At 46.3% G+C, this 144,179-nt stretch overlaps 1 protein-coding gene and 1 long non-coding RNA gene across 5 annotated transcripts; one reads left to right on the plus strand and one right to left on the minus strand.

Annotated features, from left to right (window-relative positions):
• Positions 1 to 23,470: 23,470 nt before the first annotated feature.
• LOC140428464 (transcription elongation factor A protein 1-like) lies at positions 23,471 to 90,530 on the minus strand. 3 transcript variants are annotated; one of them, XM_072514956.1, is made up of 10 exons: positions 90,295 to 90,530; positions 88,840 to 88,902; positions 81,690 to 81,795; positions 53,777 to 53,864; positions 52,050 to 52,180; positions 39,135 to 39,191; positions 37,124 to 37,278; positions 32,624 to 32,770; positions 29,112 to 29,183; positions 23,471 to 23,901 (listed from the first exon to the last, which is right to left on the minus strand). In XM_072514956.1, exons 1-10 carry the CDS (start codon positions 90,361 to 90,363, stop codon positions 23,893 to 23,895), a joined length of 897 nt encoding a protein of 298 aa, XP_072371057.1. In that variant the 5' UTR covers positions 90,364 to 90,530; the 3' UTR covers positions 23,471 to 23,892. The 3 variants fall into 3 exon arrangements, with proteins under 3 accessions (XP_072371057.1, XP_072371059.1, XP_072371060.1); XM_072514959.1 differs by lacking the exon at positions 23,471 to 23,901 and adding an exon at positions 25,403 to 25,845 and having other exon boundaries at positions 90,295 to 90,452; XM_072514958.1 differs by lacking the exons at positions 23,471 to 23,901; positions 81,690 to 81,795; positions 88,840 to 88,902; positions 90,295 to 90,530 and adding exons at positions 25,400 to 25,845; positions 78,824 to 78,961.
• A 93-nt stretch (positions 90,531 to 90,623) lies between these two features.
• LOC140428465 (uncharacterized) lies at positions 90,624 to 94,524 on the plus strand. Of its 2 annotated transcripts, none has more exons than XR_011948788.1 (2): positions 90,624 to 90,742; positions 93,826 to 94,524. It is a non-coding gene; the product is annotated as an uncharacterized lncRNA (long non-coding RNA). The 2 variants fall into 2 exon arrangements; XR_011948787.1 differs by having other exon boundaries at positions 90,645 to 90,816.
• The last annotated feature ends 49,655 nt before the right edge of the window (positions 94,525 to 144,179 follow it).

Here is a 144,179-nt window from a genome sequence, read left to right on the forward strand (position 1 = left end):
CCAGTAACCCCACCTAACATTTTGGACACTAAGGGCCAATGTAGCATGACCAATCCACCTAACCTCCGCATCATTGGTCTGTGGGAGGAAACCGGAGCACCCGGAGGAAACCCATGCAGACACGAGGAGAAGGTGCAAATTCCACAGTCACACGAGCACGGAATTAAACCCAGGTCCTAGCGCTGTGATGCAGCAGTGCTCAGCACTGTGCCATGGTGCCACCCCAACACACTGTGCCAGGTGTTTATTGTGGAACAGTAAACGCTGCTGTTCATGTTTGTGCCCTAGCCCTTAATGCTGTATACTGCACCCGTGCCAACTTAACTGGTGTGTACCTTCCTGGCCTAGTGGGCTTTCATGCTACGTCTAGGTGGGTCCCCAACCGGTACATCAGGATTGGAGGCAGCCTACTGCGGTTCCCGCCCTGTGACAAGAGTCCCATTGGTTGACCATCCTCTGGAGTGACCGGCCCTGGATGGGCACGGCAGTCGTTTGCGTGTCCCAGGTGGCATGGTGCCACCCTGTTCTGCCCACTGCCCATCAGATGCACCAGGGATGAAGGGGGGGGGGGGGTTTGAGGTGCTGTGGTGTTCCAGCACCTCCCCTGTGGGGATTACCGGCACGGGCCCCATGATCTCCTTCTCCCTCGGGGTGCCTAATGGCCCCCGGGCTACTCCTTGGGATGGGGGTGTGACTGGAGCTAATACCTGAGTCTCCCCTGCCACCTGGCGCTGCCAGTCCTTGAGGCCCGCTCCTGTCTTGATCAATGATCATGGTCAAGGAGCACAGGGAGTGGGCCACATCCCTCTGGGACTGTGCCACATTAGCCAGTGACTGGGGCAAGTCCCTCTGGGGCTGGGTCAGGTCGGCCAGTGCCCGGGCAATGCCACCAGCACCCTCAGCTATGACTCGCTGTGACTGGGCCAAGCTCTGGAGCGCCGCTGCAATGTCCAGGTGACCCTAGGTGGGATGCCCTTTCGGTGCAGACTCGATGGACCCATGTTATATGGCTACCTGTTACAGGCAACCCTGTCCTGTGCCTCGGCCACCACCCATACAGAGTGCCCCAGATCTTGGACATCCTGGCCCATGGCTGATACCTTCACCCCCAAGGCCTCCACCGCGGCTGCCACTCATGCGGTGTTGGCCTGGGTGGCACGCATGGTCGGAATCGCCTCCTGCCCCTGCAGGCGGTTGGACTCCTCCAACTGCACCTGCAGGTGCTGGATGGTTGCTGAGAGCCCCTCATGTAGTCCCTGGCTCTGCACGTGCATCTCCACTATCGATGGGATGGCCCTTCCAAGAACATAGAACATACAGTGCAGAAGGAGGCCATTCGGCCCATCGAATCTGCACCGACCCACTTAAGCCCTCACTTCCACCCTATCCCCGTAACCCAATAATCCCTCCTAACCTTTTTTGATCACTAAGGGCAATTTATCATGGCCAATCCACCTAACGTACACGTCTTTGGACTGTGGGAGGAAACCGGAGAACCCGGAGGAAACCCACGCAGACATGGGGAGAACGTGCAGACTCCACACAGACAGTGACCCAGCAGGCAATCGAACCTGGGACCCTGGCTCTGTTAAGCCACAGTGCTAATCACTTGTGCTACCGTGCTGCCTGGACCCCATCCGAACGGCAGCTATTCCCTGGGTTCAGGCCGCCATCCAACTATCCGGCCTGCCGAGGATTCCTACCTCCACCTTATGCACTGCAGCACGTGTGTGGTGTGCAGCAGATAGTGCCCAGGACCCTCTTCACTGAAGTGCCCAACCGATGTTGATAAGGTGCCTCACGGGAGACTGCTGAGTAAAATAAGGGCCCGTGGTATTTGAGGCAAGGTACTAACATGGATTGACGATTGGCTGTCAGGCAGAAGGCAGAGAGTTGGGATAAAAGGTTCTTTTTCGGAATGGCAACCGGTGACGAGTGGTGTCCCGCAGGGTTCAGTGTTGGGGCCACAGCTGTTCTCTTTATATATTAACGATCTAGATGACGGGACTGGGGGCATTCTGGCTAAGTTTGCCGATGATACAAAGATAGGTGGAGGGGCAGGTCGTATGGAGGAGGTGGGGAGGCTGCAGAAAGATTTAGACAGTTTAGGAGAGTGGTCCAAGAAATGGCTGATGAAATTCAACGTGGGCAAGTGCGAGGTCTTGCACTTTGGAAAAAAGAATAGAGGCATGGACTATTTTCTAAACGGTGACAAAATTCATAATGCTGAAGTGCAAAGGGACTTGGGAGTCCTAGTCCAGGATTCTCTAAAGGTAAACTTGCAGGTTGAGTCCGCAATTAAGAAAGCAAATGCAATGTTGTCATTCATCTCAAGAGGCTTGGAATATAAAAGCAGGGATGTACTTCTGAAGCTTTATAAAGCATTAGTTAGGCCCCATTTAGAATACTGTGAGCAATTTTGGGCCCCACACCTCAGGAAGGACATACTGGCACTGGAGCGGGTCCAGCGGAGATTCACATGGATGATCCCAGGAATGGTAGGCCTAACATACGATGAACGTCTGAGGATCCTGGGATTATATTCATTGGAGTTTAGGAGGTTGAGGGGAGATATAATAGAAACTTACAAGATAATGAATGGCTTAGATAGGGTGGATGTAGGGAAGTTGTTTCCATTAGCAGGGGAGACTAGGACCCGGGGGCACAGCCTTAGAATAAAAGGGAGTCACTTTAGAACAGATGAGGAGAAATTTCTTCAGCCAGAGAGTGGTGGGTCTGTGGAATTCATTGCCACAGAGGGCGGTGGAGGCCGGGACGTTGAGTGTCTTTAAGACAGAAGTTGATAAATTCTTGATTTCTCAAGGAATTAAGGGCTATGGAGAGAGAGCGGGTAAATGGAGTTGAAATCAGCCATGATTGAATGGTGGCGTGGACTCGATGGGCCGAATGGCCTTACTTCCACTCCTATGTCTTATGGTCTCTGGGATGGTGGATGGTTCGGAGACGGCTGTGACGGCAAGTCACTGTAGGCCCCGGACTGGTGCTCCGGGGTGTCTCGGTGGCAGTTTAGGGGCTCTCGGCGATGTCCATTGCCATCTCCAACCCATTAATGGTTCACAAATTGATCCAGGACGTGATTTAGGTGTCGTAGAAATCCACCAAATCAGTCCCAGCATCAAAGCGTAGTCTCTGAAACAGAGAATCCTGTCCCTAGTCTTGTAACCACAGTTTGTATATGGCTGGTCTAGCTCAGTTTCTGGTCAATGGTAACCCACATTCTGGTCAATGGTAATACCATTGAATGTCAAGAGGAGATGGTTGGATTCTCTCTTGTTGGAGATGGTCCTTGCCTGGCACTTGCGTTATGTGAATGTTATTTCCCACAGCGATTGGGGACGATTTGTGGTATTGGGGGGTGCCGACTGCTGGACTCAAGATGGCGGCCCGAGATCGATGAACACTGAATTGCATCCTGCTTTAAGACTGCAAAACCAGTGCAATTCAGCTTTGCCGGGAGAACAGTCTCAAACAGAGAATCCAGCCCATGTTGTTTGGCATATAATCAATCCTGCCTTGTTGCTTAAGCAGGTTGGCACCTCATTTTTAGCTATGCCTGGTCCTGCCCCCTCTTTGTTCTCCTGCACTCTTCAGTGAACTAGTTTTTATACCCCGTAATTGGACAGTGAGTGATAAGGCAGGCCTTGATATTATGGACTGTGATTGGTGGCCCACAGCACCACATGAATGCACAGTTTGAGTTGCTAGATCTGTTCAAAATCTATCACAATTAGCAGAGTGGTCGGGCCGCACAGCACAATGCAGGGTATCCTCAATGTGAAGCCGGCGCTTCATCTCCACAAGGAATGGGCAATGGTCACTCCGCCCAATACTGTCATGGACAGATGCATCTATGACAGGTAGATTGGCTAACTAAGGAAATTAAGGATGGTATCAAATGGGAAAAAATAGGGATGCAACATTGTGAAGATTAGTGATAGACCTGAAGATAGAATATTTCAGAAACCAGCAAAGGATGACAAAGAATAATTGAGGAAGAAGTTGAGACTACTAGCAAGAAATATAAAAGCTTTCAAGTCAAGAGTAAATCTCATAGGGAAACTGGCAGGTACCACCTGGGGCAGCAGAGCCAATACACTACACCACTTCACTCTTCCTGGTCTATCCAACTGCTACTCAACCTGGCTGAGGTGCCCCCACACAATTATCATAGATATCCACCTCTGGGAAATCTGGAGGATTATTACTGGTAATACAGCTCAAGTGCTTTCATGCCACATATTGAACCTCTTGATGCACGTAGAGGAAAAATCCTCACAAAGAACACTACCAACTGACAGACAGTGACGCACTCCCATTGAAAAGGGACCTCAAAAAAGTGCTGTGAAGCATCTCAGAAAATGTCCTTTTGTTAAAGGTGCTATAAAAATAAGTTGTTGTTGAAATAATCTTCATTCACAACTATTTAGCGGACAGCAGTAATTTTAGGAGCGTGAGGAAGATACATATTTTTCTGTTACCCCCTCTTTGCAGAGGTATAATTCAACCTTTCAACATAACCCCTCTGTTCGTAGGATTCCAACGGTCTCTCTTTTCATTTCAGATTAGTTTTGTCAGCTTCTTTTTGTCTTTTATACTGTTCCTGTTTTTTTTTAAAAACATCCTCATTCCTCCCAAGTAAAACTTTTCACCTTATTGTGCCACATACAACTTTGGTGCCTTTGTTTCAGTACAACTAACATTAAAATGTATGGGGTAGTTGAAACTTCATTCAAAAATTCAGAGCAGTTTTCTCTTATTTACCTTCACATAGACACCAAGTTTCAAGTACTCCAGAACACATTCACACTGGAGTAGACATAAAGCCAGCGTTAGCAGCCATCTCAAAATAAATGTCGGCTAATCCATCTGCTTTTATAAGATTACATGCCACAGATGTTGCTTTTAATTTCAGCAGGAGCGCAGTCATTTATCTGGTAACAGCACTGAATCCACTCTAGTGTTCATTATAACTTAATTGGGTATTTGCACAAGTTGGTACCTTTGGAGTCTGCTTGCAATCCCTCCTGAATTCGAATAGTTTGGATAGGGCTGTTTTTATCCAGTGTGCAGGAGGGTTTCCTCACACAATATGTGGATTGACCAACAAGAGGCGGGGCCACATTGGATTTGGTACTGGGTAATGAACCGGGCCAAGTGTTAGATTTGGTTGTGGGAGAGCACTTTGGAGATAGTGACCACAATTCGGTGACTTTCACTATAGCAATGGAGAGGGAGAGGAACATATGGCAGGGCAAGGTTTATAACTGGGGGAAGGGTAATTACGATGCGATTAGGCAAGAATTGGGAGCATAAGATGGAAACAGGAACTGTCAGGGATAGGCACAATTAAGATGTGGAGCTTGTTCAAGGAGCAAATACTGCGTGTCCTTGATATGTATGTCCCCGTCAGGCAGGGAGGAAATGGTCGTGTGAGGGAACCATGGTTTACAAAAGAGGTTGAATGTCTTGTCAAGAGGAAAAAAGGGGCTTATGTAAGGATGAGAAAACAAGGTTCAGTTAGGGCACTTGAGGGATACAAGATAGCTGTGAGGGGGCATGAGAAGTCCTTGGCCAGTAGGATCAAGGAAAACCCCAAGGCTTTTTACACTTATGTGAGGAATAAAAGAATGACCAAGATGAAGTTAGGGCCGGTCATGGACAGTAGTGGGAACGTGTGCATGGAGGCTGAAGATATAGGAGAGGTCCCAAATGAATACTTTTCTTCTGTGTTCATAAAGGAGAGGGGCCATGTTGTTGAGGATAGTGCGATACAGGCTGCTAGGCTGGAGGAGGTAGATATTCGGAAGGAAGATGTGTTAGAAATTTTGAGAAGCCTGAGGATAGATAAGTCCCCTGGGCCTGATGGGATATATCCTAGGATTCTTTGGGAGGTGAGGGATGAGATTGCAGAGCCTTTGGCTTTGATTTTTATGTCCTCACTGTCTACAGGAATAGTGCCAGAAGACTGGAGAGAGGCAAATATTGTCCCCTTGTTCAAGAAAGTGAATAGGTATAACCTTGGGAATTATAGGCCGATTAGTCTTCTCACTTCAGTCATAGGTAAATTATTGGAAAGGGTCCTGAGGGATAGGATTTATGATCATTTGGAAAGATACAGCTTAATCCAGGATAGTCAGCACGGGTTTATGAGGGGTAAGTCTTGCCTCACAAGTTTGATTGTATTCTTTGAGGAGGTAACTAAGTACATAGGTGAAGGTAGAGCAGTTGATGTCGTATACATGGATTTTAGTAAGGCGTTTGATAAGGTGCCCCATGGTCGGCTCATGCAGAAAGTAAGGAGGCATGGCATAGAGGGAAATTTGGCCAATTGGATCAGTAACTGGCTATCACATAGAAGACAGAGGGTGGTGGTAAATTTTCATCCTGGAGCCAAGTCACCAGCAGTGTACCACAGGGATCAGTGTTGGCTCCTTTGCTATTTGTGATTTTTATCAATGACTTGGATGATGGAGTTGAAGGTTGGGTTAGTAAATTTTCTGATGACACCAAGATTGGTGGAGTAGTGGATAATGTGGAGGGCTGTTGTAGGCTGCAAAGAGACATTGATAGGATGCAGAGTTGGGCTGAAAAGTGGCAGATGGAGTTTAACCCTGATAAATGTGAGGTGATTCATTTTGGTAGGACAAATTTGAATGCAGATTACAGGGTTAATGGCAAGGTTCTGAAGAATGTGGTGGAGTAGAGAGATCTCGGAGTTAATGTCTATAGTTCTCTGAAAGTTGCCACCCAAGTGGATAGAGCCATGAAGAAAGCCTATAGTGTGTTAGCATTTATTAGCAGGCGGATTGAGTTTAAGAGCCGTGAGGTTATGCTGCAACTGTACAAGACCTTGGTTAGACCACATTTGGAGTATTGTGTGCAGTTCTGGTCACCTCATTATAGGAAGGATGTGGAAGCATTGGAAAGGGTGCAAAGGAGATTTACCAGGATGCTGCCTGGATTGGAGGGTAAGTCTTATGAGGAAAGGTTGAGGGAGCTAGGGCTTTTCTCATTGGAGCGAAGGAGGATAAGAGGTGACTTAATTAAAGTGTATAAGATGATGAGAGGGATAGATAGAGTGGACGTTCAGCGACTTTTTCCTCGGGTGGATGTAGCTGTTACAAGGAGGCATAACTATAAGGTTCATGGTGGAAGATACAGGAGGAATGTCAGAGGTAGGTTCTTTACTCAGAGAGTGGTTGGGGCGTAGAATGCACTCCCAGCTATGGTAGTGGAGTCAGACACTTTAGGAACTTTCAAGCGGTTATTGGATAGGCATATGGAGTGCACTAGAATGATTGGGAGTAGATTGATTTGATCTTAGTTTCAGATTAGTTCGGCACAACATCATGGGCCGAAGGGCCTGTACTGTTCTATGAATGATCATATGCACGCATTCCTACATTATTTTTTTCTATTTCAAGGACACACTCAAATTTTAGATGCATAATTATTTGTTCATTTATTGGAAACCACAAACGACTAATATTTGGCCTCGCAATAGATTGGGTGTATAACATAGTTTCAGCTTCTTGCTCGTAAGTTGTCTTCACAGTAATATTAGGAATCTTTGGATAAATGCTTACAGATACTAGCGTTCAGCACACAGACAACTACTGTCTTTGTTCATTAGTCTGCAAAGCAGGTTAGCCACTTACCTTTGTGGAATAGTAAAAGTATCGGCACAAGTGGGTTACATGCAATCCCATATCAGTTAAGCTCCAGTGAGAATGGCTTTCAGTTAAAAGTGGAAACCTGAAAGAGAATGAATAATAGAAAGCTGCTTACACTGATCATAGAATCAGCAACAAAACTGCTGCAAAGATTTTCCCTGGTCGATGTATGTTAGAATAAATCTTTTCACACAGAGGGTTATTAGAACATGGAATGCTTCATCACAAAGTGACTACTGAAGAAAGATCATGATGTTGTTTAAAAGGAAAATCAGTAAGTATTTGAAAAGATGAATGGATCCCAAGAAAGGGAAGCAAGTAGATCCAGTTGAAAAGTTAGCACTGGCAAAACTGGCCAAATCTTTTACGCTGCCATTTGTGTGACCCTATAAAATCTCTGAATTCAAGGCAGCATCCTTGCTAAGTGTAGGTGCAACCAAATGGAATGCTTCAGTAATCAGCTCTTAATCAAAGTGACAAGGGTTGTTTCTCACCAAAAAGCTTTGTCTGTTAGGCTTACTCATTGTAAGACATCTGAGACATTACAGCAGGAACGTGTATCATCCCCCGCCCAGCACAGTCAGTCTCTCTCAATGTATCAACAAGTCAGGTTGTAATATATATAACAAAAATATATTTTTAAAATCCCAACCCGTCTGCTGACCTTCAAGAGGTTGTGCAGATATTCTGTGGTCATTGCAGTGAAACCACCTGGGAATGGTGTCAGGCAGTCAGTTCTAGATGAAAAAAACTAACTGAGAAGCACCAGGGATAAGTCAAAATCAGAAGCAGCATTATAAAGTGATAAGTAATTATAACAAATAACACAAGGATAAGTAAGCCAAAGTAGAATTAATCGAGGAGATGACTAAGTAATTTGAAAAGTTAGCAAGTGACATGAAGTACATTTAAGTTTAAGACACGGCAGGTGAGGTCAGCCGACTGTGTGACCTGTCATATGTGGAAAGCCATGGACCACATACACAGGAAGTGGTCCCAACTGTAAGAACTTGAGCTGCAGGTTTCAGAGCTTCAGCAGCGACTGGATATACTGAGGCTCATCTGCAAGGCTGAGTTATGTGGATAGCACATTTATAGAGATGGTCACACCACAGCTCAAGGGACTGAGCGAAAAAAGGTGACCACCAGGTAGTCAAAGAGAAACAGGTAGGTAGTGCAGGAGTCCCACTCTCAAATCAGTTTTCCATTTTGGAATGTCATGTGAGAGTACCTTTAAGAAATGGGTATTTATAAATGGGTGTGTACATAAATATCTGTAGTGAGAGTACCTTTAAGAAATGGGTGTTTATTACTGCAGTGATGTCAGAGAGTGGGTGGAGGTGGGCTATCTGTCAGCTTTTTACTTTCGTTTTAGGCCGTTTTTTAGTTTCGTTTTCAGAGCTGGATGGCTGCAGTCACAGCCACAAGGTGTATGAATCTCTCTCTGTAATCTAAAGCCTGTAAATCGATCCTGGTGATTTAAAACTAATAACAGTAGTGACTTTAACCTGATGTGCTTCAGGTAAAAAGTGTTTTAAGTCGTATGGATGTTAAAAGGAAAGCTTAAAGGATTACTTAATTTTGTATTCTTTGGGGGTGGTATTTGAATTAATGGTTGCTAAGATGTTCACTGTGTGTTTTAAAAAGGTTAACTTGAGTTCATAGAATAAACATTGTTTGGCTTTAAAAAATAATTTTCCATTTCTGCTCTGCCACACCTGTAGACTGGGCCGTGTGCTCCCCATACCACAATCTATTAAAACTTGTGGGTCAGATGAATTCCATGATACACTTTGGGGTTCTCTAAACCCTGGCCCATAACAAATTGGAGGCTCGTCCGGGATAAAAGTCTATCTATTGGATTGGCTTACTGAACTTAAAGACAGTGAGGGGGTGAGCATATTGTGGTTGCTTTTCAGGTGTGGTATTTTAGTTTAAGTGGGGAGTGTATTGTGGACAATGGCTCTTTCAGAGGCTCTGAAGTTTGTGGGGGTGGAGACGGTCACACGCAGTACCTTACGGACAGAGACTAAAAACAGACTGTTAGATTTGGCAAAAACATTGCAGTTAACATTACCTGACAAAATGTGAAAAGATAACGTAATTATGGCGGTGGCTAAGCATTTAAAGTTGCCTGAGATACAGTTTGACTCATTGGAAATGGCAAAAATTCAGTTGTAAATTAAACAAATAGAACATGAGAAAGAATTAAAGCAGCTTGAATACGAAAGAGATAGAGAGGAAAAAGAAAGAGAAAGGGAGATACAGATCAGGGAAAAAGAGAAAGAGAGAGAGTTTGAACTTCAGAAAATGGCCATGAAACATGACAGTCAGTTAAAATTGGCAGGCATAAAGGGAAACGTACAGTTGGATGATAGTGATGAGGATAGTGAGAAAGAGCGTCATAGTCAAAGGCTTGGTGGGGATCTATTTAAATATGTCCAAGCATTGCCAAGGTTTGACGAGAAGGAGGTAGAAGCCTTTTTCATTTCATTTGAGAAGGTAGCTAAACAAATGAAATGGCCACAGGACATGCGGATATTACTGATTCAAACACAGCTGGTAGGTAGGGCTAGTGAAGTGTTTGCATCACGACCGGAGGAGGTATCTGGGACGTATCAGGTGGTGAAAAAATCCATCTTTGGTGCATATGAACTAGTGCCTGAAGCCTACAGACAAAGGTTTAGAAATTTAAGGAACGAATTGGTCAAACATACATGGAGTTTGAAAGGTTCAGAGTAATTTTGATAGGTGGATAAGGGCTTTGAAAATCGACCAAACATATGAAGCTCTCGGAGAAATTATACTTTTGGAGAAGTTTAAAAATTCAATTCCTGATATAGTGAGAACTCATGTGGAAGAGCAGAGGGTTAAAACTGTGAGATTAGCAGCAGAAATGGCAGATGATTATGAATTAGTTCATAAATCAAAGCTTGGTTTCCAACACCAGTTTCAGCCTGTGAGGGATATAAACTGGGGACATGAGAAATACTCAAGTGGTAAAGTTCAAGGTGATCTGATGGGAGATAATAAGGAGAGTGTACCTCAGATTAAAAAAGAAATCCAGGAGGGTGGAAAAGAAATGAAAAATTTCAAATATTTTCACTGTAATAAACTAGGCCATGTAAAGTCACAGTGTTGGTGGTTGAAGAAAAGCACTGGGAAGGCTGATGTGGTAAAACAGGATAAGACAGTGGGGTTTGTTAAAGTGGTAAAGTAAACCCAATTGAAGCAAAGCAGGTGAAAAAGATTGTACAGCCTGTTCAAGAGGTGATTGATAAGAAGGTGCCAGATCTCTTTAAAGAATGTACTTGTGAGGGTAAAGTTTGCTCATGTGTATCAGGAGGAGCAGGTAAAGAAGTCACAATTTTAAGCGATACTAGGAGCTAGTCAATCTTTAATGGTAAGAGATGAGGAGTTATGTAGTTTGGGAAGAATGCGAGTTGCACATGAGGTACCAGTGGGAGGTCATTTGGGAATAAAGAAAAAAAGCTAAAATCCAGAAACATTTTTATTGGCCTGGACCATATAAAGATTTGTGACATTTTGTCAAACATGTCACACATGTCAATTGATAGGGAAACCTCAAGCGGTGATAAAACCAGTGCCCTTAATACCCATTCCAGCATTTGAGGAACCTTTTACAAGGGTCCTAATTGATTGCGTAGGACCGCTTCCTAAAATAAAAAGCGTGAATCAATATCTTTTGACTATAATGGATGTGTCTAGGTTTCCAGAGGCCATTCCACTACATAATATTACAGCTAAAAAGATTGTGGAGGAGTTACTTAAATTCTTTACTAGATATGGATGACCCACAGAAATACAATAGGATCAAGGATCAAATTTTACCTCAAGGTTATTTAAAGAAGTTATAGATAGCTTAGGAATAAAACAATTTAAATCAACTGCGTACCATCCAGAATCGCAGGGAGCGTTAGAAAGGTGGCATCAGACATTAAAGACAATGTTGAGGGCTTATTGTCACGATTATCCAGAGGATTGGGATAAAGGAATTTCATTCGTACTGTTTGCAATTAGGGATGCACCGAATGAGTCAACTAAATTTAGTCCTTTTGAACTAATTTTTGCTCATGAGGTAAGAGGACCACTTAAATTGATTAAGGAAAAATTGGTGAGTGAGAAATCGGAAATTACATTATTGGATTATGTGTCAAATTTTAGGGAACAATTAAATAGAGCAGGTGAATTGGCTAGACAACATTTGAAAGTTGCACAAATTGTGATGAAACGGATCGCGGACAAGAAATCCAAAGTTCATAGTTTTGCCAGTGGAGATAAAGTTTTAGTGTTGTTACCAGTGGTAGGTGAACCTTTAAAAGCAAGGTTTTGTGGACCTTATCAGATTGAAAGGAAATTAAGTGAGGTGAATTATGTGGTAAAAACACCAGATAGAAGGAAAACTCACCGTGTGTGTCATGTGAATATGCTTAAAAGGTACTTTGAAAGGGAAGGATAGAAAAAGGAGATTTTAATGATTCATACTCAAATCCAGATGACTGTGAATTTGACATACCTCAAATTAAATTGGAAAACGAGGATGTTCTTAAAAATTGGGATAAATTGTTGAGTTACCTTCCAGAGTAAAAATGGACTGACCTGAAAGAGTTATTGATATCACGTGGGAAGTTTGTAGCGATAAATTGGGAAGTACTAAAATGGCTATACATGATGTAGATGTGGGGAATGCTGTTCCAATCAAACAACATCCATACAGACTTAACCCTTTAAAATTGGCACAGGTTAACAAAGAGATTAAGAGTATGCTTAAAATGGCATAATTGAAGTGGGTTGCAGTCAATGGAGCTCACCCATAGTGATGGTACCAAAACCAGACGGTACCCAATGGTTGTGTGTGAACTATAGAAAGGTTAATGCAGTTCCAAGAACGGTCTCTTATCCTATCCCACGTTTGAAGGACTGCATTGAGAAAATGGGACAATCAGCGTTTATTTCCAAACTTGATTTACTTAAAGGTTAGTGACAGGTAACTTTATCCGTTAAATAGACTCCAGATGGTATATACCAATTCAAAGTTATGCCATTTTGCATGAAAAACGCCCCAGCCACATTTCAACGGTTAACTAACAAAGTCATTTCAGGATTACCCAATTGTGCGGTATACATCGACGTCATGGTCATTTTCAGCCAGACATGGACAGAACATTTAAAACATCTGATGGAGTTATTCGATCGACTTCAGGAGGTGGGTTTGGTGATAAACCTAGCCAAAAATGAATTTGGAAAAGCCCAAGTCACTTTCCTTGAGGAGTTTCCGATACCCTCAAGACAAAGGGAAATAATGTGATTTCTTGGCATGAGTGGATTTGATCGAACATTTGTACAAACGTTTTGTCGCATGATTGCTCCACTGATGGACTTGCTGAAGAAATGTCAAAAATTTCAATGGGCAGCGGAGTTTCAACAGGCATTTGACTGCCTGAAAGCTGTGATAACCAATGCTCCTCTGTTGGAGAATTACAAGGGACTCTGTGATCAGATTGAACTAAAGTGTCTGACTTTAAAGAGGCATGCCGAGGCATAGAGCAATGGACAGATCGTGTAGAGACCTTCTTGTTCAAAGAGACTGTCAATTGAGAAGATATTCTGTTGGAGGAAGACGAACGAAAAAAAAAAGACTATATTATTAGACCTGTTTGCGTGTGTTGTTTTTTGAAATGAAAAAGTATATGTACTGTGTGCATTTGTTAAAGGATAGTGAAAAGGTGAAATGTGAAATCATCTTGAAGTTGATGGTTAATTTTTTTTTCTTGGTGGGGGGGAGGTGTCATGTGAGAGTACCTTAAGAAATGGGTGTTTATAAATGGGTGTGTATATAAATATCTGTAGTGAGAGTACCTTTAAGAAATGGGTGTTTATTACTGCAGTGATGACAGAGAGTGGGTGGAGCTGGGTGTCTATCAGCTTTTTACTTTCATTTTAGGCTGTTTGCTGCAGTGTGTGTTTTTTAGTTTCACTTTCAGAGCTGGATAGCTGCAGTCACAGCCAGAAGGTGTATGAATCTCTCTCTGTAATCTAAAGACTGTAAATCGATCCTGGTGATTTAAAACTAATAACAGTCGTGACTTTAACCTGATGTGCTTCTGGTAAAAGGTGTTTTAAGTTGTATGGATGTTAAAAGGAAAACTTAAAGGATTACTTAGTGTTGTATTCTTTGGGGGTGGTATTTGAATTAATGGTTGCTAAGATGTTCACTGTATGTTTTAAAAAGGTTAACTTGAGTTCATAGAATAAACATTGTTTTGCTTTAAAAAATACTTTTCCATTTCTGCTGTACCACACCTGTCGAGTGGGCCGTGAGCTCCCCATACCGCAATCTATTAAAACTTGTGGGTCAGGTGAACTTCATGATACACTTTGGGGTTCTCTAAACCCTGGCCCATAACAGGAATCTGATGAGGGTATTTGAACCTCAAGGGAGTGCAGTCAGAGCCAAACCTCTGGCTTCACAAGCGACCTGACTGTACAGGAGAGAGGAAGGAGGAAGAAAGAGCGATAGTGAGAGGAGATTCATTGGTTAGGGAAGCAGACAGGTGGTTCTGCAGCCGCAGACGTGACTCCTGGAAAATGATTTGTCTCCCTAGGGCCAGGGTTAGGGTTGTCATTGAATGGCTGCAGGGCATCCTAAATGGGCAGGGTCATAAGTCAGAGGTCGTGGTACACATTATTCTACCAATATTGTTGGTACCAAAAAATGAAGTCTTGCATTAAGAACTGCTATGCAGATTAGAAAGACAACCTCAAATGCTGTGGGGCTGGATTCTCCGATCCCCGACGCCGAAATCGCGTTCAGCGACGGGGCGGAGAATCCCCGATGACGACAAAATCATGGGCGCCGCCAGTTTTGCGATGCTTCGTCCCCTGAAAAGCGGCGTACTCTAGCAGTACGCCGCGTGCCGTATCCATGGCCTCCGAACATTGGTTGAGGCCTGCCCCACAATGCTCCGTCCCTGACTGGCCGAGATCCCGACGGCGTGGGTCTCTCATGGTGTCGCCCATCGGGAACTCTGTGTGCCAGCTGCAAACTCCTTCCAGCGCCACCACAATCGGGGGAGGGCCGATCCATGGGCAGGGGGCATTATTTGCGGCTGGGGGCACTGTGGTGGGGCAGTCTGGGGACGCGGGCCGGCTGAGGGGGTGGGGACTATTTCGCGGGACGGGTCCGTGGGCTGTGTCCACCATGAAGCACGGCGCGGCAGCTGCAGGCCGCCGCCGAGCACATCCGCGGCCACGGACGCGGCAATTCTCCAGGCCGTATCGACAGCTAGAACTGGGAGCACTACACTGCCTGGCTGCTGGCCCCCAGCAAAGCGGGGAATCGGTGGCCGTTGTGCGCCAGTTTTCCTGGCGTAAAACACCAACGATTTCACACTGACATGGGGAATTAAGTCTCCAGAATGGAGAATCCAGCCTGTAATCTCTGGATTACTCCCAGTGCCACATGCTGGCGAGTACAAAAATAGGAGAAAAGGGGAGAAGAATGCATGGTTCAAGAGTTGGCGCCGGAGAGTGTTTTAGATTCTGGGATCACTGAGACCGTTTCTGGGGAAGGTGGGAGATGTACAAGGATGGCAATCTGCACCTGAACCAGAAGGGGACCAACATCCTTGTGGGTGAATTTGTTGGTGCTGTTGGGAGAAGTTTAAACTAGTACAGCAGCGGGAGGAGACACAGAGCATTAGTACAATAGGGACACAGCAAACTATCGTAAAGGAAGCAAGCTAGACGGAGTTCAGCCATGTTGAGTTCCAAGAGAGTAAGGCAAGGCTCAATGTTCTCTACTTTAATGCTGTCAGTATTGTCGGTAAAACTGATAAGTTAAGGGTGCGGGTTAACACTGGAATTGTGATATTGGTTTTTGTTTTGATAAACAAGTTTAGTAAGACATTTTGGCACAATAAACAACAATAATATAAAAGTGTGCAAAAAACAATCGTTATCATGCAAGAAACCCAGCTCCCCTCCCACAAGAACCAGCCTAACTACCCCCTAACCTACGTTATCCTACCCCCCCCCCCCCCCCCCCCCCCACCTCTGGACGAACCCATAGTGACCCTCTCAAAGCGAACTTAATCATCTCCAGACCGAGAGAGCTCGCCATATCTGATAGCCAGGCACCCGACTTCGGAGGTTTTGAGTCCCTCCATGCCAGCAGTATTCGTCGCCGGGCTACCAGGGAAGCAAAGGCCAAAACGTCAGCCTCTCTCTCCCCCTGGATTCCAGGGTCCTCCGAAGCCCCAAAAATAGCCACCTCTGGACTCATCACCACCCGGGACATAACATCCGCAAACCCCTGCCATACCCCCTGAGTTTTGGGCATGCCCAAAACATGTGGACATGGTTCGCCGCCCCTCCCGAACATCTGGCGCACCTGTCCTCCAATCCGAAAAATTTAATCATCCGGGCCACTGTCATGTGAGCCCGGAGGACGACCTTGAATTGTGATATTGTTGCCAGAGATGTGGTTAAGGAAGGGGCAGACCTGGCAACTCCACATTCCAGGGTATAGGATCTTCAGGCACGACAGGGAAAGGTGGAAAAGAGGTGATGCTGCATTATTAATTAACGAGTCAGTTACTGCAGCAAGGAGGCACGATATCTTGGAAGGCTCTTCAAATGTGGCTTTGTGGGTAAACCTCAGGAATCAAAAGGCGTAGTCACATTGCCTGGAGTATATTGTAAGACCCCAAACAGTCAGCAGACAATAGAGGAGCAGATATGTAGCCAATTCACTGAGATGCGTAAAAATATTAACAGGGCAATTATATTTGGGGTTTTCAATTTCTCCAACATTATTTGGGATAGTCATAGTGTAAAGGGTTTCAGAGGGGGGAAGATTTCTTAAAATGTATTCAGCAGAGCTTTTTATGTCAATATGTAGAACATCCAACAAGGGACAGGGCAGTGCTGAATCAAATTCTGGGGAATGAAGCCAGACAGGTGTTTTGAGGTGGCAATGGAGCATTTTAGTGATAGCGACCACAACACAGTACGATTTAAGTTTGTTATAAATGGTTTGGCATTGGGGAAAGGCACATTTGGTTTCCCAATCATCTTTATTGTCACAAGTAGGCTTACATTAACACTGCAATGAAGTTACTGTGAAAAGCCACTGGTCACCACACTCCGGCGCCTGTTCGGGTACACAGAATGCGACTTCAGAACATAATAGCAAGTCTTTCGGGAGGAAACCAGAGCACCTGGAGGATACCCACGCAGACACATGGGAGAACATACATACTCCACACACACAGTGATCCAAGCCAGGAATCGGACCTGGGACCCTGGAGCTGTGAAGCAACAGTGCTATCCACTGTGCTATCTTGTTGCGGCATTTTATTAGAAGGCAGGATCTGGCCAAAGTAGACTGGGAACAGCTTCTTGTGGTAAAATCTACAGCAGAGCAGTGTAGAGCATTCAAAAAAGGACATGGGGAGAGTACAGGCCCAACATGATCCCTTCAGGATGAAATGCAGGAGCAACAATCCTGGAAAACCCTGGATGTCTAGGAATATTCAGGATTGGATAAGAAAGAAAAAGCTTTTAGCAAGTACAAAGACAGCAAATCAGCAAAGGCTTGAGTGGAGTAGAAAGTGCAGGGTGGAAACTTAAGAGGGCAATTAGGAGACCAAAGGCAAAACACTGGTGGACTGTATTCGGGAGAATCCTAAAATATTCTGTAAATATATTAAGGGGATGACCAGGGAAAGACTCCAGCCCATTAGGGACCCAGGGGGCAATCTGTGCATGGTGCCAGAGGACATTAGGAGGATGTTAAATGAGTACTTCACATTGAACTATAGAATTCCTACAGCGCAGGAGGCCATTTGGCCCATCGAGTCATCACCAACCCTCCGAAACAGCATCCTTCCTAGACCCACTCCCCTGCCCTATCCACGTAATCTCACCCAACCTGCACATCTTTGCACCGTGGGAGGAAACTGGAGTACTCAGAAGAAACCCATGCAGACACAGGGAGAACATGCAAACTTCACACAGACTGTCACCCATGACCCGAATTGAACCTGGGCCCCTGGTTGAGACACACCAGGGCTAACCACTGTGCCACCATTTCTTCATGTGGGAGGAGGGGGCTGTAGATAAAGAATTCAGGGAGAGGGGGACTGAGGGGTTCTGGGAACAGTTTGACATAGGAGTGAGATATTGCAGCTTTTGGCGGGCTTAAATGTGGACAAATCCCCAGGTCCGGATGAGTTGTATTCCAGGATGCTGTGGGAGGCAAGGGAGGGAATTACACAAGCTCTTACCTAAATTTTAATTCCTCTCTAGTCAGATGGGAGGTGCCAGATGTAGTGTGCAAATTATCAGACACATCAACCAGTTTATTAGTAAAACATTTTACCCATGTGCGAGATGAACAAAAGACAAATACAGTTTCATGATTCACCCCGAATACAATAAAACAGATATTCGCCCAAATTATCCCAAATATTATCTGCCTAAGACTCTCATACTACCCGTGTCGATGAACTTATCAAGCTGCGAGTCCAATCCTCTGAGCCTCAGACTGCTTAGGGCCCTCTTCTGCAGAGGTGGGTTTCATATGCTTTGACCGTCCGTTCTCTGGTCTTCTGTCAATTCTTCTCTTTTGTTTCAGTGCTGAGTCTTCGTTGGGAAGGGTCTCTGTTTCCCCCCCCCCTGTTCGCGCCCTTCCAGAAATTTGTCTGGCCCTCAGGTAACTGGGCAGGGGTCGCAACACCCAATAAAGTTGCCACTTGCAACTCCGTAGGACACGAGGAACCGGCGTTGTCCACACGTAACCTTAGCTCATATAAGATGACAGCAGCAAATCAAGGTGCCAGAAAGTCTATCTGCATCTGGGCAATTCACAACAATCGATCTATCTGAAAGGGGCTGATTATTTCCAATCTCCTGTTTACAGGACATGCCCAGACTTGTCCTGGTTTGTGGGTCTCTGTCCAGTAGATTCAAACTTGGTTGTTTGAGTTCCCATCAGGCCTGTCTGTTGATTCTGGTTTAATATAAAATATCCAATTCTGTGCCAGGCCCAAGATTCAGGCCGTTGGCCATTTTACCACGCAAGAGGATTGGAGGACACTTTTTAAGAAGGGTGTAGAGATAAAACAGAGAAATACACACCAGTGAGTATCGTATCAATGGTAGGGAAACTATAGGAGAAAATTCATCTTGATTTGGAGAGGCAAGGTTTGATCAGGGATAGTCAGCATGTCTGAGAGGTTATGCCTAACAAATTTGATTAAATGTTTTTGAGGTGATCAGATGTGTAGATGAGGGCAGTGCAGTTGAAGTAGTTTATATGGATTTCAGCAAAGTTTTTGACAAGGTCCCACATGGGAGACTGATAAGGTAAAAGCACATGGGATCCAGGGTAACTTGGCAAGTTGGATCCAAAACTGGCTTATTAGTAGGAAAGAGGGTGATGGTAGAAGGCTGTTTGTGTGACTGGAAGCCGGCCTCTAATGATGTACCGCAGGGATCAGTGCTCAGTCCCTTATTGTTATTGCGACATATAAACAATATGGATGAGAATGTGCAGGGATGATAAATAAATTTGTGGATGACAGAGTGGTTAATAGTGAGAAGGTGTTGCGTTGAGGAAGATGTAGAAGAGTTGGGCAGATGAAATTTAACCCTGAAAAGGGCAAGGTGATGCACTTTGAAAGGAGTAACAAAACAAGGGAGCACTCAACGAATGGCAGGACATGTGGAAGCTCAGAGGAAGAGAGGTCTTAAGATGCATGACCACAGGTCCCTGAAGGCAGGACAGATGAATAGGGTAATTAAGATATACGGGATACTTGCCTTTGTGTCATGACAGATTATAAGAGCATAGTTTCATAGTTTCATAGATTCATAGTTTCATAGAATTTACAGTGCAGAAGGAGGCCATTCGGCCCATCGAGTCTGCACCGGCTCCTGGAAAGAGCACCATACCCAAGGTCAACACCTCCACCCTATCCCCATAACCCAGTAACCCCACCCAACACTAAGGGCAATTTTGAACACTAAGGGCAATTTTGAATGGACAATCCACCTAACCCGCACATCTTTGGACTGTGGGAGGAAACCGGAGCACCCGGAGGAAACCCACGCACACACGGGGAGGATGTGCAGACTCCGCACAGACAGTGACCCAAGTCGGAATCGAACCTGGGACCCTGGAGCTGTGAAGCAATTGTGCTATCCACAAGGCTACCGTGCTGCCCTAAAGGGGCAGGGGAGTTATGTTGGAGCTGTACAAAACTTTAGTTAGGCCACAGCTGCAGGTCGCCTTACTATAGAAAGGACGTGATTGCACTAGAGAGGGTGCAGAGGAAATTCACCAGGATGTTGCATGCATTGGAGCATTTGAGCTACGGAGAGACTAGATGGGCATGGTGGTTTTCTTTGGAGCAGAGAAGGCTGAGAGGGACCTGATTGAGGCGTATAAGATTATGAGGGGTATGGACAGGGTGGATAGGAAGCAGCTCTTCCTCTTAGTTGAAGGGTCAATAACAAGGGGTATAATTTTAAGGTGAGGGGCAGGAGGTTTAGAGGGGATTTGAGGAATATAATTTTCACCCAGAGGGTGGTGGGAGTCTTGAATGCACTGCCAGGGAGGGTGGTAGAGGTAGGAAACCTCAAACTTTAAAACGCACATGGATGAGTACTTGAAATGTCATAATATTCAAGGCTATGGGCCAAGTGCTAGAAACTGGGATTAGTGTAGCTTTAGTGTACGTTTGTCGGTGCAGACTAGATGGGCTGAAGTGTCTCTTCTGTACTGTTCAACTATGATTCCATAAAGTTAATTTCTACCACTTCAATGCCACTTGGTTTACTCTGCCACTTGGTTTACTCTCCCATTTGACCATTCCAAACTTTATAGGCTGCACCCAAATCATCTATATGCCCCAAATCATCTATATGCAGTTTCTAATAGCAACAATCATTAGAGAAAACAAAAAAGTTGGAAGAGATTTTATGTTGGCAAACATTAAGATATGGTTTAGGTGGGCTTGATTTAATGTTTCTGTGCCTGGAAGGGACCTATGGTTAGATTCATGCTGGACAAAGGTGCCTGTACGTGTGTGGGGTTGGGGGTGGTTTCAGTTCCAATTTGCATTTTGTGATGGAGAGCTATGGCGTGAAGAATAAATATAGTTGCTCAGCAACTATCGGCCCTTGTAAGGAATAATTTTCCTTTGTTCTTGAGTTTTAACTGAAAGGCTAGGGAAGTTGCAGATAGACAGCTGGAGAGTGAAAAGCTCCCACGGCTCTGCTAAAAACAATGGGATTAGAAAGCTAAAAAAGGAAACCACTCAGTTTTGCTTCAAGAAATATCATACAATGGTGTAATGGTTATATAAAGAAGTTAGCCAAGAGAAATGAAAATAATACGTTTGCAGGCGATCAGAGGTTAAAGGTTTGAGAACAGAGGTTGACTATTCAGTAAAGACAGATAGAGCTCAGAGGAAGGCTGAGATGGCAGAAAGACATCTGTCGTGACTTTCAGGTTTGAGAGATTATACTATAGCCCATGGAACATGAATATCTGGGGGAATTGGTGGCTGGACTTCAAGTGTATAAAAGCAGTCAAGAAAAATAAATCTCAAAGAGGTTGGTGTAAAACCTGGAATGGATTCGCTGGTAGAAGTGGAGTGAAAGCTCTCTTCAAAAGAATCCTTTGGAAAACACAGAGCAGATTTCAGAATGCAACCTGCTAATGGAAAGCCTTAACATGTCTTTGGGAGTGGAGCTTGGAAACCCATGTGACAATCATCTTGGGGGGGTGTGGGGGGAGGGAGATTTGGAGAGAAATCCAGACCCAACCTTGGGTACAGAGTAGAGCGTATGTTTGACCACAGCCAATCTGAATGTTTTAAAACGGGACTGCGCCAATGAGGCCATTGTAGCTTCAAGTGCACTTCATCATCCCCATTAATCTTATAGTCTCTATTGTTAACCAAGGGAGGAGTAAAAGAGAATTGTACTATAATCAATTTTTCCATGTTTAATAATTATTTCGTTTTTCAAGCGAATTGGCAGTTCCATGACTGTTCCTGCATGTTTGACAAAACGTCTTTTGCGCCAGGGTCCATTCTGGCATCTTCTCGTCCAGCTATGACATTAGGTATGATTTAAATCCGCTGAATGGTGCGTTTAGCGGGATGTTTCTTGGCGCCTGTAGCTCCGATACATTGTGCCATTCAGCAGCACTTTCCCTTGTTTCTGGCCTTAGGAAAATTAAGGCTGCACTGGATTTGCCGGCAGGAAAGGCTTCTGGCAGGTCAAGGTGCCATTTTGGGATTGTCAGGGTGGCACTGCCAGCCTGGCACAGCCAAGGTGCTAGAGGGAGTACCGGGGTACCACTCTGCCCTGTCCCCAACCACCCAGGGGTCCCCAATGATATGGGAGACCCCCCCCCCCCCCCATCCCAGGTGCCATTATGACTGGTCCACGCTTGTATAGACCAGTACAAAACAGCACCCTGCTGAGGTACTAAACAGAGCATTGGCGAGGTCTCCCAGGTGTGGCTGCTAAGTCCTGGGCAACGGTAGAATCCAGCGAACTTATAGTTAATTTAGCCATGTGGCTCATTTAAATATGCTGATCTGGATCACCCCAGTGAGGGAAAGATCCAGATCACGACCTCTCGTGAGATTCTATTGAATCTCACAAGATTGAATGGCCTTGTCCTGAAACCAAGCTGGGCACGACAGGGCCACTGAACTGTGCACGTTAACTGGGATCATAACACAATTGCAATCACCAAAGGAAACGTCTCAATAAAAGGGACGAGTTGGACATATGGGGTGAGATTCGCCCAAAAATGACCTGTGCAATTTGAGAGATATCCAGAATTGTATTGACCCAGTTCATTTTTTTGGAGCTTGGGGTTTTCTCACCAGTAAATCCCACGGATTTTGGGGAACTAAACTCGCTGGTAAGACCGGCTCCTCAGAGACAGGGCGCCATTTTGAAAGGGTGCCCCGATCTCAAACCGAGGTTGATGGTCCCCCACCCACGGACAATACAATCCTCCGCTGACATACACAACACCCCAAACCATGGTGGGGCACCCTCCCCCATCACAAACCCCAACACCAAGGCAGGAGGGAGAGTCCTTGTGGGCATCAGAGCATTGCCACCCCCCCCTCGCACTCAAGTCAGCATGTCCTGCTATGGGGTCACTGAGGTCCTCCCCACCTTTAGGACCCCCCTTTCACCCCTGCCCCATCATATGTCTGTTTCACCCCCCCCACTCTTCATACCCCTCTTTCATGGGCATGCCCCCCCCTCCCCTCAGGCCCAGCTCCATGGCAGAGCCAACTAGGCGTCCTGGCGCAACATTGAAAAGTCACACCTATCGTCTCAAAGTCGAAAGCCAAAAATACAGTTCTGACAGTAATGTCTCTTGTACAAGAATTAGTTGCCAAAATACTTAATAGTTGCCAAAATACTTAATTATCTGTTAAGTTCCAAACTTTGGAAATGCATTGAGGCATCCCACCATACCCAAAATGTTCTTTGTTTTAAGGCAGTTTTAATAGTCATGGCATATGGAGAACTGAAGAAAATTAATCTGCTTCAATGTCAAGTTTGGGGCTTTTTTTTTTAAACCAGAAGACAAACTATACAAAAGAAAACCTTCAGTGATCACCCCTCCTCCAAAGTATATTTCATAATGCATATAAAGTTGATACTTCTTGGTGTAAGATCAACTATACTAGGAACGACAGTGGCAACTATTGATTTTTTGAAAAACATTATTTTTTATTTCAAGGTTTTCACAACTTCAGTACGAAATGTAAAAAGAAACAGAATTTTACATAAATGGAAGCAATGGGTTGCTGTGGACAATCATCACACTTTAATTAAAAATGATCTCAATATATCCAATCCATCCTAGCAATATCATTTTATTATCAAAACCCTGTCTTAAAACACATTGAAGTGCAATGCAACCTGTCGTACCGTACAATGCATTAATTAACAAAGACTCTCAGTTAGGATATAATACGTTTTAAAGGAATACTTGCAAAGATTATTTATTTTACAGCAATATATGTAACAAAATGAGAGGTTTAATATACATGATGATCCTTTATAATTTAGGTACTTCATATATTGGTCCAGCTGCATCTACCAACAGTGGTCATCTGAATACTTATTAACAGAACTGAAAAAAATACAGATCATGGTTAGGTAGTGCTTCACACATTCAATAAATTCATAAACATTGTATGCAAAACTAGATCAGATTTAAATGTTTGAATTTATTTAGTCTTGTGTACAGTGCAGATTTCCTGTAACATGCCAGTTGAACTCTTCATCACACTTAATTGGACTCCCAATTTATTCTTTTTTTATAATAAACATTTTATTGAGGTATTTTTTGGCACTGTAACAGCAGCAATATAAACAGTATACAGGAGACTATAAACATAGTGCAAATATCACCTCCCTCCCTAACAGGTCCCACCATTAATTAACCCTCTAATCTATGCTAACCTAACCCCCCCCCCCCCCTCTGCTGACGATTAATTTTCCGTGAAGAAGTCGATGAATGGTTGCCACCTCCGGGTGAACCCTAACAGTGACCATCTCAAGGCGAACTTCATTTTCTCCAAACAGAGAAAGCTAGCCATGTCAGATAACCAGGTCTCCGACTTCGGGGGCCTCGAGTCCCTCCAAGCTAATAGTATCCGTCTCCGGGCTACCAGGTAAGCAAAGGCCAGAACATCTGCCTCTTTCTCCTCCTGGATTCCCGGATCTTGCGACATCCCGAAAATCGCCACCTCTGGATTCAATGCCACCCTTGTTTTTAATACCTTGGACATGAAATTAGCAAACACCTGCCAAAATCCCCTAAGCTTTGGACATGCCCAGAACATGTGGACATGGTTCGCTGGTCCTCCCGCACATTTTGCACACCTGTCTTCCATCCCAAAGAATCTGCTCATCCGGGCCACTGTCATGTGGGCCCAGTGAACGACCTTGAATTGAATCAGGCTGAGCCTGGCACATGTTGCGGTCGCCTTGACTCTACTCAACACGTCCGCCCATAGACCATCCTCTATCTCTCCTCCCAGCTCCTCCTCCCACTTGCGCTTCAGCTCCTCAGTCTGCGTCTCGTCCGATCCCATAAGTTCCTTGTAAATGTCAAGAGACGCTCCCCTCTCCTACCCATCCTCTGGAAACTACCCTGTCATGAATTCCCCTTAGCGGCAGGAGTGGGAAGGTTGATACCAGTCTATGCAGAAAGTCCCGCACCTGCAGATATCTAAACTAGTTTCCCCTCACCAATGCAAACTTCTTCTCCAGCGCCCTCATACTCGGAAAGCTCCCCTCTATAAACAAGTCCCCCTCCTCTCAATCCCCACTCTCCGCCATATTCGGAACCTCCCATCCATGCTCCCCGGGGCAAACCGGTGATTATTGCAGATTGGGGACCAGACCGATGCTCCCACATATCTCCTCCATTGCCCCCAGACTCTCAGGGCCGCCACCACTTCGGGGCTGGTGGAGTACCGCACCGGCGGGAACGACAGAGGCGCAGTTATCAGCACCCCCAAACTTGTGCCCTTGCATGAAGCCACCTCCATACGCACCCATGCCGACCCCCCCCCCCCCCCCCCACCACCACACACACACCAACCACTTCCTAATCATGGCTATGTTAGCCGCAACTCCTAATTTATTCTAATGCACATATTTCTTGCATTGGCTGAGCCTAACAATTAAACCTCCAGACCCACCTCCCACTTGGTCCTACTCAACACATCAGAAGGAAATAATCTCATGTTTTGATCAATGAATGCTATGCCCTTTGGTGCGTTCATCATTTTTAAGTGCTCGGTCAAAAATAATGAAATGGAGTACTCAAATAAAAGGGGTAAATATTCAGTCTGACTGCTCACATTCCTGTTCCAAGTATTTGCCCAGTAATTTAATAAACCTTTATTCAGAGACCCCCATGACCTGAAAACTGGCTTCAGATTCTTTAATGCGCTTACTTCAACTTTACTTGGTGGCAGGTGGATTTGATTCACAAAGGGAGCAGGGTCATCTGGTGCAGGGAAGTCAGAATTGACAGGCTGGTGCATGACATCAGACAGGAGCTCTGGTTCAGGTGGAAGAGAACCAGATAAATTATTGGCTCAAGCAAGGCATTAGAAGTAGTATTGAGCTCTTGCCGTGACCTGACAACCATCTTACATTCTGTCAAATGCTTCTCACACTTATTTTTCCCAGTGGCAGAATTTTAAAATTGGTTCTTACCACTATTTCTATGGCTACATCCAAATTGCCAGTTTCCTCTGTTCCTTTTCAACCAGTCATTGGACTCTTGCTGCTTTCCCAACTTCTAGTCATAATGCCTCTCTCGCTCTCCCACTCCTGCTTTCCCCACAGGCCTTAGCACATTTTCTCCTGCTTCGTCAAATGGGCAACAGCCTTCCCAAGAACTGCATCTGATTCTGCACCGTAATGTCAGCCGGCATCATGGAACCACTGACCAACTCAATTACAAAAAACTACACCACACTGCTGCTCATTCTGCACTCTGCCGGACCACAAATTTGCCCCCAAACACCAAACTAATTTCAGTCCTCAACATACCAAGTTTATATTCTAAATATTTTTATCTGAATTTGTTTTGTTCCAATGATTTCCATCTTCGCCAAGCCAACATTTAAAAACTTCAAGCCTCCAATATTTATGACATATGGAGTTTGCTGATGAAATGGGGAAAGGCCAGGAACACCGAGATTGTGCTGAATTTAATGATAGGACATGATCGCAATATTTTGTTCCTGTTTTCTGCTCAGCAGCCAGCCAAAGTGACGGCTAGCAGGTGGGAAATCCAGCGGTAGGATGATGCAGCTGGGAAACATTGGGGATGGGGTCATTGATCACAGGAGAGTTAGGGATTGAATTTGTCAGAAGGTCATGATCGGCGGGGGATGGGGGCAAAGGATTCCCAATGTACCTTCCTGAGCCTGCAGCTCAGTCCCTTGCAACTGCACAGCAATTGTTAAATCAGGGTCCTAAATGCCAACCACATAAAATCTATCTTCATGAAAATGAATACAGGTGCTACATTGGTTGGGGATACAATCGCCGTCTTCACATTTTTAACTGTGCCCCAACCCTCTTCCACCGATTGGGTGTGTGGGGGGGGGAAAATTATAAAGGGGGTAATATTTGTAAAAATTGTACAACCCACCTGCATCCTAACATTTAAGTTCCATAGTTCATAATATATCATGGCCAAGAATGGGAGCATCCAAAATTTGGCAGGCAAGGGATGCACGGATGAATCTCTTCCCCATCCTCCCGCTGCCATTTGGTCCTCACCCCAGGTCTTGACTGGCTGACTGTGTGAAATAGCTTTCTAAATTTTCATGGCAGCATGAGCTGCAGCCGGACACTCGCAACTTAGATGTCCAAATACTGATGTGTCCCGAACTAGGCTTCAAATATCTCGGCCCTCTCAAATGTCATATTGGGTTTGTAACATACCCAACCCCAAAGCATCCCCCTCCAGCCACAAACTAGTAAAGCTGGAACATCGGAAGCATCTCAACTGACCGTCGTGAAAAGCTGACTAATTTTATTATCTGGAATTTATAACCTTAAAAAGGGCAACACTGACACTTCAGCAGCAACAATAACTTGTATTTATACGATGCCTTTTAACATAACAAACTTATATTTATATGATGCATTTTAACATAACAAAATGTCCCAAGATATTTCTTGGGATCACTGTAAAACAAAGTATTACACCAAACTACATAGAGACATGAGGTCAGTTGAGCAAAGCTTGGTCAAACAGGTAGGTTTTAAGGAGTGCCTTCAAAGAGAAACGTGTGATAGAGGGGAAGGGTGGGTACTGTAGAGCCCAGCCAACAGAAGACAGCCACCAATGGTGGAGCAATTAAAATTGGGGATGTGCAAAAGATATCTTAGGAGGATTGTGGGGTTGCAATAAATTATAGAGATTGGAAGGGCAGAGGCAATGGAGGGATTTGAAAACAAGAATGACCAAAATATTGCTTGCCCAGGAGCCAATGTAAGCACAGGATTAAAGGGAAATGGGACTTGTTGAGAGTTAAGATATCGGTAGCAGAGTTTTGGACATCCTCAAGTTTACAGAGGGTAGAATGTGGAAGACCAGGAAGGAGTGTATTGGAATAATCAGATCTAGAGGTAACAAAGGCATAAATGAGGGCTTCAGCAGCAGGTGAAGAGATCAGAGTGAAATCAGGTAATGCTGCCGAGATGGAAATGGTCATTTCAGTGATGGCACAAATAGGAGGTCAGAAGCTCATCTCAGGGTCAAATGTGATACCAATAGTGTGAACAGACCGACTTAATCCAACTTCATCTCAGACTGTTGCCAGGGAGAGGGAGGTCATCAGTAGCTAGGAAACAAAGTTAGGAGCAGGGATTGAAAACAATGGCTCCAGTCTCCCTAATATTTAATTGGAGGAAATTTCTGCTCACCCAGGCCTGGATGTCAGATAAGCAGTCAATTTAGCAACAGTAGAGGAGTCAAGTCAGTGGTGGCGAGATAGAGCTGGGTATTGTCGGCATGCATGTGAAATTAATGCTGTGCTTTTGAATGATGTAATCAAGGGGCAGTATGTAGCTGAGAAATAGGAGGGGGCCAAGGATCAATCCTTGGATGTCACCTGTACATATACAGCTCAAAGTTAACTGCTGAATAGCATCACTATAGCATTCCATTCTATGTAAGGAACACCATGGAGAGGTTTATTGTTTTTCATAATGTTTTAAACAGTCCACATCTGAAACATTTTCTAAATACTAAGAATATCTCTCATTACCAAAAGTCATGAAACAAAACAATGGCATGATAACATTGTTTGGGGTCATCGTGATCAGAACCAAAAGCTACTCAGTAACAAATGGCTTAACACATGCAAAACAGGTCAAATCTTATCTTTCGCACTTTTTAAAACTCGATTTTTCCTCCACCTCCCCATCTCTTTTCTCACCTCTTAATAGCATTTGTTTAATGTATTAAACTGTGGGCAAGTAGTTACTCTTCCCGTTTATGGCTAAAGTGTATCAAGCAGGTTACTCCACCACGAAAGACATCAAAACTCTGCCGCAGCCAGCACCTATTAGATGTGTGCTTTTCTTAGATAGAAGGATTCTGCACTGAATTTTAGCCTAGGATTCCAAAGTCAATTTTAGCATCCACTCAGTTGAGATCAGCTAATTTAGTGAATATGGCACTTGGATCCTCCTTGGTATGGCATAATGTTATGTCAATCAATTACTCAGAGAGCTCTAATAAAACACTACTGTTGTTCCACATATTTTACAAAATTATTTCACTACAACATGAACATGTACCTTCCATCTGTTACCACATTCATTGCAAAAAACAAATGTAGTCATGGGTTCATCAGCACTCCTTGTTTGAACCTGGAGAAAGAGAGAAGGTTACATCATAAATTTGTCTTTTTATAATTGGAACATTGCAATTCTTGTGCAAGATAAAACTCAACAGATCAATGCAGTTGTTACTTGTTAAAGTTGTGAATTGCAATCACTGTATGTAAATTTTGTATTGTTAAAAAACAATGCTCTGTTGGGATCTTGCCTACTTCATAGTAAGGCCTGCCCTACATAGGCAAGAATGAACTGAAGAGGGAAGGAAAAATCGCACAGATACCTATCAAAGAATGGCAGCTTATTTAAGTAGTGTTATTCAACTTTCTTTTTAAAAAGTTTTTTAACACAATTTTTCTCCCTTACAAACAATAATCCCTCCCCCCCCCATAACAAAAAAAAAACGAGAAATCGCGCAGAGCAAGATATATACATGGCAAAGTGATATATTTACACAGCTCTGTACACTGGCCCTCACCCATACGTGCCAGTTTCCCCAACCCTTCATGTTACCTCTTGCTCATCCACCCTCCCAGGCAGTCCCCCCTTTCCCCGCCCCCTCCCCCTCCCCTCGCAGGACGTTTCCCCCCCTTCCCCCCCCCCCCAAGGTTGCTGCTGCTGCTGACCGACCTTCCTCTAAAGCTCCGCGAGATAATCTAGGAACGGTTGCCACCGCCTGTAGAACCCCTGCGCAGACCCTCTCAAGGCGAACTTAATCCTCTCCAACTTTATGAACCCAGCCATATCATTTATCCAGGCCTCCAGGCTGGGGGGCTTCGCCTCCTTCCACATTAGCAAGATCCTTTGCCGGGCTACTAGGGACGCAAAGGCCAGAATGCCGGCCTCTTTCGCCTCCTGCACTCCCGGTTCGTCCACTACTCCAAATATTGCTAGCCCCCAGCTTGGCTTGACCCGAACTTTCACCACCTGAAATATTGCTCCCGCCACTCCTCTCCAGAACCCCTCCAGTGCCGGGCATGACCAAAACATATGAACATGGTTCGCCGGGCTCCCTGAGCACCTTCCACATCTGTCCTCTACCCCAAAGAACCTACTCAACCTCGCCCCCGTCAAGTGCGCTCTGTGGACCACCTTAAATTGTATCAGGCTGAGCCTGGCACACGAGGAGGAGGAATTAACCCTACCTAGGGCATCAGGCCACAGACTTTCCTCGATCTCCTCCCCCAGCTCCTCCTCCCATTTACCCTTCAACTCTTCTACCAGCGCTTCCCCCTCTTCTTTCAACTCCTGGTGTATTTCCGACACCTTGCCCTCCCCGACCCATACACCCGAGATCACCCTATCTTGAACTTCTTGTGCCGGGAGCAACGGAAATTCCCTCACCTGTCGCCTCACAAAAGCCCTCACCTGCATATATCTAAAGGCATTTCCCGGGGGTGTTATTCAACTTTCAACAGACCTTTATTTACAAATGCGAATTGAGAATAAGCTAGCAAATCTATCATTGCTTCGCCATAAAAATATCTTTAAAATATTTTAATAGCCTAATATTGGCCTTGTTTAAAGCATTGAAGATTAGAGCATATTTTTAAAAACAGATCAAAAATAAATAACAAACTAACTAGGGCCTGGTTCACGTGGCTGGTCATGGATTTACTCAAATTACATGATCAACAAGTCATTGTTTACTCCCCATTGTCCGAATTGCATTTACTCACACTGGTCTTAACTATTTTTTTTTCATGTTTGAGTAACAAGAGTTCTGGTTAACAACCCAAACAATATTAGACCACAATTACCTTTGATACTAAACCTGTAATGAAGTCATAAAAGGTGGGATAATCATTCATTCCAACCACTTACTTGGTTACAGATAAAGGGCTAATGGAACATTGTTAATATTTTGGATGGTTCCCTGGAGTGTAAATAATTTGAAGGATTGTTTTCAGACCTAGCTAAACAGGTCATAGAATCGTACAGAATCGGCCCATCAAACCTGCGCCGACAAAAAAATTACTCCAAAATCTGGAAATTAGTGGGATAGATGATGTAATTAATGGGAGGAGCCAGCACCTAACTCTCTTAGGTTACTAAATGGATCAATTTAATAGGGAAAGTATTTTTGGGCTGACTTAAGTGATTCCAGCTAAAAATCACTAAGTATTACACTAGTGTAAATCTCACCCGGAGGGTGATGATGCAAAGCCAGCTTGAGGATCTTGTTCAAATATGCTTCCTGAGTAGCTTGGGGCTTGCACAGGACATACAAGGAAACAGGCCCCAAAGAATATTGGTAGTGCACAGCCCACAAAGACTTGCTGCTCAAAATTAAAGGCAAGCAGCTATTTAAATGTACAACTACATACATATTGATAAAGTGTTGGCAGGTTCAGAATTTAAGAAATGCTGCATGTGGCAAAGTGGTAGTCAACAAGAAAGTGCAAAAAGACTGGACAAACATCAGAGCAGGGTCATTGGTGAATTCATTCAATGGCTGGCAAAGTGAATGTGTTGCAGCAAGAGGAGGCTCTGGCTTTTTGGTACTCCGCCAGGATAACAAATCACTACGCCTGGTAAACGCCAGCTCAGAGTTCAAAGCTAGCAACTGTAAGATGCAGCATGTGGCGCAGTGGTTAGCACTGGGACTGCGGCGCTGAGGACCCAGGTTCGAATCCCAGCCCTGGGTCACTGTCCGTGTGGAGTTTGCACATTCTCCCCACGTCTGCGTGGGCTTCACCTCCACAACCCAAAGATGTGCTGGTTAGGTGGATTGGCCACGCTAAATTGCCCCTTAATTGGAAAAGAAAAATAATTGGCTACTCGAAAAAAAATTTAAAAGCTAGCAACTGTACCTGGGATGCAGCAGATGAGGAAAGACTAATGCTGTAGGATAACTAATACTTCCTCAACTAACGTTATTACCAACATATTTTCAGAACACGAACTTCAAGGCAGCCATGTGCTATCTGACTTTTGAAGGCCAGTCAGGTGATCCCATGAAGAAAGGAGCGTACCTTATTGTACCCAATACTGGAGTTTCATCCATGTTAAATCCTTGCAGTGCTTCGTTACCTCAGCAGAGGTAACAATAGAGCGGGAGGAAAAATGTCAAATTGTGTGGGGGGGGGGGGGGGGGGGGGGGGGGGGAAATAATAAAAATGTCGCTAATAAAAAAAATTGCTTTTAAAAACTTTGCAAATAGGCGATGCAAAATCTTACAAAAGTAAACCAACAGCTTCTTCATCCAGTTTCACTTAGTTATGATGCAAATGGACAATACAAAAGGCAAACGTAGCAAAAAACCACAAAATTGTTGTTTGCATTCACAAAACGTCACTTAATCAAAGGTATTAAGTTAGTGCGCAAAATGTGCACACGCGTTATAGCTTACAAAAAAAGTAGCCCAAAAGAAATTGGTTTCAGTTCTGCTCTACCAACTTAATAGACCCTCTGTGCAACGTCTGCACAACAGAACATTTAATTAACATTCATTATGTGAACATCACTCTTACCTGTGTATATGTACAGTTCTTCTTGTTGCACTTGCCACAAGCAAAGAGCGCAGTTTCAGTACCACTAGTCTTAGCCATTTGGTGTTCTCTGATAGCTTCATTTGTTAAGGCCTTCCGAATCTCTCTCAGCTCGTCGCTTGCCATTTCCTTTATTTTTATTGAAAAAAAATCATTGGAAGGTAAAATATATTGCATAACATTTTCTGAGCCAAGGTTATATGGATTTCAAATATCTCTTAAAAAGATGGCTCAAATTGAGTTTTCCTTTAAAATATTCTGCCAATATAAAAACTTTATATCCCTCCAACCTGCAGGATACCAAAATGTGCTTTTGTAAAATCCCTACCTGGTAATTTCATTGTTGATTTTCAGCCCTGTTGAGATCTACCAATTCGGGTGTCTCTTCATACCGAGAAGCCACACAACTAATAATGGTTAAAAGCACATCGAGGAGCAATTCAGTGTGGTTCAGCTTGCAGCCAACCCGAGAACTGTAACTGCAGTCCGTTTCCTGCTGCTTCTGCCCAAGAAACGTTCTCCCTTCAATACTGCTTCATAATTGGCATTTAATACATGACTACTCACTGTTAACTGGTCAACACAGGTACACTTTTAAAATAGCTGCCAAGTTACACAATTCCAAAATAATTAACACATGCTCAGGCTCAATGCATTTCAGATGTGAGATGACCCAATGCATTTTATCCATTTTGATAAGAAACGCCAAGAGATATTGATCAGAGATAGCAGATTTTGACGTTTGAAATATGCTGCAAGTACAACTGGCTGGATAAATGTAGCTTTAACCTGCAGCTTTTTGAGGCGTGGGAGAGGAGGAGAAAAATGAATTTCTGGTCAGATTTTCACATAATGTGAACATCAGAATACAAATATGGTCACATTATCAAATACTAGCAAGATCCAACTGTTTAAAGGTTTCAATACTTTATTCAATGCGAGCTCCACTGTAATTAAATGCATATATCTCAATCCAGAATGAGAACCAGGTTTCCCTTTCTATCCTAGTTCCCACATGAATTTACCAAAGTGAAAGCAAATTCCTGTAAAGAATTCCACTGCCCAGGAATTGCAGGGATATAACTTAATCTTTCTACACCTATTCAAGATAAATTAAATCTTAATTATGTTTCTACTTCACCTTAATCACACGGCAGCCACCTTTTAAATCACAATGAGGTCAGGTTGCAAAATTCAAAATGGTGTCACCTCCAACATGCGTAGTGGGATCACTACATCTTTTGATTGTCACAGCCGATTTTCAAAGGAAAAACACACAGAAGAATTGAAATATTGGTTAGCGTATTTCAAATTCCTTGCAGCAAGTGTTTTCAACCCCAAATCACCCTTTATGTATGTCATTTCTAGTTTAGATGTGGTAGCAATCTAGTCCCATAATTTAGAACATAATGATTAGATTCAGCCTAGTTGGCAATTCTGAAGTATCTAAGCTATTGGTTTTGCTACTTGGAATAAACAAAATAAAGAAGAAACTCATTTAGACCTGCTTTTGGGCACAAAGTGGTGGGCACAATTAGTGTAATTTAATTCTGGAAAGCTGTAGACACCAATCCATCATCCTAATGCAGCTCAACAGTTTTAAGGGGGAGTAAATGTTGTATTGGGGGTCATGATACATACTTTAGGCTCGCTTGTATAGGGCAATAAAGGGCCTAGTACCCATTGCAGGCCAGAGTCACTTATATATTGCCTGAAAGATGGTATCAGAAACAATCCCAACATATTTCAGGTACAGAATATAACCATTTGAAAATTGGTGCTTTTTGCTCCACCATCTCCCACCTTGGCCCTAAATGCCTCCACATTCAGCACCTGAAAAAAGGTCAGGCCAAATATTAAACAATAAAAATCAGGTTATGTCCAACCAAGTATCCAGCAATGGATTAATTTGCAATCAAATATAGCTAGCAAGGAGTGAACAGGCTTAATAGTCAGAGTATGGACATATTCAACACTTTAAATCACATTGAGAGCAAACAGCATTGTGCACTACAATAAAGGTGATGTGATAATACAAAAGGGGACAAAATGGGGAAACTAATTAGTAGGAACTAAAAATATAGAAAACAAAGTAGAGAGAGCAGACTACAAGACATGAAGGAGATTCAGAATGGGAGCATTTAAGTCTGTAATGAACTAGAAGAATACCTGAACATTGTGCTTATTTTTGGATGGCTGGGAAGTTACGTTATTTGCAATTACAATTAAATTATGAGGAATAAAAGAAAAGGACTTGAATTTACAAATAATCTTTCACAATCTGAAGACATCCCAAAGTGCTTTACAGCTAATAAAATATTTTTGAAGTATGGTCATTGTTATAATGTGGGGAAACATTGCAGCCAAATGTTCCACAAGCAGCAATGAGATAGCTGCCAACACTTAACTGGGCATGTAAGGGATAAATATTGGCTTGAACAACGGAGATCTCCCTCACCTTCTCTTTGAATATGAATAGTGTTGTGGGATCTTTCATGTCAACTATTTTTTTTTTGGGGGGGGGGGTTTGTGGAGAACTAGGGCTTTTGTTTTGTCTCATTTGAAAAATTGTATCTTTGATAGCACAGCCCTTCCTCAATACAGCACTGAAATGTCAGCCTGCAGTTTGTGCTCAAAGCCTTGGGAATCGAGTTGAGGGGGTGCTTAGGAACATGGGCTTAGGTGTACACCATTCGGGCTGTCAAACCTGCTCCACATTCAATAAGATCATGGCTGATCTGGTTGCGGACTCAGCTCCACTTTCCTGTCTGCACCCCATAACCCACAAGAACATCGGCTCTATCATCTTTTAGGGATGACAATCGGTACCACTGGGATAAGGAAATAAAAGTTTGAAGATACTTTTGTGCTCGAGTGTAATGTGTGGAGGGACCTTTGTTTCTACAGTAAGGAACTGTGAGGGAACTAGCCAAAATGAATTTAACAGGAAAGCAGTGAGAATATATTCTCAACACAGCAGCAAATTCCTCACATTTTAGCATCTGACAGTGCAGACCAAACTGGCAATACAAAACTCCTTTGAGCATTATAAATGTTGTACTAAATAATTTTAAACCAAATGTTATAATGTCCATAATTTCCTCCCCAATAATTATTAAATGACATAGCAACACCCTGCAAACCTGGTTAAAATAAAACCACTATTTTGATGTCAAGATTATTTCAGATGTCTGCAAGTTACTATGAATATCTAATAATGTAGGCCCTGTGTGATCTCTCTGTGGATTTGGATGTATGGGAAGACATAAGTCACTTGTTCTGGAGTGAGACTGTTCTTAATCAAACTTTTCAATGGTGTTTTACATAAATGTTCTTTGTTTAAGATTGTGCAAGTTTGTATTAATGGATTTAAATTACTAATATCACAATGAAAATGGAAGTATTTTAATTAAACAACTCCAATTTGTAACAGGCCTATCGTGGTAGCACTATATTCCAATATGAAAACATGAGAACATCTTTTAGTATGTTGTTTAAAATGTGGCGGCAAAATTCAGTGGCAGACGACTCATACAGGATTAAATTCCTATCATCTGGTTTCTTATAGATCAGTAGAATGGCATTTTTTATTATCTTCCAGATATTAGATGCCGACAAGGAAAGCAAAATCCATTGAAAAGGCTCTAGACTACACTACAAGTTCATGAAACTTCCACACTTTTAGTATCTTCTATAGTTGTGACAATAAAGACTATTATTATTAATAAGAAAAACAGTTTAGTATTTTCAGCAAAGCTTATATTGGTAGTTATTTGTATTCGGTTAGGCATCTTTGCATTATTAGAAAGGCATGAACCAAATTCTTTGCCCGTTGGGCACACACATTGCAGGTGGACACAAAATGTGCTTCTGGCTGTGCTTGGCCCCAGACCGCAATTTCACACTGGCTGGCCAATTAATGGAAAGACAGTGTTGCCGGGGAGAGTAGGCACAGAGACAGGTGACGGTGCAGGCAGGCAATTCCAACATGCTCCCTGAAGGCCGACAGCTGCTCATGGAATTGCAGTGCTCTTCTAATTACACTTGTACAAAACAAATGCTGCAAACTCTCTTTACAATATAGATTCAAACAGCTGGTAGTATAACTCAAGACACATCAACCATTTGTTTTATTTCATCCCAGAATTTTACCCTGCCTTGATGAAGAATGTGTGAAAGATTGTGAACGCCGTCTGGCCGACTGTCCGCCAAGTAGAAAAGCGCAAAGGCATGTAAAATTGCACACAATTGCATGTTCAATGGGTCTAATTGCCCTTTCAATTATCAGCAGTTGTGCTTCGACTCTCACGCACTCGCCCCCACCAACCAAAGATATCACACGAGGGCGACATCTCAATGTCTTCTCACATGATTTCATGAGAGATCAGGTTGGGCGCGTGCCCGCTAAAGTGCTGTATAGTTATGGCCATGATTTTGTTTAATGGGAAAGAAAACATCACAGTAATATCATCATTGCCTTACCTCAGCAGTCATTCTTGCAATCTGTTCTGCTGAAATATTTCCACAGAGAACATTCTTCCTCAAGTTGGGGTTCTTTGTATCTTTTAGGTTAGCTATCCTGCTTCTCACTCGGTTTTTGTATTTCATATCGGTGTTGCTCATCTCTTGGAATACAAGTCCCAATTACATTAAGGAGTCAAAGCCAAAGTCTAGACATACCTATTCACTGAATACATTCATTTTAATTTATCTCTACAACAAACATGTCAAATTCCAAAGAATATTGGCCCAAGACATAATTATTCACAGAAACCACGAGATCTCAGTCTATTCAATTATTCTTGGCTTACAAGACAACCCATCTGTGACGACCCATAGTGTTGGGTGGGGTTACTGGGTTATGGGGATAGGGTGGAGGTGTGGACCTTGGGTGGGGTGCTCTTTCCAAGAGCCGGTGCAGACTCGATGGGCCGAATGGCCCCCTTCTGCACTGTAAATTCTATGATTCTATGATTTGTTATGGTCGGATTCTTTGCAGCTATCTCTTTACGAGCTCCTCTGATGTTAATAAAGTTAATGTTTTCAGAGGATTTGGGGAATAAAAGCTGGAAATCAGTATCCCTCCTAATAAAAGCTTTATAATAGAAGTGGACTATAACAGCTTGATATTAGATGTGGGCTATAACCCTGCAGTCAACAAGTTTCCACAAAATTAAATCTCTGATGTTACATTACCATTCCCAAACACCACTCACCCTGAAATTTGCAACGCCTGACACAAAAAGCTGCTGTTTTTATGTGAACTAGTTACTGATCTTGAGCAACTTAAAGGATCTGATCTTTAATCCTGACATTTGCAGAAGAGAGAGTCGCCGAAGTGTTATGAGCTGAATTTCACGTATGCATGCTGGGTGTTTTTGACAGGGGGCAAGCCACCACCTTCCTGCTCACTTCAAGCTCACCCCTATAATAGACTAGGGGGCAGGTTGCCCACTGCCAAATGTAAATAAGGGTCATCTGAGATTGTTACAAGTCTACCAATCTTCATAAAATGCTGCCTATGTCATGGGCATGGCATGAGCAATCAGCCGGAAGTGGGCAGGACATTTTTAAAGGCCTAGTAGAACAAAGGTGAATACTTAAATCTGGCAAGGGGGGGGGGGGGCAGCAAGATGTCACCCCCACCCCACTTTCTGTTCTGACAGAACCAGGCTTTTGCATCTCTCTCCGCCTGGGATCCCTCCAAGCTGTAATGCTCCAGGGCGTACCTTCCCAGGTCAGCCATGTTCCTCTTCGTCCTTCTTCCGGAATTCCCAGCAGTGCTCATTACTGAGCTCTGGCGGGCCAGTCGATCAGAATGGCCAGCTGTCCCCAAGGGTGGGACTTCTAACAGGCGAGGAGTGAGGGGCAGAAGTCCTGCTGTTCATCAAGTTAGTCCGCCCACAGCATTTTATGTCTGCGGGGCAGGTTGGCATGGAGAGAACCACATATGGCTGACTTTATTTTGGATGGTCTCTGCTCCCAGTAAAATGCAGCCCCTTATCTCTATTGGATGAACACATCGCATTATATATTTATTGCTGCTAAAAAAAAAATATCTCACCAATTTTGGTGCACATCTCTTTTCGGTATGTAAATTTATATTACTGTGCTCATTAAGACGAGCCATAACAGTGGGAATGGAGAAATGGTACACTTTAAACACATATTAGCATACAGCGCTCCTAAGGCCAAGAACAGAATAAAGCACTCTCTGTTGTACTCAAATATGCATTAATCATCACTTGAAAAGACAAAATCACTTCACTCCACTTCCTACACCAAATAACCGAACTAGCTTGTTGAACAAGATTATCAATCTATTTAAACACAAGCTGAATTATGGGCAGTTCTGAACTGTGGTTCCATGGTCACTACAGAAATGAAAGGACAGAATGTTATCCTATGGCACTTAAACATCCAGCAAATAAATGTTTTCTGGAGGACAGTTTCTGATCATCTGTACTCAAGATATTCACATAAAAAAGGATATTTTCTTCAATTTGCGCTGCCATATGGTCACAGTCAGTTCCTATTGCAACATAATCATCTGTAATCGAGATGCAATTTAAGTCAGAAGCTGAATGTTCTGTTTTGTTCTGTTCAGCAGTAAACAGTGTCAAACATGCAAGACAAGTTGGTAATTTCAAATGGTCTTTCATCCAGATTAGATTTTTTTCTTCATGCGGACAGAAAATACTCGACTGGCTTCATTGCTCAGAACTCCTCTCAGTTAACACCTCTAATGCAAATATTCTTATAAATCATACATGTTCTTCGTACTGCTATTGTAAGCCATTTGGCTAATAGGAGGTTCATTCAGAATATCGGTTTTAAATTCAGTCCTGATTCCAGTCTTTATGGGAAGCAGTGGGGACTTCGGCATCCAACAAAAAGATTTCATGGCATTGTACTGGAATTTGAAAATATGATTCTCAAAGCTCCATCAACAGAATATACAAATCCCATTATTTCAGATTTTCACCATTCAGTATATTGCCATTGCGTCTCAAAATGGAATATTTTAATATTAAATCCCCTTTCAAAAGTATTTTCTGTCCATAAAAACATTGGCTTCCATCAAAAATTCTGTTAACCTCAGTATTTTCATTTGAAAATCATTTTGCTAGATTACTAAACTACCAATGATAAATACATTTTGCTCTTTACCACATTCAAATGAATTAATTGCTATTTTGTGGTTCCAATCTGTTAATGGGACTTCTGTACCAAGTAAAACAACTATAATGTAATGTTTTATTCAGAACAAAAAAATCTAGTTTGTTCTTTTCCTCTACGCTTAAGAATAGTACTTATAATACTAGATTTACAGCATTTACAACAATATTGGAAGAGGAAAACAATATCAAGGGAACTGCTTTCAGCTTGTATCTTTGGATTCACATGAGAGGAATGCAACAGTATCCTCAACTCAATCACATCATAAATTCAGTAACTGAAACTTCAAAGAACATCTTAGTAATTTATACAACAAACCACTTAATGGCTTCACGAGACTACATAAACAATGACCCAAGAGTGGAACCCTGCTTGAAAGATCCCAACGTTTATTTTGTGTTTCAGAAATGTGGGGGGCAATTACTGAACAGTCACAGACACTGCTGATGAACTGTTAACAAAAGAATGAAACATTTACTAAATAAGAACTATATTACACCACTTGTTTACAAATATATACAGATTCTTAATGATAACACAAGTTACAACATTTATCTTATACTCTCTTATACTCTATTAAATTCTAAGTACAGAGCCCATGTAAACCAATAGGCAACATGGTCAGATATCCACACTCTGAGACCAAGTGACAAACGAGGCACAAATCAACTTATACCGATTCAACTGTCTCTTCCACCACATTCCCCCCTTCACACGAGGGTTTCCAATCTCCATTCTTGAAGAACACGTCTTGAAATCTTCTCCCAACTACGCATTCTTTTGGCTGTCTTCACTAAGGATCCCCCTCCAAAATTGCAATGTTGACTTCTGATGTTCCTCTCTCCTGGTTAACATGTGTATTCAAGATTCCACGCAATCTCTCACGTACCCAGCCATGCCAATAGAACACCACTACTTCACAGGCCCATACCTAGCAAGGAGTCACCAAGCTTCAACTGTCTCCTCAGATTTTCTAGCTTTTCGCATGTCCCAGTCTGCATCCTGAAGCCCAGTCTTTTAACCTGGATCCTCTGCATCTGCTCCTCACTCTTAAAAATCATCATTTTCCAGATTCCTGTTCGTTTCCTTTGACTAGGACTCCTTGGATATTTTTTCTGTCCCTCTCCCTGGTTTTGGGACCTTTCTGTTCTTTATTTTGGGACGTGCTCTCTGCAGTTTTCCTTCCTGCCCATTCTAGCAGATTTTGTGAAATTGCTTTCTCTTGGGTCACGCTCTTAAAAAAAAAACTGCTGTACTGCCTCTCCCGGTGTCTGCGGGCCCTTTGTTGCTCAGCAACAGCATACCTTTCCTACTTTGTAAAACCTCATTAAAATGCAGGCATCTTTTAAAACTCAATTCTCTCCACCACCCTACTTAACAGAAATACAGAACACTTTTACGGTTTAAGAACTGTAAAACCTCATCTTATTCTTAACACCCACAAAATACAAATATAAAACTTACTTAATTCTCCCCATTTCCTATTGCTATCATTTTTTGTCACTGGTTAGTTAGGGCGCATATCTCGCCCGCGGCAGGTTTGCAAGAGTGGCGAATATTTCGCAGAAGCTGGAGTCAGAAACCCACCAGCGTAAAATCACTTTGCTATTCTTCCAATGGCGGGTCGGCCTTCCTGCTGGCTCGTGGTGTGAACACCATTTACGTTCATCTGCATCTATGTTCATCTGCATCTCATGAATGCTCATTAAAACAGCTGGCCGCCAGCGTCCTGTCAGACCTTCCAATCTTGCGTCACGCCAGTGTGAAATGACATTGGTCTAAAAACCAATTCCTGAAGAGTGGTGTGTATAGGTGGTCCTTAGCTCACAAGACTTCCAAGATGAGTACAACAGAGACTTGCTACCATAGAACATATGCCTGAAACAACGACATGACAGCAAAATTGTTAGTCCATTGAGAATTCAAATGATTGGCTGCTTAGCCTACATGACGACAACAGTGTTACTGGACACCGAGAGATTTCCTTGACTTGCCGATAGATTCAAATTAACAACAGGAAAGGTGAAATCCATGTCACAGCAATCACTAGATCTTTGTGGGAAACTTTGAGGTTAGCAGCAAGAGCCATCACTTATCCATTGACCACAAAATATGGGCTATTAACCCCGTCTGTTCTGTACCCAGATTCTGCCTGACTGACCTGGCGTACTATAATAAAAAGAAATTCATAATTTTTTGGAGAGAATACAGTGCCATTTTGTGGAGAGACGGAAAATAGCAGGCATTACAACATCATCTGTTGACCTCAATGTATTGAGAATATTTGAATTATTAACTCAAGGATCTGCAAGTTATATGTACATTGAGTACAGTATCCAATATATTGCAATTTACTAACCCTCAGCCTAATTACTATCCCAATTCATAGGGTTTATGGACAAGTGTCCAGAAAATATGAAAAGCAAAGTGTCGAACTAGAGCAAATACATGGGGCTGGATTCTCCTGTCGCCAATGCCGAAACCACGTTTGGCCTGTGAATCAGAGTTCCCGACCAAATCAGGGGTGGCGCCACTTTTGCAATGCTCCGCACCCTCCAGAGCGGCGTACTTGCAGAGTATGCCACGCCATTTATCGGCGGTCTCAGGACATTGCCCGAGTCCCGCCTCCCGATGCTCCGCCCCCGACCGGCCGAGTTCCCGATGGCGTCGGTCGCATTTGGTCTCATCTGTCGGGAACTCGGCATGACTGTTGCAGACTCAGTCCAGCGGCGTCACTGTTGGGGAAGGGCTGATCTGCGGGTGGGTACTATTTCACGGGCCGAGTCCGCGAGCGGCCTCCGCCATGTAGTATGGCACTGTGCACAGCCATGGACCCACCAATTCTCCTGGGCCGTATTGGCAGCTGGAGCCGGGTGCTCTACGCTGCAGGCATGCTAGCCCCCAGCAAAATTGGGAATCAGTGGCTGTTTTACACCATTTTTTCTGGCATGCCGATTCCACGCCGGCATGGGGGCATAGCCCCAGCATCGGAGAATCTAGCTCATGGTTTGTGCTTAGAATTCAATACTGGGATCATTTCAGCGGTGGTGGAAATCTATGGGAAACTGACTCACTTTTACATAAAGCAAGCAACTAACTAATCTGTAGTGGGTACCACACAGTTGGTTTTATTCATTTCTGTTAAACAATCTCAATGACATTTTTAAAAAAACTTACTCATTACTTTTCTCCCCCCCAAAAACTTTCTCCCATTATAATTTCCTATGCACAGAGCTCTGCCAACATCCATTTTTAAAAGTTGAATTTTCCCAAGTGCTTTCATTTTCAAACTTTTAAATTTTATACTAATGTATTGAACATATATTTAAATATTTTATATTCTCCTCATTCTCATTGTTTTATCTGGATGGAGTCTCTGGAGGTCACCACTCTTTCTTCCATTCTACATTCATTGAGCGCGCTGCCTCATATCTCACCACCTCTCCCCCCTCCCTCCCCAACCAAACTCCATACCCTCACCTTCCCAGGTCTTAATTCTTAGCACTTAATTCTCAGCTGCTCAAGTTTGTCCAGATACCATCCATTGCTCGAGGACATTGCACTTTAATATCCTTTCATATTGTCCTGCTGGTCGATAGGCAAATGGCAACTTCGGTCAGGAAGTCCATTCTAGCACTGTTCCTCAAATCTTGGGGCCAATTTGGCTCTGTGCGCCCACTGTTCAGAGTTTTGGTTCTTACTGATCAACTCCCAGAACACACATTGCAAATACATACAGCATCTCCTTACAGGCGAGTACTGGTTAGGATATGGAATACATGTATTGATAAGGTCACGGAAACAGATTCAATAGATGCTTTCCAAAGTGAATTTGGTAAACACTTGAAGAATAAAGAATTGCAGGGATATGGGGAAAGAGCTCGGCATGGGGACTAACTGGACTGCTCTTAAAAGGGCATTCAGACCCGTTGGCCAAATGTTCTCCTTTTGCGTTGGACGATTCCAATATCAGCACAACTTGAAAAATCCAACATTCAGGTAGAATATGTTTATTGATATAAGAACATAAGAACGAGGAGCAGGAGTTGTCCATCATTCAATGAGATTGTGGCTGATCTTTTGTGGACTCAGCTCCACTTCACTTTCCCACCCGAACACCATAACCCTTTATTCTTCAAAAAACTATCTATCTTTATCTTGAAAACATTTAATGAAGGAGCCTCAACTGCTTCACTGGGCAGGGAATTCCATAAATTCACAACCCTTTGGGTGAAGAGGTTCCTCCCAAGCTCAGTCCTAAATATACTTCCCCTTATTTTGAGGCTATGCCCCCTAGTGCTGCTTTCACCCACCAGTGGCAACAACCTCCTCGCATCTATCCTATCTATTCCCTTCATAATTTTATGTTTCTATAAAATCCCCCCGCATCCTTCTAAATTCCGAGTACAGTCCCAGTCTACTCAACCTCTCCTCGTAATCCAACACCCTCAACTCTGGGATTAACCTAGTGAATCTCCTCTACACACCCTCCAGCGCCAGTGCGTCCTTTCTCAGGTAAGGAGACCAAAACTGAACACAATACTCCAGGTGTGGCCTCACTAACAACTTATACAGTTGCAGCACAACCTCCCTATTCTTAAACCCCATCCCTCTAGCAATGAAGGACGAAACTCCATTTACCTTCTTAATCACCTGTCGTACCTGTAAACTAACTTTTTGTGACTCATGCACTAGGACACCTAGGTCCCTCTGCACAGAGCTTGTTTTAATATTTTATCATTTAAATGATAATCCCTTTTGCTGTTATTCCTGTCAAAATGGATAACCTCACATTTGTCAATATTGTATTCCATCTGCCAGACCCTAGCCCACTCACTTTATCTATCCAAATCCCTCTGCAGACTTCCAGTATCCTCTGCACTTTCTGCTTTACCGCTCAGCTTAGTGTCGTCTGCAAATTATAACCCTAAAAAAGTGTTAAAATGAAGTGGAATAACATAGCAACATTTCTGCCTTACAATTAGTAAATAATATGTTGGGGAACATTTTCTAGACAATAGTGGCATTATAGTAACCATAATATAGTATGCTTTATGATGATGACAGAGGACATACATGGACGAAAATCAAATTAATAGTTCAGAGAAAAATTGATTTTGTAGTGCTGAGAATAGAATTTGGAAATAAACCGGGCAACTATATTGGCAAATAACAATGTAGAATAAAGGAAAACATTTAAAATGGATGGAGGCAAAATATATTCCATGAAAAAGAGAGAGCAAACAAATCACAGGTGGGACTCAATGGAAGAACAGCAATATGAGGGTTAGGAAGAGGCATACATCAAGTACATAGGCATCAGAGGAGTTCTTGGTAAGAGGGAATATGAAGAGGTAAAAAGAACATTTTAAAAAGAGCAGCTAAAAAATGTAATTAACCAGGGTCATAAAACTATTAAAAAGGCGGTGTTGGGAATATGACCATTAGATAAGACAGAATACCACAGGTAATGATAGTGAGATGGCAGAAATATTAAATAATTATTTTGCTTCGGTATTTATCAGGGAGATAGACACAATGTTTTAAAGATGAGATGGGTAGTGAAATAAGCAAATTTAACATTAAAAAGGGTTATATTAAACAAACAAACAGATGACTGGATTACATCCGTGTATTTTAAAATAATCTAGCAAGCGGTAGTAGTTCTAATACTACTGCTATGTATTAATTTGTCATTAAAAAAGGTGAAGAGCAAATGACTGGTTGATAGCCAATGTATTAACCACATTTAAGAAGCGGGACAGAATATGTCCAGGGAATTATTGACCAGTCAATTTACCATCTGTTATAACCTCCACAAGAAAAACCCAATTGATTTTCCCTTGGGGATCGTGGAATATGAGCTCCCCAGCTGCGGGGTGGAGTCCCAAAAGCGGGGCTCATTAATTCCCAGCCCAAGAGGGAGCCAGCATCTCAGGATGTTCACAGCTGGGTCTTAAGTATTGCTTTGTTGCTGCATTCCCTAATGGAATAGGAAATAAACTACTTCGGACTTTCCTCTTCAGGGCTTCTCACTGGCAATATTGGCAACAAGGATAAAACGGAACTACAGGTGACGCTGGATACTCCAACCACAGCTATATCTCAACACAGGAGCATGGTTAGGACTGCTTCAAAAATGCCGCTCAAGTGGACTCTATTCTTTTGACGAGACAGTGTGGAAGACGGCTCAGTATGCAGAGCTAAGTTTCAGGGCGAATGCCATTACTGGGGAAGACTGCCAGGTGATTTTTTGACTGCCTGTGAGGCTCCCACTTTTAGCGTCATAAAGAACCTAAACTACCCTACGGCCCCAGACTCCTGTTTGATGAATTGGTGGCGCTCGCAACGAACCACTAAAGCTGCTGGTCATTGTCCAAAGATACCGATTCAAGATAGCCGAGAAAGCCCCAGGGGAGTCAGTTACTGTTTTTTTGGCACGCTTACGTAAACTGTGACTATTGACCATCCTGACTGGATATATTATGAGACAGCCTTGTGTGTGGAATTAACAACATGGTGACCCCGCAGAATATGCTGGCCGAACTATCTTTGGGCCTGAAAAGGACCATATGGGATCACCCTCTCATGGGAGAGAGCAAAGAAGGAATCCAGGAGCTCCGGAGTACATCAGAAATGGTGGTGAATAGTGTTGGATGCCACCAACCCCCTCCCCCCCCCACCCCCATTCAAATGAGCAGCACCTCCTATGAATAAAATCTCTGTAACCCAGCTCGTGCCCGAATACTGTCGGGGCCAGGTCTGTTGGCAGAGGGCAGCTGCAGCCAGGCAAGACATCTCCCCTGAACCACTGAGAGGTGCTGAAACTGCGGCCGGAGAATTGGATTATTGTCACGTGTACCGAGGTACAGTGAAAAGTATTATTCTGCGTGCAGCTCAAACAGATCATTCCATACATGAAAATAAAATACATAGGGCAAACATAAAATACACAATGTAATTAGATAGACACAGGCATCGGGTGAGGCATACAGGAGTGTAGTATACTACTCGGAAGAGGTTGTGTGTGAAGAGATCAGATCAGTCCATAAGTCCATCAGTCCACAAGAGGGCCATTTAAGAGTCTGGTAACAGCAGGGAAGAAGCAGACATCAGGGAAGAAGCGGGTTTTGAAACTGTTAGTGCGTGTTTTCCGACGTTTGTATCTCCTGCCCGATGGAAGAAGTTGGAAGAGTGAGTCAGCCGGGTGGGAAGGGTTGATTATGCTGCTCGCTTTCCCAAGGCAGCGGGAGGTGTAGAGAGTCAATGGATGGGAGTCAGGTTCATGTGATGGACTGGGCAGCGTTCACAATGAAGTTTCTTCTTGTCCTGGGCTGAGCAGTTGCCATGCCAGGCTGTGATGCAGCCAAATAGGATGCTTTCTATGGTGCGCCTGTTAAAGTTGGCAAGAGTCAATGTGGACATGCCGAATTTCCTTTGTTTCCCGAGGCAGTATAGGCGCTGTTGTGCTTTCTTGGTGGTAGCGTCGAGGTGGGTGGACCAGGACAAATTTTTGGAGATGTGCACCCCTAGGAATTTGAAGCTGTCAACCATCTCCACCTCGGCCCCATTGATGCAGATAGGGATGTATACAATGCTTTGCTTCCTGAAGTCAATGACCAGCTCTTTAGTTTTGCTGACATTAAGGGAGATTGTTGTCGTTACACCACTCCACCAGGTCTTCTATCTCCCCCATCGCTGTTCGAGATATGACCCACTACGGGAGGTATCGTCAGCAAACCTGTAGATGTAGTTGGAGCCAAATTTTGCCATGGAGTCGCGTGTGTATAGGGAGTATAGTAGGGGGCTAAATACGCAGCCTTGCGAGGCCACGAGGTGTTGTGGTTTATTCTTACTGATTGTGGTCTATGGGTCAGGAAGTCGAGGATGCAAGTCCTAGGTTTTGTAGCTTTGGTACAAGGTTGGCTGGGATTATGGTGTTGAAGGCAGAGCTATAGTCAATAAACAGGAGTCTGATGTAGAGTCCTTGTTGTCGAGATGCTCCAGGGGATGAGTGTAGGGCCAGGGAGATGGCGTCTGATGTGGACCGGTTGCGGCGATATGCAAATTAGTGTATCCAGGCATTCTGGGAGTATGGAGATGATGGGCCTCATGACCAACCTCTCGAAGCACTTCATTACGATTGAAGTCAAGGCCACTGGACGATAGTCATTGAGGCACGTTGCCGGATTCTTCTTTGGCACCGATATGATGGTGGTCTTCTTGAAGCAGGTGGGGACCTCGGAACAGAGAAGAGAGAGGTTGAAGATGTCCGCGAACACATCCGCCAGTTGGTCCATGCAGGATCTGACTTACGACCAGGGACCCCGTCTGGGCTCGACGCCTTCCGGGGTTCATTTTCAGGAAGGCTGACCTGACTTTGGAAGCTGTGTTGGTGGGTATGGCTGTGCCCGAGGTTGTGGGAGCAGTCGACAGCAGTTTGATGGTTTCCTTCTCGAACCGAGCATAGAATGCATGGAGTTCATCAGGCAGGAGTGCGCTGCTGCCAGAGATTCTGCTCGGCTTTGATATGTAGCTCGTTATGTTGCTTAAGCCTTGCCTCAACCGACGAGAGTCTGTAATACTAGTCGGTGACTCTGGCTTGTCTGATATGGTCTCCTGTCATCCCGGATGACTTTGCAGAGGTCATACCTGGATTTCTTGTGTAGGTCAGAGTCGCCTGACTTGAACGCCTCAGATCTGGTCATCAGTAGGGCGGCAATCAAGCCATAGTTTCAGAGTTGGAGAACATACGTACTACTTTCTTTGGCACGCAGTAGTCTACACATTTGCTGATAAAGTCTGTGACGGTGGAGAATCCGCAGGAACCAGCAACACCAGGTCAGCCAACAAGCGGGTCACCCTGGTCAAGGGATGTGCCCACCTAGAGCCAGGACCTTCACCTAGAAAAAGGTAATGAATTGCATCGCCACACCATGGGTTTCCCTCAAAGTCACCGTCCAGGTTAATGGTCACCCACTCATAATGGAACTGGACACGGGGGCTGCAGTCTCCGTGATAGGATGGCAGACGTATGAAAAGATCAGGACGTGAATCCACATTTGAACTTGACGGACACGGAGGGGAGGTCAACAATGTACATAGTGGAACCACTTGCTATTGCATGGACAACAATGACCCCAGTTGCCTACGAACAACAGTCCATCAGGTTGTCCTGAATAATAGTAGAGTCTCGGCCAGAGTCTGATGGACCGTGATTAGCTGCAGACGCAGATTTTCAGGATGTGGACTGGGGGATTATACAAAGTCCTGGGGAAGTACCCGGAGGCTTTCCAGGAGGGCCTGGGTAAGATCAAAGGTAACGAGGCCAAGACTCATATACACCCTGGGGCCCAACCAAAGTGCTTTAGGGCCTGCCAAGTGCCCTGCGCAATGCTGACAAAAGATAGAGGTTGAGCTCATCCGCTTGGAAAGCCTAGGAATCATCCAGCCGACACAATCTGCAGGTTGGGCAGCACCTGTAGTCTCGGTACTGAAACCAGATAAAACAGTCTGCCTTTGTGGGGATTACAAGCCAACAGTGAACAAGGCCTCTAGTTTGGACAGATACCCAATGCCGCGAATAGAGGATCTCTACGTAAGCTGGCTGGAGGGCACTCTTCCTAAACTGAACATGAGTCAAGCACACCTGCAATTGGAGCTAAACACACTATCCAGAAAATTTGTGACCATTAATACCCACAGAGGCCTCCTAAAATATACAAGGCTGGCATTCAGGGTTGCCATCAGCTTGCGCTATTTTCCAGAGAATTATGAATAACATCCTCTAATGACTACTGTGACTGACAGTTTACCTGGATGAAGGAGAAATCATGCTTGACAAATCTATTGGAATTCTTTGAAGGTGTAACTACTAAGAGTTGACCAGGGTGACCCGGTGGATGTGTTACATTTAGACTTTAAGGCGGCTTTCGACAAGGTCTCACATAGCAGATTACTATGTAAAGTTAAACCACATGGGATTACAGGTAGTGTCTTGAGATGGAAAGAAAGCTGGTTAGTAGACAGGAAGAAAAAAGTTGGAAATAATGGATCTTACATAGATTACATAGAACATACAGTGCAGAAGGAGGCCATTCGGCCCATCGAGTCTGCACCGACCCACATTAATCCCTCACTTCCACCTTATCCCCGCAACCCAATAACCCCTCCCAACCCTTATGGACACTACGGGTAATTTAGCATGGCCAATCCACCTAACCTGCACGTCTTTGGACTGTGGGAGGAAACCGGAGCACCCGGAGGAAACCCACGCACACACGGGGAGAACGTGCAAACTCCGCACAGACAGTGACCCAGCGGGGAATCGAACCTGGGACCCTGGCGCTGTGAAGCCACAGTGCTAATCACTTGTGCTACCGTGCTGCCCTTGGCAGGCAGTGACGAGTGGGGTATCTCAGGGATCTGTGCTAGGACCTCAACTATTCACATTATATATTAATGATTTGGACGAGGGAACTAAATGTAGTATTTCCAAAATTTGCAACAAAGTTGGGTGGGAGGGTGAACTGTGAGGAAGCTGCAGGGATTCTTCAGCTGATTTGCACAGGGTGAGTGGGCATATGCAGTACAACGTAGATAAATGCAAGCTTATCCACTTTTGATAGCAAAAATAGGAAGGCAGATTATTTGAATGGGTGTAAATTGAGAAGTGGATACTCAGTGAGACCTTGGTGCCCTCGTGCATCAGTCGCTGATAAGCGCGCAGGTACAGCAGGCAAATGGTTCGTTGGCCTTAATAGTGATAGGATTGGAGTATAGGAATAGGGATGTTCTGCTACAACTTTAGAGGGCATTGGTGAGACCACGCCTGGAATATTGTGTGCAGTTTTGGTGCCCTTATCGGAGGAAGGATGTTCTTGCTATGGAGGAAGTGCAGCAAAGGTTTACCAAGCTGATTCCTGGGATGGTGGGACTGTCATACAAGGAGAGACTAAATCGGTTAGGATTATATTCATTGGAGTTTAGAAGAGTGAGGGGGGGGTGAAGAGATCCCAAATCAACTTATAAAATTCTAACAGGATTAGACAGGGTAGATTCAGAAAGAATGTTCCCGATGGTGGGGAGTCCAGAACTAGGGGTCATAGTTTGAGGATAAGGGGTAAACCTCTTAGGATTGAGGTGAAGAGAAATTTCTTCACCCAGAGAGATTTTTAAAGTTTAAAAGTGAAATCTTGTCCATTAGTTTTCTCATTGGAATTGTTCAGTAAATTTGATCCTTTTGGTTTGCTGGTCTCCATGGGGGTCAAAAAGACCTCAAAATGGAGCTAAATTATGTCCGAATACCAGATCCAATTATTATCCACTCTGTAGTCGTGCTTCACCTGAAAATAACATTTGGCCTTTACTCAACCTGTGCAATGCCATGAGCGAAAAATGTTATAATATTCCTACATCCAAAATTGTAATGGAGTCTGTCTACGCAAACCTGTTGGGCTTTAATTAACATCCTCCTGGCGTAGAGGAACTGGAATGACACCACTGATAGGTAGCGCAAATGCACAGTGATAAGCAGTTTATCATAAGTATTCGAAACATTTACTCTGTTTTTCTTCACAGATGCTGCCAGACCGGAGTTTTTCCAGCATTTGTTTTTATTTTAATTTGGAATACCTGTTTGTCTGTCTTGAAGATATAGCCAGTCCGTGAATCAGTTCTTGAATACACAGATCAGGTCATCTGACCCCTGGCAGCCATCTTCTGCCTTTATTGGGTATGGCAATGTACTCAGTCTCTGGACTGGGGTAAATTCATAACCTGATTTAAATGAGTGTGCTAACGCTGAGCCAAATTGATACTTAGCCTGAAGAAAAGGAAAAGTTGGGGAGGAAAGTAGTTTCATGGTTTTAAGGTTCAGGGAATTACTGATTTTGAGAACTGCAATCTTTCAGTTTCAAAGCCGCTGAGAAACAGATAACTACATTCATAATTAAGAAAGGAAAGTTCAGAGGAAGATAGATGTCAGTAGCATTTTAAAAACCAAAAAAAAAAAAAAACTTTTGATGGAAAAGATTGGAAGCTCGAGTTGAGAGTGAGTTTTCCATCATTTGACAACCTTTTTTCTGTATCCTATCCAGGATCTTGGAAGAGCCTCCTCAATTATTGGAATACTAGAGGGCAGAAGAAATTTTGAAACGAGAGAAAACCAGACAGCTGAAGTAATGAAGATGATTTAACAGAATAAGTGATTATTGCATATTTCACTCACTGTCTGTTTGGAGAGCAGCCGACAACAGTTCTCTACACTTATTGCGGACAGTATCGCCCGTGACAGGAATTGGTGGAAATGTGGTCATCTTTGGAGTAATGGGAGTCCTCGGTTCTTGTCTCTTACCAGAGCTACAAGAGATGGCAGTTTCATTAATTGTTTATGCAATAAAAGTGCTCAACTTCAAAGAATGTCGTCAGTACTGATTTGATTTAGAGGATATCATCCTCTTTCCATGCAAATATCAAAAATAAAAGTATTAAGTTTTTTCATATCTAGTTACACAAGTTATAAAAACAGATTATTCTGATAACTGCAGGTTCAAATTCAGCTAACACTTACATTATCATATACATGAAACCGAGAACCATGAAATTAAGTGATTTAGGTATGATTAGTTTCCAGTTAACTATCAATGCTTTGCTGTTCTAATCAAAAACAAATGCAACTTTTTTTATTTTTCCTCGTCAAAGTCATTCCATTTACTGGCGTGAACTACCAAATATACGAGATCAACTGTGAAAGATCCACTTGTGAACCACTTTCAGGTCATTAATTTGAATTTTAAAATGAGCTTTTTTTTCAAATTAATTCAAGGTTAAACATAGAATTTACTACTTGGTCTCATTGCTCAACATCACCATGAGGCAGTGGCAGAATTTCATCTCAGAATTTTTCAAGGCTCAACAATTAAAATTATTTTGAAAGAGAAAACCTAGTATTTGGATTAAAAAAACAACTTGCAAATGAGGCAAGACCGCACCATGTCTCTGCCACCATCAACACCAGCACCATCACCACCAATGCTTGCCCCACCGCCGCCAATCCCTCCAGCACCGCCGCCTCCACTTATCAAGTTTGTATAGAACATGTTGCATAAGAACCAAAGCACTTATTAAGAGTCAACAAAATTGGATTAGATTTAAGAAACATCTGAAAGGAGGATAATAGAATTTACAGTGCAGAAGGAGGCCATTCTGCCCAGCGAGTCTGCACCGGTTCTTGGAAAGGGCATCCTATTTAAGCCCATGTCTCCATCCTATCCCTGTAACCCCACCTCACCTTTTTTGGTCACTTAAGGGCAATTTATCACAGCCAATCCACCTAACCTGCACATCTTTGGACCGTGGGAGGAATCCAGAGCACCTGGAGCAAACCCACACAAGCACGGGGAGAATGTGCAGACTCCGCACAGAGAGTGATCCAAGCTGGGATTTGAACCTGGGACCCTGGAGCTGTAAAACAACTGTGCTAACCACTGTGCTACCGTGCTGCCCAGTAAGAGTTAGGGAGATGTTAGAGGAAGTAATTTCAAAGCCCAAGACCTTGACAGTGGAAGGCGGCGAAATGATGAAAATCCAGGATGTTCAAGAGACCAGCATTGGAGGAATGTAAATTAGAGGGTTGTAGGGCTGGAGGATATCACAGAGCTAGCACGGGCAAGTGCATGGCAAAATCTGACAACAAGGATGGGAATTTCAAAATCAAGGCGTTGCTTAATTGGGTGCCAATAAAGATCAGGCAGCACATCTTTGATGGGCAACAGGACTGGATGCGATTAGGGACTGGAAAGCAGAATTCTGGATGACATCAAGTTTACAGGGGATAAGCAAGTCAGATAAGTCAGAGTCGGAGGAGGGATAGATAAGCAACCGTTCCATTTCAATGAAACTGCATACATCATGGAAGGTAATTAATATAATGTTAAAAAGAAGCTCCTAAATGACCTTTGCTCTGTCAAGTCCGAACTGTTCTTTGAAGAAGTTGAACATTCTTTTTTCTTGTCTTCTGTGTCTTTGTCCCCTGCTGGGCCATCTGGAAAGCATTAGTTGAGACAATCTTTACTAGTGGTTTGAAATGAACATACTATCTGTTTAATAGTTACAAATCACAACCATATGGTTAAAGTGTCAAAAAGTCCAATCTTCTTCCCCGAAGGTGTCCATCAAATGACATTTTCTTCCGATCAATATCTGTAAATAACTTGAGTACATTTGTGTTACAGAAGAAAGGCTAGGGAATAGATTAGTTTTCAAACATATCTCAATTCCGTGCGTCTAATTAAAAACTTAAATATATTGTCAGCCAACTGTATAACTATTCCTGTCCAAATATTGTTAATTTCGGAGCTATATTCACTTCGCAGCAATAACCATTTTAGTTGCTGAAAATGAGGCACTTGAATATAGTTATAGGTGGCCCGCTAAAATTCTTACACTTGAGCAATTGTTCACAACTTATTTTCATAATCATTTTAGCTGCATCCAAATCCAAGTTTTTTGGTCAAATCATTACACATGATTAGACCTAATTAGGACGATCAAATGCCAAGATATGAAAATATCCTGGTGTTAAACATTTACTACTAAAATTTCAGCCCTTGCAAGCAGTACAAAATATTTAAAGTAACTGCTTTTATTTCAACTCATTGAAAATGAACATTTAAAGTATACTGAAACTCCCAATCCCAAAGCGCATTTCAAAAAAAATTTCATGGTAGTCTACTCCAAAGAAAGTGCGAGGAACCATGTCGAAATGTCAGCAGAGACTTCACATTTGTTGATATTCTTATGCCACTAGCTTAATACAGAAGAAGAGCCCACAATTTTCTGATTAATTTGTAAACTTGTGCCTTAGTATGGCACAGAATTCCCAGGAATTTATGTATACATCACACATGCCACATCTTACACCACGCCAAAATACTTGGCACCCGCTCACCACTTCTCATTGAAGGAGTGAAAATTTTACCGTTGCTTCGCCTTGCAGTTGAAAATCAACATCCTTAAGCCAGTTTACAAGCCACTGCCATTTAGGCTTCAAAATAATAGTTTAGCAGCGTGATTAAAGGGTGCAGTCACAAGTTGCATTCAAATGATACACTGAGTTGTTTTGAGATATTGATCTGGACAATAAGGTTGCAGCAATTTAAAAAGTAGGAGTAGCTTAAACGTTATTTTAATTTTGTAAGCAATTAATCTTCTTCCTGGGATCCTTGACGGTAGCGATGTAAATATGGCACTAATCATTAATTTAAAGTCCTGTATTTACATCTATATTATTTATCTTTGGATGTGTTTGTTTAATTGAGATGTGATCAAACCTTAAATCAGTTTTGAATGATCAGTTCCATAGAGGTACAATTCTCATTAATTTGTCATTTCGGGAACAAACTGCAGATCGTTTTTTATTTCTATCAACCATATTTATAAATAGACCTTAAATTATAAACAGGTCAAGAAGTCTGGAAAGAGGTAACATTTATTATAATTTTAAAAAAGTTTAGAGATTGCTAGCGCAGCAACTCAGGAAGAGGGAGGCGACCAGGGGAATAAGTAGAGTGGTTGATGGGGAGGAGAGCAGAGTGGAGGACCCGGCAGGACTGAATAAGGTATTTCGGGACTTCTATAGTAAGCTGTACAAAAGGTTCCTGGATGGACTAACCTTCCCAAAAGTAGGCAGTGGATTAGTGAATGGGCTGGGGGCCCCGATTAGAGCAGAGGAGGTATTGGGGGGCCATGCAGTCGGGGAAAGCCCCGGGACCGGATGGATACCCAGTAGAATTTTACAAGAAGTTCTCAGAGATAGTGGGACCGGTCCTGATAACGGTTTTGAATGAGGCAAGGGACAGAGGGACCCTGCCACCAACGATGTCGCAAGCCACCATCTCGCTGATACTGAAGCAGGACAAGGACCCGGAATCCTGCGGGTCATACAGGTCAATTTCCCTGATCAATGTGGACGCCAAGCTCCTGGCCAAGGTACCGGCGATTAGAATAGAGGACTGCGTACCGGAGGTGATTGGGGGCGATCAGACAGGGTTTGTGAAAGGCAGGCAGCTGACAGCTAACTTGAGAAAATTGCTGAATGTGATCATGATGCCCCCGACGGGCAAGGTGAAGGTAGAGGTGGCAATGGACGCTGAGGAGGCCTTCGACCGGGTGGAGCGGGGCTATTTGTGGGAGGTGCTTGGACGGTTTGGGTTCAGGGAGGGACTGGTTAATTGGGTCAGACTATTGTACAAGACCCCAAAAGCTAGCATTAGGACGAACAGGATAATGTCAGATTATTTCAGACTACACCGTGGGACCAGGCAGGGGTGCCCACTCTCCCTGTTCGCGCTGGCCATAGAGCCGTTGGCGATAGCGTTGAGAGCTGCGAAGGGGTGGAAGGGAATGACATGGGGTGTGGAACATAGGGTCTCTCTCTATGCGGACGATCTGCTCCTGTACGTGTCGGACCCACTGGCCGGGATGGAAAATATACTGGAAACATTGAGGAAGTTCGGCCTGTTTTCAGGGTACAATTTAAATATGGCCAAGAGTGAGATGTTTGTGGTGCAGGCAAAGGGCCAGGAGAATAGACTGAAGGAGCTGCCATTTAGGCTGGTGGAGGAAAGTTTCCGGTACTTGGGGATACAGGTGGCACGAGACTGGGGCAGGTTGCATAAGTTAAGTTTGACTAGGGTGATGGAACATATGAAGAGGGAGTTTCGGAGATGGGATGCACTCCCGCTGTCACTGGCGGAGAGGGTGCAGACTGTAACCAGTAGAAGGCCTGAATAAGTGCAGGCAGAAAAAGACGGAACACCCCACAGCGTTTGCTAGGCGCTTGTGGATCCATTTTACAGCCGTTTTTGGCAACTTAGACCGCGCCCATTTGTCCCCAGACAACATGGCCAAATGGACCCGCACCCTTATCTCCCATGCCACAGAGGCAGGACAAAAAGCCTGTACCAATTATGACCCCTCGGAAGAAGCGCACAACGAAAAGTGGGTTTTTAAAAGATTGTCCCATGCTTGGGAGCAATCAATTGCAGGCAAAACCGCATTTATAGCACCCAATGAAGAGCAAGTAGAAATGAACCCAGTTAAAGCACACCAGAACCCCACATGCGTAAATGAGGGCAGGAACAGCCAACCCCAGCCCAAAGCTCAAGAATGTTACAATTGCGGACAATTAGGACATTACGCACGAGAATGTCAAGCCCCCCTGAAACAGCAATGGAATCAGCCCACAGATGCCCCCTGAACCAGCAAAGACACCAACAGCCCCGACCGCCCCCCCCCCCCCCCCCCAACCCAGGGCACCATACCCAAGGGAACAATGCACCAGAGAGCCTGCTCCACCTTATGTGCCCCAGGGGTCATGTTACAACTGTGGGTAGTCAGGACACTTCGCCCGAGATTGCAAGAGATCCCCACCAGCTAGACTAGCCCCCAGATATGAAAGAGAACACCACCCAAAGCAGCTACAAGGTCCAACCTGCCCCATGCAAACTGTGAGCGCTTACCCACCACTTCTCCTGGCAGGGACACCTCAGCAAGGCCACTTCATTTTTGTTTCACTCCTCCTTCCGCTCTTCTTCGGCCACACTACACTGCCTCCATATGCTGGTTACACCCCAGTCCAAATGTGATTTACAATATCCTTTCTGATGAAACCTGCAGCATTTTGTTTAATGTTGTTTGTTACTGTTATTGTTAGGTGTTGCAAGCAAGATCGGAAATTTTTTCCATGGCCCCACCCCATATTTGTCTGCCGAAACCTATGAAAACTTGCCAGCACGCTCATCGGCAGAAACTGCTGAGAGCTTGCCAGCCCCCGTTCATAACTGCTCTTCTGGTTCGAAGGTGGAACCTTTACGGCAACCCCCCCCAGATGATTACATTTTTGCCCGTTCTTGCCGGTTGTTCAAGCAGTGGAGAAACGGCATTGGTCTCCGCCCTGCCCGAGGACCCCCCTCTGGTCAACTACGCTCGGGTAGAGCACATACGGCATTGATCACTGTAAGCCCCGGGGATTCCATCCAAATCTTACCCTTACGCACCTCATTTTGGCACTTTTGGTTCAAAAAGTTTTGGTTTGTTTTCAGGCGACCCTTAGGTTGCCATCCCTATGCTATTAACATCCTCAAACATTTGGATGGTAAATCGCACAGACTGCGAGACGGCTCGCACTGTTTCCATATTTTTAAGTGCGTCTTGTCCTGAATATTCGGTTTAAAAAAAAAGAGGGAGTCACACATGGTGACAAATTGCAAAGGGGAATTGGCACTAAAGGACAGACATACTAACGCACGAGATATTAACCAAGATAGTAACAGACACTATGCTTGATCCATAGAACCCCAGAAGCTCCAGGAAGAGATGAAACGGAAAGGAAGAGACAGAAAGGAAAGAAGACAACAATGAAGACGTCATATATGTATTTCGTCGTTATTGCAATTTGTATTCGGTTGCGCGCGAACGCGAACCCCTTGACCCCAACCCCACCCCCGTCGTTAATGGTTCACTTCCCCATCGCACCCAGAGCCCAGTAACAGGCAACACCACACCATCATGGTGTGATAAGCTTACATGGTACTCCCTTTCCTACGTAGTCGAATCCCTATAAGTGTTGGCGATACTCTGCAGCATCGTGCAGACTATCCGCATGAGGAAATGCGAAGGAGAGCCTACTGCACTCGCACCCCGGTATACAGGATAAGATCACCTATGTTCGGTTATCACCAGGACCCCGAACCCCTCGATCTATAATAAAGGACATTAGTTTGCGTTCTTTTTGTAAATAAAAAAAAGTTTCATTTACGATGGAAAGATTGTACAACCCTGTGCTTGACTGCCAAGCCAGGAAAAATGTGAATGCTGCTTTTATTTTTGTATTGTTAGGAAGTTAATATGACTGAATGTTTAGGGAGTGTAGTTTATTGAGGACAGTTAAGAGGTCCCGTTTTTAAAAAATGTTGTAGTGCATGTCCCTGTTTTGACATAGCGCCACTTAGAATGTTAGTTAAAAATTTTCATTGCATAGTTACGGTCAGTGTAGAGGCCACGGAAGAGTGCTCGCTGGGTCAGGGAATGAAGACAATGCAGTTACGTGAGGGATCACAAGGACGGAGTGTAGCCACCTGAGTTGGCCACTTCCCGACTTAAAATGGAGAACCGCAAAGACTAAAGGGAAATTCAGCCAACACAGGCAAAAACGAGCAAGTGCAAAAATCATGGGTGAAATTCTCCGACCCCCCGCCGGGGCAGAGAATCGGCGGGGGCTGGTGTGAATCCCGCCCCCGCCGTTTGCCGAAGTCTCCAGCACGGATATTCGGCGGGGCGGGAATCGCGCCGCGCCGGTTGGCGAGCCCCCCCGCTCGATTCTCCGGCCCGGATGGGCCGAAGTCCCGCCGCTAAAATGCCTGTCCCGCCGGCATAAATTAAACCACCTACCTTACCGGCGGGACAAGGCGGCGCGGGCGGGCTCCGGGGTCCTGGGGGGGGCGGGGGGGGGGCGATCTGGCCCCGGGGGGTGCCCCCACGGTGGCCTGGCCCGCGATCGGGGCCCACCGATCCGCGGGCGGGCCTGTGCCGTGGGGGCACTCTTTCCCTTCCGCCTCCGCCACGGTCTCCACCATGGCGGAGGCGGAAGAGACTCCCTCCACTGCGCATGCGCGGGAATGCAGTCAGTGGCCGCTGACGCTCCCGCGCATGCCCCGCCCGGAGAGGTCATTTCCGCGCCAGCTGGCGGGGCACCAAAGGCCCTTCCCGCCAGCTGGCGGGGCGGAAATTCGTCCGGCGCGGGCCTAGCCCCTCAATGTTGGGGCTCGGCCCACAAAGATGCGGAGCATTCCGCACCTTTGGGGCGGCGCGATGCCCGTCTGATTTGCGCCGTTTTGGGCGTCAGTCGGCGGACATCGCGCCATTTCCGGAGAATTTCGCCCCAGGTGAATTAAAACTTGCAAAAACCAGACAGCACTGAAACCAGCAGCCATCTGCATAGTAATGAGCGATTCCAAGGCACAATAGATATACTTAAGGTGAATAAAGCCAAGCCAGTCTCCTCGGCGCCAGCAGGAGCCAAGACAAAGGAAGGCCAACGGACATTTAGGGACCGCCCAGCGATCAGGGAACAACTCCAGTATTGGAGAAATCGATCCAAGTAATCGGAAAGCAGTCCAATCATTTGGAACTAGGTACGGGGTCCGCCCTGAATGGCGGGAAGCCCCTGGGGACTATAAAGTAAAGTCCCCAAGTTCAAATCGTCCTTCTGGGCAGGGTCACTCACCAGCGAATCAACCCTTGAGAGTGAACTGCCCAAGCGGCCACATCAACCAAGTAAGTTTCAAGTCAACGCTCGCTACGAGATAGGCGCTCCTAGCTACCAGTCCATACCAGCTTTTGAATCCTGCAGACTCAGGACCTGAACGAAAGGCCATTTGTTCCCCTGACCTGGTGGGCCACCTCCGAAGCTAAGTATAGGCCTTTTAGTGATAGAAATAGCCTAGAAAGTAGAGTTATATGCATAAGTAGTGACTTACTGTATATAATAAATGTATTTTGATTTGAATCTTACTAATTGGTGTGTCGAGTTATTGATTAGTACTTGAACTTGAACCTCGTGGCGGTATCTAAAAGATACCTGGTGACTCTAGAGCAAAGGTTAAACAAACAGAGCAAATTACGAATTAAGAGCCAACCAAAGTTAGCAACAGACCCACTGGCCAGGATGGAAAATATACTGGAAACATTGAGGAAGTTCGGCCTGTTTTCAGGGTACAATTTAAATATGGCCAAGAGTGAGATGTTTGTGGTGCATGCAAGGGGCCAGGAGAATAGACTGAAGGAGCTGCCATTTAGGCTGGTGGAGGAAAGTTTCCGGTACTTGGGGATACAGGTGGCACTAGACTGGGGCAGGTTGCATAAGTTAAATTTGACTAGGGTGGTGGAACAAATGAAGAGGGAGTTTCAGAGATGGGATGCACTCTCGCTGTCACTGGCGGGGAGGGCGCAGACTGTAAAGATGACAATCCTCCCTAGATTTCTGTTCATCTTCCAGTGCCTCCCGATCTTTATCCCACGGTCCTTCTTCAAAAGGATTGGCAAAATCATCATGAGCTTTGTCTGGGCGGGGAAATCCCCATGGGTGAAGAAGGCAATGCTTGAAGGAGCTGCAGCGAGGGGGGACTGCCATTGCCAAGTCTGATCAACTACTACTGGGTGGCTAACATAGTCATGATAAGGAAGTGGATGGTGGGTACGGGGTCTATCTGGAAGCGAGTGGAGGCAGCTTCGTGCAGGGGCACCAGTTTGGCAGCCCTGGTCACGGCTCCCCTACCGCTGTCGCCGGCCAGGTACTCCACCAGCCCGGTAGTGGGGGCGGCCCTGCGGATATGGGGCTAGTGGAGGAGGCATGTGGGGGGGGGGGTCTGTCTGGGCTCCAATACATGATAACCATCGATTCGCCCCCGGGAACATGGATGGAGGGTTTCGAACATGGCGGCGGGCGGGGGTGGGGAGGGTGGGCGATATGTTCCTGGAGGGGAGCTTAGCGAGTTTGAGGGGCTTGGAGGAGAAATTTGAGCTGCTATGGGGAAATGACTTTAGGTACTTACAGATGCGGGACTTTGTACGCAGACAGGTCCCATCCTTCCCACGCCTCCCGCCAATAGGGATCCAGGACAGAATAGTCTCTAGAGGAGAAGGAGGAGAGGGTAGAGTCTCGGAAATAAGGTGCACATGAAGGGGGAAGAGACCCAGACGGCGGAACTGAAACTCAAATGGGAGGAGGAGTTTGGCGGGGAGATGGTGGGCGGAAGCTCTTGAGTAGGGTAAACGCAACCGCAACATGCGCCAGACTCGGCCTGATTCAATTTAAGGTCGTTCACCGGGCCCACATGACGGTAGCTCAGATGAGCAAATTCTTTGGGGTAGAGGACAAGTGCGCTAGATGTGCGGGAGGACCAGCGAACCATGTTCAGATGTTTTGGGCATGTCCTAAGCTTAGGGGTAAGTGGGAGGGATTTGTGGGGGTCATGTCCCGGGTGCTGAAAACAAGGGTGGTGATGAGTCCATGGGTGGCAATTTTCGAGGTTTCGGAAAGACCCGAGAGTCCAGGGGGAGAAAGAGGCAGGTGTTCTGGACTTTGCTTCCCTAATAGCCCGGCGGCGAATACTGCTAGCATGGAGGGACTCAAAACCCCCGAAGACCGAACTATGGCTTTTGGACATGTCAGGTTTTCTGGGTATGGAAAAAAATTAAGTTCACCTTGAGGGGATCTGTATTGGGGTTCGCCCGAAGGTGGCAACCATTCATCGACTTCTTCGCGGGAGAGTGAACGTCAGCAGGGGGAGGGGGAAGGGGGGGGGGGGAGAGATTAGAGTAGGAGGGATAAATAGGCAGGTAGTGTCTAGGGGAGAGGAGTGGGCATGTGCAGTATGGTTTGATAGAAGTATTGGTTTTATATTGATGTTTGCACATTTCTGTTATCTGTAACTGTTTACAATGCCAAAAAATCTAAATAAAATTGTTTGTTAAAAAAAAATAAAAACATTTAGAGTACCCAATTATTTTTTTTCCCAATTAAAGGACAATTTAGCATAGCCAAGCCAGCTAGCCTGCACATCTTTGGGTTGTGGAGGTGAAACCCACGCAAACCCAGGTCCTCTGCGCAGTAGGCAGCAGTGCTAACAACTGTGCCACGTGTTGCCCGGGAAGGAGGCTACATGATGGAATCTTAATAGATGTAACATTTCAACATTAGAACAACAAATTAAAGTGATCTAAAATATTTATAGTGACAAGTATCAATACAGAGATTATGGTCAAGAGCTTGTGGGCGCAATTCTCAAAAAAGTGTCAATTTGGAAGGTTTGACAGGTTAATTCCCACCAGCTTTTTGGGCGGGCTCCAGACCTAAATTCATCCACAGTTTTTTTTTTAAAACAGGCCCTGTGAAGTTTCTCCCAGGTCCAACTCATTTTTTTTCATGCCGCGTGAAGTTTCTCCCCGGTCTAGCCCACACAAATCTTATCAGCAGTGGGGAGCAGAACTCACCGGCAAGATCAGCTCCTCAAGAGATCAGGGCACGGTTTTGAAAGGGTGCCCCAATCTCTAATCAACGCCCAGTTGAGGCCTCGCCAGTGCAGCCAGTGACTCCCCGGCACCAGGAGAATGCGGGCTCAACTATGCCGCAAATATGTAAATGAGCCATAAGTATGATTCTCTGGGCAGCACATTGGCGCTAAATTGCACCTTAATTGGGGGAAAAAAATGAATTGGGTACTCTTAAGTATGATTCTCTTGGTCACGCCCAGTGAGAGTGATCCAGATCGTGCTGGGTGGCGCAGTCACGTGACTTGTGTGCAGTTGTGGGTGTGCAGTCGTGTTTGGCGCAAAGCCCGATTTGGCCGTCTCCCGTGATGCAACCAGCACGCCCAGATAGACGCCAGGCAGTGGAAGAATTGTAGCCATGATACAGAATATTTTATGTTGAATCGCCTTCTGTTTTTCCTGAAAAATCAGCATGATTTGGCAAACTTGAACAGTGTGCAAACCAAGAAAAATAAAGATGTAGGGAACTTAGATCTGTGTAAAAAGTCCTGGGAAATGTGTGTAAGCAAAGACACACCAAAGAATTTCTACTATTTCTATTAGTAACGATATTAGAATCCAATGGGAAACTTTCTCCCCCGAAAATGGCTCTTGCATTAATGTAGAGCTGTGTATCACAACCACAGAAGTAGAATAAATAAATGCTACCAATTAGCCCACAAGAACCTTCAGCAGGGTGGGTAGGGTCAGGTATTCTCACTCAATAATTTCCATAAAAGGTTCCAATACCACACACGGGCAATGCTTAATTTATTTAAGTAAAACAAAGTTTATAATTTACACATTTTGAAGATCAGTACCACTGAACACCCAGAATGCTACAAATGTCAGCAGAAAGAGCAGACATTTACTCAGTTGGTTACTAATCTATTTTTCTTTTGTAGTTTTAGTGCCTATGAAAAATAACTTTTGTGATTCATTTATTTCAGCTAATCTATCAGAATTCAAAAATATCACAAGAAACCCAGTGCAAAAGGAGACCATTCGGCCCATCAAGTCTGCATCGATCCTTCGAAAGAGTACTCTACCCATGACCACTCCAATATCCATCCCGCCCTATCTCTGTAACCCCATAACCCAACCTGGACACTAAGGGGCAATTTAGCATGGCCAATCCACCTAACCTGCACATCTTTGGACTATAGGAGGAAACCCGAGCACCCTGAGGAAACCCATGCAAAACAGAGGGAGAATGTACAAACTCCACACAGACAGTGACCCATGGTCGGAATTGAACCAAGCTCTCTGGCGCTGTGAAGCAGCAGCGTTAACCACTGTGCCACCAAACCACTATGCCAAGTGCTGTGCTTTCTAATTAGAAAGGTGGGAAAATACGGATTAGAATTATCAAGAGAGAATATCGTGATTGACATACTAAAATCAGGAAATTTATGATTAAATGTCACCAATCTCACCATTGCATGAAAGTCTGAACCAATGTTCTGAAGTATTTTGCTTTTATGGTTTAGATCAGATTCTCAGTTAAAGGTGACCTGTTGATGGCCTATTTCAGCGAATAGAGAGAACATGAACGAAGTTCAATTCAGAAATATTCAGGAGAGATGATTGAAGGATATAAGCTTGGTTTTAAGGATGGGTGAAAATAGTGGTAACGATAATACACTTCGTCCCATGTCTGCGTGGGTCTCATCCCCACAACCCAAAGATGCATAGGGTAGGTGGGCTGGCGACTCTTTTCAGGTCAACCAAATAAAAGGAAACAAACAAGCAGAGGGACAAGGCAAAAAGGGCCCTGCCCAAACGTAACAAAGATCAACGGAAACTTAAAAACATCAAATGAGAGTGCAATTAAAGGAGTCAATAAAGCACTCCCAACCCCTGCAATGCCACCGGGAACGGAAGGTGTCAAATGGTGCCCGTGAGCACCGCATGCTCCCTTTCTAGGGACACCCAGCCGCAGAAGAGGGGCGGACAGTCTGGTCGGACGACCCCCCTCGGTCGCCTTCTGCCTCGACCTATAAATTGGCACACTTCACCAGGCTCAGGAGCAGGTTCAAAAGGAGATCCTCCACCTTCCCTTTCCCCCTCCGCACCGGGTGCTTGTAGATTAGGAGTGTGAGGCTGAAGTACAAACAAAACTTCCTGGAGCGGCAGGGTGGTGCATTGGTTAGCACTGCTGCCTACGGCACTAAGGACCCGGGGTTCGATTCTAGCCCCAGGTCACTGTCCGTGTGGAGTTTGCACATTCTCCCCGTGTCTGTGTGGGTTTCACCCCCACAACCCAAAGATGTGCAGGGTAGGTGGACTGGCCTCACTAAATTGCTCCTTAATTGGGAAAAAAATAATTGGGTTCTCTCAAATTTTAAAAAATGCTTCAACAAAAGATGGGCAGCACAGTAGCACAGGGCAGCACGGTAGCACAAGTGGATAGCACTGTGGCTTCACAGCGCCAGGGTCCCAGGTACGACTCCCCGTTAGGTCACTGTCTGTGCGGAGTCTGCACGTTCTCCCAGTGTCTGCGTGGGTTTCCTCCGGGTGCTCCGGTTTCCTCCCACAGTCCAAAGAAGTGCACGTTAGGTGGATTGGCCATGATAAATTGCAAGTAGTGACCAAAAAGGTGGAGGGGTTGTTGGGTTACGGGGATAGGGTGGAAGTGAGGGCTTAAGTGGGTCGGTGCAGTATCTATGGACGGAATGACCTCCTTCTGCACTGTAGGTTCTATGTGTCAGAAAACGAAAAAGGGAGTGCAGCCTATGGCACGTTACATAGACGTGGTCCACGGACTCCACAAGCTCGCAAAACTGGCAGGTTTCTTGGGAGCCCATGAACCGGTGATTGTACGGCACTGCGACATGCAACATCCTTCACCCCATGTCCCCAAGATTGAGGGGGAGGACTCCTCCATAGAGGGACCCAAGTGGGGACGTCCACCGCTGGACAGCAACAAGGCACGCCATGGCGTGTCTGCGTAATGGGTGAGCTTAAGAAGGTGAAGGGTGTGCAGCAGCACCCCATACAGGAAACCCCTCCATGCTGTGTGAAAGACACGGAGCGCATTTCCGTGAGGTGGCTAGGATTGTGGGGCAACAGCGCGAGGTAGGTTTCAGGAATTGGGGCCAATGTGGGATTCTGTCCGGGCAGGGGTTCGCTCAGACAGGTACCACCAAATAACTGCACATCTTCCAGACCACGAGTGCCATCAGGACCGAGCACGACCGTTGAGGTCTCGGATGGCATTGGCCGCAAGCCAGACATCCACAGCCCACTTCTCCGCCACCCAGAATGTCCCTGATCCTGGTCACAGCCACAGCTCGTTTCTCCATCAGCCATTTGAAATATTTTTGGACGAGGTGAGGATTCCGGAGTAGCAGCTCGTGACGACAGCCACGACTCCTGATGGGGGACAGTGACAGCGCGAGGCGACCATGTTCCATACTTTGAGACAGTCCTGGTAAAAGACGGGCAGTGCCTGCAGATCAATGAACAGGAGCTGCACATCATAATTCAGGCCGTGCACCTGGTGGAAGAAATGCATCGCCGGGGCACATCATTGTGGAGGGGGCTCAACGTAAAGGTATCATTGCAGGGTCTGAACCCGGAAGGTCGACACCTGGTTGCGAAGGCACACAAGCGCCTGGCCGCCCTACATAGAACATACAAGTGAAACTAAGTGAGAGACTCAGGACCTCAGCAAAACCAGGGGGAGGGGTAAAAGTGGCCAGCCGGTACCACAATATGGAGGCTATCAGCTGGTTTATGATGGGAACTCGACCCCTGTAAGACAGCACTTGGGAGCAGTTGTGTCCAGCGTCTCAAGCAAGCGGTCATCGTGGCTTCCAGCTCCTGCCTGGTAGCCAGCCAAGATTCTTCAGCCGGGCAAAGATGGACTCCCAAGTAGGAGGTTGGTCCTGCTCCAGGTGAAAAGCCTGGGAGGGGGCCCATCTGCCAAGGATCGACAGGTTCCTGAACAGTTGGCCCAGTTGATCCTAGCAGAGGATGCAGCGGAGTACACAGCCTGGCACTCACATCCTCCGCGGGGTCGGTGAACATGAGGAGCACGTCATCAACGCAAGCCGAGAGGACCACCCCAATGCCCAGTCTGGGCAGAACCAGTCCCAGCAACCTCCTCTGCAGTGGCAGCCCTGACGCACACGTCTCCCAAAGCGAAGGGGCAGCCGCCAGGGACCATTAACTTAAATGAGACACTGCAATGTACAGAAGTCGGATCCGGACAACAAAATACGACCCAATCCGAAAGCTTGATGACACCCGAATAAATATTCGTGATCCACCCTGCTGAACGCCTTCTCCTGATCAATGCGCTCGACAGATGAGCCCTCTGGGAATGAAGGACTAGGTCCTGGACCAAATGGATGTTGTAGTGGATTGTGCAGCCCGGGACTTAGGACTGGTCAGAGTGGGACTGGTCAGGATGGATCATGTGGTCCAGCACGGTGCCCAGGCACAAACACATCATCTTAGTCTGTGCTGAGGAGAGAGGTCATTCACCAGTTAAGATAGCAGCGATCCCACCTCTTTGGCAGCAGGGTAATGGTGGCCCTGCACCACGAGAGGGTTATTATCCAACCGTGATACTTTCCCCCAGGACCCCCTCAGTCACCCCCCAGAATTCCCTGAAGAACTCCACAGTCAACCTGTCCAGCCCTGGGGTTTTACCGCTGGAAAGCTTGTCGAGGCCGCTGGTCAGCTCCTCCAGGCTTATAAGGGCATCGAGCCTCCCGGCACCCTCAGGGCCAACCGGTGGTAGGCCCTCCCACAAAACTCTGCAAGCATCCTTGCTGGACAGATCCAGGGAAAAGAGGGTGCTGTAGTAGCTTCGGATTAGGGCCCTAGCTTCCTCTGGATCAGAGAGGGAGGGACCCGTTGTCGGGCAGCAGCGTAAGGAGCTGCTGACAGACCACGCGTCTTTTTTCCAGCGAGAAGGGGGCGGCATGGTCCACGCAACATCATCCATGCACCGCCGGACCTGACAAGTTGCAGGTCCCGCAGCACGCCCCTCTCTCTGTACGCCAGCTACAGGGCTGGGTCCTCATTGGGCTGGCCGAGACATGACTCTTAGTCGAGCACCTCCTTGATGCTGGATTTCCACCCATTTGTCAATCCCCTTGCAAACTCCTGACAGGATGTACGCACGTGAGTCTTCACCATGTCCCACGAAGCCTCCCCGCTTCCTTCGCCAGCCGGCCCAGAAGCGACAAAACAAGCCCAGGAACAGCTCGTCCTCCAACAGCAGGTTTTAAAGTGCCAGTACGCAGACCGCAACAGAGTGTGGGACCACACCAGACTGTGGTCCAAGCACAGCACTTGCAGCACAAAGGGGAGACTCGGTATCCGACACGAGGGAGTCCAAATTATCCCCCAGGGTACCCTCGAGCTGACGTTTTCCTCCGGGCAGTCGCAGCCTGGGACAGAGATCCCCGCCACAGAATGTGGCTGACAGCACGGACCCACCAACTAGCCCTGGGTCTGCCCCTATCCCACCCCCTGGATTGTCGACAGACATGTTTCTTGCGGGCTTCTCTCGGGATATGGGGTTAGAGGGAGGGGGTGGCTCAGATCCCCACTCCTCTTGCGACACTAGGCAGATCCAGAAACAATTCCGGGAAAAGCTCCGGAATCGAGATTGAGGCGTCCGGCGTCGGAGGTTACGGCCAAGGAGGCCTCCACGCCACGAGCGCCCAATGACCCAGAGGTCAGGGGGCCGCCGCAGCCCTCCGGCATCATGAAAGCGAGGCGGATGCTCAGCGGGGGTGCGACACCTCAGGGGTTGAGACATGCTTCACTTTTTGTTTTCTTGCGGGGATGGGGTGTGATGTCAAAGGGCAAGGTACGGGGCGTCACCCTCTGCACCAGGGGTGGGGGGTGCCTGCGCCAAGGAAACCTCCATCCTTGTATCGCCCCCTCCACCCGACACTCTGCCCCAGGGGTTATGACTTGTGCGACTTGGGTTCGTGCACATCACCACCACCTCCCCTTGTTGACCCGTGCTGAAGCCAAGCTGGGCCCAACACCGAGGCGTCAATGGGCCTGGATGGCACCAGAAGGAGTAGATGTGCCAGAGGGGGCATCCTTCAGGCCAAGAGGGAGCGGCGCCACCTCAGAACGCACTGTGGTAATATAATAATAATCTTTATTGCCACAGGCAGGCTTACATTAACACTGCAATGGAGCTACTGTGAAAATCCCTGAGTCACCACATTCTGGCGTCTGTTAGGGTACACAGAGGGAGAATTCAGAATGTCCAAACTACCTAACAGCACGTCTTTTCGGGACTTGTGGGAGGAAACCGGAGCACCCGGAGGAAACCCACGCAGACACGGGGAGAACGTGCAGACTCTGCAAAATAAATCAGGGCCTAGTTTTAAGGCCGATAAAATTGGATATCCTAAAGTAAAGAATTGGACACTTTAAATTAAAAGCACAGTCCGCTCCAGCAAGAAGTCTGCAGAATCAGAATATACAGAACAGCCAAGCTGCCAAAACAAGTCTGGGCCTGTCCCATTCAATCACCCATCAAAGATCATCGCACTCTAGAGACCCAGCAGGAGATCGTACCCCATTGAAACGCACAGGTCTAATTGGGACCCCCTCCTGAGACCTCATTGGCCGGAAGCCAGAGAAGTTTCTGGAAGGACGGGGAGAGGGGGATAAAGGAAGGCATCTCAAAGACACCAGCAAAACTCGGTGTGTGAGGTGACCGTGACCAGACCAGAAAGAAGCAAGCAAACGCCAGCAAAAATCATCTTTGCAAAGGGGAACCAGAGGGACTCATGGATCAGATCTACAGCATACCAAACCACCTTTGCGGGTAGTATAGTTGAATCCTGGGTGTTTCTTGTATATATAGTGGGTAATATACGGGTTAACTATATTTAATAAAGTGTGTTACATTATATGTGTCCATACTTTGATCTCATAAATAAATACACCTGGGTAAACTTTAAGAAGCTGCTTAATGTATCTGAATTGGACAGATACAACAGCACCTCCCCACAGTAGTTGGGAGGTGGGGGAGGAGGAGCTCCGTAGGGAGGTAGGACGGGACATTTGAAAGTATGACCCTCTCGGCGGTGTCCTCAAGAGGGTCCACTGCCATGTTGGTACCTCCCACCGTGAGCCCCTTTTCAAGGGCGAGGTAGACCGCCCGCTTGGCCTTAAAAAAAAAACAGAACCTTCCCGTACATGCGAGTGGGGGCTACAATGACCAAGGGGCACGATGGAGTGAGCGTAGCACTTCATCTCCAGCTTCCAGGTTAGCAAGCAAAATGGCGGAGAGGCTGTGGTAGGAGTGGAGGCCGAAGAGACCACCACCCCCACATAGGTGACTTTAGACGGCTCAGCCACCGGCGAAGGTCGGGTCTTCGTTAGGGCAAGTGGCACCCGATGAGGGTTTTGTCACGTCAGGAGTCTTAAAATAGACGGGGGGGGGGGGAATAATACACTCTTCCCCCAGGAAGGTATGCGGTGGAATGAGGAAATGAGAGAGCGCAAGGAACAGAGCGGGACAAGGCGGCACAGGAGGGAGGGTTGTGCCTGAGATGACAGACTCCTGTGAAGCTGATGGGTGAGAGGTCAGCGGAGCAAAATTAGATCGTCAGCCCGGGAAAGGCTCAGCAAACACACTGTCTACTAGATCCCCCTGCCCTGGGTCAAGCACAGAGAAAAAGGCTGTGTCCTCGCTGAAGGCAGTTGTTGATGGGTGGGAGGACCGGGCCGGGCCCTCAGCCCACGAGGGGCCCAGCAAACATACAGTCCAGAGGGCTCCTCTCCCACTTTGGTCTTGAAGTTGCTTCTTCTCCTTCCTTCCCTTCCTCCAAACAGCTCAGCAGCAAACAGCACTGGGTACAGGCAGCAAACTGATGAGCAGTAGCAACAGAGAGCGAGTGAGCAGCAGCCACTCTCTCCCACAGCAACAACGTTACAACTCCACAGGGAGGGCCTGCTTCGGATTGGCCATGTGAAATTGCCCCTTAATTGGAATTCTTTTTTTTATTAAATGATAATACACGTCTGGTGAAAGAGAACAAATTTGGCTATACATTTTTTAGGTTTCGCTCCCATTCAAAAAAAAAGGACTTTGTCTCATCTGCTAACTTTCAGAGTGAGAAACTAATTTTTGACAATCTCAGCATCGAGCATTAGTACTGAGCTCTGAAGAAAAGTCATACTGCCGAAACGTGAACCCAGTTTCTCTCTTCACAGATACTGCTGGACCAGAGTTTTTCCAGCATTTTCTGTTTTTATTTCAGATTTCCAGCATCCACAGTATTTTGCTTTATTATACAGAGCACGGGTTCTGTAACTGCCAATGTCCATCACAACGGTGAATAAAAACAAAGTGAAATCTGTCAAGTCAGTAACACACTGTGCAGATACTGTAATTAGAATTAGAATATGCATAAATTACAAACAGATAAAGAAAAGGAGGAAATACAGTGAATGGCTTGTGCATCCCCCACCCCCACCTTGCATTTGTGTGTTGTTTTTGCCTGCAATTTTTCATTCTGCTGAAGGTTCACATCTTCCAGCATTTTCCAACTGAGTGTTGTAAGGATTCTATTTTAATCCCCCATCCTCAATACAGTGAGTAGCGTCCTGACCTATGAGACAGAAGCTTCTTGTTCCAAGTCCCACCCCAGGATCTGATGGTCATGGAAGCTGCATTCATAACACAGCCAAAAAGGATGAGGATCAACCTGCAGCTCCTTCCAACACAAACCGCTGGCAGACTATAAAGCAGGAAAGATTTCTGGTCAGCCAAGTTTTGGAAAGAAGTTGGCACCTCTATCATGACTATCCAAAGCTCCCGGCAACAACAAGCATGTGAAGTGCATGTTGGCACAGCAACTCTGAGTCAGTGAACCTTAACAAACCACCACGGACGTGATTCTCCCTAAAGATTTCCAAGTGTGCTGGCGAGCGGGAGTTGCCGTTAGCTTCCCGCCGCTCGGCCCAGCTAAACCGGCAACATAATTCAACGTTAATTGGTCCACTTAACGAGGCCTCACAGGCTTCTCGCCGCGAATAATGCCTCGGCAGGTAATTCCCCAGGACCATGGTCACCAGCCCCACACTAACCAGGTCGAGCAGCACTTAATCTGCACTTGCTCAGCCAACGCCAGCCAGCTCGCAATAATAGTGCAGAGGAGACCAGCCCCAAGATTCGGGGACGCTGACCTGGGTAGGCATCTGGACACGGTGGAGACCAGGAGGGATGTCCCATTCCCTTGGGGGTCCCAGAGGAGGGTTGTGAGTCACAAGGCAGCCAGTGCTGTCTGGGATGAGGTGGCGGCAGCAGTCAGCTCCAATTGCATGACCAAGAGTGCCAGCAGTGCAGCAAGGTCAGCGACCTACATTGGGCAGCACGAGTAGACACCAATGTCCCCCCCCCCCCCCCCCACACCAGGAAACATCAACTCTCCAAGTGACCCTCCTCCCTCCCTTCCGTCCCAGCCCCTCCTTGACCCCACCTCTCCCACCACTGATCCACTCGTGTAGCTAAGGATGCCCTGTGTCTCGTCAGGAAAAACTCTCCCATAATTGACGGGAGAGGGCTCAGACTGGCTGCGGTGGGCCAGACATAAGATCCTCACCTCCTTCAAGGAGCGGGCCCTGGAGGTGACTGGTGTGGCCGAGAACAGATCGGTCACCGACGCGGAAGCTGGAGGACGCCAGAGGTGAGAAACCAGCGGGCTTGACCCGGACCTGTCAAACGTGAGTAGTGATTGCATTACTGACTCACCCATACCTCCCACTGACCACATGTCCATTCTCCTGCAGGTCCTCCAGCCGAAAGAGGCTGGCCCATCCCGGGTGGGCCCCCCTCTCCTGACTCTGAGAAGAGCACCTTGGAGGAGAGCTCCAAGGATGCCTGCCTGGTCGCGGCACAGCTGTCATCCCCACCCTCCACCAGCGCAGATACACATGCCTCAGTGGGAAATGTTAGTGGTCAGGCTTCTGGGGCACAACCTGGTTAAGGACCACACTACTGCTGAACCCCCAGATGAGACAACAGTCAGCGGTCTGCTGGATCCCAGGATCCAGCTGGGTTCCTACTCGATGCTGAGTTTCTGGAAGTGGGTTATCCGGAGCTGATGAAGACGATAGGGAGCAGCCGGGACTGGAGGGAGATGTCGGCGTCACTCCAGCAGATCCATAGCAGCTTGGAAATGTCCCAGGGTCTCCAGGCACAGGAGATGATGCCGGCAATGAGTGGCACTGAGGCCAACCTCTAGGTGCCACTCCGCTAGGGTGGCGACCGCAGTGGAGAGCCAGGTGCATGATGTCGACACCATGAGTGAAGGTGTCCAAGGCATCGCACAGCCGGTGACTGCCATGGCTGAAGGTCTTGGCAGAATGTCCGACTCGCTGGGCGATGTCACCCAGCACCAGGAAAACTTTGATGAGGTACATGTCCCACTCTCAGATGGGCATGGCTGAGGCGCTACAGAACTTGCCCCAGTCATAAGTGGACATGGCTGAGGCACTGCAGAGCATGTCCCAGTCAGTAAGAGCATCGCTGAGGGCGTTGACACAATGGTGCGGACCATGGGGAACCACCAGAGCTGGCAGAGCCATATGATGCAGGGGCAGCCGGGGCTTGAACCAGCTGCCTTTCTATCCCAAGGTGAACCCCAGGGCCTTCTGGGCACCGATCGGGAAGAGGGGGCGCTGGGTGCCAGGCCGGACCCGTCCCATGGAGTGGTGACGGTGGCCACCAGCTCCCCCGAGTTCCACCCCTGCAGTCAGCACACAGGACAGGATGGAACAGCTGTGCATGTGCCGCCAAGTGAACCAGGGCCCTCCACTTCAGAGGACGCCAACCAAGGGCATCAAGGGCCACGGGATGAGGTAAGCAGCAGACTGCCTCCACCTCTGATGTGCATCCTGGGGAAAACACCAAGACGTAGAGGCAGAGCTACGAAGACCAGGCAAGTCGAGGATCACTGAGGGCACCAGGGTAGGGGCAGCACCATCAAAGTGAGGTATTGCACAGCACATTAAACAAACTTTTGTACAACCAGTATGATGCCAGTCACTTTCTTCCGTAATGTGGGCTGACCCCCGGACCCTTTGCCCATCTCTCCAGGCATTGCAAACTGTTTGGTGCCCGGCACGGATCTCATTTTTGGGCTCTCCTGCTATGCACCAGCCTCGTTATGCTTCAGCAAGAACGCAACGAGGCCGGAGAATCGCACGCCCCATCTTGAAAACTGGAGAATGGAGATGCTACACTGATCATTTTGCAACCTCCCAGAACAACATATCCAGTACAAATTGCTCCACAAGGAATTCTACAAGTGGTTACATCAAAAAGGAGACAGAATTTCTGGTCAAGTCTGCAATACAATATTTAACAGGCCCAACTGCTTCCAGAACTGCCAAAAAAACACACAAAGATGTAATTCTGCCAGAGACATTTGGGGTAGTACCACATGGTTAATAAAAATAGGCCAAGATTTTCCAGCAGTAATGATGGCATCACTGTCAATGTTCGTCATCATTATGCCACTGAAAATCAAAGCAACCTCTGGAGTCTGGGCCACGCAGAATACAACGGAAAACCAGAAGCTGCAGTCAGTGATTCTACATTTCTTCAGAAGTGAGCAGTTGAGGCATCATAAAGGGGTTGCAATCAATGGGCAAGTCTATAAATTGATAACAATTTCAACTCTGCACACCGCTAGTCTCCCGTGAAAATCCATGAAGTTACCCCTTTTTTTTTAAATAGCATACGGACTTCATCAGTACTGTGAAATACCCAACTAGCCTGAAAAACTAGCTTTATATTTAAGGAATGTAAAATTTCCATTCGGATTTTTAAAATCATTTTTTATTTAAAGTTCTTGCAGAAGTTTGTTTATCTTTACACTAGCTTCAATCTTAAATAATCATATTTTAAGATCAGAAATTTTAATTAGTCATAAATGTTTACAGCATGGAAACAGGCCCTTCGGCCCAGCTTGTCCATGCTGCCCAGTTTCTAACACTAAGCTAGTCCCACTTGCCCGCATTTAGCCCATATCCCTCGATACCCACTCTGCCATGTAACTGTCCAACTGCTTTTTAAAAGACAAAATCGTACCCGCCTCCAGCAGCCTGTTCCAGACGCTCACCACCCTCTGTATGAAGAAATTTCCCCTGTGGTCTCTTTTGTATCTCTTCCCGCTCACCTTAAACTTAGGCCCTCTAGTTCTAGACACCTCTACCCTTGGGAAGGGAAAAGATGTTGACTATCTACCTTATCTATGCTCCTCATTATTTGATAGACCTCTATAAGATCACCCCTAAGCCTCCACGCTCCAGGAAAAAAAGTTCCAGCCTATCCAGCCTCTACTTATAACTCAGACCATCAAGTCCTGGTAGCATCCTCGGAAATTTCTTCTGTTCGAATTCTAGTTTAACAATATCCTTCCTAGAATAGGGTGACCAGAACTGAACACAATATCCCATGTGTGGTCTTACCAATGTCTTGTACAACTTCAACAAGGCGTCCCAACTCCTGTATTCAATACTCTGACCAATAGAATCTAGCATGCTGAATGCCTTCGTCATCACCCTGCCCACCTGCGACTCCACCTTCAAGGAGCTATGAACCTGTACTCCTGGATCTCTTTGTTCTGTAACTCTCCCCAACAAGGGCATACATTTAACTGTGTAGGCCCTGCCCTGATTTGATCTACCAAAATGCATCACCTCACATTTATCCAAATAAAACTCCACCTGCCATTCACTGGCCCAATTGGTCAAGATCCTGTTGCAATCTTATATAACCTTCTTCACTATCCACTATGCCACCAATCTTGGAAATTGAAAAATGAAGGATATTTGTTAGACTGTTTGCCATGGTAATAACTCCAATGTCATTGTTTCTTTATTTTCTTGCTGGCACCAAAAAAGATCCACTTAACTGTCACCTGAATTGGGGGATAAACACCACAGAGACCTTTGTGGACAGCTTTCTTTGAGGTCAATAGCGAATGTGAATGATAAATGCCAACCTATAAACACTGCAATTAGCAGTGCCAACCTAATCTTCCCCAGTATGGCTGCCAAAAACAAAAGTTATTATATGATCTGCTACCACTAACGTTGTTGAATTCATTCGCCCAATGTAAATAGGGCAGATTCCAAAGCACTGCAAACCCAGGATACCTTGGACATGCTTCTACTTGAGGTAGCTCTGTAACATAAAAAGATACGATATTAAGAACTTTATCTGTGCTCGTAACCAGTTTCTTCCTTCCTGCCCAAAACTCTTTAAGGTGAAGTTCCGTAATGCTCCTGAATTCATTAAAAAGAATTGACAGTATTACAGTAGATCTTACTATCTTGCCAATCTACATTTTTTCAGATTGGCAGTAATCAACAATTATTACATTGTTAAAGGGGTAGTTATTCTTGAAATTACAAGGCTTAATTTTCTGTGGGGAGTTTAGTTCCCATCTACTGTGTAAATACAGCACCTCATGCCATTAAATGCATGCAAATGGTGAGGCAAAACGGCAACATGAAGTTTGCACAAGGCTTACAGCAAAATGGAGCAACTCAGATGCAACATTTGAATATTGAGCATTAAACCATGCATCTGCTCACCACTTGAAGCTGTACTTTATATGCAAAAATAACAAGCGCCACCATCACTATGACAACAAAATCTGTCCCAACATTTTTTTTGAAATGTTATTGCTACAAATAACCATGAATCTGTTATCATTCATCTGATCATGTTGGGCTCCACTCAAATTCACCAGATTTAGAAATTAACACAGAAATTGAAGCAAACTTAGTCGTTTAGATTCCAAAGACGACTAAACGATTACGGTTTGAGACTGGCATTCCACTTTTGTCATCAAATACAGTGCTCCAATTAACTGCTGAAACTACCTTTGGACTATACTTGTTTTATGAGCCAACAGACACAGGAAAAACTCTATTCATTACCCAGATGTCTTGCAGCTTTTTTGGAGAGAATTTAGATGGCAAGCTCAAAAGTCCTAAAAGTTTTGTTGAGCAAACTGACCTGATTAGAACTTTATGTTACGGCTATCAGAGGATTTTAAAATTAAGTCGGAGTTAAAAATCTGTTGCAAATTCACAATTGCAGGATTATCACACCACAGAAGGAGGCCATTCAGCCTATCGTGTCTACACTAGTTCTCAGAATAAGCAATTCACCTCATACTATTCCCCTGCTTCTCCCTGTAACGCAGCACATCCTTCCCTTTCAAAAAAAAGTCTGATAAAATTATCAAAGCTTAAATTAGTTATGGAAAACTTATTTTAATTTCCACATCTTTCAGTACATTTGATCATCTCTTGTGGATTTAAAAATGGTAGTTAAAAATAACGTGAGCACTATGTTCCAGCTTTTCACCTACGTTTGCAGATGATTGCCACTGGGAATGATGTGGTCATTTTCAAGGCGCTATTTATGGAAGCAAGGTTTGCCTCCCCCACTCTATCCATGACAAGTGTCAGAGCTGCTGGAGTTTGATAGTGTCAGAAATCAGCCCAAGGAAACTTCATTCCTTCCCACAAAATTAATAATATAAAAGATGGATCCAACTTTAAGCAGAATGCAATGCAATCTTTTCTTCCCACCCCATTCTCTCCTATTACTGATCCTCTTCTGAAAGACATCAATTTATCTTGCAGCACCAGGATTAGCAATACTCCAATCCTACACTCATGTGGTCATTATTCATTCATACCAGATCAGAGACTGGGCAGATGCCTGAAGACTTAATCCAGAAGTCACCATTGCCACTCGTTGCCCTACCCACATCACAGATGTTTAACGGTTGGTAATCTGGAGGGGGAGTCCTGGCCAAATTTTGCCTTCATTCACCCATTTTACATCCTCAGAGATCAGCAAACTCAGAACCGAGACCGAAATTAAAATTAGTAGCACAACAGGTAGGCCACACGTACCCATTTAATTTTTTTAAAAGTTAGATATCCTAATTGTGGAGATAAACCAAATATACAACCTTTACTTCAATGTTCAGTTAATAAACACTTTCACCAAAGAAAGACAAAATATACAATCCACCAGAAATTATAGATGATCACTAAATGAAATTCAATTGTTAATAAATGTGTCTACAAAAGTACAAAGGAGATGGTGCAGAAAGATTTGGGTACCAGAAAAGAACGGTTGAAAGAATTTTTGTAATACAGGACCAAATACTGGCCCAAATTTCAAGGTGGTAAGGATGATAAATCTAACAACATTAACGATCATCAATCCTCAAACTGATAGCAACTACTTGATTCTATATACATTCAGTTCAATGCAGAAATCCGGAAATTTATGCCATTGAAGTTTCCCTTCTCCATCAGGTATGCTGTTGAATTTGCTGCAGACTGGAATGAAATATAATTATCACAGAATTGTTACAGCGCAGGAGGTGGCCATTTGACTCACCGTATCTGCACTGGACCTGAACTAGCGTATCACATTTGCTTCTTTTGCAAATCACTAAATCTGTGCCCTCTCATTCTTTTATGAGCAGGAACGGTTTTTCCCACCTACTCAGTCTAGCCCCCTCATGATTTTGAACATCTCCTTCAAATCTTCTCTTAGTCCTCTCCTCTCCGTAAAGAAGTCCCAACCTCGCCAATCTATCCTCATAAATGAGGCTCCTCACCTCTGGAACCATTCTTGTAAACCTCTTCTGCACACTTTCTCCAATGTGTTCACATCCGTGTGTGGTTTCCAGAACTGTACACCGTATTCCAGTTCACGATAGCCTGGTTGCTCTTGTACTCTTATGCCCCGATTAGTAAAACCCAGAGTACTGTATGCTTTATTAGCTGCTCTCTCCACTTATCCTGCCACCTTCAATGATCTATCCAAATATACATCCAGGTCTCTCTGCTCCTGCAACACCTTAAGAATGTTACCTTTTAGTTTATATGGTCTCTCCATGTTCTTCCTACCAAAATGCATCACCTCACTTCTCCACATTGAACTTCATCTGCCACCGAACTGCACACTCCATCAACTTGTATATGTCCTTTTGAAGTTCTAGACTGTGCTCTTCATAGTTTACAATATTTCCAAGTTTTCTGTCTTCCGCAATTTAAGATTGTCCCCTGCACACCAAAGATGTAGATCATTATATATCAGGAAAAGCAAGGGTGCCAATACCAACTCCTGTGGAACACCACTACAAACCTTCTTCCAGTGCAAAAAAATTCATTTACCACTACTCAGTGCTATTATTCAGCCTACTCTTCTAACTTTTCTCAAATCTGTTGTGTGGCACTGCCTCAAATGTCTCCTGAAAGCCCAGGTACACCACATCAACAGCTTTACCTTCATCGACCCAGTTACCTCCTCAAAACAAAAAACTCCTTGCCACCACTGATTGACCTGTAATTGCTGGGGCTATCCTTACAACTTTTTTTGGAATAATTCTATAAAAAATCCAGACCAAAACTTGAACCTTGAAACTATGAATCTCTCTGCGAAAACCCTTTTTAAAAATTGCATTTTGTTGGATGAAGTGCAACTCTGTTTCAAACGTTGTACAAAATTCATAATTATGCTGAATAACCTTGATGGCCCTGAAATCTAATTTTATATTTGTGGAATGCCAAAACTGTCCCATTATGATAAAACAAAATCATCGCCCGTAACTTCCTCAGAGTGGAAATCTCTGGCGGATCGCCATCTCAATGGACTTACAAGCCTGTACAGGGTATCCAAAGTTTTTTCTTCCATAGTTAGAAATGATTTTATTTTTCTTCTAACTCTGAGTAACTATCTGGGTAAAACTGGCAGAACCATCTGAAGTTATTAATAATGATAATCTTTATTGTCACAAGTAGGCTTACATTAACACTGCAATGAAGTTACTGTGAAAAGCCCCTAGTCGCCACATTCCGGCGCCTGTTCAGGTACACAGAGGGAGAATGCGGAATGTCCAAATTACCCATCAGCCTGTCTTTTGGGACTTGTGGGAGGAAACCCACGCAGACACGGGGAGGCCGTGCAGACTCCACACAGACAGTGACCGAAGCCAGGAATCGAACCTGGGACCCTGGAGCTGTGAAGCAACAATGCTACCCACTGTGCTACCGTGCTGCCCTAGCAATGTAAATCGCTTCTGTTGGAGGTCCCAGCCCAACACCGTTGTCCAGAGTTTAGCACCTCTTGCCACTTACCAGGTAAACGTTTATGTGGGAAGTTTCAAGAGGGATTTCCCCAGCATATCTTTGGGTACCCCTTAAATGTGATGCTGGGGAACAAGTTATGGCGTATTTTAATAAAATATATTATGTTTCTGCTTCCACCTTATTTCCATGTGTATATCCCATTTATTTTGTTCTACAAAATATAATTTCATATGAAGGATGATCAGTGAATTTTACTTCCCGAATAGCTGTTTGAGAAAATACTTCTGTGAGATTTAACTGCTCATCCTGCTTTATCACTGGTGCTGGATGTCTGGAGATCCCTTGACCCGACATCAGATTCAAATTAACATTGGGAATGGGAAAGGGAAAATCCATGCCACACAGATCACCAAATTTTTGTGGCAGCTTTCAAGGTCAATAGCAAGCAACATCAATCCATTATGATGCATCATATAATATACAACATATAAAATCTGGCATACAGTGTAATGGAACAATTTGTGCTCAATGAAATGATGAACTTAAAAGTGGTACAATGAAGTACAATGAAGGGCAACTGGAACGTCTCCTGGGCTTAGTTTGTTGTGTTCAGACAGCAAGCTCATTAGAACGGTTTGTGCAGGTTAGAAAAAAATGATAAGATGTGACTAAAGGAACTTAAATTTTGAAAGTAATTTATGACATTGAAGAAAATGTGGTGCTCTTTAAGGGTTCCAGACTATATAAACTTAGGAAAATGTGGACTTGTTCCTACTTTAAGGATCTCATTGTTGTAAATATGCAGCATTATGAAGGACAATGAATGTAGAACTCGTCTACCAATAAAAGTCAAATTCCAGGTTAAGGCACTAATTAAGGTGACACTGCAGCTTGGGCTGGACAAAAAGACAATGGTTTAACTGGAACTGCTATTTTTGCTAATTGCTACATTGTACTTTTGAACATTTACCCCAGATTTTAGTTCTTAAAATTTGTTCACGTGGGCGTTGCAGGCTGTGCCAGCATTTATTGCCCATCCCTAATAGCCCTAGAGGGGGCAGTTAAGAGTCAGCCACATTGCTATGGGTCTGGAGTCACATGTAGGCCAGCCCAGGTAAGGATGGCAGATTTCCTTCCCTAAAGGACATTAGTGAAAGTTTTTTCGACAATGGTTTCATGGTCATCATTAGACTTTTAATTCCAGATATTTTATGGAGTTTAAATTCCATCACTTTCTGTGGTGGGATTCAAACCCAGGTCATTATCCTGGGTCTCTAGATTCCTAGTCCAGCGACTATCACTATGCCACCATCTCCTTGTGCCAAATGCCCTTTAAAATGTCAGTTTTTTTATTGATGTATTTTTGCTAATGCTACATTGTACTTTTGATTTTTTTTGCAATGGATAAAGTTCATTTTACAAAAAAATGAAATTCCTCAGATCTTGAATGTCATTCAACAACTTGATTTTTATCCCCCCAAAAACTTGCAGTGTTTATTGAGGCTGCATATTTTATCTGGCCAAAATACATTTATCTTTCACAAGCTACACTTAAACTCGTAATTAGGAGTTCCTCTATTATAGCTAACAGGTAAAATAGATTCTGCTAGTTTTAGTCTAGCCTACAATGAATAGAGCACAACTTTACCTAGCAATTTTTTCCATGATTTGATGAGTGACTTGGCAAGTGTAGTGATTTCTTCATCTGTGCTTTGTTTTCTAACAGCATTCACAGACATCCCAACCCGCGTGGACTACAAGAACAAGAAAAAGATTTTAAAAACAATCCTGGAACTTACAGAAACAACTAGATTATTTAAACTCGTATATTTCAAGCCATATTAGCAGTAAACCCCTCTTGCAATTGGTTGGGCCAAAGATCTTAAAGCTGCTAGATATTAAAAGCTCCACTGTTCAGGAATACAACCTGGTAATTTCTACACAATATTTTATTAATAAGTAAATTAATCCAGTCTGCCAAACAAAATTCATCACCATTAAAAATGTTTAATTTATCACATTTATTGAACTATTGTATCAACAATTTGAATTAACATTTCCCAACATATATTTATGATCTGTATATATTACCAAAATGTCTTTATTCCCATGCAGTTGGTTGAATTATCCAACCCCTAGCACCTTGAAGCAGCTGTAGAAGAATCGTAGCGAATTGCCCACAGACTTCCTGACACAAATCACGAAGGCATTCTAGGCCCAATATGACACCTCAGGGTCATGTGCCCATGGCAAATGCTCCCCACATTTTCCTGAAGAGTTGCAACAGATTTTCTCACTAATCACAAGGAAAGGGCAAAATTTTGTTTGGTTCAAAGCTGTAGATCGTGTATGGAAGAGTAACATGTCTGAGTTGGCAGCCCAGCATTGTTGTTAAAAAAGAGATTTTGTTTTGATTATTTGATCTGCCATTTGTGCCTTGAACAAAGAAAACAATGATTTGATTTCTTGTCACATGTACCGAAGTACAGTGAAAATTATTTTTCTACGGCCGATAAACGTACACAGTACATACATAGTAGACACAAGAATCAACAAGGAACAATGACAAATGGTACATCGACAAAACAGTGATTGGTTACAGTGTGGAACAAGGGGCCAAACAAAGCAAATGCATGAGCAAGAGCAGCATAGGGCGTCATGAATAGTATTCTTACAGGGAACAGATCAGTTTGAGGGGGAGTCGTCGAGGAGTCTTGTAGCTGTGGGGAAGAAGCTGTTCCTATGTCCGGATGAGAGTCTTCAGACTTCTGTACCTCCTGCCTGATGGAAGGGTCTGGAAGAAGGCAATGCCTGGGTGGGAGGGGTCTCCGATAATGCTGTCTGCCTTCCTGAGGCAGCGAGAGGTGTATACAGAATCAATGTGGGGGTGGCAAGTTTGTGTGATGCGTTGGGCTGAGTTCACCAGTCTGCAGTTTCTTGCGATCTTGGACTGAGCAGTTGCCATACCAGGCTGTGATGTAGCAGGATAAGATGCTCGCTATCGCACATCTGTAAAGGTTTGAGAGAGTCGATGCAGACATGCCAAATTTCTTTAGCTTCTGCAGGAAGTAGAGACGTTGTTGGGCTTTCATTACTGTTGCATCAACGCGAGTGGACCAGGACAGACTGTTGGTGATGGTGACCCCCAGGAACTTAAAAGCTATCGACCATCTCCACTTCAGAGCCATTGATGCAGTCGGGAGTGTGTGTCGTGCTGCGCTTCCTGAAGTCGACGATCAGTTCATTGGTCTTTCCAACATTTAGAGAGGTTGTTTTTTGTGCACCATGCAACCATAATCTCCCTCCGGTAGTCTGATTCGTTGTTGTTTGAGATGCAGCCCATCACAGTCGTATCATCCGCAAACTTATAGCTGGAGTTGGTGTTAAATGTTGCCACACAGTCATGGGTGTATAGGGAGTACAGTAGAGGACTGAGCACACATCTTTGCGGGGCTCCAGTGTTGAGGACTATTGTGGAAGAGGTGCTGTTTCCTATCCTGACAGATTGCGGTCTGTTGGTGAGGAAGTAGAGGATCCAGCTGCACAGGGAGGGGGTCATAGAATTTACAGTGCAGAAGGAGGCCATTCGGCCCATCGAGTCTGCACCGGCTCTTGGAAAGAGCACCCTACCCAAGGTCAACACCGCCACCCTATCCCCATAACCCAGTAGCCCCACCCAACACTAAGGGCAATTTTGGACACTAAGGGCAATTTATCATGGCCAATCCACCTAACCCGCACATCTTTGGACTGTGGGAGGAAACCATAGCACCCGGAGGAAACCCACGCACACACAGGGAGGATGTGCAGACTCCGCACAGACAGTGACCCAAGCCGGAATCGAACCTGGGACCCTGGAGCTGTGAAGCAATTGTGCTATCCACAAGGCTACCGTGCTGCCCAGTCCAAGATTGCGGAGTTTGGTTATTAGTCTTGTTGGGATAATGGTGTTGAAGGTAGAACTGTAGTCTATGAACAGCAGTCTTACATAAGTGTCCTTGTTGTCAAGGTGTTCGAGTGTTGATTGCAGAGCCAGTGAGATAGCGTCTGCTATGGACCGGTTGCGGTGAGAGGCAAACGACAGTAGATCGAGACTGTCTGGGAGGCTGGCAGTGATCCGTCTCATGACTAGCCACTCAAAGCATTTCATGATAACAGACGTTAGGGCCACCGGTCGGTAGTCATTGAGACAGGTTACCTCGTTCTTCTTTGGTACTGGTACTATGGTGGCCTTCTTGAAGGAGGTGGGGACCTCAGAGCAGAGGAGTGAGGTGGTGAAGTTTTCTGCAAATACACTCACCAGCTGGTCTGCGCAGGCTCCGAGTGCTCGCCCAGGGACTCTGTCAGGGCCCGTCGCTTTCCGCGGATTCACTTTCAAGAAGGCAGCTCTTACCTCTGAGGCTGTAATAGTGGGTTTGGGTGTGTCCAGGGCTGTTGGGGCAGGTGGCACTGATACAAAAAACAAAAAAAAGTACAGCACAGGAACATGCCCTTTGGCCCTCCAAGCCTGTGCCGACCATGCTGCCCGTCTAAACTAAAATCTTCTACACTTCCTGGGTCCGTATCCCTCTATTCCCATCCGATTCATGTATTTGTCAAGATGCCCCTTAAATGTCACTATCGTCCCTGCTTCCACCACCTCCTCCGGCAGCGAGTTCCAGGCACCCACTACCCTCTGTGTAAAAAGCCTTGCCTCGTACACCTACTCTAAACCTTGCCCCTCGCACCTTAAACCTATGCCCCCTAATAATTGACCCCTCTACCCTGGGAAAAAGCTTCTGACTATCCACTCTGTCTATGCCCCTCATAATTTTGTAGACCTCTACCAGGTCACCCCTCAACCTCCGTTGTTCCAGTGAGAACAAACCGAGTTTATCCAACCGCTCCTCATAGTTAATGCCCTCCATACAGGTAAATCTCTTCTGCACACTCTCTAAAGCCTCCACATCTTTCTGGTAGTGTGGCGACCAGAATGGAACACTATACTCCAAGTGTGGCCTAACTAAGGTTCTATACAGCTGCAACATGACTTGCCAATTCTTGTACTCAATAAAGGCAAGCATGCCGTATGCCTTCTTGACTACCTTCTCCACCCGTGTTGCCCCTTTCAGTGAGCTGTGGACCTGTACACCTAGATCTCTCTGACTGTCAATACTCTTGAGGGTTCTACCATTCACTGTATATTCCCTACCGGCATTAGACTTTCCAAAATACATTACCTCACATTTGTCCGGATTAAACGCCATCTGCCATCTCTCCGCCCAAGTCTCCAAACAATCTAAATCCTGCTGTATCCTCTGACAGTCCTCATCGCTATCCGCAATTCCACCAACCTTTGTCGTCTGCAAACTTACTAATCGGACCAGTTACATTTTCCTCCAAATCATTTACGAACAGCAAAGGTCCCAGCACCCCAGCACTGATCCCTGCAGAACACCACTAGTCACAGCCCTCCAATCAGAAAAGCACCCTTTCATTGCTATTCTCTGCCTTCTATGATCTAGCCAGTTCTGTATCCATCTTGGCAGCTCACCCCTGATCCCGTGTGACTTCACCTTTTGTACCAGTCTGCCATGAGGGACCTTGTGCCTTACTGAAGTCCACATAGACAGCATCCACTTCCCGACCTGCATCAATCATCTTTGTGACCTCTCTTCCAAAAACTCTATCAAGTTTGTGAGACACGGCCTCCCCTTCACAAAACCGTGCTGCCTCTCGCTAATACGTCCATTTATGCCCAAATGGGAGTAGATCCTGTCTCGAAGAATTCTCTCCAGTAATTTCCCTACCACTGACGGAAGGCTCACCGGCCTGTAGTTCCTTGGATGATCCTTGCTACCCTTCTTAAACAACAACATTGGCTAATCTCCTGATGACAGTGAAGATCCAAAGATTTCTGTCAAGGCCTCAGCAATTTCCTTTCTAGCCTCCTTCAGTATTCGGAGGTAGATCCCATCAGGCCCTGGGGACTTATCTATATTAATATTTTTCAAGATGCCCAACACCTCGTCTTTTTGGATCTCAATGTGACCCAGGCTATTTATACACCCTTCTCCTGACTCAACATCCACCAATTCCTTCTCTTTGGTGAATACTGATGCAAAGTATTCATTTAGTACCTCGCCCATTTCCTCTGGCTCCACACAGATTTCCTTGCCTGTCCTTCAGTGGGCCAACCCTTTCCCTGGCTACCCTCCTGCTTTTTATGTACGTGGGATTTTCCTTAACCCGATTTGTCATTGACTTTTCGTGACCCCTTTTAACCCTCCTGACTCCTTGCTTAAGTTCCTTCCTACTTTCCTTATATTCCACACAGGCTTCTTTTGTTCTCAACCTTCTAGACCTGACAAATGCCTCCTTTTTCTTTTTGACGAGGCCTACAATATCTCTCGTTATCCAAGGTTCCTGAAATTTGCTGTATTTATCCTTCTTCCGCACAGGAACATGCCGGTCCTGATACATTGGCTGACTGCTCAAAGCGGGCATAGAACTTGTTCAAATCATCGGGTAGGGATGCTCCAGCCCCAGATATTCTGCCTGGCCTTGCTTTATAGCCTGTGATCTTGTGTAGGCCCTGCCATAGTCGTCGTGGGTTAGTGTCACTGGCCTGGGACACTAATTTGATGCAGTATTGTCTTTTTGCATCCCTGATGGCTTTCCATACGTCGTACCTGGATTTCTTATATAGGTCAGGGTCGTCAGACTTGAACGCCTCCGTCCGAAGCTTCAGCAGGGAGTGAAACTTTTGGTTGAGCCAGGGTTTCCGATTGGGGAATGCCCGTATTGTCTTCTTCAGTACACAGTCCTCGACAGGCTTACTGATGAAGTCTGTGACGGTAGTTGCGTACTCGTCCAGGTTAGCTGCCGCGGCCTTGAATATGGACCAATCCAGTCTCCAAGCAGTCACGGAGGATGTCCTCTTCCTTGGACCAGCACTGCACGGTTTTCTTGATTGGCTCAGAACGCTCGAGTTGCTGTTTGTAAGCCGGAAGTAGGAACACCGACTTGTGGTCGGATTTGCCAAAGTGAGGTCGGGGGATGGCGGTAGCCTCCTTTCCATTGGTCAGGTTTTAGGAGGTCACACATCAATATTGGGGGAGGGGGGCAGTGGCATAGTAATAATGTCACTGGATTACAAATCCAGAGGCCCAGGCTAATATTCTGGAGTTATAGGTTAAAAGCCCACTAAGACAGCTGGTGGAATTTAAATTCAATAATAAATTTGAAGCTAGTCTCAGTGGCGGTAACCATGAAGCCACTGTCAACTGTCAGTAAAAGCTCATCTGGTTCGTAAATAGAAAAGAAATCTGACGTCCTTTTCTGGTCTGGCCTACACGTGGCTCCACATCAACACGGCTGGCTCTTAAATGCCCTACAGAAAAGAAACCAGACAGACCATCCAGCACCAACCCAAGCACTGGAAAAGACAATGTCACATCTAGCTCTTTCAACCCTGCAAAGTCTTCCTTACCAACATCTGGGGCTTGTGCCAAGATTGAGAGAGCTGTCGGACAGGCTAGTCACAGTGCACCATCTACAAGATGCACTACGAGAATTCATGAAGCGTCTTTCAACAGCATCTTCCAAGCAGGTGACCTCTACTACCCAGAAGGACAAGGACAGATGCATGGGAACACCACCTATTGCAAGTCCCTCGAAGCCATACATCATCCTGATTTGAAACTACATCACTGGATCAAAACCTCCTTCCTAATAGCACTGTGGGTGTACCTACACCAAATGGACTGCAGTGGTTCAAGAAGACAGCTCATCACCACCTTCGCAAAGACAATCAGAGTGGGTAATAAATGTTGGCCTAGTTAGCGATGTCCACTTCCCATGAAAGAATGAATGAAAAATAACTGCTGACAGCACACGATCAATCAAGTAGATGACATGGCTTTCCAGGGAAAACGACCATTGTTTCTCAATGCATGCTGGGAACCAGCAAGTCCATGCTCTTCATTTTTACTATCTCGCTCTTCATTTTTACTATCTCGCTGGTTTGCGTGTGGCATAGGATGCATAAGGGTCTGCAGAGCCAAAAGATGCAAGTGCCCTCGTATGTATCACAGGAGATTTTCGGAACTGGTCATTGTTTGTTTCACATGCTCTCCCAAATCGCTTCACATGCTCTCCCAAATCAAAAGATGTTCCTTTAAGCAACTAGGAACACCAACTAATGCATCCCTTAATGACCACTACATGCAAATTAAAGGCATCACTGTCCAGAGTGAAGTCACTTACAGGTTGTGCCAAAAGCCCCACTAAAATTGGTCCTATTATTTTCTGACAAAACCCATGTGGACTTTAAAGTGTATTAACATAAGAGTTGTGAATTAATTTCAGCTTAATTTCAAAAATATTATTTGTATATACACTATTGCGCTAAAAAACAATTTCAGAGAATGTGATATTTTGAGATGTTTCAACAACGTGGTAAATGCAAGTTTGAATAAACATGCAATTCCCAATAGCCCTGCATGGAGGCATTCAACCATACAAACCAAAACAAAATGTCACAAGGTTGAATTTGGACCTGTTCCCAGTTAACTCTTTCTATTCCAGTGACCTTTGTTGGAAAGTATGCTATGTTGAAGACAAGTAAAGATTAGGGTATTGCGACGACCCTGTCACAGCCAACACTCACTACCCAAGCTCAAAAGTCACACCACCTGGGCAGAGCTGGCAGCCATGAAATTATATGTAGAAGAACCCTCTTGTATGCCATAAGCTATGTTTTATGTAAAAGGTCTAGAAAAGGAGATCCAGAATAGGCTGGTAGAATTTCTATTTACCTGCAACAGATCCAACGTCATAGGTATGCTTTTAAGTTCCTTCAATAAATCAACAGCACCATTCTGCAGAATTAACAAAAAGCAGAGTGATAAGTTATTGTATTAACTGAAAGGTTTTGAGGAGCCACACACTTGTAATGATCCTATAAGGACACTTCTTTGAATTATATCCTCAAAACAGACCAAATCTGTTAACCAAGCGTGTTTGGAAAATAAGTAAATTAATATAAATATTTGCTGTCAAATAAACACAGAAAATGATAGAAATAAATTGAAGTCAAGTCTACATCAGTCAGGATAAAACCTACAGGTTTTCCCAAATTTTGAACAGACTGGACACTGGCTGCACCTGTGTTTGCATCCCAAGTCAGAACACAGCAGCGAAAAATAGATCCAAAGGTTTAAAAATCCTGGTACTGCTGTGTCTAACAATGGCTATAAAAGTAATACCCAATATTCCATTAGTAATAACCACCCATAGTTGCAGTGCACACATTATTAACTGCAGGTGTTTCCCATTCACCCACCCATACCTTTGAAATGATTATGCCCACATTATCAGTCCACAGCTTGAATTCTTAAAACTATGGATGTAGTGTAGATACATCGACAAGTGCAAGGCCAATGAGAAGTCATCACCTGTGGACACTGCCAAAACAGTTTTGATTTAATTTAATTCAGAACACACCAGTTAAAATATAGACTGAACTTAATTTTAAATAGTCATTTAACAACTATTGTTAACCTTACAAAATAAAATCTACAAAAGACGAGAATTCTGAAGAAAAATAGATGGAACTACTAGTCAGTTCATTTTCTGTAAAAAGGGAACAAGCTTTATTACTGGAAATATTTATTCTAATCGAAATATGGAACATCGTCAAATAACCTCGTCTGCCCAAAACATTTCATTAGTTAAATTACTTCATCAGTGGGCACTCAACGAAGACATTTCGTGGGTCAAAATTAAAATCAAGATAAATCATCCCGGGCTTTTAGTGCTAAACATGCCCTGGGATGAAGGGATTAAGTACATTTTCTATGCAGTCTTCGGCATGGAGTTCCACTGAGCAGGGCTGGCTGACTCCCCTCCATCCCATCGGGCCGGCGGCTAGGGCAAATACATCTGAATATTTTATTGCACATCTCTTTTTAAGTCCATCAAACAATGTACATTAACACAGACACTGCCTGGGTCCACAGGGACTACTCCCCTCCATCGTTTATTTACATTACCAACAGCATGGGCATGGCGCTGGAAACCTCGGCATTTTACCCTCAAGAGTTAACGGTCATTGCCTCGAGGGTGTCGTACCCGCTTCTGAGCAGCCTGATCATTCCCTGCACTCGGCTGCCCGCAACCCCACCAGCTCCCGAGGTCTTCGGAAGCAACCAGAAAGCACCAGCCGACCTGGGCGGCGCGGCGCCGGCATCGACAGCTCCCCGCCGACCTACCGTGTTTTTCTTGGACACCATCTTATCCATCTTCTTGGCGATGCGCACGATTTCCTCCAACTTTCCCATCGTCGCCTTCAGATTGCCTCCTCCTCCTCCCCCCACTTCTCGGTTTGTCTCGCCTGGTTTAAAGGGGAGGAGAAGAGACAATGGCCTCAGTCATGGGCACAGAGATCCAGACGCCCCAGCCTCTGCGCTCGAGCTTCGCTGCTCGTCTGGTGGCTTGCGTGACCCCCCCGAGCCATCCACAGACCGCGGCCGGTGCTGGGGGTTGTAGTCCCGGCTCTGACCGCCGCCGGATGCTGTCCTCCGCCGCCGGATGACTACAACTCCCGGCGTGCACCTTCCTGCCGCCCGAAAAAGCTTCTGGACGAGTTGTCTGCTGTGCTTTGAACCGCCACCGTTTTCGCGGCGTCCAGCCTCCCAGCCTCTGGAATGATTTTACTAGGTCCGGTCTGCGTTTTTCTCGTGCGCGGAACGGGAGAGAGTGCATTCCACCCGCGGTTTGAATCACGAGATTTGGTGAGGGCTCGGCGGTTGACTCAGTGCGTGTGTGTGTGAAGCTGAAATGTTTTCCTCACCGCCTGTTCGCTCGGTGGAGAGCGGGTGAAGAAGCTAAAACCATAACTTGAGTTCTGAGGCTATCTTTGCTTGACGGTAAATTCGCTCTTTGATCCGCCATCGAAACGGGGATTGACTGGCTCCTGGGCGGCAGGTTGAAGTTTTTGATTCAGCTGAGACAGCCCCTCCTCAAAGAAAGGCCAGCTACCGTGGTACTTGGTGGTTATCTAATTCACTTTTTATTACTGCACCACCTGCCCTGCCCAGTGTCTCCGTTTAGAGAGTTCAGATTTACATTAATTGCTTCCTGCAGTGTTAAAAGTAAAGCTGAATCTGATACTCAAATGAGCGGGTAGTCTGAAAAGGATTTTTTTAACCACTTGTTTTATATTCCAAGTTGAAAATCAACGGATTAAGAAACATGCTTATGGGACATTTAACTCCCAATGCAAACTAAATTCAGCACTGAAAGTTAAGCCATTTCCAGTCCAATGTGATTAAGTGTTAATTACTAATCAACTTTGGCAATTAAATTTGATGGTTGCAAAAGCGTGAAGTCTCATTGCTTCAGGTTTTAATTTCTGTTGGGAGCTTTAAAAATATAAATTTAAAATAGTTTTGCATTTCCTCGGATTACCTAGTGTGTCTGCTCGTGCTCTATGACGTGCTTTTTAAAATAATCTTTATTATTGTCACAAGTAGACTTAGGTTAACACTGCAATGAAGTTAAAATCCCCTAGTCGCCACACTACGCCACATGTTCGGATGCACAGAGGGAGAATTCAGAATGTCCAAATGACCTAATAGCACATCTTTCAGGACTTGTGGGTGGAATCTGGAGCACCCAGAGGAAACCCACGCAGTCACAGGGTGAAGGTGCAGACTCCGCACAGACAGTGATCCAAGCACCCTGGCGCTGTGAAGCAATGGTGCTAACCACTGCTACCGTGCTTTTTCCCCATAGGCCTGTATTTTTCCCTCCATAAACTAGAGTTACTTGTTAGTTTATTTCCACCACCCCTTCAGGCATTGCATTACAGATCAGAACATCTCACTCCACATAAAAATGTTTCCTGATGTTTCCAATCATTGAAGTTATTGGCCTTTGATTACCAACGCTGTCATTGGAAACCGTTTCCATACTTTATCAAACTGTTCATGGTTCTGAACACCTCCATCAAATCTGATTTGGAACATAGGCCTCAGGAGCAGGAGTTGGCAAATCAGCCTGTCGAGGGAGCTTCACCATTCAGCATAGCTGATCTGGTTGAGGTCTCCGCTCCACTTTGCCACCTGCCTACCCTCAACTCCCTTGTCTATCAAAAATTTGTCCAAACCTGCCTTAAATAAATTTAATGACCCAGCTGCCTGCTTTCTGGGGAAGAGAATTCCATATACTATTGACCCGTTGAGTGAAATATAATTCTCCTTTCCATTTTAAACGGTACGGGGCATATAGTGGTTAGCACTGCTGGCCTCATAGCACCAGGGACCCGGTTCAGTTCTGGCCTTGGGTGACTGTATGGAGTTTGCACTTTCTCCCGCGTCTGTGGGTTTCCTCCGGGTGCTCTGGTTTCCTCCCAAAGTCCAAAAGTATACAGGCTAGGTGAGGTTACAGCAATAGGGTGGGGGGGGCCTACATAGGTTGCTCTTTCCAGGGTCGTTGCAGACTTGATGGGCCCAATGGCCTCCTTCTGCACTGTAGCAATTCGATGTTAGACCTCTTATTCTTAAACTGCGTATGCAGCCGCGAATTCCAGTCCTGTCCGACTCCAGTATAAATTTGTGAAATTATGCTGGCTGCCCGCTTTGTGGCAGCCAGTGTGAATCGCACTCACATTGGGTGAGCAGGGTGGACGGCTGCCGTGTTCCATGATGGCCCGCCATTAACTTTAAAAGCATCGGCAGCATGGTGGTGCAGTGGGATCACTGCAGTCTCACGGCGCCGAGGTCCCAGGTTCAATCCCGCCTCAGAACCCTGGGTAGAGGCAGTAACAGAAAGGAGAGGTATCCTGATGAGGAGTGATGGAAGGAGGCACCCAATTAACCAAGAAGGCATGGATAGAGATGGCAGCAGATCAGTGGCCACCACCTTGTCCGGAGCACCTGGATCCTGTGCCGGTAGAAGTTCAATTACATTCTATGTTCAGCACGGGTGAGTGTTGAATGGGGCACTAACGGAGGGTGCCCATCCATGGTTGCAAACAAGTATGTGAGTTTCAGACAGACTCCGAGCACAAATGTCGATGCGTCCTAAGGCTGCAGAGATAAATCGGCAGTCTTTAGTCCCTTAAAGGTAAGGGTGTCCAAAAGGATGGTAACATTCTCAAATCTCTACGTGGGTGTTTTGTGTTGGTGCCGTGAGGCAGCAGTGTTAACCACTGCCGCCCCGGAGGTGAAAGTTTCAGCACCAATGGAGCGCTGCAATGACTGGTAAGAGAAATGAAGCCACAACAATCGGGAGCGATCTGAAAATGAAAAAAAATGAAAATCGCTTATTGTCACGAGTAGGCTTCAATGAAGTTACTGTGAAAAGCCCCTAGTCGCCACATTCCAGCACCTGTTCGGGGAGGCTGGCCCGCCTTGGCCTGCTTTAAAAGCCAGCGATTTAGCCCAGTGCGCTAAACCAGCCCCTTAAAAATCTGCTACTGTTGGTGGGCTGCCAATCTGGTGATCCTCATCAGCCATGGGCTGGGAGCCCTGGAGCTCCAGGGTGATCGAGGCAGTAGATCATCAGGTTGCGGGGAAGCTGGGTTTTCTGAGGAAGGTACGAGCCCACTGGGCTGAAGCGTGACATTTTCAGGATGAAAGTGATGAATGAGAGTCTCATCGATCAGAGCAACCTCATTTATGCACCGGTCACTGAGAAACCTCAGTGCAACTGAGGCCAATCATGATGGCCAGCATGTGCTGAGATGTAAATCTGTGTGATGTGAGTCATGAATCTTGTGCTTTGTTTTCACCCTTCAGGTGAGCCATCTACCAGAGCCAACCAAGACACAAGACATCAAAGAGCACCAGCGCATATACTGACATGCCGGTGAACGTGTCGGATGAGTTATTAGGGCACATCACGCTCGCTCGAGCAGATGGTGGAGCCGGAGAACATTCAGTGTGCCACCAATCGGAGAACTGCTGGAGACGGACCATGCTGAGTCCAAGGACGGTGAGGAGTCTCTGGAGTCGTCCATAAGGTGGCAAATGCTGGATGTCAAGCAGGATGAGTGGGAAGATCTGTTGGAGATCCCTGAGGGTTTGCATGCCATGGTTTCTGTCATGGAGCGCATGGCGGAACATGGGCGCTGCGCTGACCCTGGGCTCTCACACACAGCCTCATCCATTGAAAGAGTGGTGACTCATGGAGAGGCAGCTCCAGTGCAATGACATTATTGGGGTTGTGCTTGGATCTGCAAGCCCTCACACAGGCACTGACTTCAGGAGGTAATTGCCTGTATGGGATATGGAGGCGCCAACCAGTGTCACTGATGGTTGGCCATCCTTCATTGGGATCAGGGGGGTGAGGATAAGTTCAAGCACACTAGTCACAAATAGTTCCACATTGGGTGCTAATGCTTTCTTTTTATTTCAAGAACTCTAGTCATGATCCAGTCGGATTTGCTTTCATTTGTTTCATCTTGACTATCACCATAAATAACTTACTCTACTCAAGCCATGCGTTCTGTGTTTTGTGTCAAACTCATCATTGCCTGTTCAGAGATATCCAGGGTGTCAAACCTTATCCACCGCAGTGGATAACATGGAGCACGACATCCGTGCCTTGAGTGGCGATGTCCAAGGTGTTGCTCAGTCTGTCACGACCATGGTCGAGGGCTTCAACATCATGTATCGTTCGCTGAGGGACATATCCCAGACACAAGTGGACATTGCCAAGGCACTCCAGAGCATGGCTCAGTCCTTGAGGACCATCGCTGAGGGCTCAACATCATTGTGCAAACAATGGGGAGACTCCAGGACTGGCAGCACCAGGTGTCTCAGAGGCTTCTGGAGCTCATGCCAGCTGCCCCTCCATCCCATGGAGTTACTCGAGGCTCTACCGGCGCCCTCAGGGAGGAGGAAGTACCAGAGCCCATTCCGGGGCCTTCCATTAAGGTGACTAAGTTGGTCTTCAGTCCTTTTGAATCCCCCACTTCTGACTCCAGCACATCTCAAGAGCAGTGGTCAGAACAGGGTGGCAAGGCGATGCCTGTGACCTGGGGAAGTCGGCCGGGGCCGTCCAGAAGATGACCATCAAGTACATCAAAGGCCACTGGGCATTGAAGGCAGCATGCTGCCTCCATCTCTGATGTGCATCCTGGGGACAAAGCACTAGACTACGGAAGATCAAGAAGAGTGAGGAGCACTGTGTGGGCACAGTCCATAGCTAGGGGGAATGGACAACTGTCAGATTAAAATGTTCATCATTAAAACATGTCACACCTGATGCATGTGAAACCTCTTACTCTAATCTTCATAGCAGGCCTACCTGCACCCCCATGCCCTGTCCCCCCCTGCTGCCCCTTTGGCAAAAAGATCAAAAGCTCTCAATGCAGACTCCCATCATTAGGATGGGTGTGAGCATGCTGTCAGTAGAAAGACAGGAGGTAGACTTAATCCAACCCTGTGGAGCACCAGAGCTTTCCTAACCGAGTTATCATCACTCTACTGCCAGTGCCTGCACAGGCTCATCACCCTGGAGTGATATTACATGGACCCTTGGAGAGGGGAACAGGGTGGTTCGGGTAAGGATGGTATGATATGGGGGGTGACAGGGTGTAGAGCTGAAGGGCACAGTCGTGTCTCATGAGAATCTCGAGGTGATGAGGGCCTTCCCGGTGGTCCTCACATGTGGGAATCTTGACGCCACCAGGTCAAAGAGACACAGCCTGAGTGAGTAAGACACATCCACAGTGGGAATTTGAAACTTGGTAATTTGGTGCAGTGAGGTAATTCGGTGCAGAGTGGGAGAAGGTGCTTTTTCCCTACTGTTTTGTTCTCTTCGGGCCTAGGTTCGGGAGCTGTTCGGAGGAGGGGGAGCGGTCTCTGTGAGTATAAAAACCTAACGGTAACTTCCTGTTTTCCACTTTTTTTTTCAAAAGTGGCGTCAGAGGGAAGCTGTGATCTGATTGGTTGATAGCAAATCTGCCCCAAATTTAAAAAAAAACACAGCTAAACTCACAAACTTAAATTAAACTAATTAATTAATTAGAAATGGCTGGTCAGGTGATGTGCTTGATGTGGGAGCTGGCAGATCCAATTGCGAGCTGCAGCGACCACATCTGCAGTAAGTGTTGGCTGCTCGAAGAGGTCCGGCTCAGAGTTGATGAGCTGGAGTCTGAGCTTCAAACACTGAGGCACATCTGGGAGGGGGAGGCTTACATGGACACTGTTTTTGGAGGCAGTCACACCTGTCAGAGTAAGTAGTTTAAATCCTGCCAGTGGCCAGGGACAGCAGGGTGTGACTGCAAGTCAGGCAGGTAAAGGGAACCAGCAGTCAGGAACTCGGGAGCCTCAGCCCTTGACCCTGTCCAACAGGTACGAGGCACTTGCTCCCTGTGTGGATGGCGAACAGGGCTGCAGGAAGGATGAGTCAGCTGACCAAGGCACTATGGTTCAGCAGGCCATTCAAGGGGAGGGAGTAAATAGGCAAGTTGTAGGGGATTCTATTATCAGGGGGATAGATAGTATCCTTTGTGAGCAGGATAAAGAGTCCCGCATGGTATGTTGCCTGCCCGGTGCTAGGGGGTGGGACATCTCTGACCGGCTTGAAAGGATACTGGAGAGGGAGGGGGAGAATCCAGTTGTTATGGTCCATGTCGGTACCAACAACATACGCAAGTCTAGGAAAGAGGACCTGTTTAGAGATTATAAAGAGCTAGGATTCAAATTAAAAAACAGGTCCTCAAGGGTCATAATCTCCAGATTATTGCCTGAGCCACGTGCAAATTGGCATAGGGAGGCAAGAATAAGGGAAGTTAACACGTGGCTGAAAGAGTGGTGTGGGAAAGAGGGGTTCCTTTTCATGGGACACTGGCATCAGTTTTGGGACAGGGGGACCTATACCGTTGGGATGGTCTCCATCTGAACCGAGCTGGGACCAGTGTTCTGGCGAAAAGAGTAAATAGGGTGGTCAATAGGACTTTAAACTAGAGATTGGGGGGGAAGGGAAAGTCGGAACCAAGAGGTGAAGTAATCAGTGGGAAGCGTAGCTGCTTAGGAATACAAAAAAGCACGAAAAGACAGAACTCAGGAGAGGTTACGATAGTCCCCATCTCACAAAATATGACAGTGTATGGAAAGGCTCAGTAAACCAAGGTCCACCACACTAAGAAAACAAAAAGGGACGGTCAATAGAGAATTAAAGGTGCTATATTTAAATGCGCGCGGTGTACGGAACAAGGTAGATGAGCTTGTGGCCCAGATTGTGACTGGCAGATATGATGTAGGCATCACAGAGACGTGGTTGCAGGAGGTTCAGGACTGGCATTTAAACATCCAGGGATTCAAAACCTATCGAAAAGACAGAGGGGGCGGGGTTGCCTTGTTAATTAGGAATGAAATTAAATCAATAGCACTAAACGACATAGGGTCAGATGATGTGGAGTCTGTGGGTAGAGTTGAGGAATCACAAAGGCAAAAAAAACATAATGGGAGTTATGTACAGGCCTCCTAACTGGTCAGGACCAGGGGCACAAAATGCACCACAAAATAGAAAGGGCATGTCAGAAAGGCAAGGTCACAGTGATCATGGGGGACTTCAATATGCAGGTGGACTGGGTAAATAATGTTGCCAGTGGACCCAAAGAAAGGAAATTCATTGAATGTTTACAGGAGGGCTTTTTGGAACAGCTTGTGATGGAGCCCACGAGGGAACAGGCCAATAAGGACTTAGTGTTCTGTAATGAGCCAGACTTGATAAAAGATCTTAAAGTGAGGGAACACTTAGGAGGCAGTGATCATAATATGGTAGAATTCAGTCTGCATTTGAAAGAAAGAAGGTAGAATCTGATGTAAAGGTGTTACAGTGAAATAAAGGTAACTACAGGGGCATGAAGGAGGAAGTGATGAAAATCGACTGGGAGCAGAGCCTAGTGGGAAAGACAGTAGAACAGCAATGGCAGGAGTTTCTGGGAGTAATTGACACAGTACAGAGGTTCATCCCAAAGAAAAGAAAGGTTATCAGAGGGGGGTTAGGCAGCCATGGCTGACAAAGGAAGTCAGGGAATGCATCAAAGCAAAAGAGAAAGCCTATAATGTGGCAAAGAGTAGTGAGAAGTCAGAAGATTGGGAAGGCTACAGAAACAAACCGAGCATAACAAAGAGAGAAATAAGGAAAGAGAGGATCAAATATGAAGGTAGGCTAGCCAGTAACATTAGGAATGATAGTAAAATTTTCTTTAAATACATTAAAAACAAACGGGAGGCAAAAGTAGACATTGGGCCGCTCCAAAATGACGCTGGTAATCGAGTGATGGGAGACAAGGAAATAGCTGAGGAACTAAATAAGTACTTTGCGTCAGTCTTCACAGTAGAAGACATGAGTAATATCCCAACAATTCGGGAGAGTCGGGGCAGAGTTGAATATGGTAGCCATCACAAAGGTGAAAGTGCTGGAGAAACTAAGAGGTCTAAAAATTTGATAAATCTCCGGGCCCAGATGGGCTACATCCTAGAGTTCTAAAGGAGTTAGCTGAAGAAATAGTGGAGGTGTTAGTTATGATCTTTCAAAAGTCACTGGAGTCCGGGAAAGTCCCAGAGGATTGGAAAATTGCTGTTGTAACCCCCCTGTTCAAGAAGGGAACAAGAAAAAAGATGGAAAATTATCGGCCAATTAGCCTAACCTCAGTTGTTGGCAAGATTCTAGAATCCATTGTTAAGGGTGAGATTTCTAAATTCTTGGAAGCGCAGGGTCGGATTAGGACAAGTCAGCATGGATTTAGTAAGGGGAGGTCGTGCCTGACAAACCTGTTAGAGTTCTTTGAAGAGATAACAAATAGGTTAGACCAAGGAGAGCCAATGGATGTTATCTATCTTGACTTCCAAAAGGCCTTTGATAAGGTGCCTCACGGGAGACTGCTGAGTAAAATAAGGGCACATGGTATTCGAGGCAAGGTACTAACATGGATTGACGATTGGCTGTCAGGCAGAAGGCAGAGAGTTGGGATAAAAGGTTCTTTTTCAGAATGGCAACCGGTGACGAGTGGTGTCCCGCAGGGTTCAGTGTTGGGGCCACAGTGTTCTCTTTATATATTAACGATCTAGATGACGGGACTGGGGGCATTCTGGCTAAGTTTTGCCGATGATACAAAGATAGGTGGAGGGGCAAGTAGTATTGAGGAGGTGGGGAGGCTGCAGAAAGATTTAGACAGTTTAGGAGAGTGGTCCAAGAAATGGCTGATGAAATTCAACGTGGGCAAGTGCAAGGTCTTACACTTTGGAAAAAAGAATAGAGGCATGGACTATTTTCTAAACGGTGACAAAATTCATAATGCTGAAGTGCAAAGGGACTTGGGAGTCCTAGTCCAGGATTCACTAAAGGTAAACTTGCAGGTTGAGTCCCTAATTAAGAAAACAAATGCAATGTTGTCATTTATCTCAAGAGGCTTGGAATATAAAAGTAGGGATGTACTTCTGAAGCTTTATAATGCACTAGGCCCCATTTAGAAAACTGTGAGCAATTTTGGGCCCCACACCTCAGGAAGGACATACTGGCACTGGAGCGGGTCCAGCGGAGATTCACACAGATGATCCCAGGAATGGTAGGCCTAACATACGATGAACGTCTGAGGATCCTGGGATTATATTCATTGGAGTTTAAGAGGTTGAGGGGAGATCTAATAGAAATTTACAAGATAATTAATGGCTTTGATAGGGTGGACGTAGGGAAGTTGTTTCCATTAGCAGGGGAGACTAGGACCCGGGGGCACAGCCTTAGAATAAAAGGGAGTCACTTTAGAACAGAGATGAGGAGAAATTTCTTCAGCCAGAGAGTGGTGGGTCTGTGGAATTCATTGTCACAGAGGGTGGTGGCGGCCAGGACGTTGAGTGTCTTTAAGACAGAAGTTGATAAATTCTTGATTTCTCGAGGAATTAAGGGCTATGGAGAGGGAGCCGGTAAATGGAGTTGAAATCAGCCATTATTGAATGGTGGAGTGGGCTCGATGGGCTGAATGGCCTTACTTCCGCTCCTGTGTCTTATGGTCTTTCCTCCATCCTTGGAGGGCACAGCAGACCAGCACAAAGTGGGAGACCCTCTGAGGGGTGTACTGTGGTGGTCCAGACAGCATCTTGAGCAGGCCAATAGACTGCTCAATGACAGCACGAGTAGCAACGTGGGCCTCATTGTAAAGTGTCACCGCCTAGGTCTCCGGCCTCTGCACTGGCGTCAACAGCCATGACTTCAGTGTCTATCTCTTATCCCCCAAGAGCCAACCCGTCATCCTGGGGTGTTCCTCGCAGCCACCAGAGTTCTCCAAGTGCCCCAGGATGAAGCTGTCATGCAAGCTCCTCGGATAGTGTGCACACATGCATGATCCTGAGGCAGTGGTAAACACAATCTGAATATTCAGGAAACGGAACCCCTTCCTTGTAATATAGGGAATTCCCTGCTGCCCCAGTGCTTGCAGTGCAACATGCATGCCATCGATGGGCCCCTGGACTTGGAGCATCCCAACGATGGTGGTGAATCTTACAACCCGGACACCTTGGGCCTGGTCCAGGTTGAAGGTTATTTAGTCGGATGTGCAGGCATACAGATCATCCGTCACCTTCCGGATGCACCTGTGGGCTGATGACTGAAATGCCACACAGGTCCCCACTTGAGTCCTGGAATGAACAAGTGGCAGAGAAATTTAGGGCTACATTGACCTTCACTGCTGCCGATAGCCGGTTTCCTCCTCCTCCATGGGTTGCCATGTCGGCTACACACTGTCTCTGTTGAGAAGCAGTCTTCTGCTGCATATGCTGTCAACTCATTGAAGGACCAATGACTCCTGTACACCTTGGCACGTCTCTGGACTCCCCTTCTGAGCCTCTCCTCATCCTGATGGAAGACCGGGTCTTGAGGCTGTACGGCAGCCCCTGCACATGTGGCGCCGCCTCCAGCCTGCATTGGTCTTGCTGCCTCCTTCGGTGTTGCCCACCTTGGCTGCGGCAAGCACAACAAGGGCAGCATTTGCGGGATTGACACCAGCAATCATTTTTGTATCTGGAAGGAATTGGAGAAGGAGAGAGACCGACAATCAGTTAGGTCTTCCACCTCAGGATCCTCATATCTTCCAAGCCACCCCCATCCTTACCATGGCTGTCCGGCCTTCTCTGAGTGTCATCCAGCGAGCCAATTGTGCTGGAAAACTTGACTCACTCTTGGCAGATCAGGATCCCCAGACCTCTGCTTGCGACATTAGGGAGGTCGTGCTCAGCTGGCTCCGCTCATCCCTTACCCAAGACACTTGCCCTTTGGCCACAAGAGGTCCTCAGTGGTGCAGCTCTGCTCATTACTGTTTGATTGCTGGCAGCTGCCTCTGCACATTCACTCCGGCCCAGATCAGGAGCCCCTAGACCCCAGACCTCTGCCAACAACATTAGAGAGATCGTACTCAGCTGTGATCTGCTCATCCAGATACTTACTGTTGGCTGTGAGAGGGTCCTCGGTGGTGATCCCCTGCTCTTTACTGTTTGATTGTTGGCAGCTGCCTCGATGGTGCTGACGCTCCGAGAGTACAGGCACACTGTTCAGACATCAAAGGTTACAGGACATCCAGTCCACTAATAATCCCATCAGACAGGGCACCCGTTCCTTCGAGGAGGCATTTGTGAGTTCAGGAATGTGAAGTCGTATCACAACTAATAAGGCTAATCCCTTTTTTGAAACAGTCACAGTCAAAGGGGCTAAATTGGACTTTAAAAAGAGAAGTTGCAGCAAGGCTCGTTCTGGGCGAGTTTGATAGGACAAATAGGCTGCAGCTGTGGTCGCCTCTGTTATGACTCTCCTTAATATTGGTTTGAAGGTCTCACTGATGCAAAGACCTCACCGACGCCTGGTGCAAATCTCGGTTTTGGCTTCTCCCACTATTCACCCGGCACAACGTAATCAGCTCCAGGAGCAAAAGGGTGGGAAAATTGCATCCGTAATCTTAACAATCTCTTTAGCTCTTTTTGTCATGTATTCATTCATGGGAGTGAAGGTCATACAATTTACAGTGCAGAAGGAGGCCATTCGGCCCATCGAGTCTGCACCATCCCTTGGAAAGAGCACCCTATTGAAGCCCACGCTGCCACCCTATCTCGTAACACAGTAACCCCACCTAACGTTTCTGGAAACTAAGGGCAATTTAGCATAGTCAGTTCACCTAACCTGCACACCTTTGGACTGTGGGAGGAAACCGGAGCCCCTGGAGGAAACCCACGGAGACACGGGGAGAATGTGCATACTCCGCATAGACAGTGAATTGAACCTAGGACCCTGGAGCTGTGAAGCAAATGTGCTAATCACTGTGCTACTGTGCTGCCCTCACGATCAATTGAAATAAAAGCCACATTTTTACAGGGCGATACATTTCAGAGTAAATTGTCCCTGAAACAAGGAGGCAGCAAATGCAGAAGGAAAATTATTGAATCTAAACAAATGCTTATGTGGTCTATAAATATGATGCTACCAGAGTATGGTATTAATAGATTAAAACTGTTTTGCTGAAAATGTGATGTGTTCACTAAAAGGATCCCATGATATTTTATTGATAACATAAGAACAATTTTCAGGCATCTTTATGATGCATGTTAATGATTTGTTCTGGGGTAATACTGTGGAATTTGAGACGTGGGGCTGGTATCTCCGATTTGCAGACTAAGTGCTGATGGCGCTGTGGGAACAGTTGCATTTTACGCTAGAAAAAACGGCGCAAAAGCTGCACCAAGGGGGCTAGCAGCCGCACAGGGTAAAGCTTTACCTGTGGATATGGCTGGAGAATTGCCGGGTCCGTGGCCACACAAGCGCACGGTGGCGGCCTGCAGCAGCCACGCCGTGCAGCATTGTGCCGGCCACGCATGAACCCAGTCTACCAAAAACAGCTCCCCTGTAACTAGCCTCTACATCCCCAGCACACCCCCAACCCTCGACGAAGGCCCCCCTGCAAGCGGAATGGCTCCTCCCCCACCCCGACAGTGGCGGTGCTGTGCTCAGTGCCAGCCGCCATGCTGGGTCCACAAAATAAAAAACATAAGTGTTCCACGCGGTCGGGAACTCGTCCCATCGGGCTAGGGCCTCAGGTGATGTCCTGAGACCATCCCGACGGCTTTTGTGATGCTCCGCCCCCAATTTTGGCACAAACGGGGATTCTGCAGTCGATCGGCAAATGGGATTTCGGCGACTGGAGAATCATGCCCGTGGTATTAATAAGATTAGAGTAGAATTTAAAATTGATATTCAGGTTGGTAGGGCTTTTTAAATAGATTAGTTTAGATATTAAGGAAATTAGGTCTGGAATAACTTTAAATCAAAATTCTGTTTAGAGAATGTTATTCCCATCTCAGTTAATCTTACAAGGTCATTTCAGAAAGCTGACGTGGTTTAATAATAATTTTTTCATATGCGATTTTCATTTCATTTCAAGTAGGCTTACATTAACACTGCAATGAAGTTACTGGGAAAAGCCCCTAGTTGCCACATTCCGGTGCCTGTTCGGGTACACAGAGGGAGAATTCAGAATGTCCAAATTACCTAGCAGCATGTCTTTCGGGGCTTGTGGAAGGAAACCGGATCACCCGGAGGAAACCTACACAGACACTGGGAGAATGTGCAGACTCCACACAGCCAGTGATCCAAGCCCGGAATCGAACCTGGGACCCTGCCGTTGTGAAGCAGCAGTGCTAACCACTGTTCTACCTGCCGCCCCTATCTATAGAAGAGACAGCAACTGTGAAGCTTGGGCAGTGGAACTGGTTTATGTTCTCAAACCAAATGCTGGCTTTGATATGTTTAATCAAATACTATGATAAAACAGCCGATAGTAAAGCATGTTTTGATGACAAATAAAACATTAAGGGCAGTACGGTAGCATTGTGGATAGCACAATTGCTTCACAGCTCCAGGGTCCCAGGTTCGATTCCGGCTTGGGTCACTGTGCAGAGTCTGCACATCCTCCCCGTGTGTGCGTGGGTTTCCTCCGGGTGCTCCGGTTTCCTCCCACATTCCAAAGATGTGCAGGTTAGGTGGATTGGCCATGATAAATTGCCCTTAGTGTTGGGTGTGGTTACTGGGTTATGGGGATAGGGTGGAGGTGTTGACCTTGGGTAGGGTGCTCTTTCCAAGAGCCGGTGCAGACTCAATGGGCCAAATGGCCTCCTGCACTTCACATGCTAATCTTCCTGATGGGAATTCTCGTGACTGGTTTCTTAATACTGTATTTCCGATAGGGGAGAGTGGAAAATGTTCTCCAGTTTGAGAACCATACAAAATAAAAAGGATTGTTAAAAGTACACTGGTTACCAAAGCAATGACTGGATGTAAGATTCTATTTGTCTAATATTTAAGTAAGGTATATAATGGGCATACTGAAGATGATATACCTATTGAATGTTTTGTAGATAATTAATATACACCCTATTAAAATGTGAATGAGAAAACGTTATGGATTGACCTTGCTGACTTGAAACAAATGCTGGAGAGAAAAGAACTTCTAAATGGATTTTCAAAAAAATATGTTCAGGGCCTTAGAGGTGGGGCATTTTGCAATGTAATGCTTTGTACAGAATATGGAGGTCTTTGATTTAATTTGTTTTGAAACTTTTGGTTGTACAAATAAAGTCTATTTTATATTTAAAGCGAGAGAAGGGAATCTGTTAATTGTATTTAATTGTAAGTAGGTATTGGTCATTAAGTGGGGATTCATTGTTTTCCTATAGATTGGAAACTGGCTGCCTGATTATAAGGTTTATTTCTGTAAATAAATGCTTATAAAAGTGTGAAGATTGGCTCCTGTTCTATCCTTCACCGTCTGGCTTTCTGGAGTCTAATTCTTAAATGCCCTATGAAATGGCCTAGCAAGCCACTTGGTTCAAGGGTAATTAGGGATGGGCAATAAATCTGTGCCCAGCCAGCGACTCCCACATCTGTTAAATGATTTTAATAACTGCAACTTTAGGATTTAGTTCATGGGCAGATTAATGCAGAAATCCTGAAGTTATTGTGTCATCCACTGCTCCACCACAGGTTATGATATCCTCCACTTTTAAGGTGACACTAAGAAAATTGATTTTATAATGAGAACTTCCCCACTTCCACCATAAAATCACTGTTAGAACCCCAATGAACGTTAAGCTTTGTTGGTGTGACAGCGGCTGGATTCTCTGCTCCCTGATACCGGCAGCGAGAATCATGATCAAGTGGACAATGTTATGTGGAGCAAAAAACAGCCACGATGCTCCGTTTCCACACTGGCGGTGGCAGTGAGGTTTGTGCCCCGTGCCAGCGGTACAATGCAAATCTGTTATCTGCATGGATTTGACCGATTAACAGGTGGATACCGGATGTCCCACCCCTCTGCAATGCTCCACCCACCCCCTCTCAGGCAGGAGTCATGTGGGTGTGAATTGGTGCAAGTATTTATGAGCGGGGCCCGGGCACCATGGCTATTGAGGAGCAAGAAGGTAAGAAAACTCTCAACTTTTCGGGCTTTCTGGGGGCATCTGCCTAGCCCGCAAGGAGTAGCAGGAACATGGGGCCAGGTCCACACGCTCGGGGTGCCCCCTTCAGAAGCAAGCTGGCCTAGCTCAGACAGCCATTGCTGCAGTATGTCATTGAAACCCAACCCTTTGGGGCAACGTACAGGATCCTGTTTATTCACAATTCTCACTATGCTGTATATGCTCATAGAGCTTATGGCCACGTGGGAACCCACCCAGCCCGCCTCTATGGAAGCCCTCGTACCCAAGCAGTATCAACAGGATGGGCGTGGCCATGCTCAAATCGCCGGCCCACCAGGTGTTGGCACCTCTCCGCAGAAGTGCTGTCCCACAGCACAGGAAGCAGGGGAATAGCAACAAAGGACACATGCACTGTGCCCACTGGAACCCTCACTGGCGCACTGCCCCTCAGAGTAGATGCCTCACCAGTAACACTATCACCTACCCCACCAACCAAGATCACGAGATGTCTCCGAGCGCTGCATGTTCACCGTGCCCCTGATACCATCAATCCTGCCTCCTGGCCAGCTCTCGGTCACACCCTGTGTGTTACACCCAGGCCCCACATACTGCAGCTAAGCTCCCAGCAAACACATACATCTCTTGTTCACTCGCATTTGTAGGATCTGCCCACACACCAGGCTCTTAGCATGGAGGCGACTGGCAGCACATGGTGGTCGTCCCACCACACAACCCAGGTGCCACTCTGCCGGCGAGATAACGAATGGACCACACAGAGGAAACCCACTGGGGAAAACAGGACAGGGTCCACAGAGCCTATCGCTAACATGGGTTACGGCAGCCACTGTTACCCCAGTTGACAGAGACGGGTACTGAGGATAGAGGCTCCCCACATCACAGGCCAGGTGCCAGTCACTGATGGGGACAGGGGTGCAGTTCGGATGAACCCACATCGAAGGGGCCGGGTGGGAGGTGGTGGAATATGAGGGTGGCGCAGCAGTACAACTCGGTGACCATGTAATTGGGAGCTTTGGATGGTCAAGGGAATCCTCGGGCGCAATTCTCCCATCGGGAGACTAAGTCCCGACGCCGGAGTGAAAACCGGAGTGTTTCACTCCGGCGACGGAGGCCGTTCCCAGCCCCCTATTCTCCCGCCCCCGGGGGGCTAGTAACGGCACCGTGTCATTTACGTGCGCCGGGCCTTGGTGCTGCATAAATGACATCATGCGCGGTTGCCGTCCTCCCCGCGGCCGCCCCACAAGAAGATGGCGGATCGATCTTGCGGGGCAGCGGAGGAAAGGAGGTCCAACTTCAGAGAGGTGGGCACCAATCGCGGGCCAGACACCTTTTGAGCCCCCCCCCCTGGTGCAGGAACCCGCCTCGCCCCCCCAGCATTCCCGCGCTGTTCCCGCCGGCAGCGACCAGGTATGGATGGCGCCGGCAGGAACCTGTCGTGTTGGGCAGGCCACTCGGCCCATCCGGGCTGGAGAATCGCCGCTCGCCCATTACCAACGGCAAGCGGCGATTCTCCCAGCGGCCAGCCATGATTCGGGCCGCACCGGTTTGTGGGGGGGGTGGGAAAATCGGGGCGGCGTGGCGGGACTTGCGCGGCGCCCGGGCGATTCTCCGACCCGGCGTGGGGGGGAGAACTCCGCCCCTCATCTTGCTAATATTCTCAGTCTGACCCCCCCATTCCCCCCACCCCCTGCAGAGATAGTGTTGACGCCGGGGTAAACACCGGAGTCGTGTCAACAGGCCTCCTGGCCCAGAAATTCACCGCTGTTCAGGGGGCTAGCACGGCGCCACAGAGATGTGCGCTGCTCTGGCACCGAAAGGCGGCCCTGCACAGCCGGCGCGGGTCCGAGCATGCGCGTGATGGCCGGCGTGGGTCCACACATGCGTACGAAACCCGTCTCCGCGGGGAACATAGGCCCCCCCCCGGAATGAGCGTGCCCGCCAATCGGTCATCGCGGGCCTGGCCACTGTGGAGGCCCTCCCTGGAGTCGGATCCCCCCCCCGCCACCCCACCAGGGTGGCCCCCGCAGACAGAATGCGGAGGTCCCGCCGGGTGAGACCATATGTGAACCACGCCGGCGGGACTCGGCAGGCACTTGGCCCATCTGCGCGGACCCCGACTGGCACCGTGTCGAACACACTTGGGTGGCACAGTGGTTGCACTGCTGCTTCACAGCGCTAAGGAACCCGGGTTCAATTCCAGCCTTGGAAAACCTCTTGGCCCCCTGTAAGTGAAGGAGCTTTCTCATCCTGTCTGCCTCTTGCACCAAGATCTCCACATTGCATGACAGATCCTTGGAGCAGCCTCTCTATCATGCAGCAGTTACACTCTTCTTAGAAGGGGCTGGTTTAGCACAGTGGACTAAATAGCTGGATTGCAATGCAGAACAAGGCAGCAGTGTGGGTTCAATTCCCGTACCGGCCTCCCTGAACAGGCGCAGGAATGTGGTGACTAGGGGTTTTCACAGTAACTTCATTGAAGCCTACTTGTGACAATAAGTGATTATTAAGGGCAGCACGGTAGCATTGTGGATAGCACAAATGCTTCACAGCTCCAGGGTCCCAGGTTCGATTCCGGCTTGGGTCACTGTCTGTGCGGAGTCTGCACATCCTCCCCGTGTGTGCGTGGGTTTCCTGCGGGTGCTCCGGATTCCTCCCACAGTCCAAAGATGTGCGGGTTAGGTGGATTGGCCATGCTAAATTGCCCATAGTGTCCAAAATTGCCCTTAGTGTTGGGTGGGGTTACTGGGTTATGGGGATAGGGTGGAGGTGTGGACCTTGGGTGGGGTGCTCTTTCCAAGAGCCGGTGCAGACTCGATGGGCCGAATGGCCTCCTTCTGCACTGTAAATTCTATGATTCTATGACACGCGCGACTGCTGGGTCCGCGGAGAATCGTGGAAGCGCTGTGTCGCTGGTTTTCCACCCCCGCGCCGGGCGCGCTTCCGGCACAGAGGGTTGGAGAATCCCGTCCAAGGATTTCAGGGATTGAGTACTTCAGCGACTTGTTGACAGGGTGCAAATTTGCGGGGCTGGAGGAGTTGGAGGAATTGCATAAGTTGCCCAAGGGGAATAGTTTTAGGTGGCAGCAGGTTCAGGATTTCGTGAAGAGGGAGGTGTTGTCCTTCCCAGGGCTGCCGGTCCATGTTGCAAGCCAACCTGCTATCAGAGGGCCAAATAGGGGAGCGAAGGTGTCAGATATTTATAAGGAACTGATGGAGTGGGAGGGTGCAGTGGTGGAGAATATTAAGCGCAAATGGGAGGAGGAGCTGAGGGCGGTAGGTGGGGGCTGGGACGTGGGCCAAGGCCTTACGAAGGGTGAATGCATCCTCGTCATGTGCAAGGTCAAGCCTCGTCCAGTTTAAAGTGGTGCTCACATAATGGCGAGAATGAGCAAGTTCTTTGCGGGGGTGGAGGATAGGTATGGGTGGTGTGCAGGGGGGGGCGGCGCAAATCACATCCATATGTTCTGGGCGTGTCTAAGTCTGAGGGGATTCTGGAAGGGGTTCTAGGACGTGCTGTCTGAGTTGTTGGATGTGGCAGTGGTTCTGAGTCTGGAAGTGGCGATATTTGGTGTGTCGGAAGACCCGGGTGCCCAGGTCTCCCTGATAGCCCCGGAGATAGATTTAGTTGGGTTGGTGGGACTCGGAGCCACTGAAAACACAGATGTGGTTGAGTGACCGGACAGAATCTCTGAGGTTGGAAAAGGTTAAGTTCGCTGTGCGGGGGACAGTGGAGGGGTTCGCCTGGAGGTGGAAACCATTTATCGATTTCTTCAAGGCGAATTGAGGGATCTGCAAGGGGGACGTGCGGGGTGGGGGGGGGTTAGGGAGTTAAAATGGGGAAGACGGGACATGGCGGGGTGTTGGTGTGGGGGGGGGGAGTTGGAGGGTTGTGGTTGTTCATTGGTTGAGGTGTTGTTCTGACATTGGGCGTCGTTCTCCGACCCCCCGCCGGGTTGGAGAATCGCCGGGGGCTGCCGTGAATCCCGCCCCCGCTGGTTGCCGAAGTCTCCGGTACCGGATATTCGGCGGGGGCGGGAATCGGGCCGCGCCGGTTGGCGGGCCCCCCCGCTCGATTCTCCGCCCCGGATGAGCCGAAGTCCCGCCGATAAATTGCCTGTCCCGCCGGCGTGGATTAAACAACCTTTTGAATGGCGGGACAAGGCGGCGTAGGCGGGCTCCAGGGTCCTGGGGGGGGCGCGGGGCGATCTGGCCCCGGGGGGTGCCCCTACGGTGGCCTGGCCCGCGATCAGGGCCCACTGATCCGCGGGCGGGCCTGTGCCGTGGGGGCACTCTTTCCCTTCCGCCTCCGCCACGGTCTCCACCATGGCGGAGGCGGAAGAGACTCCCTCCACTGCGCATGCGTGGGAAACTGTCAGCGGCCGCTGACGCTACCGCGCATGCGCCGCCCGGGGATGTCATTTCCGCGCCAGCTGGCGGGGCAACAAAGGCCGTTTTCGCCAGCTGGCGGGGCGGAAATTCCTCCGGCGTCGGCCTAGCCCCTCAATGTTGGGGCTCGGCCCCCAAAGGTGCGGAGCATTCCGCACCTTTGGGGCGGCACGATGCCCGTCTGATTGGCGCCGTTTCGGGAGAATTTCGCCCAATATTTTGTGCATAGTTGTTAAATGCCTCGAATAAAAATATTTATTTAAAAAAGGAACCCAAGCAAGTTTCATTTGCCTGCCTGTTTGCATGTAACCACCCTTCAGTGCCCCTGCTCATCTGCCTTTGACAGAACCTAAAAGGATTTTGACCTGGATATTAACAGGGGTATGTTAAGTAGGCAAGGCGGGTGTGAGCAATATTTTGGAGGCTTTGGAGGTTTAACACTGCAGCATGCACTTTTTTTCCTTGATGTGGAAATGCCGGCGTTGGACTGGGGTGAGCACAGTAAGAAGTCTTACAACACCAGGTTAAAGTCCAACATTTTTTCCTTGTCAGATTCTCTGCCTGGAAGTCCAGCTGATTGACAGAGTTGGCTATCAGCAGGCGGGGGGCACTCTGAATCAGGCCCCGAATAAGATGGATCCAGTCCCCAAACTCTGGATGGGATTCAGGGCTTGGGTGGCTCATGGGCGGAAGTTTCCAATCTGGGACCCATGATGAGCCCAGCACTGGTTAGGGATGGAGTCCAGTCTCCAAACAGAGGATCCTTGTGTGCACTTCTCCTAGTGTATAAGCAGTGCTGTAATGTCACTTACCTTTTCCAGGTAGCTGTTCTTGCCTGCTTTCAGCTGAAGGTTTTTTTGAAGACCATAGGTTAACCTGTAAAACAAGTTAAATTGAGGCTTCCAGACTCATTAAAATATTTAACTGGTCAGCCTACTTTCTGGGAGCCAGCTGACTGCCCACACTTGCCTCGGCTCCATTAGACGTGGAACTAGTTCTGGTGAACGTATTATAGTAACCATTCACCAATGTACTACATTGTATCACGCTGTTGCCCATGTGGGCTCCATCTATGGACCATTGTACTGTACTATACTGATTGTACCATGTTACTGCCCTTATGGGCTCCACCCTCTTGAGGGGAGGTAAAAAGAGCAGCTGCCCTGTATGCGGCTCTCATAGCAGAGCAGTCTCAGGCAGGCACTGTTCTAGTTGATTAAAGCCTCTGTTCACTTCCAGTCTCTGTCTCGAGTGAATTGATGGTCGCATCGCTAGTCAAGTCGGAGAAAGATTTCGGGATTTTAAGAATCTTAATCTCCATCTAAATCCACCTGGGTGATAAAATCCAGCCTTTAATTTAATAAATCCAGGGATTGAAATGCAAGGAGAGGGTGTTTTTAAGAATACAACAAACATGGGCAGCACGGTAGCACAAGTGGCTAGCACTGTGGCTTCACAGCGCCATGGTCCCAGGTTCGATTCCCCATTGGGTCACTGTCTGTGCGGAGTCTGCACATTCTCCCTGTGTCAGCGTGGGTTTCCTCCGGGTGCTCCGGTTTACTCCCACAGTCCAAAGACGTGCAGGTTAGGTGGATTGGCCATGATAAATTGCCCTTAGTGTCCAAAAAGGTTAGGAGGGGTTATTGGGTTTCGGGATAGGGTGGAAGGGGGATTAAGTGGGTTGGTGCAGACTCGATGGGCCGAATGGCCTTCTGCACTGTATGTTCTATGTGGATTTGGATACGAGGATTGAATACATTATATAGCTGAAAAGTTCTTTATAATTCAACATTACTATTGATCAGAAAATACAAAGTTATAAGTCTGATTGCAGAAACTATGCATATCTCTTTTCTGTGTGTGTATTTTTGATTGAAAATGTTAGAATTCACAGCTTGTAATATTTCGGCTATTTGTTTAATACCACTCCAACCCATATAAGAGACAGACCACAAGATGGCAGCATCCTATTTATTATTGTCTAATGTTAACTCACAACTAATACATAGGCCAGAATTTACATTCCCTGCTGGCAGGTTTTTAGGTGGAGGGCAGTGTGAATTTGGAGGGACGGGATTCCCTCCAGGTTCCCGCCTGCCCCAACCACTCAGCTATTTTATGCTGGGGCGGGCAAGGCTTCAGATGGGAGTCCCAGTCAAGGCCCTTTAGTGGACAATTACTGGCCGCTTAAGGGTTGTTAAATGCCCAGACTCAATATTTAGGCTGATGGGAGGATTGAATTTCCATGGGGAAAGCGCACAAAATAATTCAATTAGATCTCGGGAATGGGGGAGTGACGCTACCTTCAGAAGCTCCCTTCTGAAGTTGGGTGTCGCTCCCTTTAAGATCTGGTGGTCTCCAACCTCTCTTTCCTTCCACCTCCTCCTCTGCCTCTCCCCCAAGACCTCAATCCCTCCTCCTCCACCCCCAGGCCTTCCCTGTGCTCTCGATCCTCGGACTTCTTGAAATTACCTGGGCTTCCGATGCCTGGACCTAGTCTCTCAGGTCCTTTTGAACTTCCACATCTGTCCACTGCAGCGCTGTTGCTGCAAAGACTGGAGACAGATTGGCCAGAAGCTCACTAAGGTGGGACCGCCCCCACCCCCCCCCCCCCCCCCACCCCAAGTGAGGGGCATGATGCGACCATCAATTCCCTCAAAGACAAAAGTAGAAGTAAACCGTGGTTTTAATCAGCTTAGAACAGTGCCTGCCTGCGACTGGTACAATACTGTGAACAGCCTACAGGTCAACTGCTCTTTATACTTCCTTTCAAGGGGAGGAGCCATGGGCGGAGCCCGTACATGCCCCAACATATCCCCCTGTGGGTGAAGCCACACAATGGCAGAACATGATACTAATACACTGGTGAATTACTAGTACTATACATTCACCACATTCACTCCCTCTTAAAAACAATGACGTCTGGCGGGGGTGACGGGCTCATACGTTCAGCCGGACCGGCGCGCGGATTGTGCGCTGTGATCACCGAAGCACTGGTGTTGCTGCTGGTCCGGGTGTCGGGCTCATCCGTGCTGGCAGCGGAAGTGGGGCCGGTGCGGTCACAGGCGTGGACTCTGGGAGCGTCTCTTCCGGAGCTTCAATCCTGTGGACCGGTGTGGCAGGCGGGAGGGAGCGTGGGAGCCATATAGGGGCGGGGGTGCTGGACATGGTAGGTTGGGCGGGATATAGTGGGGGGGCTGCGGTAGTGGTGGTGGTGGTGGAGCCTGCGGGCGCCAGGTCCCGGAGGGAGACGGTGTCTTGTCGGCCATCGGGGTGTTCGACATAAGCATACTGGGGGTTGGAGTGTAGGAGCTGGACCTTCTCTACCAGAGGGTCGGCCTTATGGCTCCTGACGTGTTTTCTGAGGAGGACTGGTCCCGGTATCTTCAGCCAGGACGGAAGCGAGGCCCCTGAGGTAGCTCCCATAGGGAAAACAAAAAGCGGTCATGAGGAGTCTCATTTGTGGCCGTGCAATGGAGGGACCTGATAGAGTGGAGCGCATCGGGGAGGACCTCCTGCCAGTGAGAAACTGGGAGATTCCTGGACCGCAGGGTCAGGAGGACGGTCTTCGAGACCGTCGCGTTCTCCCTCTCCACCTGCCCGTTTCCCCTGGGGTTATAACTGGTAGTCCTGCTCGAGGCAATGCCCTTACTGAGCAGGTACTGACGCAGTTCGTCGCTCATGAACAACGAGCCCCGGTCGCTGTGGACATAACTGGGGAAACCAAACAGGGTGAAGACACTATGCAGGGCTCTAATGACAGTGGACGTGGTCATATCGGGGCAGGGGATTGCAAATGGAAAGCGGGAGAACTCATCTATGATGTTGAGGAAATATGTATTGCGGTTATTGGAGGGGAGGGGCCCTTTGAAATCGATACTGAGGCGTTCAAAGGGCCGGGATGCCTTTACCAGGTGGGCCTTATCCGGTCGATAGAAGTGCGGTTTACATTCCGCACAGATTTCGCAGTCCCTGGTCATGGCTCTGACCTCCTCAGTGAAGTGGGGCAGGTTGCGGGCCTTGATATAATGGACGAGCTGGGTGACCCCCGGGTGGCAGAGGTCATCGTAGATAGCCCGTAGTCTGTCATCTTACGCGCTGGCGCATGTGACATTGAGCTTCCAAGGACGATATGCTATATCATAGTTATAGGTGGAGAGTTCGATCCTCCACCTCAAGATCTTATCGTTCTTGATTTTGCCCTGCTGCGTATTGTCGAACATGAAGGCTACCGATCGTTGGTCGGTGACGAGGGTAAACCTCCTACCAGCGAGGTAGTGCCTCCAGTGCCGCACAGCTTCCACGATGGCTTGGGCTTCTTTTTTCGACCGAGGAGTGTCGAATTTCAGAGGAGGTGGGGATGCGCAAAAAGAACGTTACCGGTCTGCCTGCTTGGTTGAGGGTGGCGACGACAGCGACCTCTGATGCGTCGTTCTCCACCTGGAAGGGGACGGACTCGTCCACCGTGCGCATCGCGGCTTTGGTGATGTCCACCTTGATGCAGCTGAAGGCCTGGCGGGCCTCAGTTGCCAGCGGAAAGATGGTGGCCTTGATTAGTGGGCGGGCTTTGTCCGCATAATTGGGGACCCACTGGGCGTAATATGAAAAGAACCCAAGGCACCTCTTCAGGGCCTTGGGACAGTGAGGGAGAGGGAGTTGCAGGAGGGGGCGCATACGGTCAGGGTCGGGCCCTAGGACCCCGTTCTCCACGACGTAGCCGAGGATGGCTAGTCTAGTTGTGCAGAAAACGCATTTCTCCTTGTTGTAGGTGAGATTGAGGTTTTGTGTGGTATGGAGAAATCGGGGAGGTTGGCGTCGTGGTCCTGCTGATCATGGCCGCAGATAGCGACATTGTCCAAGTACGGAAATGTGGCCCGCAGCCCGTACTGGTCCACCATTTGGTCCATTGCTCTTTGGAACACCGAAACCCCATTCGTGATGCCAAAGGGGACCCGGAGGAAATGGAAAAGGCGACCATCTGCCTCAAAAGCCATGTAGTGGCGGTCCTCCGGGCGGATTGGGAGCTGGTGGTATGCAGACTTCAGACCCACCGTGGAGGACACCCGGTAGTGTGCGATCTGGTTTACCATGTCTGCAATCCGGGGAAGGGGGTACGCATCGAGTTGCGTATACTGGTTAATGGTTTGGCTGTAATCAACCACCATCCGGAACTTTTCCCTGGTCTTGACGACCACCACCTGAGCTCTCCAGGGGCAATTGCTGGCCTCTAATACCCCCTCCCGCAAGAGACGCTGGACCTAATGAACGTCCTGTCCTGCATGCTATACCGCCTGCTTCTGGTGGTCAGTCAGCGGTGATGTTTGCGAAGAGAGGGGGAGGGTCAACTTTTAGGGTTGCGAGGCTGCATATGGTGACTGGGGGCAGGGGCCCTCCGAACTTCAGGGTTAGGCTCCTGAGGTTGCACTGGAAGTCGAGTCCCAAAAGGAGAGGAACGCAGAGGTCTGGGACCACATATAATTTAAAGTTAGCGTGTTCAGCGCCCTGTATTGCTAGGGTTGCAGTAGTGCACCCTTGGATTTGCACCGAGTGCGACCCAGAGGTGAGGGAGATGGTTTGTTGCACCAAGAAAATTGGGAGCGAGCAGTGTCTTACAATGTCCGGGTGAATAATCTCTCTGTGCTCCCGGAGTCGAAGAGGCAAGGCGTCTCGTGCCCGTTAACCCGGACGGCCATTATGGAGCTCCGGAGGTACTAGGGTCGCGACTGGTCCACAGTGACCGCACTGAGCTGCTGGTAGCTAGCGGCGTGGTCGGAGGTGCTGGGGCGGCCCCGCGATGACTGTCCATATTGATCATACGCGTCGAGTGGCGTAGCAGATGGCGGCCAAGATGGCGGCCCCCGTTGGTCAAGCGTGGCGGGCGGTGCGGAAGATGGCGTGCAAGATGGCAGCCCCCATGGATCGCACATGGCCGGCCGCGTGGGGGAGGGTGGCCAAGATGGAGACCCCCGTGAGTCGCACATGCTGTGAGGGCTGGAAGATGGCTGCCCCCACTGATAGCACGAGGCTGAGGCATCTGCAGGGGGCGGAGTTGGCAGACAAGCTGCCACCCTGCGGGGTCTGCGGGCCTGTGAATCTGAGGATCGGGTCTGTGAGTTAGAGTTCTTAGACCTGGCCAGGCAGACTTTGGCGAAATGTCCTTTTCTCCCACAGCTGCTGCAGTTCGTGTTTCGGGCCGGGCGGTGCTGTTGGGGGTGTTGAGACTGGCCGCAAAAATAGCAGGGTAGCCCCCCATGATGGGCGGGCGGCCGCGCGGCACAGGCCTGGAGTAGTCTTTGCTCGGGGGTCCACGGTGGGGTCGCGTGGTCGGCCGGGAACGCAGTAAGGCTCTGAAACACAACCTCCAGAGAGGTGGCTAACTTTACCATGTCATCCAGATCCTGGGCCCCATTCCGAGCAGGCGCTGTCTCACATAATTCGACAGGACCCCCGCCATGTAGATGTCTCGGACGGCGAGCTCCATGTGCTGAGTGGCCATAACGGCCTGGTAATTACAGTTGCGTGTGAGGGCTTTGAGGTCGCGTAGGTAGTCATCTAGCGACTCCCCGCGGCGCTGGCGGCAAGTGGTGAAGATGAGTCACGCGTAGACCTCTTTCACGGGCCGTACGCATAGGCGTTCGAGCATCGCGAGGGCGTCTGCATAGGAGGGGGCCTCGTCGAGCTGAACAGAAATGAGATGGCTCACCCGTGCGTGGAGGAGGCTCAGCTTCTATTCATTGGTGATGGAAGGCGTGGAAGAGGCAGCAAAGTCAGTGCGAAGAAATTTATTTCACCTCCGCAGCCTGCGGATCGAATTCCAGTCGATCAGGTTTGCGGGCTGATTCCATAGTTGTATTTAAGCTGATTAAATTGATGCGACCATCAATTCACTCAAAGACACGAGTAGAAGTAAACCGTGGTTTTAATCAGCTTAGAACAGTGCCTACCTGCGACTGGTACAATACTGTGAACAGCCTACAGGTCAACTGCTCTTTATACTTCCTTTCAAGGGGAGGAGCCATGGGCGGAGCCCGTACATGCCCCAACATATCCCCCTGTGGGTGAAGCCACACAATGGCAGAACATGATACTAATACACTGGTGAATTACTAGTACTATGCATTCACCACAGGGCAGAAGTCCCGCCTGCAGACACTTAATTTGAACATGATCGGAGTGGATGGGGATGTGTTCCCCACTGACTCTTCGGGTGGCGGGAAGCGAGACTCCGCCATCCCAAAAATTCAGACCAGAGTGTTCTTATCATCATTGAAAACAGTCTTGTTGCTTTTCTTTCCTTACATCTGCTTAAAGAGATTCTTCATTTTCAGATAATTTAGTATTCTTGAGGTGTTGATTGTTTCATATTTGGCATTTTATAATATCAAAGCAGGAAACTGTGGAAAAATGAACATTTGTCAAGGACAATGACTCACAAGTTCCAATTCATTAGTGAAGCAAATTAACCTTAACCTGGCAGGCTATCCTATTTTGCTTTGCATTATTACTACAATCTCCAATACAGCCATGACGATGCCGTAATAGGTCAATTTAAAAGATTTCCATAACCAGAAGGTTTTATATGTTTATCTGATTTGCAGAATCCTACGGATGAGAAAAGTTTCAGATTCTTGTCTATGCTGAGTTAGCCAATCTTTCAAAGTGGACAAGGAATATTATAATTGGATTCCCAAGTCCCTGGGTTAGAAGAGAGAACATTTTTGCAAGGTTCTTGCTCCTGATCACGATCCAGCACCCCAAAAGAAATATCAGAGAGTTGAACAAAGAACTTACATTCTGAAATTTTAACTTCGGATGCATTAAAAATTGCAATGTTCAGGATAGTCCAGAAACTATCATATCTTATAATATGTCTCAAAATCCTATCTTTTTCTCCAGGTAAATGTAAGGGCTAAATATCAGTAACAAATGTCTCCTAGTCTCCTATTGCTAGTCAATTGAGTAGTTTTGTCATCATGTAAAAGACATTTCATGAAGAGAGAGAAATCAAAGCACAGAATAATTACAAGCAAAGCTGAATGCAATGCCAAAAGGTTACCCCATGACTTGAAAGGATATCCATTAAGTTTAAATGATCAGTTGAATCAACATGGAGTGACCACAGGAGGGTCCCAAAAAAATGGAAAGAAATTTAGTGTGAATTACAGTTAGAATTAGAATTTACAGTGCAGAAGGCAGTCATTTGGCCCATCGAGTCTGCACCGGCTCTTTGAAAGAGCACTCCACCCAATCCCACACCTCCACCCTTATCCGACCCAACACTAAGGGCAATTTTGGACACTAAGGGCAATTTTTAACATGACCAATCCACCTAACCTGCACATCTTTGGACTGTGGGAGGAAACCGGAGCACCCGTAGGAAAGCCACGCACACACGGGGAGAACGTGCAGACTCCGCACAGACAGTGAAGTTGTGCAACTTCCAGCAGATGGGCACAGAAAAATGATAGGAGAATAGATGATCTGGCTGCATTTTGATGGTGTAATGTATGTAAACATTACAAAAGGGAGAAAATTATTATTTAAACATAGGAAGGAAACTAATTTTCTAATTTACCTCTATAACTGAAAGAAGAAGTAAAATCGGCTGCACAATGGACAACCTGACCAGGATACACTGTACAGAAGATCTGAGTGGATGATGCCTTAATGGCACCAATTTGATAAAAGGATTAGAGATTGTTCAAGCTTTAGATCTCAAGTAACAAAACAGAACCAGTAGCTGGCATTCTGAATGAAACATGTTAACAGTAATGTATTCATGGAAAGCAGAATAAGATTTTCTGTGAGATAACCTCTAAACATCTTTTCCCTTTTAGTCCTGATTCTTCATATGCACACGTACAATTTGCCCTCCAAATTCTAATTCCTTCTCAATGTTTAATAAGCTTTAAACTGTACCAAAATATTAACACAACAGTAGTAACATTAAACGAACTTAAAATAATTTTACACATGTAGAGCATGTGATTGAAGGAATTCCTACGTGTGCTTTTTAAGAGTTAGTAATCTGACACCAAGATGTAGCTATTGTAAAGCTCACTAAACAAAACACTACAACATCTGTATAGTACTATGCTATGCTGATGTTCTGTATTCCACTATTATTCTCAATTTTACTAACCCTTAAAAAGCACACATAAGAATTCCTTCAATCACATGCTCTATAGATCATCAGGAAAGTTTTTCTGGTATTTGTTTTTTTTTAACCTGATCTTTCTTCGATGACCACTATAGTTAGCTGAAGTGACTGGGATTGCATAAAAAGAAATTTAGTATGAAATGGAAAAGCTGTTTGAATCATCAGCCTTCCGTTTTATCTTGGATTCTGGTTCACTCATTAAATCTTCTTAGGAAAGATTATGTACATTTCTACTTTAATAACTTCTATACTCACATAGTTTAGTTGATGCCTTTCTTCAGAGATAGATGTAGTTCATCCGATGTAGTAAAAAATTGCTAAACGACAGCTTATCAATAGGTTAAATCATGTGAAGGGTTCAGTCCCAAACGTAAGGTAGTTTTACAGGTGGTCTTGAGATACATGAAAATGCCAACATTGTGATGACATATTTTAACTTTTTGTAAAAGTTTAAAAAATGATTAGTTGTTTTATTCTAAAATAGTAATATTCAATGATTCTAACAAATAATATAATAGAGAATAATAATGGAATACAGAACTTCAGCATAGCATAGTACTATGCAGATGTTGTAGTGTTTTGCTTAGTGAGTTTTACAATAGCTACATCTTGATGTTAGATTCCAAGTTTATTAATAGAGACCAATTAATCATAAATGAATTAAATTCTAAACAAGTCAAATTGCAACGTTAAATAATCTATAAATATGTCCCTAGGAAAGAGGAGGTAGGAAGGGAGTGTCTAATGCCTGAAAAGAATTTACTGACAAAGATCAAACTTTTTATTCTGTTTATAGTAAAGTACACAGAGTTTTTTTCTTGCGACTACAAAGGAAGTTATACAAGCAGAACAAAAAATATATATGTCATCAGCTTTCACTGATATGAGACTTGTGTCTCTAAGAAAAGCCCCCAGAGTGTGCAGCAGACATTCTGTACTTTCTGCTTCTGTTTGGGTGGTTCGCTACTGGAGGAAACCACACCTCTGCACATTAACCTGCTTTGATGGAAAATCCCACTGAGTCACTCATGAAGAGCTGTAATAGTTTGATTTGCTATCCATCCACTTAGGAACTGATATATAATTTTACAAAACAGAAAGGTGCACTGAACATTCGAGTCTAACTGGAATTATTGAATACGTTACACCCAATTTGACATCCATATTTCAAGAGCAGAACTTTGCAGAGCAGAGATTTACTGCAGCAGTGTGCAGGAGCCAATTTAATCCCCGATTACAACCTTAGCCAGGTTGCTTCTGCCAAACTGTGTATCTAGACAATTCAAACTTAACCCAGCTAAGATACAATTGGATAGTGAGAGTGATTATTGTCAAATAGGTATATGACTTGGAAGTGACAAGGTCTGATTAAGCATTAAAAAATATATCTGATCGAACGTTTCATACAGCCTGATTTCAGAATAGAACAATAATTTATAACTTGCGGTTTGTACAACCAATGAGACAGTAAAAGTTATCAAGTGTCCTGAATTCTATGATAGAAATATCACTTTGTAATGAAAAGCATTCAATAAGGTACTGCACAAAATGCTACTAAATAAGATAAGAGCCCATGCTGTTGGTTGTAGTAAATTAGCATGGATAGGGGATTAGCTAACTAATAGAAGACAAAGTTGAGATAAGAGAGCATTTTCAGAATGGCAACCTGTAACTAGTGGAGTGCAACAGGGATAAGTACTGGGGCCACAAGGCTTGGACGAGGGAAGTGAATGTACTATTGCCGAGAGGATGACACAAAAATAGGTGGGAAGGCAAGTGGTAAGAATTACAAAGTCTACAGAGAGATATAGACAGGTTAGATGAGTGGGAAAAAATTGGCAGATGAAACTTGACTTGTTTGACTGTGATATTATTTGGAAGCTTCCTGTTATATATCACATGAGGCTGGATGACTCAGTAACACATGCTTTCAGTGCTCTAAGAAAAGTACCCCTGCTATTAAACAGAAGGTAGTCAACAAATTGGGTAGAATGAGAAGACTGGATCTTATAGCCCGCATAGATGAGGCCACATAATGGGTTTCTGCGATGGTAGCTGCGGTAAAGAAATGTGGCACGATCAGGATCTGCATTGACCAGGTTCATTGGAATGAAGTACTTCTGAGATCCCACCGTCCTATGAAGTCGGTTGAACAAGTTATTGCCAACATGCGTAATGCCAAGGTTTTCTGGGAGCAAAGTGGGAATTGTGGCAAGTCCCGCTGGATGAAGAATCTTCGAAGCTCATCACGCTCATGTCTTCGGTAGGCAGATACTCGCTTCTACATGTGCCCTATGGGATTTCCACTGGTAGTGAGGCCTTCCAATAGTCTATGGAACAGTTCTTTGCAGGACAACTCTGTGTATTCATCATCGATGACATCCTGGTCTGGGGTCATACAATTCAAGAACATGATGCATGTTTGCATTTGGTCCTTGACAGAATCAGGACCATAGAGTTGAAGCTCATTCCTGCGAAATGTAGATTCAAAGTCAACCAGTTCCCTACATGGGCCACCTGCTCACAGCCAATGGTATGAAGCCAGATCCGAACAAGACCAATGTTATATGGCAAATGTTACCCCGAGGGCAAGTACACCCTGCAGCGCTTCCTTGGTATGACAAATTATTAATCTAAGTTTATCCCCTGTTATATTGAGGTGACTGGACCCCTCTATTAGCTTCTCCATGAGAATGTAGTGGTGCTGGCAGGAGCACCACACTCCTGCGTTCAACAAACTCAAACATCTGTTTTCAGCCCCTCTGGTGCTGCAATACTTTGAAGTTCGAACATTTATGCTCTTATCAGCAGACACCTCTCAGCATGGGCTCAGTGTCATCTGAATATCAGACCAGTAGCCTTTGCACTAAGCCTCTGAGTAACACTGAAACCTGCAATGCCCAGATCAAAGGAAACCCTTGCCTTAGTCTTTTCATGTCAGAAATTTCATGACCTCATCAATGGCTGCTCTGCCAACATTGAAACTGATCACCAGGCACTCATCAATATCCTAAAAAACCCTCTTCATACTGCATCGCCACACCTGCAGAGGATGATGTTCAAGCTACATCGCGACAATCTCCGTGATCTTCAACTATGGTAAGGAGCTATACCTCACTGATGCTCTCTCCAGAGCTTACCTACCCACCACTGAGCAAGCAAATCGTGAGGAGGACATTAATATCATGATGATTTAATTATTGTCATACAGTCGAATTACAGAACTCAAAGCTGCCCTACAGATGGATCACACATGCAGGCAGCTCCATGATGTCACTATGTAAGGATGGCCCATGATGTCAAAGGACGGCACAGTAGCACAGTTGCTTCACAGCACCAGGGATCCGAGTTCGATTCCCAGCTTGGGTCACTGTCTGCGGAGTCTGCACGTTCTCCCCATGTCTGCGTGGGTTTCCTCCATGTGTTCTGGTTTCCTCCCACAAGTCCTGAAAGACGTGCTTGTTAGGTGAATTGGACATTCTGAATTCTCCCTCAATGTACTCGAACAGGCGCTGGAATGTGGTGACGGGATTTTCACAGTAAATTCATTGCAGTGTTAATGTAAGCCTACTTGTGACACTAATAAAGATTATTATTATTAGGAGATTCCTCCCGGGCTCTGGACTTTCTATGGCATGTGAGAGGAGTTAACTTTTCAAGATTAATCGATACTGCGTGGCCAGAAGTTCATCATCCCCACTTTTCTGCAGAGATATTGCACACAGCAATTCTACGAAGTACATCCAGGGGTGAAAGAAAAATGATGATGGGCACTGCCCAGCAGTTTGTCTCTAGGGAGCTCAAGGACATTGAACACATTAAAAGCAGCCCCCTCTACCCACAATCAAATGCTTTGGCAGCGTGGACAGTATGCTCAGCAAAGCACCTCCTTGAAAAATGCCCCCATGGCAACACGGACTTCTACATCTCACTACTCAATCTGCAAAATTTGCAAAGACAGGGCTTGCCCTCATCAGCCCTGAGACCCACCAGAACCATGGTCCATGTCACCAAGACCTTTCTGCAACCGAAAGTGGAAACAAATGTGGCAGAGCCCTCATGAAATGGCAACAAAGAGGGAAATGGTAATATGACCACAACGCCCACAGATTCGGCACTCTAGAACTGGGTCAAACAGAATGCTGAATATGCAGCGATGAAAAACCGGCAGCAGTCCACAGCCATGCTCCCCCCAACCAAACAGTTATGTATTTGTCTCAGATGTTGCTTTAAATATCAGGAACCAATATAATTTGTTCCAGGTACTCTAACCAGCAGCTGCCACAGGGTTCGACACATCGAGACCACAATCTGCACCCCCTGCATCGCTGGAGATGGAAGCCCCTCCGGACACCAATGCAACAAGCCCTGCAGCCAATCTGCACACACTAGGCATGTCCAATGCTATCAGTCTTTTGGACAACAACCTGGGTGCATCCCCAGCACAGCCAAATGGTACCATTACATGCATGGGGCTTCTGAGCAGACCAAACTCCAAGCTCAAGGATTATGTACTAATTTAGTGTATATATGGGCTATTTATTTTAAAGGGGGGGACGGACAAAGAGACATTATAGGGAGGATGAGCAAACTCACCATTGAACCATGGTGCAGGGAGTCATTCAAGTGGGGGAAGAAAAGAGAAATATAGTCATAGTTAGGGGAATAGACACTGTTCTCTGTAGCCAGGATTGAGAATCCAAAAGTCTGTGTTGCCTATCTGGTGCCAGAGGTAATGGTGCCTTATCTGGACTGCAGAGAACCTGGAACGGGAGGGGGAAAGATTCATAGAATTTACAGCGCAGAAGGAGGCCATTCGGCCCATCAAGTCTGCACTGGCTCTTGGAAAGAGCACCCTACCCAAGGACAACACCTCCACCCTATCCCCATAACCCAGTAACCCCACCCAACACTAAGGGCAATTTTGGACACTAAGGGCAATTTATCATGGCCAATCCACCTAACCTGCACATCTTTGGACTGAGGGAGGAAACCGGAGCACCCGGAGGAAACCCACGCACACACAGGGAGGATGTGCAGACTCCGCACAGACAGTGATCCAAGCCGGAATCGAACTTGGGACCCTGGAGCTGTGAAGCAATTGTGCTATCCACAATGCTACCATGCTGCCCCCACAATGCTACCGTGCTGCCCAGATGCCAAGATGCAGTTGTTATGGTCCAAGTAGGTATCAACGATGGAGGTGGAAAAGAGGTTCTATGGAGGGAATACGAGCAGATAGGTGCTAAATTAAAATGCACGGTGGCACAGTGGTTAACACTGCTGCCTCACAGTGCCAGGGTACCAGGTTTGATTCTGGCCTTGGGTGACTGTCTGTGTGGATTTTGCACATTCTCCCTGTGTCTGCATGGATTTCCTCCTGGTGCTCCGGTTTCCTCCCACCGCCCAAAGATGTACAGGTTAGGTGGACTGACCATGATCAATGCGCAGGGATAGGGTGGGGGAGTGGGCCTAGGTAGAGTGCTCTTTCAGAGAGTCGGTGAATACTCGATGGGTCAAATAGCCTCCAACTGCACTAAAGAAAAAAAAACCACAAAGGCAATAATCTCCAAATTACTACCAGAGCCACGGGATTATTAGTATAGGGTCGATAAGATTAAAGGGGTAAATGCGTGGCTAAAAAATTGGTGTTGGAGAAATGGGTTCAAGTGCATGGGTTATTGGTAGCAGTACTCGAGAAAGAGGAAGCTGTTCCTTTGGGATGGGCTCCACTTTAATCATGCTGGGACATTGAATACCTAGGGCTGTAGATAGGGCTTTAAACCAAATTATGTGTGTCTGTGGTGGTGGTGGTGGGGGGGGGGGTATTACACCAGGGAACCATACAAGAGTAGGGAAAATTAATAATAGAACAAACTTAAAGGTTTTGTATCTGAATGCTTGTATCATTTGGAATAAAATATAAGGGAGAGTTCATAGTGTATTAGAGATTATTTTTTGGAACTATATGTTGTCAAACCAACCAGGGAGCAGGCTGTTTTGTATTTAGTATTGTGTAATGAGATGGGATTAATTAATGATCTTGTAGTAAAGGATCCTCTAAGGACCAGTGATCATTGCATGTTTGAATTTTAAATTCCGTTTGAGAGCAATAATAGTCCCGCTCCAGTATTCTGGTATTAAACCAAGGTAATTATATAGGCATGAGGACAGATTTATCAGAAAGACTAAAAGGTAGGACAATAGATGAACAGTGGCAGATATTTTAAAAGATATTCAATTTCTCCCAATTTAAAATATATTTCAGAGAGGAAGAAAGATTGTAAGATTTCCCTCCCAAAATGCATCCATGATTGAGCAAGTAGATTAAAAATAACAAAAAGGCAAAAACTGAGGCATAGCATGTTGCAAAGGTCAGTGACAGGCTGAAGGATTGGGAAATTGTTAAAGTCCAACAAACGGTTATAAAAAAGTCATAAAAAGAGCAAAGGTAAATTTTGTAAGAAACCTAGTGCAAAATATAAAAACGGATAACAAAAGATTCTCTAAGTATATAAAAAGGAAGAGGGTAGCGAAAGAAAACACTGGTCCCTTAGAGGATGTGACTGGGGAGTTAATAATGGGGTACAGAGAAATGGAAGAGAGACTAAATTTTATCCTGAGAGTGCTACAGCAACATGTATTGTATCCTGCCCATTGAGGACATTTGGGTAATATGAAACACTGATCCCGTAAAGCACTCTGGTGACCAGAAATAGATCATCACATAGAAGACTTCATTAGAAACTGTGTAGCTTGTACTCTCAGTGATTAATCTGTTAAACTGCGTCCTGCACCTTTACAATCAACTACATGATCATCAAAACCATGGCAATGACGCCAGATAGATATTTTTGAAGAAGTGCAAGCAACACCTCGCAATCAAGATTTTTTTTGCTTGTTGTTCATGATCTGTATAGCAAATGCCAGAATCGCTAAAACAAATACCATAACCACAACTTTAGCTATTGACATTCTCGACAAGTTGTTTACAAATGTGGTTTACCAGAGAGGACACTGGACCTCAGTTGGTTTCCAGTCAGTTCACAGAGTTCCTAGTAAGCTATGGAATCCACCACCATATGACATTGTGATGCAACCCTCAATCCAATGGTGCTGTTGAATGATTAAAGGACATTCTGATGGGGAAGCGTTTGTACATTACATTTATATCCAATTCACACATCGATCTACCCACACTCCCTGATTGGAAAGACACTAGCTAAACTTATGTCTGGTCGGAACTTTCGCATATCACTGATCATTCTTAAGCTGTCACTGCTATCCAACAAGAATAGCAGAGCAAAAGCAAAATAAATTGCAAAGCCAAAAGATAAAGCAAAAATGTGCTTTGACAAGGAGGTGAGTTGAAGATTGAGGGTGCAATTCAGCAATCATTTTGCGACAGGCACAGATCCAGGCATGCCGGGTGAATAGCGGGAGAGGGCAAAATCGGGATTTGCACCGGGAGCAAACCACTTTGCGATCGCTCCCAATGGTGAGTTCTGGTTCTCACCCAAAAATGGTGAGAATATATTTCACTCTAATTTGCAGTAATATGAATCTCTTTGATGAGATTGAAGTTGAATGCAGCAACCCCCCAGGAGTTTCCCAACCCCCCAGCGGCAAGTCACGCTCGTTTAGTACTCCTTTTCAAAAACGTGAAGATGGCGCAATGACTGCTGAGAGGAACTGAGGAGGGGAGTAGCCCTTTGCATTTAGCGGAATGCAGCTCAAGGGCGCCGGAACTGCTGCCCCAGTGCTCTGGGGAGGGGGGATCTTGTTCGGGGCACTGGAGGGGACGAAGTCGGAGGTCGCCTCTGGGCCGGGGGATGAGGGGCTTTGTATGTGTGAGGCCTTCAAACCATCTTTAAATATTATGGTCCCCAGCAGTGGATCGGGAGAGAGCGATCTTCCTGGTGTCTGAGGCAGCTTCCCGGTCTGTGGCTTCAAGGTAGAGCTGGAAGCGTTGTTTGAATATCTTCCAGTTGGCCCCTAGGTTACCGGTGATGCGGAGCGGCGGCGGCGGGCGGACGCTGTCCATTTTGCAGGATGGCTGTATGCTGGTGGAAGGCAGATCACTTGCAGATATGTCTAAGAAGTTCTAACATCCCTCAACTACTGGTACCATGATGTGTTGGGTGCTTTGGATCTGTGGAACACATACAGGCTACCAACACTTAAAATAGAACAACACTATTTTATTAAGCTAGAAACTGTTGAACATACTTTCACTGTGGGTTAACACGATGTTAGATTAAACTAAAGACCTATGCCTATCCTAACCAGTCTATGCACTCAGCACATGGTGAAGATCTGGGCTGTAAGCTGTAAGCTCTGCCCTGCTGAGAGGCTGCATCCCGAATGAGCAGGAAAACTGATGCCTTCTGTCTTTATAGTGAGTGTGCCCTAACTGGTGATTGGCTGCGGTGTTGTGTGTGTTGATTGGTCTTGCTGTATGTCCATCAGTGTGTGTGTCTGCAGCATGATATACTGGTATATATTATGACACCCCCTTTAACCGGCACCCCCCTCCCCCCAATCACACCCGACCACCCTGTTCTCCCCTCCACATAGGTCTGTGTAACACCACTTCAGGAGGTCACTATAAAAGGTGGGAGAGTAATGATGACTCGCTGTGAGGAAAGTTCTGGTGCTACTCAGGACCTGATAAAGTCTGACTCCTGTGTTTCTGCTGACAGTGCGCTCATCCCATCCTCATCACTAAGTCTGCATCGGGGCTTTTGATCTTGGACCACTGTGCCGGGAAGCGGGGGGACCGGTGGGCTGAGGGACAGAGGGTGTGTGGGTGGGGGGTGGGGACAGGAGTGTGGAAGCAGGCAGGCCCGCTATGAAGATTAATGTCACAGAACCTTCACATGTATCGGGTGTTACATGTTTTAATAATCAACATTTTAATGTGCCAGATTTCCCCCCATTACAGATAATGACCTCACCAGAACTCCTCACTCTTGTCGATCTTCCATGTTCCAGTGTTATGTTTAGGTGTGTCCTCAGGATGCACATCAGAGGTGGAGGCAGCCTTCTGCTTTATGGGCCCTATGGCCTCTGAACCCCTTGGCGGACGTCCTCCGGAGGGCCTGGAGCTAGAGGGCTCTGGTCGACTTACCGGTCTTACAGGCATCACCGTGCCACCCTGTTCTGCCCGTTGCCCTTGAGATGCGCTAGTGTCAGGAGTTGGGGGGGGGGGGGGGTGGGCTGGTTTCAGAAGGACTGGAGACCGCCATAGTCCCTTTAGTGGCAGGACCCAGGTTTGGCTCCAACATTTCCTCCTCCCTGAGGGTGCCCCTAGGGCCCTGGGTGACTCCATGGGAAGGAAGGTAGCTGGAGTAAGCTCCAGAAACCTCTTGAGTCATCTGGTTCTGCCAGTCCTGAAGGCTCCCCATGTCGACACCACGGTGTCGACGCCCTCAGCGATGGTCCTCAGCGACTGGGCCATGCTTTGGAGTGCCTTGGCAATGTCCACATGTATCTGGGACATGTCCCTCATCAAATGGGACATGATGCCAAGGCTTTCAGTCATGGTCGTCACAGACTGACCCATGCCTTGGACATCACCAGTCAAGACTTGGATGTCATGCTCCAGGTTTTCCACTGCGATGGTGGCTTGGGTGCCACGCATTGCTGGCACGATCTCCTGCGCCGAAAGGCTTTGGGACTCCTCCAATCAGCCTTTCAGTTGCTGGAATGTTTCTGATACCCCTTCCTGAATCTCATAGCTCTGGCCTATCATCTGCATCAGCTCTAGGAGATGCTTGATCAGAGGCTCGACACCTGACTGGGATCCAGCTGTGTCCTGCAATTCAGCAAACCTCTGACTGCTGACTCCCTTGGATGTTCCCCCACCTGATGTGCATTAGCAGATGTGCTCACCAGATAGTACCCCTGAAGCCTCTGGGCTGGTGGAAGAATCATAGAATCATCGAATTAACACTGCAGAAGGAGGCCGTTCGGCCCATCAAGTCTGCACCGGCCCTTGGAAAGAGCACCCTACTTAAGTCCATGCCTCCACCCTATCCCCGTAGCCCCACCTAACCTTTTGGACCCGAAGGGGCAATTTTGCATAGCCAATCCATCAAACCTGCATACCTTTGGACTGTGGGAGGAAACCAGAGCACCCAGAGGAAACCCACGAGACACGGGGAGAAAGTGCAAACTCCATACAGTCACCCAAGGCCGGAATTGAACCCGGGTCCCTGGAGCTGTGAGGTGGCAGTGTTAACCACTGTGCCACCGTGCCGCCCATGTGGTTGATAGCTGTGACACATCACCGGTGTTCTTTCCAGAGCTCTCTTGTGAGGTGTTCTCTTAGGTGGTGGGGGGTATGACTACTTCATCAGATGGTGATCCTGCAAGACAATGGACTTGTGGTCTGTGAGAAGAAAGGATAATTGTCTGGGACATCAGCAACTCACTTAACACAGGTCGTCTGGGTGAAGAAATAGTGGATCCTCGCTCCTCTGGCGCAGGCCAATCTTGCTGTTGGTCACTGCTCTCTCCTCTCTCAACCCCACAATTACCAGGGCCCCTTCCTCATATGAAGTGAGGACTCGGATCTCTGAGATGCCTTCCCCCAGCTTTGCCTTTCCCTCTTATTATGGGCTATCTGTGGGGACAAAGAGAGGACATTGTGAGCTGCATGCTTGATTGGTCAAGGGGTATCGCAGGTGGCATGTGTGGGCAGCGCACCTAGACATGAAGGGCTTGTGCTGGTGGGTGGCAGTGGGTTCTCAGGAACAGGCGTGAAGATTGGATGTTGGGAGGGTGTAAAGCGTCAGTTAGCCGATTGGTGGGGAGGAGAAGGGATTTGGGAATATGAGGGGTGTCAGGCGGAACTGGTGCCAGGATAAAGGTGGTACCTTATCTTGCAGCTCGTTGGAGGTCATTGGTCTTCTTCCGACATTGGACGGTAGTACCACTGGCCATGCTGCCCGCACTCACTGCAGCTGCCACTGCCTCCCAGACATCTTTGCTGACCCTGCTGCTGGATCAACAGCGCGCCCCACCTCTCATCGACGGTGATCTGTTATGCTCTAGGTGTAGCATAAGCGGCTTTCTTGTGGTGCACTTTGACAAAGGAAGGTTCAGACGTGGAGATAACTTCAGCACATTTATTAAACTATTTACACTTCTAATACTCGGTTTCGACACTACTGCTAATCCTACTATAGCTACCCAGACTGACTAACCAGTTGCTGAAATCCACGTGGTGGGAGTGATATTGAATCAACCCTGTGTCTGTACTCACTGACTGTCTCCACTGGAAACAGGCAGATCATGTGTGTGGTGTCCTTTATATATGGGTTGGTGTAATGTCCTCCTGTGGTGGTGTCACCTCTGTGTGTATCGTGAATGTCCATTGGTCGTGTCCTATCTAACTGATCTATTGGTTGAGTGTGTGTGTGTGTGTGATGTCTCTGGTGCTCCCTCTAGTGTCTAGCTAGCCTACATGTATTTACATTAACCCCCCCCCCCCCCCCCGTGTACCCACAGTGATGCATATCACCACATCCTCCCTTTTTTATATGTTACATATTTTCTGTACACTTTAAGAAAATTGAACAAAAACAGGTAGATAGGTTAAGGTATGTACAAGTCAGGAGAACAGTGATTAAACAATAAGTACAAATCATTCGTGTGAGTTCAAAAACCATCAATTATCATGGTCAAATGTCTCTCTTGGTTATGAACGCCATCAACGTCCCTGTGCCACAGGAACCAAGAAGTGGTCAAATCACTTCGCTGTCTGATTTGGAGTCCCTTTCTTTTTCGATGTTTGTGATGGTGCTGTCGGATGGCATCTTGTAGCTGATAAGGTGTTAACGTTGAAGAGGCACCATCAACAGTCATTCGAGGTCATGGATGTGCCATATGTTGAAGTTGGATAAGACTGTACATACTGGTTCTGGCCACATGCTGTGCTGGAAGGGTGATCCTGCTGAGAACCATTGAAGCTTGTCGAATTGGAAACAAAATTGCTGCTCGCTTAAATACCTGGTGATGGTGTGAAACTAGAACCTTGCAACTGATAGGAATATGCCGCCTGGCCAGGCTGGGGTGCAGCAAATCCTGGGCTGTAACTAAGGCATCCGGTCTGTAATGCAGATTGCGTTTGCGGGAGTCCTCCTTCGGTCCTGATCCCATTTGTGGGCAATCCGTAGTGCTGGCCTATTTGAGAATATGCTGCAAAGACTGCTGGCTGCTGCATGCCTGAATACTGGGTTTGTCCAGCATGAGCTGTCATTGGCTGCAATGCTGGTGTGGAAAAAATGTGTGGATATAACTGTGGTGAATATTGGTGTATTCCTCTTGGACTGTAGCCGCTGCTTGTTATTACTAACCCAGTGTAATTGTTAAGTGATCCATCTCCTGTCGTTGTGGCATCTGCTGTCACCCTGAGCGTGCCATCACTGAGGTTGCGGCACTCCCTGTCTGGAGTAAAGTCTGGCTTACGTGACTCAGAGTCGGCGTTTGGTTGCTCCCCATCTGGAGTCTGGTCTGTCTTAACTGAGCCAGTGTCGGTATGTTGATGCTCCCCATCCAGAGTCTTAGCAGGTTCACTGGAGTCAGCTGAGATTTCTTGAAGCTGCACGTCTGGAGTCGGAACATGCAGGAATGCATTGACTTGTGGAGAGGTTCGAGCGAATGAGGGTGGAAGTATCATGGTGTCACCGGAGTCACCAGTGGTCACACAGTGATCGACGAGTGCCTCTGTACACTAGCTGAGGTCTGTCACTTTGCACATCTTGCATGGGAAGTGGGATGCTGTCGTCACTCATCTCACATACCGTGGGTCGAGCCTCAGTAGCTGCTTGTTGTTCACTTGGGTTGGGTAAATTGTCATGGTCTTCATCTGGTGGTGTAAACAATGTGGGTGGACTGTCATTGTCTTGCTGTTGTCCTTCATTTGGGCTTGGACTGTCGTCGTCGCTTTGTTCTTCACTGTAGCATGATAGACCGTCATGGTCATCCTGCTATGCACTGGAGCGTGGTAGACTATCATAGTCTTCTTGCTGGTTGCTTGAGCATGGCAGACTTGCATCGTCTGCCGCTGGGTGGTCAGAGGAGGTTGCTAGACCCTCATTGTCTTGTTCCTGCAAGGACTGCGTGTCGGAGTCTTGCGTTGCTTCTATCGTGGAGGCTGTCCACGCGCTCGCTGCGGAGGCTTGTGACACTGGAGTCACGTCTTGTGTGTGCAAGGACTGCGCTCTGGAGTCTTGCGTTTCTTCTATCGTGGAGTCTGTCCACGAGCTCGCTGTGGAGGCTTGTGACACTGGAGTCACTTCTTGTTCGTGCAAGGACTGCGCTCTGGAGTCTTGCGTTTCTTCTATCGTGGAGTCTGTCCACGAGCTCGCTATGGAGGCTTGTGACACTGGAGTCACTTCTTGTTCGTGCAAAGACTGCGCTCTGGAGTCTTGCGTGTCTTATTTCTTAGAGTCGGGAACCCTGAGCGGTGCGTGGACCACACTCTGAGTGGCAGCAGGCCGCTCTATGTGGCTTGTACCGCTCTCTGTCTCTTGGTTTCAGGCCGCACCATAATCCTGCACTCACTAGTCGGGATGTCATATCTGCTGGGCTGAAGATCCTCAAATCTGAAGAACCCGTCATCGGAGTCGTCAATGTGCAACACGTCTAGTTGCGGATCAAATTTGGTACTGGAGTAGCCAACCAAGGCGAAAGGTTTGTCTGAGTCGTTGTCTTCCAAGACCACATCATCACGTTTGGCGTTGGAGCTGGCATTGGGCTCGCGTGGGCCAGAGAAAATGTAAAGGTCGGTTTCAAAGTATTCAAGGTCAGAATCATCGGTATGGGCGTAGGTAACTGCTTGTTGCAGGGTTCTTCGGAGGTTAATTTCATTTCCTGGTTCAATTTGAGGCATTGTGCTGTCATTCCAGGTGAAGGAAGTTTTTACGGCTTTAAAAGATTTTTTCTTTGATTTGGGACGTTTCCCCTTTAAATGGGCGTGGTCCGGGGCCTCTGACACCATGATGCACGTGACATCATACGTAGGAAGCGTTTGAACATGCGCAAATCGCTGTTCCTGTACCGGGGGCCGTTTTCGTGATTGCGCATGCGCGGCGTCTCGCGCAATCGCAATCGGACCTTCCCGTTCTGTGCGCTTCTCGCGCAACTGCGCAAGTGCAGTCCCTTTAGAAAGATGGCCGCCGATTAAAATTATTCTCTGCTCCGGGATCACAGCCTCGTGGTAAGTACTGGCGCTTCTCTTACCTTTTCTTGCTGGTTGGAGTGGGTTTTCCTCACAGTACTTGCCGAATTTGTCCAGGACTGCCTGGAAGTCGCTCCTATTTTGCCCTTTGGTGAGCTTGAATTTTTTAAAGATTTCTTCTGCTCTTGCACTGGCGATGGTGAGCAGAAGCTCTGTCTTTTCAGCATCGGCCACGTCTTGTAGGTCGGCTGCTACCAGGATCTCGAACATCTTGCCTGGGTATCGTTGCTGGTTGTCACTGTACACTGAGGTATGGCTATATGGATTGAAACAGTTCACTGCTGGTATCATGATTTGTTATGCTCTAGGTGTAGCATAAGCGGCTTCCTTGTGGTGCACTTGACAAAGGAAGGTTCAGACGTGGAGATAACTTCAGCACGTTTATTAAACTATTTACACTTCTAATACTCGGTTTTGACACTACTGCTAATCCTACTATAGCTACCCAGACTGACTAACCAGTTGCTGAAATCCACGTGGTGGGAGTGATATTGAATCAACCCTGTGTCTGTACTCACTGACTGTCTCCACTGGAAACAGGCAGATCATGTGTGTGGTGTCCTTTATATATGGGTTGGTGTAATGCCCTCCTGTGGGCGTGTCACCTCTGTGTGTATCGTGAATGTCCATTGGTCGTGTCCTATCTAACTGATCTATTGGTTGAGTGTGTGTGTGATGTCTCTGGTGCTCCCTCTAGTGTCTAGCTAGCCTACATGTATTTACATTAACCCCCCCCCCGTGTACCCACAGTGATGCATATCACCACATCCCCCTTTTTTATATGTAACATATTTTCTGTACACTTTAAGAAAATTGAATAAAAACAGGTAGATAGGTTAAGGTATGTACAAGTCATGGGAGCAGTAATTAAACAATAAGTCCAAATCATTCGTGTGAGTCCAAAAACCGTCAATTATCAAGGTCAAATGTCTCTCTTGGTTATGAACACCATCAACGTCCCTGTGCCACAGGAACCAAGAAGTGGTCAAATCACTTCGCTGTCTGATTTGGAGTCCCTTTCTTTTTCGAAGTTTGTGATGGTGCTGTCGGATGGCATCTTGTAGCTGATAAGGTGTTGACGTTGAAGAGGCACCATCAACAGTATCATTCGAGGTCATGGATGTGCCATATGTTGAAGTTGGACAAGACTGTACATACTGGTTCTGGCCACATGCTGTGCAGGGAGGGTGATCCTGCTGAGAACCGTTGAAGCTTGTCGAATTGGAAACAGAATTGCTGCTCGCTTAAATACCTGGTGATGGTGTGAAACTAGAACCTTGCATCTGATAGGAATATGCCGCCTGGCCAGGCTGGGGTGCAGCACATCCTGGGCTGTTACTAAGGCATCCGGTTTGTAATGCAGATTGCGCTTGCGGGAGTCCTCCTTCGGTCCTGATCCCATTAGTGGGCAATCCGTAGTGCTGGCCTGTTTGAGAATGTGCTGTATAGACTGCTGGCTGCTGCATGCCTGAATACTGGGTTTGTCCAGCATGAGCTGTCATTGGCTGCACTGCTGGTGTGGAAAAAATGTGTGGATATAGCTGTGGTGAATATTGGTGTATTCCTCTTGGACTGTAGCCGCTGCTTGTTATTACTAACCCAGTGTAATTGTTAAGTGATCCATCTCCTGTCGTTGTGGCATCTGCTGTCACCCTGAGCGTGCCATCACTGAGATTGCGGCACTCCATGTCTGGAGTAAAGTCTGGCTTACGTGACTCAGAGTCGGCGTTTGGTTGCTCCCCATCTGGAGTCTGGTCTGTCTTAACTGAGCCAGTGTCGGTATGTTGATGCTCCCCATCCAGAGTCTTAGCAGGTTCACTGGAGTCAGCTGAGATTTCTTGAAGCTGCACGTCTGGAGTCGGAACATGCAGGAATGCATTGACTTGTGGCGAGGTTCGAGCGAATGAGGGTGGAAGTATCATGGTGTCACTGGAGTCACCAGTGGTCTCACAGTGATCGACGAGTGCCTCTGTACACTAGCTGAGGTCTGTCACTTTGCACATCTTGCATGGGAAGTGGGATGCTGTCGTCACTCATCTCACATACCGTGGGTCGAGCCTCAGTAGCTGCTTGTTGTTCACTTGGGTTGGGTAAATTGTCATGGTCTTCATCTGGTGGTGCAAACAATGTGGGTGGACTGTCATTGTCTTGCTGTTGTCCTTCATTTGGGCTGAGTGTGTGTTTGTGTGTGATGTCTCTGGTGCTCCCTCTAGTGTCTAGCTAGCCTACATGTATTTACATTAACCCCCCGTGTACCCACAGTGATGCACATCACCACAGACGGCATTGAGAAGCCTGGTCAGGCTGGCAGCCCCAAACCGAGGAGTAGGCCTGCGCGCTGTCATCCTCGTTTGTTGACTGGGAGTGAGTGATGAGGGAGCGTTTAAAAGCAGCTCCCCCTTGTTTGCAGCGAGCAGCTGAGGCGCGAGTCGGGCGAATCAGATAGAGGGAGCCAGGAAAGGCGAGATTCACGCAAGGGCTCATTTTTGGGACTGTGTGGTTGAATACAGACTGCGACCTCGCCCACGTGGCCAAAAAGAAACATCCTGCCAAACTCACCCAAAATGACACTTTGGAATGTTTTTGTTGAATCGTGTCCTGAGTTCTCCTCAAACCTCCAGATCCTGACCACAAGCTTGCATCATCGCTTTCAGGAACAACTTACGGTTGTGGTTCTGCATGATCAGTTTGATGGGGTACATTAATAACGCCAAGTTCGTAGATCTCACCATCAACAATCTTCAAGAGAACATAGAACAGCTAATGGAATAGCTGGACACTCAGCAGATGAAATTTAATGCAGAAAAAAATGTGAAATGATACCTCAGACAGGAAGAAAGGAGAGGCAACATAAAATAAAAGGTACAACTCTAAAGTGAATGTAGGAACAGCGGGATCTGGGGGCATATTTGCTCCAGTGTTGAAGGTGGCAGGGCAGGTTGTGAAAGTGTTTTAAAGGCTATTCAGGGATTATTCGCTTTATACATAGAGACATAAAGTACATCATCAAGGAAATTAGAATGAAACTTAATTAAAGATTGATTTTTCCTCAATTGGAGCATTCTGTCCAATTCTGGTCATTGCATTTTAAGAAGAATGTGCAGGCATTAGAGAGGGTGCAGAAAAGATTCACAAGAATGGTTTCAGGGTGAGACTTCAGTTGCAAGAATAGTCAGATGAAGCTCGGGCTATTTTCTTTCAATGTGGAGATGCCGGCGTTGGACTGGGGTGAGCACAGTAAGAAGTCTTACAACCCCAGGTTAAAGTCCAACAGGTTTGTTTCGAATAACTAGCTTTCGGAGCACTGCTGACCTGAGGAAGGGGCAGTGCTCCGAAAGCTAGTGATTTGAGACAAACCTGTTGGACTTTAACCTGGTGTTGTAAGACTTCTTACTATTTTCTTTCGCGAAGAGAAGGTTGAGGGGAAATTTAGGGGAGATGTTCAAAATCATGAAGGGTCTGGATATAAGATAGGTGTAAATAGTTCCCATTGGTAAAAGAGCCAAGAAGCAGACTCACCAATTTAAGAGACAGAAAGGAAATGATGGTGTTTTTGACTGGTTCGAACTTTCCAGAAACCAATTGAGATTTTAGTATGATAGAGCCTTTGCCTGTTTGACAGGCACATTTAAAAATGTAATGTTATTGTGCACTTTTGGAACCCAGAATCTGACTATTGTTGTAGCATTTATACATTCACTCAAAGGCTTGGTGATTTTTATATAGGCACAATCAAAAAAAAAGAAAAAATGCACCCTTCCCATGGAAAACTAATTTTTATCTCTGTATTATTCTTACTTTCAAATGAAAATCTGGCAAAATATCAAACTTAAGCAAACGAAATGTGAAGGATTCCTAGCATTTTTGATCTGATTGTTTTAACAGTGACAATATAATTCTGTCATTAAAGAGTTTTGGTTTCTGTTGAGAGTTATCTAAACAGTACATTGTCTGCCTGATCTGTTCCTGACTTCATAGACTTCGGTGTTTCTTTTTGGCTGCATTAATATTTTAAATTTAGCTGAACTCTACACAACCCACAAAGGATCGTTACTGTGTGATTCACTAAAGACTTCAATACGATCATGCAGCCATTGCAATTTAGAATTTTGTGTTCAGGTTAGTTTTTACAATGAAAGATGCATGAATAATACAATTACCATTATTTGTCATACTCCTTAAATATCTGTTACATTATTGTATCGTAACGAATAATCTTTGCATATTGCTCACTTATTATCTTGATACTTAACTAGTTATAAAACCATCAGATATTAATTACATTCATAATGTCATCAATCATGTAATATAAAAAGTTACTGGTTTATTGCTCACACACTTTTATGGATTTGCATCTTATTTGTTAGACAGGAGGAATCAATAGATCCTAATTTCGTGTCTTCCAGTTGCTACAGAAACTGAGATGTCATAACATCCTCAATGACCAAATAACTCTAGCCTATCACCACGCTTTGTTCAAAAGATTCTGAAAACATGTCCCAAGGTCACACTTCAAGAAACAAAAGGCCCTTCTCTAATGCATTGAATTAGCAGGAGTCTAGCTTTAATGGCCATTTATCTAAATCAGCAGATGGATTTCCTGAAGATGGTGTTTACAATCCTGCAGCAGCCATTTGGAAAAAGTTGGCTTATTTATATACAGAAGACAACCTTTAGCACTCTTTATTGCTATGTCCAAGAAAGAATGTGAAGTTTTTATTGCTCATATTTATGATGGAATTTACCCAAATTCCATGATGACATAAGTACTACTTGAGAATCTGAGTGTATCTAGAATGCACGTAGAGTGATTTATGCATGGTCCCCAGGTCTTGAGGTGTACAAGAGATGCCAATAGTTAATTGTTGTGAAGACTAATTAGAATTAAAACCAAAGAACAGAACAACGCTCCAAGTACTGGTTAGCCCCTGGAGTTCTATTTAGGAATTTAAACAACAAATCTCTAGCAGGTTAAATAAGCATTGATCGACCAAAATAACACTTCCAAATAGGTCATCAGTACAGATGGAAACTTCTACAGTTTTGAAAAAACCTACACAATTTGGCATTCCGTTTTGTTACTGATCTAGAGATTAATCCAACACAGCAGAACTGTGCCCGAAGAATGGCCACTATGTGTTCTAATTGTAGCAGCATAACATGCCTCATTGCATTTCAGTTTCCCAGTGGGTAAACCAGAGGTCTAATTATCCAAAGTTTCAGACCATAACCAGCATATTGGGAAATCAAAATACTACATGAAGCCACAGTTCACAGCAGATTAGATTCATTGCTGAATATCTCTCAAAGACTCTGTACAATGGCTTAATCCATGGCAAAATAATACAAATATCATTTGTCTCGATATGATTGAAACAGAATTGGTGTGAGTCCACAGGATCGTGAAAAATTCACTCAGGTGCTGATCTTTCTCAAATGACCTCTATAGTCACAGTGGACAGCACCTTTTAAAAAAAGTTCTTTTCAGGGTGGAGGCACCCATCATTAGGCTGACATTTCTTATCCATTCCTAAACAGGTTGGAGGCACCCCTCCTAAGACTGGCATTTATTGTTCATTCCTAAACGGAGTGACAAGGACAGTTAGGAATTAGCCATGCTATTATGGGAGCAGGGACACTTGTTAACCAGATAAGGGCAGCAGGCATCCTTCCTTAAAGGACACGAGTGAACCAGATTCATGGGCAGAATTTAATGGGTGCCTGGGAGCAGCGTTAATTGGCTGGAGGCGAGACCTTTGCCCCTCAATCAAGAGAAGGTCCTGCCTCACAGAGCTGGCAGCCTATCTGATTGGCCAGTAACTGTGCAGTCCCAGCAGTGCTACCAGTCACAATGGCCATGGTTGAGACCAAAGTAGTCCCCAGAATCTAAATCAAGGAACAATGATGGAGGTACGTGTGGGCGGTCGCAGACAGGGCAAGAGAGGGGCTTACGGGAGTGGGGGTTCTTGGTGGAGAGGCTAAGGGGAGAAGGAGACCCCGTGGGGATGCTGACCTGGGAAGGGTCTGATATGCCCAATGTGGAAAAGAAGCCCCCGAGGCTGACATCACCCCCCCCCCCCACCCACTTCCAGTCCGTGGCCTGAACAACATGACCCACCATGCTTTCACCCTGCCTCTGAACTCCCCCTGCCAGCGTGACCTTCCCCTGAAAGGCCACTCGGAATTCAGTGAGCCCCCAAATTCACATGTCAGGTTTCCGTTATGTTCTGCCCCAGGTGACTTTTACTCACACACTTATGAAAATGATTTTATTTTGTGGAAAAATATACTTCCTAAAATCTGAGAAAAACCAAAATGATATAAGTTGTAGTTTTTGCTTCATGGAGTCAAATATCTAGTTGGCAGCTTAATCTGGTTTACATATCCCATACACAATTAAAATAACTGGTGGATTTTCCAGTGTTTCCTAAAGGGGCCTAAAATATATAAAGACGTGCTGTTGTTTCACCTGAGTCACAATGATGTACTCATAGTAGAACTTGATTTATTTTTTAAATCCTTTGTAAGGATCCTCCTGTAAATCCTTGTCAACGTTCAAAGATCTCAGAAACTATATACAATTTATTGGTTAATTACTTGTGTTGGGACTCCGGGCCCGTGGGGCTGGAATTGACTGCGGACTAGCCCAGGGTGTCGTAACACCTTTCTGATGTCAAAACAGTTAGTTTTCTCAAAAGAATGGCTTCAGATTATTTATTGGTCGAAACAAGACTACACAATTGAAGTTAATATGTTCACAAAGGAGGAGGATACCTCTGTCTCTGTTGCGAGTACAAGGAGAGCTGAACTTCTTCATTGTGTCTCTATGAAAGGCTTTTATTGAACTGATCTTATGATGTCTGCCTCCGGAGGCAGACTGCTCTTGGCGAAGTCACGTGACTCAAACCAGTTAGTACAGCATTGCACTTCCAAAACCCATACAGCATCTCCCTATCAAATCCAAATAGAAGCACAGGGCAGGTATTTCCAGACCTTCTGCCAGCAGGACCTTCTGTTCCCCCCTAAGTCAACCCCACCCCTAACAGTGAGCTCCCAGCGGCAGGGTGGGCAAGCTATGAAAAAGCCCGTAGATTTTGGCAGGACCAGAAGATTCCTCCGGCAGCCAATGTCCCGCCATATCCGTTGCAGGACAATCGCCTATGACACCTCCCAGGAGACTGCTGGGTTTGCTGGGTGGCCTTCAGGATGGCTTGTGAAACCCCCTCCCCCACCAGCTGCCCCAATGTCCTTGCCACATGGTCCATGGCCTTCGTACCTCCTATACCCTCTGGCAGCCCGGCAATCTTCAAATGTTGGTGTCTGGAACGATTCTCCAGCTCATTGACCTTGGCCTTCAATGTTTCCTCCCCCTCCACGAAAATTATCACCTCCACTTCCAAGGAGGCAATCCGATCATCATGATCCAAGACCGTCTCCTCCACCTTCTGGAAGTCGAACTCTGCGCCTCCAATCGCTGTTCCACCCTGTGCAGAGCTGCTCGAATTGGCTGACTCACTTTTGCCAGGTCATCCGGGGCCGCCTACCTCTGCCTTCCGAACTTCTCAAAATTTCCATCAGCCTCTCAGTCGTGCACTGACAGGGCAACAACAACGCAGAGGCCATCGCCATTTTCTCCACCTCTGCCACACACGGGCCTCCTGAGTCCGATGAAGGTCCTTTATTTGACACACTCCCGTGTGGTAGCCTGCAAATATCCCACTCCGGAGGTGTATTCCAAATTCTTCAACTACACAACTTTTTCACCTGCACAGCACCCGCTAACTGGGCAAAAAGGGCCAAAAAACAAATCCCCAGGCAGAAGGCACCTTATGAGCGTCCTCTCATGGCTGCCACCGGAAATCCCTTCTCTTCAAGTTATAACACCGACTGGGATCATAACAAAAGGAAAGAAAATTCATTTGTAATTACACGAACGAGGGCTCCGACCTCAGAGAACCCAACGTATCCTTGACCTCCAGAATTGTGGTATTATTACATTTCCCCTTAGCTAAGGAAAGCAAGGTTATGAAACTGTGACCTGATGAAGCCTGCTGTGGGAAGGTGCATGCATCTGAACTCTCACACTCCTTCCCATTAGAAATTTCCTATTGGACTGTAACCAGATAGATCTGTGTAGTTATTGTCCAGTGAGGATGCATGCTATTAACAGTACCAGAAGGCCCACTGTTGCTTCCTATTAAGGTTCCTGAACCTGGAAATAGGCCAATATATCATAATGAACGTGTTGTTTGGGGATAAACACGTGTCACTAATGCAGTCAGCTTTCCTGATGTCATTGTTACATCTGATAAAATGGAGATTGTGCTTCAACAAATCAAAATAATGTTGTACTGATATGTTCGCTAAGGCACAAAACTTGCATAATAGTGCAGCTATCTGTTTCACACCGGTGGTGGTGTTGTGCAATGTACAAGCAGAGTAGGTAAGATTGCAATAAAGTCCGGCACAAAAGAACTCTGCAAGAATGCTTAGAAGCATACACAATGCTGTGTTTCCTGATAGCATTTTTTTTTTCGTTTTCGGAATGGACAGGAAGGAGCCTCCGTTTTCTTATAACATTAACATTCCATGTAGAGTTTTCGAAGTCTCTGTCTGGGCACTCTAAAATGGTGGGAGTTAGAATGCACAATGGTGTAAGCCAAAGTAGTGTAGCCTCCTACAAGAGGCTCTAGCTTGATTTAGTGTCAACTGGTCTGACACTTGAATTCTGCTGCTACCGTTAAGTCGGTTTGCACCTTAAAATGTGAAAAAAGTGCATTTTCATTTATTCTGGTGTGGATACAACTATCTTTAATTCACTTTTCAAATAGCACAATTTTCGTAAAAATTAAAACCCCATTTAAAAATTATAGGCTAAAAATTCTTGTTGGTGATGTTTGCAGGAAAATGTTTAAAACATTGGTACCCTTCTGGGGAGATGATAGTGGCGTGATAATATCACTGGATTAGTAATCCAGAGGTGCAGGTTACTGGTCTGGGGACATGGGGATTTTAATCCCATCATGGCAGCTATCAGAATTTAAATTCAAATAATAAAATCTGGAATAAAGCTAGTCTCAACTATCATGGGTTGTTGTGAAAACACATCTGGTTGACTAATGTCCTTTAGAGAAGGAAATCTGCCATACTTACCCGGTCTTCTACATGTAACTCCAGACCCACTACAATGTGGTTGACTCTTGAGATGAGCTGCCATTCAGTTCAAGGGCAATTAGGGATCAGCAACATGCTGGCCTTGGCAGTGACATCCAGATCCCAGGGGAGAATAAAGTAAAAGCCCCATGGAATCACTCTCAATGCTATTTTACCAAAGCGTTAATTTTTCTCTAAAACTGGGTTATCGCCTCCAGTAAAGTGATGGATAGAGTAATATCATCCATCGATCATTCCTCCGCTCATATTCTCAACATAATTTCTAAGGTTATATGTTTATAAGAGACATGAACTGATATCCTGCCTGTCAGTTCAATTGGTTGTAAAAGATCCCATGGCATTATTTGAAGAATAATAAGCCAATCTGTTTGTCAACATCTCCCTCTGCCAACAACCTAAAACAACAGACAAGTTGAGGCAGGAATGGAAATTGGTGATACTATGGAGGTGGACGTAGGTCGTCTTGGTAACAAAATGAATATGGGATTATAAATTTATTCAAGATCAGATAGGACAACAAGGTCACAAACAGTCTGGTTTAGTCCAGACAGAGGCCAGGGAGAGGGTTGGAGTCAGTGATTGAGTTTGCACTGGGGAACAATGGTGTTTTCAGTCTTGCCAATATTTATCTGGAGGTAATTTCTGCTTGTCCAACATTGAATGTGTGACAGACCAGATGTGTCGGTATCGAGAGAGATGGTGAAGTAGAGCTGAGTGTCACCACGGTACATTCGGAACTTGTATTGTGTTTTCAAATGATGTCACTGAGGGTCAGCAAGTAGATGAGGGCTGCCGATGTTAGATCCCTGGACGATTCCAGAGGTAACACTGTGGGAGCATGGGGCGGGATTCTCCGCCGGTGGGATTCTCCATTTTGCCGGCGCCTGGGGGTTCCCCGACGACGTGGGGCTGGCCCACAATGGGAAACCACATTGACCGGCCGGCGTAACGGAGAATCTTGCCGGTGGGTCGGGGCAGAAAAATGTCTCGGCGGGGCGGAGAATCCAGCCCAGGAAGTGAAGACATTACAGGCAATTCTCTGGTTGCAACTAGATAGCTTGGAATAGAACCGGGCCAGGGAAGTTTCACCCAGCAGAGCGGCACTGGAGGAAGATGTTGTGATCACTCGCCTTAAAGGCTGCAGACAAATCAAGAAAGATGAGGACAGATAGGTTACCACACTCACATAGGGGGCGGGATTCTCCGACCCTCCACGCCAGAATCGCGTCCTGCGCGGGGGTGGAGAATAGCCGTTTCACGCCGGAAATCCGGTGCGACGGCGCTTCCGCGGACCCGCCAGTCCTGCGTGCGCAGTCGACGCGGCGCCGGTCGGTGGCCGTTGGAACAGGCCACCGTGGCGAATCTCCGCGGTCGACCGGCCGAACCCCCGCCGGTGTGGTTTACATGTGATGCCACCCGACGGGAGCTGGGACCCGCGGCCACGGTGGCAGTCCTGCTGGAGGGCGGGGGGTGTCTGACTCTGGGGGGGGCCTCTGCCATGGCCAGGCCCGCGATCGGGGGCCACCGATCAGTGGGCCATCGCGACCTGGGAGGGACCTACCTTCCTCCGCGCGAGCCCTCCGTGTGGTTCCGCCATGTGGGCGGCGCAGTGGGCCGCCGCGCGCAAGCGCGGACCCGCTTGCGGCCGCCGCGCGCATGCACGGCCGTGCGGTCTGGCTATCAGGGCCCCGCCGGCAG

This window comes from Scyliorhinus torazame, chromosome 8 (assembly GCF_047496885.1).
Source record: "Scyliorhinus torazame isolate Kashiwa2021f chromosome 8, sScyTor2.1, whole genome shotgun sequence".
NCBI classification, from domain to species: Eukaryota; Metazoa; Chordata; class Chondrichthyes; order Carcharhiniformes; family Scyliorhinidae; genus Scyliorhinus; species Scyliorhinus torazame.

Coding starts and splice junctions, on each gene's coding strand:
- LOC140428464 (XM_072514959.1), bottom strand. CDS start 90,363: ATGGGAAAGTTGGAGGAAATCGTGCGCATCGCCAAGAAGATGGATAAG. Junction 88,903..90,294: donor TGGTGTCCAAGAAAAACACG/GTAGGTCGGCGG, acceptor TTAATTCTGCAG/AATGGTGCTGTTGATTTATT. Junction 52,181..53,776: donor TCGGACTTGACAGAGCAAAG/GTCATTTAGGAG, acceptor CATCTCTTGTAG/CTCTGGTAAGAGACAAGAAC.